The sequence below is a fragment of the Vipera berus genome (assembly GCF_964194415.1).
Source record: "Vipera berus genome assembly, chromosome: 9".
In the NCBI taxonomy this organism is placed as follows: Eukaryota; Metazoa; Chordata; class Lepidosauria; order Squamata; family Viperidae; genus Vipera; species Vipera berus.
This window is the reverse complement of record NC_138212.1, coordinates 26,017,043-26,157,046: the sequence shown is the minus strand read 5'-3', so window position 1 is coordinate 26,157,046 and position 140,004 is coordinate 26,017,043. Positions and strand designations below refer to the sequence as shown.

The 140,004-nt window shown below is 48.6% G+C and overlaps 6 protein-coding genes across 16 annotated transcripts; 4 read left to right on the top strand and 2 right to left on the bottom strand.

Moving 5' to 3' along the window:
- Positions 1-36,940: 36,940 nt before the first annotated feature.
- Positions 36,941-41,033, top strand: RSPO1 (R-spondin 1; the record flags this gene model as incomplete). The annotated part of the gene is made up of 4 exons (XM_081334872.1): positions 36,941-37,043; positions 38,260-38,451; positions 39,259-39,408; positions 40,738-41,033. The coding sequence occupies 4 exons, from the start codon at positions 36,941-36,943 to the stop codon at positions 41,031-41,033; spliced, it is 741 nt and encodes a 246-aa protein (XP_081190998.1).
- A 1,942-nt stretch (positions 41,034-42,975) lies between these two features.
- Positions 42,976-66,561, top strand: GNL2 (G protein nucleolar 2). The gene is made up of 16 exons (XM_081334854.1): positions 42,976-43,091; positions 43,178-43,262; positions 49,668-49,762; positions 49,916-50,055; positions 52,035-52,219; positions 53,055-53,121; positions 53,626-53,784; positions 54,061-54,174; positions 55,929-56,057; positions 56,866-56,970; positions 59,784-59,942; positions 60,346-60,453; positions 61,483-61,874; positions 63,901-63,980; positions 64,559-64,647; positions 66,369-66,561. The coding sequence occupies exons 1-16, from the start codon at positions 43,022-43,024 to the stop codon at positions 66,495-66,497; spliced, it is 2,106 nt and encodes a 701-aa protein (XP_081190980.1). The 5' UTR covers positions 42,976-43,021; the 3' UTR covers positions 66,498-66,561.
- DNALI1 (dynein axonemal light intermediate chain 1) lies at positions 66,516-69,288 on the bottom strand. Its single transcript, XM_081334860.1, has 6 exons — positions 69,073-69,288; positions 68,851-68,990; positions 68,597-68,766; positions 68,323-68,501; positions 68,015-68,179; positions 66,516-67,095 (listed from the first exon to the last, which is right to left on the bottom strand). The coding sequence occupies exons 1-6, from the start codon at positions 69,151-69,153 to the stop codon at positions 67,060-67,062; spliced, it is 771 nt and encodes a 256-aa protein (XP_081190986.1). The 5' UTR covers positions 69,154-69,288; the 3' UTR covers positions 66,516-67,059.
- Positions 69,289-69,328: 40 nt separating this feature from the next.
- SNIP1 (Smad nuclear interacting protein 1) lies at positions 69,329-85,371 on the top strand. Its single transcript, XM_081334858.1, has 4 exons — positions 69,329-69,481; positions 69,570-69,681; positions 70,146-70,726; positions 84,741-85,371. Exons 1-4 carry the CDS (start codon positions 69,408-69,410, stop codon positions 85,000-85,002), a joined length of 1,029 nt encoding a protein of 342 aa, XP_081190984.1. The 5' UTR covers positions 69,329-69,407; the 3' UTR covers positions 85,003-85,371.
- A 4,462-nt stretch (positions 85,372-89,833) lies between these two features.
- On the top strand, positions 89,834-93,807 carry MEAF6 (MYST/Esa1 associated factor 6). Of its 10 annotated transcripts, none has more exons than XR_014027361.1 (9): positions 89,838-90,018; positions 90,152-90,267; positions 90,366-90,453; positions 90,551-90,596; positions 90,697-90,886; positions 92,455-92,484; positions 92,628-92,686; positions 93,219-93,252; positions 93,605-93,807. XR_014027361.1 is itself a non-coding variant. In XM_081334855.1 (8 exons), exons 1-8 carry the CDS (start codon positions 89,914-89,916, stop codon positions 93,698-93,700), a joined length of 705 nt encoding a protein of 234 aa, XP_081190981.1. In that variant the 5' UTR covers positions 89,835-89,913; the 3' UTR covers positions 93,701-93,807. The 10 variants fall into 10 exon arrangements, 3 of the variants coding, with proteins under 3 accessions (XP_081190981.1, XP_081190982.1, XP_081190983.1); XR_014027362.1 differs by having other exon boundaries at positions 93,539-93,807; XM_081334855.1 differs by lacking the exon at positions 92,628-92,686 and having other exon boundaries at positions 89,835-90,018.
- Positions 93,808-101,449: 7,642 nt separating this feature from the next.
- On the bottom strand, positions 101,450-113,130 carry ZC3H12A (zinc finger CCCH-type containing 12A). 2 transcript variants are annotated; one of them, XM_081335394.1, is made up of 6 exons: positions 112,794-113,130; positions 111,741-112,266; positions 105,928-106,067; positions 104,934-105,168; positions 104,514-104,620; positions 101,450-104,423 (listed from the first exon to the last, which is right to left on the bottom strand). In XM_081335394.1, exons 2-6 carry the CDS (start codon positions 112,226-112,228, stop codon positions 103,498-103,500), a joined length of 1,896 nt encoding a protein of 631 aa, XP_081191520.1. In that variant the 5' UTR covers positions 112,229-112,266; positions 112,794-113,130; the 3' UTR covers positions 101,450-103,497. The 2 variants fall into 2 exon arrangements, with proteins under 2 accessions (XP_081191520.1, XP_081191521.1); XM_081335395.1 differs by lacking the exon at positions 112,794-113,130 and adding an exon at positions 112,570-112,669.
- Positions 113,131-140,004: the final 26,874 nt, after the last annotated feature.

Here is a 140,004-nt window from a genome sequence, read left to right as displayed (position 1 = left end):
ACTGCTTATAGTATGAAAAGTGCCCATTGCAGAAAGAGCTCAAATTCGAAAAACAAACATGTATTCATGTTCCCCCGGCTCACTGAACACCAAAAAACCATGACTTTTGCAGATCTGATGTCTCCTTGCGGAGATAGCCCATGTTATATCTTGCATTTGTTAGGAAAAACTGCTTATAGCATGAAAAGTGCCCATTGCAGATAGAGCTCAAATTCGCAAAACAAACACATATTCCTGTTCCCCTGCCTCCCCGAAGACGAAAAAACCATGACTTTTGCAGATCTGAAGTTTCCTTGCGGAGATCGCCCATGCTATATCTTGCATTTGTTAGGAAAAACTGCTTAGAGCATGAAAAGTGTCCATTGCAGAAAGAGCTCAAATTCGAAAAACAAACACGTATTCATGTTCCCCCGGCTCACTGAACACCAAAAAACCATGACTTTTGCAGATCTGAAGTTTCGTTGCGGAGATAGCCCATGCTATATCTTGCATTTGTTAGGAAAAACTGCTTATAGTATGAAAAGTGCCCATTGCAGAAAGAGCTCAAATTCGCAAAACAAACACAAATTCCTGTTCCCCTGCCTCCCCAAAGACCAAACAACCATGACTTTTGCAGATCTGAAGTTTCCTTGCGGAGATAGCCCATGCTATATCTTGCATTTGTTAGGAAAAACTGCTTATACCATGAAAAGTGCCCATTGCAAGAAAGAGCTCAAATTCGAAAAACAAACACGGATTCATGTTCCCCCGGCTCACTGAACACCAAAAAACCATGAGTTTTGCAGATCTGATGTCTCCTTGCGGAGATAGCCCATGTTATATCTTGCATTTGTTAGGAAAAACTGCTTATAGCATGAAAAGTGCCCATTGCAGATAGAGCTCAAATTCGCAAAACAAACACATATTCCTGTTCCCCTGCCTCCCCGAAGACGAAAAAACCATGACTTTTGCAGATCTGAAGTTTCCTTGCGGAGATCGCCCATGCTATATCTTGCATTTGTTAGGAAAAACTGCTTAGAGCATGAAAAGTGTCCATTGCAGAAAGAGCTCAAATTCGAAAAACAAACACGTATTCATGTTCCCCCGGCTCACTGAACACCAAAAAACCATGACTTTTGCAGATCTGAAGTTTCGTTGCGGAGATAGCCCATGCTATATCTTGCATTTGTTAGGAAAAACTGCTTATAGTATGAAAAGTGCCCATTGCAGAAAGAGCTCAAATTCGCAAAACAAACACATATTCCTGTTCCCCTGCCTCCCCGAAGACCAAACAACCATGACTTTTGCAGATCTGAAGTTTCCTTGCGGAGATAGCCCATGCTATATCTTGCATTTGTTAGGAAAAACTGCTTAGAGCATGAAAAGTGTCCATTGCAGAAAGAGCTCAAATTCGAAAAACAAACACGTATTCATGTTCCCCCGGCTCACTGAACACCAAAAAACCATGAGTTTTGCAGATCTGATGTCTCCTTGCGGAGATAGCCCATGTTATATCTTGCATTTGTTAGGAAAAACTGCTTATAGCATGAAAAGTGCCCATTGCAGATAGAGCTCAAATTCGCAAAACAAACACATATTCCTGTTCCCCTGCCTCCCCGAAGACGAAAAAACCATGACTTTTGCAGATCTGAAGTTTCCTTGCAGAGATAGCCCATGCTATATCTTGCATTTGTTAGGAAAAACTGCTTATACCATGAAAAGTGCCCATTGCAGATAGAGCTCAAATTCGCAAAACAAACACATATTCCTCTTCCCCTGCCTCCCCGAAGACCAAATGTTCCCCCGGCTCACTGAACACCAAAAAACCATGACTTTTGCAGATGTGAAGTTTCCTTGCGGAGATAGCCCATGCTATATCTTGCATTTGTTAGGAAAAACTGCTTATTGTATGAAAAGTGCCCATTGCAGAAAGAGCTCAAATTCGCAAAACAAACACATATTCCTGTTCCCCTGCCTCCCCGAAGACGAAAAAACCATGACTTTTGCAGATCTGAAGTTTCCTTGCGGAGATAGCCCATGCTATATCTTGCATTTGTTAGGAAAAACTGCTTATAGCATGAAAAGTGCCCATTGCAGATAGAGCTCAAATTCGCAAAACAAACACATATTCCTGTTCCCCTGCCTCCCCGAAGACGAAAAAACCATGACTTTTGCAGATCTGAAGTTTCCTTGCGGAGATAGCCCATGCTATATCTTGCATTTGTTAGGAAAAACTGCTTAGAGCATGAAAAGTGCCCATTGCAGAAAGAGCTCAAATTCGCAAAACAAACACGTATTCATGTTCCCCCGGCTCACTGAACACCAAAAAACCATGACTTTTGCAGATCTGAAGTTTCCTTGCGGAGATAGCCCATGCTATATCTTGCATTTGTTAGGAAAAACTGCTTATAGTATGAAAAGTGCCCATTGCAGATAGAGCTCAAATTCGCAAAACAAACACATATTCCTGTTCCCCTGCCTCCCCGAAGACCAAAAAACCATGACTTTTGCAGATCTGAAGTTTCCTTGCGGAGATAGACCATGCTATATCTTGCATTTGTTAGGAAAAACTGCTTAGAGCATGAAAAGTTCCCATTGCAGAAAGAGCTCAAATTCGAAAAACAAACACGTATTCATGTTCCCCCGGCTCACTGAACACCAAAAAACCATGACTTTTGCAGATCTGAAGTTTCCTTGCGGAGATAGCCCATGCTATATCTTGCATTTGTTAGGAAAAACTGCTTATAGTATGAAAAGTGCCCATTGCAGAAAGAGCTCAAATTCGAAAAACAAACACATATTCCTGTTCCCCTGCCTCCCCGAAGATCAAAAAACCATGACTTTTGCAGATCTGAAGTTTCCTTGCAGAGATAGCCCATGCTATATCTTGCATTTGTTAGGAAAAACTGCTTATAGCATGAAAAGTGCCCATTGCAGATAGAGCTCAAATTCGCAAAACAAACACATATTCCTGTTCCCCTGCCTCCCCGAAGACGAAAAAACCATGACTTTTGCAGATCTGAAGTTTCCTTACGGAGATAGCCCATGCTATATCTTGCATTTGTTAGGAAAAACTGCTTAGAGCATGAAAAGTGCCCATTGCAGAAAGAGCTCAAATTCGAAAAACAAACACGTATTCATGTTCCCCCGGCTCACTGAACACCAAAAAACCATGACTTTTGCAGATCTGAAGTTTCCTTGCGGAGATAGCCCATGCTATATCTTGCATTTGTTAGGAAAAACTGCTTATAGTATGAAAAGTGCCCATTGCAGATAGAGCTCAAATTCGCAAAACAAACACATATTCCTGTTCCCCTGCCTCCCCGAAGACCAAAAAACCATGACTTTTGCAGATCTGAAGTTTCCTTGCGGAGATAGCCCATGCTATATCTTGCATTTGTTAGGAAAAACTACTTAGAGCATGAAAAGTGCCCATTGCAGAAAGAGCTCAAATTCGAAAAACAAACACGTATTCATGTTCCCCCGGCTCACTGAACACCAAAAAACCATGACTTTTGCAGATGTGAAGTTTCCTTGCGGAGATAGCCCATGCTATATCTTGCATTTGTTAGGAAAAACTGCTTAGAGCATGAAAAGTGCCCATTGCAGGAAGAGCTCAAATTCAAAAAACAAACACATATTCATGTTCCCCTGCCTCCCCGAAGACCAAAAAACCATGACTTTTGCAGATGTGAAGTTTCCTTGCGGAGATAGCCCATGCTATATCTTGCATTTGTTAGGAAAAACTACTTAGAGCATGAAAAGTGCCCATTGCAGAAAGAGCTCAAATTCGAAAAACAAACACGTATTCATGTTCCCCCGGCTCACTGAACACCAAAAAACCATGACTTTTGCAGATGTGAAGTTTCCTTGCGGAGATAGCCCATGCTATATCTTGCATTTGTTAGGAAAAACTGCTTAGAGCATGAAAAGTGCCCATTGCAGAAAGAGCTCAAATTCGAAAAACAAACACGTATTCATGTTCCCCCGGCTCACTGAACACCAAAAAACCATGAGTTTTGCAGATCTGAAGTTTCCTTGCGGAGATAGCCCATGCTATATCTTGCATTTGTTAGGAAAAACTGCTTATAGTATGAAAAGTGCCCATTGCAGAAAGAGCTCAAATTCAAAAAACAAACACATATTCATGTTCCCCTGCCTCCCCGAAGACCAAAAAACCATGACTTTTGCAGATCTGAAGTTTCCTTGCGGAGATAGACCATGCTATATCTTGCATTTGTTAGGAAAAACTGCTTAGAGCATGAAAAGTGCCCATTGCAGATAGAGCTCAAATTCGCAAAACAAACACATATTCCTGTTCCCCTGCCTCCCCGAAGACGAAAAAACCATGACTTTTGCAGATCTGAAGTTTCCTTGCGGAGATAGCCCATGCTATATCTTGCATTTGTTAGGAAAAACTGCTTAGAGCATGAAAAGTGCCCATTGCAGAAAGAGCTCAAATTCGAAAAACAAACACGTATTCATGTTCCCCCGGCTCACTGAACACCAAAAAACCATGACTTTTGCAGATGTGAAGTTTCCTTGCGGAGATAGCCCATGCTATATCTTGCATTTGTTAGGAAAAACTGCTTATAGTATGAAAAGTGCCCATTGCACAAAGAGCTCAAATTCAAAAAACAAACGCATATTCATGTTCCCCTGCCTCCCCGAAGACCAAAAAACCATGACTTTTGCAGATCTGAAGTTTCCTTGCGGAGATAGCCCATGCTATATCTTGCATTTGTTAGGAAAAACTGCTTATAGCATGAAAAGTGCCCATTGCAGATAGAGCTCAAATTCGCAAAACAAACACATATTCCTGTTCCCCTGCCTCCCCAAAGACCATAAAACCATGATTTTTGCAGATGTGAAGTTTCCTTGCGGAGATAGCCCATGCTATATCTTGCATTTGTTAGGAAAAACTGCTTAGAGCATGAAAAGTGCCCATTGCAGAAAGAGCTCAAATTCGAAAAACAAACACGTATTCATGTTCCCCCGGCTCACTGAACACCAAAAAACCATGACTTTTGCAGATGTGAAGTTTCCTTGCGGTGATAGCCCATGTTATATCTTGCATTTGTTAGGAAAAACTGCTTATACTATGAAAAGTGCCCATTGCAGAAAGAGCTCAAATTCAAAAAACAAACACATATTCCTGTTCCCCTGCCTCCCCGAAGATCAGAAAACCATGACTTTTGCAGATGTGAAGTTTCCTTGCGGAGATAGCCCATGCTATATCTTGCATTTGTTAGGAAAAACTGCTTAGAGCATGAAAAGTGCCCATTGCAGAAAGAGCTCAAATTCAAAAAACAAACACATATTCATGTTCCCCTGTCTCCCCGAAGACCAAAAAACCATGACTTTTGCAGATCTGAAGTTTCCTTGCGGAGATAGCCCATGATATATCTTGCATTTGTTAGGAAAAACTGCTAAGAGTATGAAAAGTGCCCATTGCAGAAAGAGCTCAAATTCAAAAAACAAACACATATTCATGTTCCCCTGTCTCCCCGAATACCAAAAAACCATGACTTTTGCAGATGTGAAGTTTCCTTGCGGAGATAGCCCATGCTATATCTTGCATTTGTTAGGAAAAACTGCTTAGAGCATGAAAAGTGCCCATTGCAGATAGAGCTCAAATTCGCAAAACAAACACATATTCCTGTTCCCCTGCCTCCCCGAAGACGAAAAAACCATGACTTTTGCAGATGTGTAGTTTCCTTGCGGAGATAGCCCATGTTATATCTTGCATTTGTTAGGAAAAACTGCTTAGAGCATGAAAAGTGCCCATTGCAGAAAGAGCTCAAATTCGAAAAACAAACACGTATTCATGTTCCCCCGGCTCACTGAACACCAAAAAACCATGAGTTTTGCAGATCTGAAGTTTCCTTGCGGAGATAGCCCATGCTATATCTTGCATTTGTTAGGAAAAACTGCTTATTGTATGAAAAGTGCCCATTGCAGAAAGAGCTCAAATTCGCAAAACAAACACATATTCATGTTCCCCTGCCTCCCCGAAGACCAAAAAACCATGACTTTTGCAGATCTGAAGTTTCCTTGCGGAGACAGACCATGCTATATCTTGCATTTGTTAGGAAAAACTGCTTATTGCATGAAAAGTGCCCATTGCAGATAGAGCTCAAATTCGCAAAACAAACACATATTCCTGTTCCCCTGCCTCCCCGAAGACGAAAAAACCATGACTTTTGCAGATCTGTAGTTTCCTTGCGGAGATAGCCCATGCTATATCTTGCATTTGTTAGGAAAAACTGCTTAGAGCATGAAAAGTGCCCATTGCAGAAAGAGCTCAAATTCGAAAAACAAACACGTATTCATGTTCCCCCGGCTCACTGAACACCAAAAAACCATGAGTTTTGCAGATCTGAAGTTTCCTTGCGGAGATAGCCCATGATATATCTTGCATTTGTTAGGAAAAACTGCTTATAGTATGGAAAGTGCCCATTGCACAAAGAGCTCAAATTCAAAAAACAAACACATATTCATGTTCCCCTGTCTCCCCGAAGACCAAAAAACCATGACTTTTGCAGATCTGAAGTTTCCTTGCAGAGATAGCCCATGCTATATCTTGCATTTGTTAGGAAAAACTGCTTAGAGCATGAAAAGTGCCCATTGCAGATAGAGCTCAAATTCGAAAAACAAACACATATTCCTGTTCCCCTGCCTCCCCGAAGACCAAAAAACCATGACTTTTGCAGATGTGAAGTTTCCTTGCGGAGATAGCCCATGCTATATCTTGCATTTGTTAGGAAAAACTGCTTAGAGCATGAAAAGTGCCCATTGCAGAAAGAGCTCATATTCGAAAAACAAACACGTATTCATGTTCCCCCGGCTCACTGAACACCAAAAAACCATGACTTTTGCAGATGTGAAGTTTCCTTGCGGAGATAGCCCATGCTATATCTTGCATTTGTTAGGAAAAACTGCTTATAGTATGAAAAGTGCCCATTGCACAAAGAGCTCAAATTCAAAAAACAAACGCATATTCATGTTCCCCTGCCTCCCCGAAGACCAAAAAACCATGACTTTTGCAGATCTGAAGTTTCCTTGCGGAGATAGCCCATGCTATATCTTGCATTTGTTAGGAAAAACTGCTTATAGCATGAAAAGTGCCCATTGCAGATAGAGCTCAAATTCGCAAAACAAACACATATTCCAGTTCCCCTGCCTCCCCGAAGACGAAAAAACCATGACTTTTGCAGATCTGAAGTTTCCTTGCGGAGATAGCCCATGCTATATCTTGCATTTGTTAGGAAAAACTGCTTATAGCATGAAAAGTGCCCATTGCAGGAAGAGCTCAAATTCAAAAAACAAACACATATTCATGTTCCCCTGCCTCCCCGAAGACCAAAAAACCATGACTTTTGCAGATGTGAAGTTTCCTTGCGGAGATAGCCCATGCTATATCTTGCATTTGTTAGGAAAAACTGCTTATAGTATGAAAAGTGCCCATTGCACAAAGAGCTCAAATTCAAAAAACAAACGCATATTCATGTTCCCCTGCCTCCCCGAAGACCAAAAAACCATGACTTTTGCAGATCTGAAGTTTCCTTGCGGAGATAGCCCATGCTATATCTTGCATTTGTTAGGAAAAACTGCTTATAGCATGAAAAGTGCCCATTGCAGATAGAGCTCAAATTCGCAAAACAAACACATATTCCTGTTCCCCTGCCTCCCCAAAGACCATAAAACCATGATTTTTGCAGATGTGAAGTTTCCTTGCGGAGATAGCCCATGCTATATCTTGCATTTGTTAGGAAAAACTGCTTAGAGCATGAAAAGTGCCCATTGCAGAAAGAGCTCAAATTCGAAAAACAAACACGTATTCATGTTCCCCCGGCTCACTGAACACCAAAAAACCATGACTTTTGCAGATGTGAAGTTTCCTTGCGGTGATAGCCCATGTTATATCTTGCATTTGTTAGGAAAAACTGCTTATACTATGAAAAGTGCCCATTGCAGAAAGAGCTCAAATTCAAAAAACAAACACATATTCCTGTTCCCCTGCCTCCCCGAAGATCAGAAAACCATGACTTTTGCAGATGTGAAGTTTCCTTGCGGAGATAGCCCATGCTATATCTTGCATTTGTTAGGAAAAACTGCTTAGAGCATGAAAAGTGCCCATTGCAGAAAGAGCTCAAATTCAAAAAACAAACACATATTCATGTTCCCCTGTCTCCCCGAAGACCAAAAAACCATGACTTTTGCAGATCTGAAGTTTCCTTGCGGAGATAGCCCATGATATATCTTGCATTTGTTAGGAAAAACTGCTAAGAGTATGAAAAGTGCCCATTGCAGAAAGAGCTCAAATTCAAAAAACAAACACATATTCATGTTCCCCTGTCTCCCCGAATACCAAAAAACCATGACTTTTGCAGATGTGAAGTTTCCTTGCGGAGATAGCCCATGCTATATCTTGCATTTGTTAGGAAAAACTGCTTAGAGCATGAAAAGTGCCCATTGCAGATAGAGCTCAAATTCGCAAAACAAACACATATTCCTGTTCCCCTGCCTCCCCGAAGACGAAAAAACCATGACTTTTGCAGATGTGTAGTTTCCTTGCGGAGATAGCCCATGTTATATCTTGCATTTGTTAGGAAAAACTGCTTAGAGCATGAAAAGTGCCCATTGCAGAAAGAGCTCAAATTCGAAAAACAAACACGTATTCATGTTCCCCCGGCTCACTGAACACCAAAAAACCATGAGTTTTGCAGATCTGAAGTTTCCTTGCGGAGATAGCCCATGCTATATCTTGCATTTGTTAGGAAAAACTGCTTATTGTATGAAAAGTGCCCATTGCAGAAAGAGCTCAAATTCGCAAAACAAACACATATTCATGTTCCCCTGCCTCCCCGAAGACCAAAAAACCATGACTTTTGCAGATCTGAAGTTTCCTTGCGGAGACAGACCATGCTATATCTTGCATTTGTTAGGAAAAACTGCTTATTGCATGAAAAGTGCCCATTGCAGATAGAGCTCAAATTCGCAAAACAAACACATATTCCTGTTCCCCTGCCTCCCCGAAGACGAAAAAACCATGACTTTTGCAGATCTGTAGTTTCCTTGCGGAGATAGCCCATGCTATATCTTGCATTTGTTAGGAAAAACTGCTTAGAGCATGAAAAGTGTCCATTGCAGAAAGAGCTCAAATTCGAAAAACAAACACGTATTCATGTTCCCCCGGCTCACTGAACACCAAAAAACCATGAGTTTTGCAGATCTGAAGTTTCCTTGCGGAGATAGCCCATGATATATCTTGCATTTGTTAGGAAAAACTGCTTATAGTATGGAAAGTGCCCATTGCACAAAGAGCTCAAATTCAAAAAACAAACACATATTCATGTTCCCCTGTCTCCCCGAAGACCAAAAAACCATGACTTTTGCAGATCTGAAGTTTCCTTGCAGAGATAGCCCATGCTATATCTTGCATTTGTTAGGAAAAACTGCTTAGAGCATGAAAAGTGCCCATTGCAGATAGAGCTCAAATTCGAAAAACAAACACATATTCCTGTTCCCCTGCCTCCCCGAAGACCAAAAAACCATGACTTTTGCAGATGTGAAGTTTCCTTGCGGAGATAGCCCATGCTATATCTTGCATTTGTTAGGAAAAACTGCTTAGAGCATGAAAAGTGCCCATTGCAGAAAGAGCTCATATTCGAAAAACAAACACGTATTCATGTTCCCCCGGCTCACTGAACACCAAAAAACCATGACTTTTGCAGATGTGAAGTTTCCTTGCGGAGATAGCCCATGCTATATCTTGCATTTGTTAGGAAAAACTGCTTATAGTATGAAAAGTGCCCATTGCACAAAGAGCTCAAATTCAAAAAACAAACGCATATTCATGTTCCCCTGCCTCCCCGAAGACCAAAAAACCATGACTTTTGCAGATCTGAAGTTTCCTTGCGGAGATAGCCCATGCTATATCTTGCATTTGTTAGGAAAAACTGCTTATAGCATGAAAAGTGCCCATTGCAGATAGAGCTCAAATTCGCAAAACAAACACATATTCCAGTTCCCCTGCCTCCCCGAAGACGAAAAAACCATGACTTTTGCAGATCTGAAGTTTCCTTGCGGAGATAGCCCATGCTATATCTTGCATTTGTTAGGAAAAACTGCTTATAGCATGAAAAGTGCCCATTGCAGGAAGAGCTCAAATTCAAAAAACAAACACATATTCATGTTCCCCTGCCTCCCCGAAGACCAAAAAACCATGACTTTTGCAGATGTGAAGTTTCCTTGCGGAGATAGCCCATGCTATATCTTGCATTTGTTAGGAAAAACTACTTAGAGCATGAAAAGTGCCCATTGCAGAAAGAGCTCAAATTCGAAAAACAAACACGTATTCATGTTCCCCCGGCTCACTGAACACCAAAAAACCATGACTTTTGCAGATGTGAAGTTTCCTTGCGGAGATAGCCCATGCTATATCTTGCATTTGTTAGGAAAAACTGCTTAGAGCATGAAAAGTGCCCATTGCAGAAAGAGCTCAAATTCGAAAAACAAACACGTATTCATGTTCCCCCGGCTCACTGAACACCAAAAAACCATGAGTTTTCCAGATCTGAAGTTTCATGGCGGAGATAGCCCATGCTATATCTTGCATTTGTTAGGAAAAACTGCTTATAGTATGAAAAGTGCCCATTGCAGAAAGAGCTCAAATTCAAAAAACAAACACATATTCATGTTCCCCTGCCTCCCCGAAGACCAAAAAACCATGACTTTTGCAGATCTGAAGTTTCCTTGCGGAGATAGACCATGCTATATCTTGCATTTGTTAGGAAAAACTGCTTAGAGCATGAAAAGTGCCCATTGCAGATAGAGCTCAAATTCGCAAAACAAACACATATTCCTGTTCCCCTGCCTCCCCGAAGACGAAAAAACCATGACTTTTGCAGATCTGAAGTTTCCTTGCGGAGATAGCCCATGCTATATCTTGCATTTGTTAGGAAAAACTGCTTAGAGCATGAAAAGTGCCCATTGCAGAAAGAGCTCAAATTCGAAAAACAAACACGTATTCATGTTCCCCCGGCTCACTGAACACCAAAAAACCATGACTTTTGCAGATGTGAAGTTTCCTTGCGGAGATAGCCCATGCTATATCTTGCATTTGTTAGAAAAAACTGCTTATAGTATGAAAAGTGCCCATTGCACAAAGAGCTCAAATTCAAAAAACAAACGCATATTCATGTTCCCCTGCCTCCCCGAAGACCAAAAAACCATGACTTTTGCAGATCTGAAGTTTCCTTGCGGAGATAGCCCATGCTATATCTTGCATTTGTTAGGAAAAACTGCTTATAGCATGAAAAGTGCCCATTGCAGATAGAGCTCAAATTCGCAAAACAAACACATATTCCTTTTCCCCTGCCTCCCCGAAGACGAAAAAACCATGAGTTTTGCAGATCTGAAGTTTCCTTGCGGAGATAGCCCATGCTATATCTTGCATTTGTTAGGAAAAACTGCTTATAGCATGAAAAGTGCCCATTGCAGAAAGAGCTCAAATTCAAAAAACAAACACATATTCATGTTCCCCTGCCTCCCCGAAGACCATAAAACCATGATTTTTGCAGATGTGAAGTTTCCTTGCGGAGATAGCCCATGCTATATCTTGCATTTGTTAGGAAAAACTGCTTAGAGCATGAAAAGTGCCCATTGCAGAAAGAGCTCAAATTCGAAAAACAAACACGTATTCATGTTCCCCCGGCTCACTGAACACCAAAAAACCATGACTTTTGCAGATGTGAAGTTTCCTTGCGGTGATAGCCCATGTTATATCTTGCATTTGTTAGGAAAAACTGCTTATACTATGAAAAGTGCCCATTGCAGAAAGAGCTCAAATTCGAAAAACAAACACATATTCCTGTTCCCCTGCCTCCCCGAAGATCAGAAAACCATGACTTTTGCAGATGTGAAGTTTCCTTGCGGAGATAGCCCATGCTATATCTTGCATTTGTTAGGAAAAACTGCTTAGAGCATGAAAAGTGCCCATTGCAGAAAGAGCTCAAATTCGAAAAACAAACATGTATTCATGTTCCCCTGGCTCACTGAACACCAAAAAACCATGAGTTTTGCAGATCTGAAGTTTCCTTGCGGAGATAGCCCATGCTATATCTTGCATTTGTTAGGAAAAACTGCTTAGAGCATGAAAAGTGCCCATTGCAGAAAGAGCTCAAATTCAAAAAACAAACACATATTCATGTTCCCCTGTCTCCCCGAAGACCAAAAAACCATGACTTTTGCAGATCTGAAGTTTCCTTGCGGAGATAGCCCATGATATATCTTGCATTTGTTAGGAAAAACTGCTAAGAGTATGAAAAGTGCCCATTGCACAAAGAGCTCAAATTCAAAAAACAAACGCATATTCCTGTTCCCCTGCCTCCCCGAAGACCAAAAAACCATGACTTTTGCAGATGTGAAGTTTCCTTGCGGAGATAGCCCATGCTATATCTTGCATTTGTTAGGAAAAACTGCTTAGAGCATGAAAAGTGCCCATTGCAGAAAGAGCTCAAATTCGAAAAACAAACACGTATTCATGTTCCCCCGGCTCACTGAACACCAAAAAACCATGAGTTTTGCAGATCTGAAGTTTCCTTGCGGAGATAGCCCATGCTATATCTTGCATTTGTTAGGAAAAACTGCTTAGAGCATGAAAAGTGCCCATTGCAGAAAGAGCTCAAATTCAAAAAGCAAACACATATTCATGTTCCCCTGTCTCCCCGAATACCAAAAAACCATGACTTTTGCAGATGTGAAGTTTCCTTGCGGAGATAGCCCATGCTATATCTTGCATTTGTTAGGAAAAACTGCTTAGAGCATGAAAAGTGCCCATTGCAGATAGAGCTCAAATTCGCAAAACAAACACATATTCCTGTTCCCCTGCCTCCCCGAAGACCAAAAAACCATGACTTTTGCAGATGTGAAGTTTCCTTGCGGAGATAGCCCATGCTATATCTTGCATTTGTTAGGAAAAACTGCTTAGAGCATGAAAAGTGCCCATTGCAGAAAGAGCTCAAATTCGAAAAACAAACACGTATTCATGTTCCCCCGGCTCACTGAACACCAAAAAACCATGACTTTTGCAGATGTGAAGTTTCCTTGCGGTGATAGCCCATGTTATATCTTGCATTTGTTAGGAAAAACTGCTTATACTATGAAAAGTGCCCATTGCAGAAAGAGCTCAAATTCGAAAAACAAACACATATTCCTGTTCCCCTGCCTCCCCGAAGATCAGAAAACCATGACTTTTGCAGATGTGAAGTTTCCTTGCGGAGATAGCCCATGCTATATCTTGCATTTGTTAGGAAAAACTGCTTAGAGCATGAAAAGTGCCCATTGCAGAAAGAGCTCAAATTCGAAAAACAAACATGTATTCATGTTCCCCTGGCTCACTGAACACCAAAAAACCATGAGTTTTGCAGATCTGAAGTTTCCTTGCGGAGATAGCCCATGCTATATCTTGCATTTGTTAGGAAAAACTGCTTAGAGCATGAAAAGTGCCCATTGCAGAAAGAGCTCAAATTCAAAAAACAAACACATATTCATGTTCCCCTGTCTCCCCGAAGACCAAAAAACCATGACTTTTGCAGATCTGAAGTTTCCTTGCGGAGATAGCCCATGATATATCTTGCATTTGTTAGGAAAAACTGCTAAGAGTATGAAAAGTGCCCATTGCACAAAGAGCTCAAATTCAAAAAACAAATGCATATTCCTGTTCCCCTGCCTCCCCGAAGACCAAAAAACCATGACTTTTGCAGATGTGAAGTTTCCTTGCGGAGATAGCCCATGCTATATCTTGCATTTGTTAGGAAAAACTGCTTAGAGCATGAAAAGTGCCCATTGCAGAAAGAGCTCAAATTCGAAAAACAAACACGTATTCATGTTCCCCCGGCTCACTGAACACCAAAAAACCATGAGTTTTGCAGATCTGAAGTTTCCTTGCGGAGATAGCCCATGCTATATCTTGCATTTGTTAGGAAAAACTGCTTAGAGCATGAAAAGTGCCCATTGCAGAAAGAGCTCAAATTCAAAAAACAAACACATATTCATGTTCCCCTGTCTCCCCGAATACCAAAAAACCATGACTTTTGCAGATGTGAAGTTTCCTTGCGGAGATAGCCCATGCTATATCTTGCATTTGTTAGGAAAAACTGCTTAGAGCATGAAAAGTGCCCATTGCAGATAGAGCTCAAATTCGCAAAACAAACACATATTCCTGTTCCCCTGCCTCCCCGAAGACGAAAAAACCATGACTTTTGCAGATGTGTAGTTTCCTTGCGGAGATAGCCCATGCTATATCTTGCATTTGTTAGGAAAAACTGCTTAGAGCATGAAAAGTGCCCATTGCAGAAAGAGCTCAAATTCAAAAAACAAACACATATTCATGTTCCCCTGTCTCCCCGAATACCAAAAAACCATGACTTTTGCAGATGTGAAGTTTCCTTGCGGAGATAGCCCATGCTATATCTTGCATTTGTTAGGAAAAACTGCTTAGAGCATGAAAAGTGCCCATTGCAGATAGAGCTCAAATTCGAAAAACAAACACATATTCCTGTTCCCCTGCCTCCCCGAAGACGAAAAAACCATGACTTTTGCAGATGTGTAGTTTCCTTGCGGAGATAGCCCATGTTATATCTTGCATTTGTTAGGAAAAACTGCTTAGAGCATGAAAAGTGCCCATTGCAGATAGAGCTCAAATTCGAAAAACAAACACAGATTCCTGTTCCCCTGCCTCCCCGAAGACCAAAAAACCATGACTTTTGCAGATGTGAAGTTTCCTTGCGGAGATAGCCCATGCTATATCTTGCATTTGTTAGGAAAAACTGCTTAGAGCATGAAAAGTGCCCATTGCAGAAAGAGCTCAAATTCGAAAAACAAACACGTATTCCTGTTCCCCTGCCTCCCCGAAGACCAAAAAACCATGACTTTTGCAGATCTGAAGTTTCCTTGCGGAGATAGCCCATGCTATATCTTGCATTTGTTAGGAAAAACTGCTTAGAGCATGAAAAGTGCCCATTGCACAAAGTGCTCAAATTCAAAAAACAAACACGTATTCATGTTCCCCCGGCTCACTGAACACCAAAAAACCATGAGTTTTGCAGATCTGAAGTTTCCTTGCGGAGATAGCCCATGCTATATCTTGCATTTGTTAGGAAAAACTGCTTAGAGCATGAAAAGTGCCCATTGCAGAAAGAGCTCAAATTCAAAAAACAAACACATATTCATGTTCCCCTGTCTCCCCGAATACCAAAAAACCATGACTTTTGCAGATGTGAAGTTTCCTTGCGGAGATAGCCCATGCTATATCTTGCATTTGTTAGGAAAAACTGCTTAGAGCATGAAAAGTGCCCATTGCAGAAAGAGCTCAAATTCGAAAAACAAACACGTATTCATGTTCCCCCGGCTCACTGAACACCAAAAAACCATGAGTTTTGCAGATCTGAAGTTTCCTTGCGGAGATAGCCCATGCTATATCTTGCATTTGTTAGGAAAAACTGCTTAGAGCATGAAAAGTGCCCATTGCAGAAAGAGCTCAAATTCAAAAAACAAACACATATTCATGTTCCCCTGTCTCCCCGAATACCAAAAAACCATGACTTTTGCAGATGTGAAGTTTCCTTGCGGAGATAGCCCATGCTATATCTTGCATTTGTTAGGAAAAACTGCTTAGAGCATGAAAAGTGCCCATTGCAGATAGAGCTCAAATTCGCAAAACAAACACATATTCCTGTTCCCCTGCCTCCCCGAAGACGAAAAAACCATGACTTTTGCAGATGTGTAGTTTCCTTGCGGAGATAGCCCATGCTATATCTTGCATTTGTTAGGAAAAACTGCTTAGAGCATGAAAAGTGCCCATTGCAGAAAGAGCTCAAATTCAAAAAACAAACACATATTCATGTTCCCCTGTCTCCCCGAATACCAAAAAACCATGACTTTTGCAGATGTGAAGTTTCCTTGCGGAGATAGCCCATGCTATATCTTGCATTTGTTAGGAAAAACTGCTTAGAGCATGAAAAGTGCCCATTGCAGATAGAGCTCAAATTCGCAAAACAAACACATATTCCTGTTCCCCTGCCTCCCCGAAGACGAAAAAACCATGACTTTTGCAGATGTGTAGTTTCCTTGCGGAGATAGCCCATGTTATATCTTGCATTTGTTAGGAAAAACTGCTTAGAGCATGAAAAGTGCCCATTGCAGATAGAGCTCAAATTCGAAAAACAAACACATATTCCTGTTCCCCTGACTCCCCGAAGACCAAAAAACCATGACTTTTGCAGATGTGAAGTTTCCTTGCGGAGATAGCCCATGCTATATCTTGCATTTGTTAGGAAAAACTGCTTAGAGCATGAAAAGTGCCCATTGCAGAAAGAGCTCAAATTCGAAAAACAAACACGTATTCCTGTTCCCCTGCCTCCCCGAAGACCAAAAAACCATGACTTTTGCAGATCTGAAGTTTCCTTGCGGAGATAGCCCATGCTATATCTTGCATTTGTTAGGAAAAACTGCTTAGAGCATGAAAAGTGCCCATTGCACAAAGAGCTCAAATTCAAAAAACAAACGCATATTCATGTTCCCCTACCTCCCCGAAGACCAAAAAACCATGAGTTTTGCAGATCTGAAGTTTCCTTGCGGAGATAGCCCATGCTATATCTTGCATTTGTTAGGAAAAACTGCTTAGAGCATGAAAAGTGCCCATTGCAGAAAGAGCTCAAATTCGAAAAACAAACACGTATTCATGTTCCCCCGGCTCACTGAACACCAAAAAACCATGAGTTTTGCAGATCTGAAGTTTCCTTGCGGAGATAGCCCATGCAATATCTTGCATTTGTTAGGAAAAACTGCTTATAGTATGAAAAGTGCCCATTGCAGAAAGAGCTCAAATTCGCAAAACAAACACATATTCATGTTCCCCTGCCTCCCCGAAGACCAAAAAACCATGACTTTTGCAGATCTGAAGTTTCCTTGCGGAGATAGCCCATGCTATATCTTGCATTTGTTAGGAAAAACTGCTTATAGCATGAAAAGTGCCCATTGCAGATAGAGCTCAAATTCGCAAAACAAACACATATTCCTGTTCCCCTGCCTCCCCGAAGACGAAAAAACCATGACTTTTGCAGATCTGTAGTTTCCTTGCGGAGATAGCCCATGCTATATCTTGCATTTGTTAGGAAAAACTGCTTATAGTATGAAAAGTGCCCATTGCACAAAGAGCTCAAATTCGAAAAACAAACACATATTCCTGTTCCCCTGCCTCCCCGAAGACCAAAAAACCATGACTTTTGCAGATGTGAAGTTTCCTTGCGGAGATAGCCCATGCTATATCTTGCATTTGTTAGGAAAAACTGCTTAGAGCATGAAAAGTGCCCATTGCAGAAAGAGCTCAAATTCGAAAAACAAACACGTATTCCTGTTCCCCTGCCTCCCCGAAGACCAAAAAACCATGACTTTTGCAGATCTGAAGTTTCCTTGCAGAGATAGCCCATGCTATATTTTGCATTTGTTAGGAAAAACTGCTTAGAGCATGAAAAGTGCCCATTGCAGAAAGAGCTCAAATTCGAAAAACAAACACGTATTCCTGTTCCCCTGCCTCCCCGAAGACCAAAAAACCATGACTTTTGCAGATCTGAAGTTTCCTTGCAGAGATAGCCCATGCTATATCTTGCATTTGTTAGGAAAAACTGCTTAGAGCATGAAAAGTGCCCATTGTAGAAAGAGCTCAAATTCGAAAAACAAACACATATTCCTGTTCCCCTGCCTCCCTGAAGATCAAAAAACCATGACTTTTGCAGATGTGAAGTTTCCTTGCGGAGATAGCCCATGCTATATCTTGCATTTGTTAGGAAAAACTGCTTAGAGCATGAAAAGTGCCCATTGCAGAAAGAGCTCAAATTCGAAAAACAAACACGTATTCATGTTCCCCCGGTTCACTGAACACCAAAAAACCATGAGTTTTGCAGATCTGAAGTTTCCTTGCGGAGATAGCCCCATGATATATCTTGCATTTGTTAGGAAAAACTGCTTATAGTATGAAAAGTGCCCATTGCACAAAGAGCTCAAATTCAAAAAAACAAACGCATATTCATGTTCCCCTGCCTCCCCGAAGACCAAAAAACCATGACTTTTGCAGATCTGAAGTTTCCTTGCGGAGATAGCCCATGCTATATCTTGCATTTGTTAGGAAAAACTGCTTATAGCATGAAAAGTGCCCATTGCAGATAGAGCTCAAATTCGCAAAACAAACACATATTCATGTTCCCCCGGTTCACTGAACACCAAAAAACCATGAGTTTTGCTGATGTGAAGTTTCCTTGCTTAGATAGCCCATGCTATATCTTGCATTTGTTAGGAAAAACTGCTTATAGTATGAAAAGTTCCCATTGCACAAAGAGCTCAAATTCAAAAAACAAACACATATTCATGTTCCCCCGGCTCACTGAACACCAAAAAACCATGACTTTTGCAGATCTGAAGTTTCCTTGCGGTGATAGCCCATGTTATATCTTGCATTTGTTAGGAAAAACTGCTTATAGTATGAAAAGTGCCCATTGCAGAAAGAGCTCAAATTCGAAAAATAAACACATATTCCTGTTCCCCTGCCTCCCCGAAGATCAAAAAACCATGACTTTTGCAGATGTGAAGTTTCCTTGCGGAGATAGCCCATGCTATATCTTGCATTTGTTAGGAAAAACTGCTTAGAGCATGAAAAGTGCCCATTGCAGAAAGAGCTCAAATTCGAAAAACAAACACGTATTCATGTTCCCCCGGCTCACTGAACACCAAAAAACCATGAGTTTTGCAGATCTGAAGTTTCCTTGCGGAGATAGCCCATGCTATATCTTGCATTTGTTAGGAAAAACTGCTTATAGTAAGAAAAGTTCCCATTGCAGATAGAGCTCAAATTCAAAAAACAAACACATATTCATGTTCCCCTGTCTCCCCGAAGACCAAAAAACCATGAGTTTTGCAGATCTGAAGTTTCCTTGCGGAGATAGCCCATGCTATATCTTGCATTTGTTAGGAAAAACTGCTTATAGTATGAAAAGTGCCCATTGCACAAAGAGCTCAAATTCAAAAAACAAACACATATTCATATTCCCCTGCCTCCCCGAAGACGAAAAAACCATGACTTTTGCAGATCTGAAGTTTCCTTGCGGAGATAGCCCATGCTATATCTTGCATTTGTTAGAAAAAACTGCTTAGAGCATGAAAAGGGCCCATTGCAGAAAGAGCTCAAATTCGAAAAACAAACACGTATTCATGTTCCCCCGGCTCACTGAACACCAAAAAACCATGAGTTTTGCAGATCTGAAGTTTCCTTGCGGAGATAGCCCATGCTATATCTTGCATTTGTTAGGAAAAACTGCTTAGAGCATGAAAAGTGCCCATTGCAGAAAGAGCTCAAATTCGCAAAACAAACACATATTCCTGTTCCCCTGCCTCCCCGAAGACGAAAAAACCATGACTTTTGCAGATCTGAAGTTTCCTTGCGGAGATAGCCCATGCTATATCTTGCAGTTGTTAGGAAAAACTGCTTAAGCATGAAAAGTGCCCATTGCAGAAAGAGCTCAAATTCAAAAAACAAACACGTATTCATGTTCCCCCGGTTCACTGAACACCAAAAAACGATGAGTTTTGCAGATCTGAAGTTTCCTTGCGGAGATAGCCCATGCTATATCTTGCATTTGTTAGGAAAAACTGCTTATAGTATGAAAAGTGCCCATTGCAGAAAGAGCTCAAATTCAAAAAACAAACACATATTCCTGTTCCCCTGCCTCCCCGAAGAGGAAAAAACCATGACTTTTGGAGATCTGAAGTTTCCTTGCGGAGATAGCCCATGCTATATCTTGCATTTGTTAGGAAAAACTGCTTATAGCATGAAAAGTGCCCATTGCAGAAAGAGCTCAAATTCAAAAAACAAACACATATTCATGTTCCCCTGCCTCCCCGAAGACCAAAAAACCATGACTTTTGCAGATGTGAAGTTTCCTTGCGGAGATAGCCCATGCTATATCTTGCATTTGTTAGGAAAAACTGCTTAGAGCATGAAAAGTGCCCATTGCAGAAAGAGCTCAAATTCGAAAAACAAACACGTATTCATGTTCCCCCGGCTCACTGAACACCAAAAAACCATGACTTTTGCAGATGTGAAGTTTCCTTGCGGAGATAGCCCATGCTATATCTTGCATTTGTTAGGAAAAACTGCTTACAGTATGAAAAGTGCCCATTGCACAAAGAGCTCAAATTCAAAAAACAAACACATATTCCTGTTCCCCTGCCTCCCCGAAGACGAAAAAACCATGACTTTTGCAGATCTGAAGTTTCCTTGCGGAGATAGCCCATGCTATATCTTGCATTTGTTAGGAAAAACTGCTTATAGTATGAAAAGTGCCCATTGCAGAAAGAGCTCAAATTCGAAAAACAAACACATATTCCTGTTCCCCTGCCTCCCCGAAGACCAAACAACCATGACTTTTGCAGATCTGAAGTTTCCTTGCTGCACCTTGCTGCACCACGCACCACGCAAAAACGGGGCAGGGTTGTTGAGTGGCATGCAGGCACTAGCCCCGCCCCATTTGCAGCGCATGCGTGCTCCTGGCCCCGTGCATTGCATGCAGGCATGTAAAATGCTTCCCCCTCCCTTTTCTTCCAGTCCACCAATCAACAATGGTTGGTGGGACCTCTCTTCTACCACCTTTACTTGAGCTTGCTAGTCGACCGCTTCGCCTCCTTTGTGCTGGGCAGGGCTCCTGCTCCAGGCAGCAGTGGCGGCCTGATGGACCTGCTGCTGGCGGCGGTGGAGCGCTTGCCAACAGAGAGGGCTGTGAGTGCCGCCTCTGGCACGTGTGACATAGGTTCACCACCACTGGCCTATTCTGTACCTCTGCATTCTCATTAGAGGCTCAGAAGATGACTCTGACCTAGGGGAAGGGTAAACTGTTTATTTCATTTTGCTCATTAATTCATGCTCCTTTTACACAATCTCTCACATGCCATTGATGCCAGCCCCCCCCCCCCCAAATCCTGGCTCTATCCAGTCCAGGCTTTTCTTGGGCATAACCCTCTTGAGTCAGGTTATTCCACGGCCGGAGCTTTCTTTCCCCCAAGAAGAGGTGGCTTTTGCCAAGGACGGGCAGTGGGAGAGGCTCACCTGACAGAGCAGGGAGAGAGGCATGTGCACTCTAAAGCTAAAGGTAGGTTCCCCTGCACATGCATGCTAGTCGTTTCCGACTCTAGGGGCCGGTGCTCATCTCTGTTTCAAAGCCGAAGAGCCAGCGCTTGTCCGAGGATGTCTCCGTGGTCATGTGGCCGGCATGACTAGATGCCAAAGGCACACAGAACGCTGTTACCTTCCCACCGGAGTGGTCCCTATTTTTCTACTTGCATTTTTATGTGCTTTCGAACTGCTAGGTTGGCAGAAGCTGGGACGAGTAACGCGCTCACTCTGTTACGCAGCACTCAGGATTCGACCCACCAAACTGCCGACCTTCAGATTGACAAGCTCATCGTCCTAACCCACTGAGCCACCACGTCCCTTATGAGCACTCTAGACCTGCCCTTTTAGGGAGAAGCGCCTGCAGAGGTACGGCCATGTTCTGCGGGTAGCAATTCATACGGTAGCCTACCTGATCTCCCACTTTAATATTGACGGGAGGCTGAAGTAAAGATGGCCAGGTGCAATAAATGTGGACGTGAAAAATGCCCAGGTGGACTCAGGTGCTGCATTTGACCGCAGAAGATTGGTTCTTGTGGATCCGAAAACCAGACCCTGCACCTCTGGGAAACATGCTAGGATGCTGATGATGCTGACCCTAGATGTGGCCTGCTGCGGGCATACTTGTGGGGACAAGCAGCCTCCTGGCCCCTCTGATCTTGTCCCATTGGCCCAGGAGAGCCCAGCTCAACTCTCTCACGGGGGCTGTGGTGAAAGGAGTGTTTGTCGTGCTTCAGTGAGATAAGTTGTTCCAGATGTTTCCAATTCTTTGGCTAGTCCACACATCTGTTTCTGCTTGGATCAAGAAATGCTTGACCGGCAGGAAAAGTGTTTATTTGGGAAACATTTATGACCTCTCTAATCCCCGCAATAAATCCATTATTGCTAATGGACAGGTGGGTCACTGTAAGGTCAGCTGACGTTGGCCCTGGAGAGACCAGGAAGCCAGCAGGCCTCTCCTGGCCTCTGCCTTCTCCGCTCCCTCGGCAGCACCAGTGATACCAGTATGTCTCCTTCCTGCCCCACGGACCACACCACCAAAGAGGGATGCTCTGGATGAGCAGGGAAGTCCGGCCTTAAAGGGAGGATCCCTCCATGAAAAGTTTCTGCTTTGGAAGCCGCAGAATTTGTCCTGAGAATAGAGAAAGGAAACGTGAAAGATCAGCTGGAGGAATGGAACCATCACTTCAGGAATCTCCAGCTCCTTATATGAGGTCAGACTGAGTGATGCAGGCAGTGGAGAGCTGATGGACATACTTGCAAGACCCAAGGGGCTCCCAAGAACAGCCTGTCCAGCCAGAATCCTGGTCAGCCATGCTGAGGTAGAGAGGGTGACCCTGGATGTGACTGTTACCGCCCACTTGACCCCTTCCTGCAGGCCAGCAGAAGATGCCACTTGGGGACCCCAACCTCTTGGGGTCTGGACAGTTCCCTTCTCTGCAGCAAGCCAGTACTTCTTGCAGCTGCTGCTGTGCTTCCAATTAGCTCACATCTGTTATAGCTTTGCTCCCCCCCTGCACCCCCAGCAGAGATCTGCACCAGATTTCATGAGGCAATAACTTGAATCACGAAACCTGAAAAGAATCTAAACAAAAGAAGCCACTGCAGTTAACCTCAGCCCTCAAGGAGCTGGAGCACCCGGGGTGTCCTCCCAAGATCTGCCGTCATGGAGTCTGGCTTGGGGGACTGAAGGAAATTCTGCCTTCTGGGGACATCAAACCCAAACCCAGAACTGCTCCAGAGTCACAGGAACCAAATGACTCGGCACCACGTGCCCCAAGGCCCTCTCCCCGCCCATCTGCCACAGGTGATGCAACCAAATTGGCTGCAGGCCTGAAGGACAGCCTGTCTGAAGCTCTGCTTTGCATTACGTGGCTTTTAAAGTTCCCAGGATTCTTAGTTTCGATTTGTATTTTTTTTGTCTGAACTGTTCATTTTATTCCTCAATAGTGCCAAGACCACAATTTTTTTTCAATCAAGTGAGAAATTTTTAATTCATTAAAAACGTTAAGCAGAACCAGAAGAGTCACTTTCACGTTGTGGATTTAGCAAACTGCTGACTGGAAAATAGGAAGCTTTAACTTTTGCTCCGTGTTCTGCCAGATGTCAGAAAGACGAGGCTGCCTCCTGTCCCTGCTCCGTCTCCTGCGTGAACTGGAGACGGGCCAAAGTTATCTCCCCTTTTCCCACGATGGACCTCACACCTGGGGATTGGCCGTCCCACGTCGGGCAGGCAGACTACGGGGTGGGATCTTGCTTGGGGATACTTTATCGCTTTGCGCAAGAAATCTCAGCTCCTGTCTATCATGCCTGCTATCAACTACTCTTAATAAAAGTTTCCCTGTCGGCCATTGTCCAACTTTAAGGCACGGTGCTCATCTCCATTTCTTGGGCGAGGAAGCCAGTGTTTTTCCGAAGACATTTCTGTGGTCATTTGGCCAGCAAGACTATATTTTGAAGAGGTGCAGGGAACACTGTTGCCTTCCCTCCAAAGTGGAACCTTAATCTGCTTGCCTGTGCAGGCTGGGTGGGCAGGATCTGAGGCAAAGAACGGGAGCTCACCCCGTTGTGTGGCGCTTGGGTCTCAAAGCCGGGCTGCCAGCTCTCCAGCTGACAAGCTCAGCATCGTTAACGGCTAAGCCAGGGGTAGACAACTTTGCTCTTTTATGACTGGTGGACTTCAACTGCTAAGCTTGTAAGCCGCCCTGAGTCTTCGGAGAAGGGCGGGATATAAATGGAATAAAAATAAAAATAAATAAATAAATAAACTCCCAGAATTCCTGAGGCAGCCGTGCTGAGGGGAAAGGGAGAGGTTTCCAAGCTGAGCCGTGCTGGCTCAGGAATTCTGGGAGTTGAAGTCCACCAGTCATAAAAGAGCCAAGGTTGCCTACCCCTGGGCCGCTAAGCCATATACAAAATACATAAAAATATATATTTTATATCTATAAATATATATCAAATGCAAACATATATTCTAAGAACTAGGTAGACTCTCATGTTGGTGAAGGTACAATTTTGATTAACTTTAATGAGCTGGCCACCTCTTAAACTTCCCGCTCCCAAAAATTATACCCGAGTTTTTGTTATTAATTGGCTACGTTTTCCCCCCATGTTGTGTCCCTGACTCTTTTCAGGCTGCCGTCAGCGCTTGGAGGTCTCCTCCCTACGGACCAATGGGAAGCTCTCCATTTTGGGAGACACACATGGTGTCTTTCAAGGGCCTGGATGGAGGCGCTGCTGCTGCTGCTGCTCTTACACAGGCTACCTGGGCGGGCTTGATCCCAAGCCAATGGGGGAGCATTCGTGCTTCTCTCTGCTAGGAGATCCCATCGCATTTCATGGTCCTTTTGATTTAGCTTGGCACAACACGTCTAACCTCTGAAAAACTGGTACTGATTTTATTTTCTCCTTCCAGCAGATACCTCAGAGTTGACCTCCAGGAAAGGAGATAAATTACTCTCTGGTGTGAGTTAGTCTGTTCCCCAGAATTTATGGACCTCATAAGATGAATCTCTCACTTGATTATCAAAATCTAAGCTTGGGTCAATAAAGCAAACAAAGCTATTTCATACCATTTTGTTCTGGGGCTATATTTTTAAGAATGACATTCCAGCTATGTACTCCTTTTGTAAGTAGTTTAAAAAATTACAGAACTAGGACCCAAACGTATCAGCACCTATTACTGTAGTGGTTTTAGTAACTTCATTGCTTAATAGTCTTGATTGCAGAGTAATTATTCTATAATTCTCAGAACTTTCCTAAAACTGTATTCCTTATTTATTTTTTTTACATGACATTTGACATGGTTTATTTGTTTTGTTTGTTCTGTACAATTGTGCACTGCTCTGGTCACTGACCAAAATAAAGATTTGATGCTGATCTGCCATTGCCACCTCCATCAGCAAACCACATCCCTATTTTAATATTTTCTTTAATAGATATTTTATTGGTTTTTAACTATAACAATCTCCAGTGCCTGGTGTACAGCATGTTGTCTTGGTTTATATTTTAACAACAACAAAAAAGGACAGTAATAATTAATTCACAGTCAATAATGATTAAATTTGATAATTCCATAATTAATATATTAATTAATAATACATTTCTTTGATCTTCCCTTCTCCTATTTGTATTTTCCTTCTTCAACCTTAGCCAAAATATAATTCTTAATATTTTCAACGTATAAATGATTAGCTGTAGGCACATTTTAATATTTTAACAATCACACTATATGTGCCCGCAACCTTACCCTATTTCAACATTCTCCTATCATTTCTGATTTTCTTTTCATCAGGGTTTTTTTTGGGGGGGGGACATAAAGCTTCATTTCAGTGCCACTCCTTGATACATCGGTTTCATTCCCTTATAAATCTCCCACTTCGTTTTCATCCTAAGTTATTTAGGATGAATTTATCTTATATAATTGCATCCATGCTGTTGAAGTCCAAATGGATTGGTGTTGGGTTTGTTTAGATTTTTTTTAATCCTGGTTTTATGATTTTTAGAAATAACTCAAGGCTGTGAAGACAACTAAGGCTCCTTCCTCTTCCTGCTTTCTTCACAGCAACATTCCTGGGGATGCAGAAGGGGAAGAAACCCAGGCAAGCTCAGGTGGGGAGGGGGCAGGCCTGGGAGACCTGCCGAGGCAGGAGCAGGAAGGGTCTCCTGAGGGTCTTCAGGATAGTCCCAGCCCTTCCCCGACCCACTTCTCACCCTGCAGCTTCTCTCCAGTGGCCAATGCCAGCTGGGTCAGCAGACGTTGGGAAATGTGGTAGCCACAAGTTGGCAGAGACCAGTTCTTGGGCACATTTTTGTCTCCACGCAACCAACCTTTGAGCCTTGGGGAGCATTTCAAAGTAAAGCATTCCCCATAAGATGCCTGTGATCTGAAAATGGCCAATTTAGAAGGCAGACCGGCATTGATTTAGCAATTCGCTACAGAGCTTGGCGTGTGGTTGAAAGCACTAAAATAAATTGTGGCAAAGTCGTTTTCCCAAACACCAGATTGTGTGGTTTACATTATTTGTCAAAGTTAAGTAGGTTAACTTTGGCAGGTTTGTATCCTTCAAGCGCAACCCGGCAGGGTGCTGAGCTGAGCCGGCCGGGCAATTGCAGGGCCTTTGGGGTGTCTGCTCTTTGCACAGACACCCCAAAGGTGGGGTGAACCGAAGATCAGGTCAGCTCTGTGGCCCTTTCCTACATCTTGAGGGTTTCAGGGGCCCCTGTGCCTGAGCCATCCCCTTCGACTTGCATTTTGCCCGGATGGGCTGCTTTGTTTCTCTGCGTTGGCTGCCCAGAGTGACCCAGCTTTCCTGATCACAATCCCGGAAACGTTGACTGCTCTGCATTTCCCCTTCCCAGTGTATCTCTAGGGATCTATTTCCCTACCTCAACACAGGCTCTTTGGCTCTTCAGAGATCAAAGAGAAACGCATGAAGAAGTGTGGGAGGACTGGTTTGGGTTCTTTGCTCCCCGAAAAGAGGGACACCCATCTTTATCCTGGAATGGCTGCTGGTCTCCTCTGAGATAGGAGGATTTCTGGGCTTGGAGCCAGAAGAAATTGAAAGCAAGAGAGACCTTGAAGAGCCCGCCAAATGGACCGGTTACCAAAACATGGTGCCACCTGTGGATTGGCTGGGATTTAAACGAACACTGGAACTCTGGGGGGAGGAGTATTGAATATTGCTTTTAATAGACTGCTTTTGAGAGTTTTCTTCCAGACCTCGCCTTGATTCCCGGCTATCACTAGCCCCTAACAAAAGTTCCTTTGGACACAATGCTTGTTTCAAGAGTTCTGCTTTCTTGGGAGGCTTAGCTGAGGTAGGTCCTTACGCTATCCTAACTCTTTGTTGCAAGCAGCGCAGGCCTAGATCCACCAGCCGTTTCTCAAAGGATTCCCTTTCCAGACTGTTTCCTGTCTCGGCCCTGTTTGAATGGTGGTGCCAGAACTGCCCAAGGATGCACCTGGCCAAGGCAGAGAAGGGGACAATCCCTTCCCACTGTCCAGACTCCATGTGGCTCTTGGTGCACCCCACACGGCGCTTCCTTCCCACCACTGCACCACCTGCCAGCCCAGGCTCAGCTTTGTGAGTCTGCGGAGGGAGCAGCTGCTCCCACACTTCCCGAAGCACTGTGGGAGGATCCAATCCAAAATTGTGCCCATATTTAACAGAGAGGAAAACAAAGGCACACCTGATAAATAATCCCCCCCCCAAAGGAGAGTGAAGCATCATCATGGGATGCTCATCCAGTCTGTCATCTTGTTTTTGTCAACGTCCACCACAGTTTTGTGCACAGGAATTTCAGCATAGGCAGCCTAAGAGGTTGCACTAGAAGACTTGTGGCTGCATGGTTGTATGACTTGCTCTCGGCATTCGATATTAAAGACCTCTTGAAGATAGGCCTTCTCATGTTTCCCCCGATCTGTTCCTAACACAATGTTATTTGTCAAAACATCTCCAGGATTTTATAAACGAGTCTTAAATTTATTTCCTTAGGCTCAGATTACAATCTGTGCCATAACTACTCACCAGCACAGGGAGGCTGGACCTATTCGACCGGCCTGTCCCAGACAACTGAGGGAGCCAAGATGGTTCCATAAGAGGCTTGGGGTTAGCTCCAGAAGCTGCGTGGTTTGACTGAAGCCCTGGAGGCCACCTTGAATGGGAGGGTGGTTGTGACTTTGGATCAAATTGCACCCGAGTGGCCTTTCCACAGCCCTGCATTCCCAAAATCTTGTGGTTTTGCGGAGGAGCTGAAGCAGATGAAGAGATGCCTAGAGCACGGATGGAGAATGACAAAAAGTGAATCTCACCAAACATGAACTGGAGCCCCTATTAAGGCCCACCTTGTGATGGCAAGGATGGCAAAACGTAATTATTTCTCTGGATGAATTGCATCCACAGATAGCATCCAGGGGCCGTCTTTGGAGTGATCTTGGAGGGAATAACTCTGGAGCGTATTTACAGGGTCATTGTGAAGAATATGCTGAGCACCTGGCCGGATACGGTTGCTTGTATTTGCTGCATATTGGACGGTGGCCTTGACGACGGGCCAGTGGAGACTAGGGGGGCTAACTGGGTCATTATCCAGGAGGGGTTTGTCCCTGTTGATCCTGAGGAAGTGGACACAATTCTTAAAGCTGCTAGCTTGGCCTCTTCTGTAGTAGATCCGTAGGCTTTCTGGCTGCTGAAGGCCGCTCAGGAGAGGAGATGTGACTGGGCTTAGACAGTGGTTCAGGCTTCCTTGAGGAAAGGGATGGTTCCACCAGCCCTTCAGGGGCAGCGATGTGCTCTCCAGGGGCCATCGCCCAATTCACCAATCTGGATAGTTGTGGTCCAGCCCCCACCTTCCCTAAAAAGGTGGCACCCCAAAGCTTCAGAGGACTCTGGAGGAAACGGATCACCTGGCCCCTTCTCAGTCAGGGTCCAGGCCAGGTGATGGGACAGAGGTCTCAGAGATGAGTTCTGGTGGGAGAGAGAGAGACTGGGGACAGTGCGGCCCTCCTCTCTCTCCTCGATCTCTCAGCAGGGTTTGGTACCACCCATCATGCCGTCCTTCTGGCCCGGCTTTGGGACCTGGGCTGGGTGATCCTGTGCTGCTTCTCCCCCTTCCTCCAGGGCTGATTCCAACCAGTGCTGATTGGGAGAGAAGGGTCCGTCCATGGCCCCTACTAAGGAACGATTCGGTTTCACCAATATGCCGAGGACCATACCCAGCCGGGGATGAAGTGCCAGCACAGAGGAAAACCCAGCCTGGCAATGGCTGCCGTGCCTGTCCCAGCTGCCAGCTGAGCTGAGATTGCAACCTCTGGAACAGCCGCCAAGCCAACTCTTCGGAAAGCCCGGCTGGCCCAGAGGAGCAGATATCTGGAGTCTGCTCATGGGGAACAGAAATTGGAAGCCGTTGACAACACATGAAACTGTTGAAACTGAAGCAGAAGAAACATCTGGGCGCCCCGAAAAACAATACCCGCCCCCTCCCCTTCCTTCCTCCATCTTGCTGCATTTCGCAAGTCCAGCTTCCCAGGAGAGGAAATTAAAGCTGCTCCTCTGAAATCTGACATTGGAAGGGAAAATGCTGGGGTTGGTTAGAAGAGATCTTTGTTTTAAACTTTCCAAGTCTTGATGTGTATGTGTATATGAAGCAGGAAAAAAAATAGCTGTTTGCGTGTGAATGTAGTCAGGGAGAAAACAGATTCTATGCAAGAGCAGACTGTGACTTTTGTTGTGTTTGGGGAGATTGGCCAGGCCATGACTTGAGAACCAGTTTGATGCCATGCTTAAGGCACAAAGCTAGAAACCTGTGGCCCCCAGTTCTAATCCTGCCTAAGGCATGAAGCCAGCTGGGCACCTTAGGCCAGTTACTCCTCTCAGCCTAGGAAGGAGGCGGTGGGGGCAAAGCACTTCTGAAAACGCTTTAAGGAAGATTGCAGGGGCCCGTTCAGGTAGCTGCCAGGCATCGAGACTGACTAGAAGGTACAAGAAAGAAGAAGAAAGGAGAGCGGGAGAGAGAAGACAAGACAAGAAGGTCCTAGACTAAAATACAGATCAGCCATCGGGTGAGAGTGGGATCTGCTCATTCCATGACTTTGAGGGAAGGTGACAACTTGACGACACAAATCACCTCAGATATTTGGCCTGGGCACAATATTCCAGGCTCTCCTCTTCTTTGCTAAGTTTCCATCTGTTACTTCTTGTTCCATTCCAGACAAATGGTTGTCCAATCTCTTCTTGAAAACCTCCAGGGATGGAGCACCCGCAACTTCTGGAGGCAAGTCGCTCCATTGATTAATTGTTCTCATTGTCACAAAATTTCTCTTTAGTTCTAGGTTGGATCTCTCCATAATTATCTTCCATCTGTTACTTATTGTCTTGCCCTAAAGTGTTTTGGAGAATATGTTAACCCCCTCTCAGATATCGGAAGACTGCTATCATGTCTCCCCTAGTCCTTTTTGTTCGACCAATAGACATAGCCAGTTCCTGCAACGCTTCATCATAGGTTTTAGCCTCCAGACCCTAATTGTCTTTGTTACTCTTCTCTGCACTCTTTCTGGAGTCTCAACATCTTTTTTGTATCCTGGTGACCAGAACTGGATGCAGAATTCCAAGTGTGGTCTTATCAATCCAGTATATAGCAGTATTAATACTTCATGTGATTCCTCTGCTGATGCGGTCTAGGATAGTTTTGGCTTTTTTGGCAGCTGTGTCACACTGCTGGCTCATGTTTAAGTGGTTTCCCACTAGGAAGCCAAGGTCCCTCTCACAGCTACTGCTGTTGAACCATTATGGTTTATCTGCATATAGAAGGAAACTGACTCACAAAAAGATAACTGGTTAGAACTTGTCTAGATAGCTTTGAGTTGTACATGATCAGAGCTGGAGGTGGAATTGCACACCAAGGGAAGATGGTGGTTGCCAGACCCTCCTAGATCTGTTCTGGGCCCACTTCCAGGGTTGATGGTCAATTCCCAGACCACCTTGGCAGAAATCACCCTTACCAGAGTTCCCAGTCGTGTAGCCTGGAGACCACCAATCCTTTTCCTTCCTGATTTTAACATCCAACCCTTTCGCTAATAAGGATGACAGGGCCTCCTAGGGCTGGTGGTATATCTTCACTGCTCAGGACATGGAAGCATTTTCCTAATGAAACCAGTCTAGCGAGGATCTTTCCGTCTGTTTTCCTCCTCCCTTGGCGATTTCTTGAATTTAGTCTGGCTCTAGGCAGAAGTCTGCACGCTCCACTCCAGATTTTGCAACAGTCGCAGTCTTTGGCAGAATATTGTCTTAGGAGGTGGTATGAGTGGGTGGGATTCCCCCCTGCCAGAGTTTGCACCAGATGCTCTAGAACTAGATGCTTTGCAAAGCAGGATGCTTTCCTTCGGAGGAATAAGGAGAGTGGGGCCACAAGAGGCACCTGGGTGGAGGTTGCTGTGCCTAAGAAAATGACTCAGATGTAACCATGTTCTTTTCTCTTTTGCTCAGCACACTGAGCAAGGCGTGAGTCAATGGAATCCAAATGAGCGTGAACAGCCTTCACAAGGGGTAACTCAGCATATTGCACATAGGACCGTGAAACTGTACGAAACCTGGGTTTGGAAGAAGGAAAGAAGAAGAAAACTTGAGCTTGGTAATGTCATGGTAGAGTGGATAATTACGATGATGGTTGAATTTGGAATCTATCCAGAGAGCAGAAAGTTTCTTTAACAGCAATAACCAACTGACAGCTCAGAGGTAAGGATTCTGCCATGTGGGCTTGTTTGGCAAACAAACAGTTGCAAAGAGGATTGTTGATCTGGGCAGCGTGCTAGAACTCCCTGAGACAGGAATGCTCTGCTTCCCATTGATGACAATCCGGGATAGCCCTGGCGAGGGCTGCCTATATTAATGCACAGAGGGGGGTGGGATTTGCGGCCTGCTTTGGGCTGAGTGCCAGGGTCAGAAATCATTGTAATGTTCCCGGATGCAGCTTTTTAAGGAAAGCTCTGGGTATTTCCCATGGAACTAGGTGATGGTGCTACTTTTTTTGACTTCTGTTGTATAGTTCCGTCTGACCAGTCCTTCCCTTCTTTAGCAGGCAATCTTATGTCTGTAATCTAATCTTTCCCAAGGCAATGGAACAATGGATGCTTGGATTCTATTCTGCATCTAATTACATTCTATGCATTAATTTCCAAAGCCTGGGCTAGCAGTCTAGAATATCTTCGGTATTTTCCCAAATGGAAGAGTTAAGGTTTCGGTCCTTTGCTGGAGACAGTAAGCCCTTGAACAGTAGACAAGCCTACAAGAGATTGTCATTGTGTAGAAAAAGTCCTCATCAGTATCTGGAGATAAAGTGTGGCTTTGAGAGCACATCAGATGGAAGGTAGAAGTCAGGTTGGTCATGCTTATTCAGTCCAACACACCTTTTGTTTCTTTCTCACTCTAATTATACTTCAGACCATGCTTGACCCACCGCATTGATTCACAGTGACCACCAGTTCAGCTGTGATCCATTGTGATCCCCCAGGGCAGGGGTAGGCAACCTTGGCTCTTTCATGACTGGTGGACTTCAACTCCCAGAATTCCTGAGCCAGCCATGCTGAGGGGAAAGGGAGAGGTTTCCAAGCTGAGCCGTGCTGGCTCAAGAATTCTGGGAGTTGAAGTCCACCAGTCATAAAAGAGCCAAGGTGGCCTACCCCCGCCCCAGGGGGACAGTGTTGATTCTAAGCAAGGGAAGCTTAGTGTGAGCAGCCAGTCCTCCCAAATCTGGAACAACAGAGTTGGAAGGGACCTTGGAGGCCTTCTAGACCAACCCTCTGCTCAAGCGGGAGACCTTATACCATTTTGGAGAAATGGCTGTCCAATCTTTCCTTAAAAATCTCTGGTGATGGAGCACCCTCAGCTTCTGAAGGAAAGAGATTAATTTTTTTTTTTGCATTGCTGTTTTCAGGGCAGCGAGCATGAGTTAATATTTCACTTTCACCAAAACATATAAGCTATAAGAGATTTATACCCTGCAGATGCCTTTCCATTTCCTACTCCTCTGTGTTCTCCATCTTTTTTTTTTTTTTTAAATTCCATTTATATCCCGCCCTTCTCCGAAGACTCAGGGCGGCTTACAAGCTTAGCAGTAGCCTTCATTCTATGTATATGCCTGCTTATTAGGGCTTTCACACACACCTCAAGCGGCATTATTACAAAGTCAGCTTAATTGCCCCCAACAATCTGGGTCCTCATTTTACCTACCTCGGAAGGATGGAAGGCTGAGTCAACCTTGAGCCTGGTGGGATGCGAACCTGCACTAATTGCAGGCAGCTGGTGTTAATGTGAGCAGGAGCTTCCTCTCTCTCAACTGATGCTGCCCTGGCTGGATCCCTATCCAATGGCCACTGTCCTCTCCTGGCACTGCCCTGCCAGAACGCTCAGTCAGGAGGAGGATGCTGAGAGCGCCTGACCCTCCCCCTCCTCTGCTTGCCCTGGAGAAGAGCGTGGTTCTTCCTCCAAAGAGAACTGCTGGGTGTGGGAAAGACACCCCCCCCCCCGGGGTTGAGATGGGCCCACTAGTCTTGCAGAAACCTCTGCTCCACAGCTCCTCAGCAAGGACCTGCCACTCCCCTGGAATGGCAAAACAAGCGGGCAGGCAGAAGTGTGGACTCCGGTCCAAGCAAACAGACACTTGTGGACCAGGACTGAAGGTCCGTGTCTTGCTGGAGCCAGGAAAAAAAATCCCATTCGATTAAGTGAGACATGGGGGGGGTGTCCCCCTCCCCTCCCAAGCAATTACAGTCATTAATGTATTAATGTACTTTTTACAGTGGCACAATTATTACAGCTGTTGACCATGTACAAAGATAAAACATGTACTAATTATAAAAGGGACACGGTGGCTCAGTGGGTTAGGACACTGAGCTTGTCAATCAGAAGGTCGGCAGTTTGGCGGGTTGAATCCTGACTGCTGTGTAACAGAGTGAGCGCCTGTTACTCGTCCCAGCTTCTGCCAACCTAGCAGTTCGAAAGCTCGTAAAGATGCAAGTAGAAAAACAGGGACCACTACGGTGGGAAGGTAACAGCGTTCTGTGCGCCTTTGGTGTCTAGTCATGCCGGCCACATGACCACGGAGACGTCCTCGGACAAGCGCTGGCTCTTCGGCTTTGAAACGGAGATGAGCACCAGCCCCTAGAGTCGGAAACGACTAGCACGCACGTGCGGGGGAACCTTTACCTTACCTAATTATAAATACAAATAAACTCACAGGGTTGTTTTCACGGGAGAAACAGGTGGAGGAAGGCATATTAGATATGTTGCCATCTTAAGTTGCAGTGAAGGTGCACCCACCCACAGCCAGGCTGGCACAGAAATGCCTTTCTCCCTTTTTATGCCTGTGCTGGAAACGACCCTTCAGAGTTCTGCTTGAACTGATCCTGAATCTTCCACTTCTGCTCCACCTCTGAACATTATCATCTCAAATACTTTGAGCAAGCATAGAACCTGATGGGATTAAATGTGTATATTCCAGACACAAGATATTCCAGGGCAGGATTGGCTCTGAACCAAAAATTCCCCAGTGGGTTTTGGGGAAACCCCCCCCCCCCCCCGGATCCATAGGTTTTTCAGGTAGTAGTATCATTCCCTGAAAATAGCATCAACCTCTTGTTCAACCATCATTCTGTCCTTTGCTCCGTGTGGTGGGTTCAAAGCATTCAGAGAAATCTCCATTCCCATCCGGATAACTGAGAAATCTTAGAAAACCAGGCTGGAGTCCAAGCAGGGCTATTTTAAAAAGATTTCACTCAATATAACAGTGGAGAACAAATCAGCTAAATCAATATAAACATAAATATATAAATTTGTGCCAGATCTTTTTTACGTTAACAGGCACTCAAGTAAGCTGTTTTTCTAGCCTCTTTTATCCTTTTGTGGTTAAGAGATGAAGAGGTAAAGTTATCTGGCCTATCCTTCCTCGGCTGGCTCCAGTTAACAGAATTCCTTCTCCCCAGGATAACACCTCCGTTCACCCACCCTCCTAACTTCATCAGCCATTTTTTGCAAGGTGGGGGTGGGGTCAGTCTTGATGCTTGGTGACTGCTTGGACTAATCCCTGCAGTTTTCTTGGAAGGTCTTTTTCGAAGTGGTTTGCCACTGCCTCCTTCCTAGGGTTCAGAGGGGTTGACTGGCCCAGGGTTGCCCAGCTGGCTTTGTGCCTAAGGTAGGATTAGAACTCAGGGTCTCCCGGTTTCTAGCCTGATGTCTTAACTGTTACTGGCTCTTTCAACAGACAGCATTACCGCCCCAACAGAGGAGAAATGTATATTTATATGCTGTCTTTCTTCTATCGCAGAGCTAATAGCCAGTCCCAGTGGATCCAACATTCACCTCCAAAGAGAGACGGACTCTACACATCCATAATTGGGGTCCCAGGATCTTCTCATTTTGGGGCTCAGGAGCATGGATGCTGCTCCAAACTCACAGCAATGGCCTGGGAGTCCTTTGGGTCACAGGTTCAAGTCTGCTGCAGATTCTCATATTTTGAAGCTCTCCATGCAGCCATAAAAGACACATTCTGTTTACTCAAACTAAGCGGCGCTTAGTCTCTCTCTCTCTCTCTCTCTCTCTCTCTCTCTCTCTCTCTCTCTCTCTCTCTCTCTCTCTCTCTCTCTCTCTCTCTCTCTCTCTCTCTCTCTCTCTCTCACACACACACACACACACACACACACACACAGTTTGAGGAGCACTTTTGCACTTTTACTGACTAGTGTATCTTCAAGTGGTCATCGGAGTCTCCAGGCCAAGGATTGGTCATGAAATGGGTCTGCCCCAGACACGGGATTTCACAAGAAGGAGGGTTATCTCACACCTGCATTCCTTTCACTTAACCTGTTCTTAATTCTGTTCTTTACTCCCCAAAGAAAAGGAGAGTAAACTGCTATGGCTGCACTGTACCTTCTTTCAAGATGTCTGCAAATGCAGCCTGGTGCTCCTTTGGGGGCACCTTTTGAGGTGCTGCTCAATCATCCCCATCCAGAGTTCCGTGATGCTCAGCTGAAGAATCGTCCATATTTGGTGACGCATTCAGTTCTGGGCAAATCATGCTTGCCTTCCTAGGCAAACCAAGTGGGATTTCCACAAGGACCTAATGGTTTATTTGAAGTCTACACACGGGACGCACATTTGTTGAATGAGGCAGTGTCAGGGTAAGTGCAAACAGATGCTCCACACCAGTAGCATCGGGCAGCCTTGAGCTCTGCCTGGAGAAGGAGGCAGGTGTGTGGGGAGATGGCCCCACTCCAGCGGTTTGCTCAAGGGTGCAAACTGAGCCAAGGGGCAGGGAATCTGCTTCGTAAATTTGCTTTTGTGCTGACCAGTCCTGTGCTCCGGGCACTGATGATGTGGTTTAGTTTTGCAAACAGACCATCGGCAACAATCCTCACTGCTGGCCACTTCATGTCTCTTTGTGGTTCAGAGTAGACAAAGCAGACAACCATTTGTCTGAAATGGTACTATAGGGTTTCCTGCCTGAGCAGGAGGTTGGACTAGAAGACCTCCAAGGTCCCTTCCAACTCTATTGTTGTTGTTGTTATCATTATTAAATAATCATCATCATCATAATCATAATTAAAATTAAAATCAAAGGGTGTGTTGTTCACCTCCTTTTGCTCATGGAGCTGCAGCAGAAAACGCATCAAATGTACTTTACTGGATCTTCGGCTTCCCCAGAAAAAAGGTTTAAAGGTTTAAAAAGAAGCTCCAAGCCCTGCTGGAATCACGGAGGTCTCTTTCTGTTTCCGGTAGCAGTGAGATGTTAAGCTGCAGCAGCAGAGCAGTTTGAAAGCTGACTGGGTCTTTTTTCAGAAAAACAGATGTTCCAAGTTATCCAGAGCCATAGAAAGGGAAGGAAATGAAGCCAGTCCTTAAGATTCAGTCAACCATTAACTGCCTCCCTTTTTCCCTTCCAGCTTCTGGGCACGAGCAGAAGACTGCTAGCAGACTGGTTCTTGCTCTGCACAGCGCCCCCCCACCCCCAGATGGGACAGTTCCCAGCATTCTTGCCCGTTGCTGATGGGGCAGAAGCAGGTGGCTTGCATCTTAAGGTTTCTGTGGCCTGGAATGTAGATTACAGGAATGATGTCTCACCAGATGTTGTGTACATACAGACTTGTGTTTTTGATCAAGCTCCAGATCCACTAGGAGAAGTGGGGTGGGGGGAACACCACAGGCTCATCTTTTAGCCTTCCAGCCTTCCCACTGCTGGGAAGCTACTATGCAGCTTGGACTGTGTGCACTGGTGGTTTTCCTCAGCCTGGCGGATCTGGCAGATTACATCAGTAGCACCAGGACCCCGAAGAGCAAATGGCACAGTCAAAGTACGTATGACCGCCCTCCATTTGCATGCTCTCCTGAGGCTACATTTCCAGGCATCCAAAATGCTCCCAAACATTGGGGAGCAGGAGTGGGGAAGGGAGGTCCAAAGGGATGGGCTATCCAGATGAGGGGATAGAAGGGGAACTCATCAAAGTTGCAGACGACACCAAGCTGGCAGGAATAGCCAACACCCCAGAAGACAGGCTTAAGATACAGGAGGATCTTGGCAGACTTGAACACTGGGCGCTATCTAACAAAATGAAAATCAGTGGTGAGAAAAGTAAAGGTTTTATACATAGGCAAGAAAAACCAAATGTACAGGTACAGATTAGGAGGTGAAACCTGCCTCATTAGCAGTAACAATGAAAGGGATTGTGTAATCCTAATGAAAATCACTTCAATATGAGCCAGCAGTGTGCTGCAGCCACCTAAAAAGCCAATGCAATCCTAGGCTGCATTAACAGAGGGATAGTATCAAGGTCATGTGAAGTATTAGTACTGCTTTGTAAGGCCTTGGTAAGACCACACCTGGAATACTGTGTCCAGTTTTGGTTACCATGGTACAGAAAAGATGTTGAGACTCTAAAGAGTGCAGAGAAGAGCAACAAAGACGATTAGGGATCTGGAGGCTAGAAGATATGATGTATAGTGGGAGGAACAGGCTATGTCTAGTCTAACAAAGAGAAGGACTAAGGTTGACATGACAGCAAACTTCCAATATTTGAGTGGTTGTCATGGAGTAGAGGCAGTTGACTTATTTCCCAAAGCACCTGAGGGCAGGACAAGAATTAATGGATGGAAACTAATCAAGGAGAGATCCAACCTAAAAATAGAGAGAAATTTCCTGAAGTGAGAACAATTAATCAGCAGAACAGCTTGCCTCCAGAAAATGTGGATGCTCCATCAATGGAGGTTATTAAGAAGACTGCAGGAAGCACCCTTATTCTGAATCAAGCACAACCCTTCTAGATGCCCATTTCAGGAAATGAGCTTAAATCCATCCCATTGCTGAGGAGGATCAAAGAAACCTGTAAGCAGCCCAAGAAAATGCATTATGATTTACACAAGATATGAATTAATTTTTCTGCTACAGAGCAGGTCATAGGGGGGGGAGTGTTTAGGACTGATCTACCAATCATCAGTAAAGATGAATCCAAAGGGATTTTGTTGTATTTCCACCAAACTGGCAGGTAACAGGTTTCTCTCTCCTTACCCTAGTTGGCACTGGGGTCAGCCAGGGCTGTGCCAAAGGCTGTGACCTGTGCTCTGACTTCAATGGGTGTCTCAAGTGCTCTCCAAAACTCTTCATCCTTCTGGAGCGCAACGACATCCGCCAGACCGGGATCTGCTTGCCCTCGTGTCCTCTGGGCTATTTTGATGTGCGCAATCCTGACATGAACAAGTGCATAAGTGAGTCTTTTAGGGGTGGGAAGGAAGGACGGTTGCATGTCCTCAGCTTCAGACCAAGGGTGACTGACAGGCCAAGGCTGTTGCCAAAGGAGCCGTTGTCCCTTATTACAGAAACTGCTGCTTCTGTATATACGCCGTTGTCTGCAATTTCAGTTGTGGAGTAATTGGCACCAACCAGTGATGATCAGCAGTGAAAGTACCAATATTCATTGAAGGAACCAATTTGGGTGGTGGTGGTGTTCTCCTGAAATGAAAAGGATCTGAGAGATCTCAACAGGTGCTCCTGTAAATGGGACATAAAAGGCTCTTTTGCATGAATTCAACTTGGATCAGAATGAGGAAAGATTTCTTTAGCAGGACGCCTAATCAATGGCTAATTGCCAATGTGCTGATTAATGAAACAACAATGGGACAGGCATAGGCAAAAGAAAAAGAAAAAAAGAGGAGAAAGAGTTCACGTTGACTTCCGAACCGAGTAGATGTGCAGTAGATTGTTGCTCCTGTTCAAGAAAGGGTTCCTTAAAAAAGTCTTCCCCAGCGGATGTCAGTTTGACTTTCCTGCGAAAGCTGGGAAGGACCAGACAGGCTTCCGTCTAAGGTTGTTGTGCCAAGAAACTGTTGTGGTCTCGGCACCCCACAGTTTTCTGCATGCAGGCAGCATCAACCCAACTAAACACAGGAGACTCCGTAAATCACTTTGGTTGGCCTCCAGTTGCAGGGAAACCAGGCCCCAAATTCTGGGCAGAAACATTGCATTTGAATGGACGATTCTTCCAAGTTAACTCTGATTCTTTCCCACCCGCACAGAATGCAAAATTGACAACTGCGAGGACTGTTTCAGCCGAAGCTTTTGCACAAAGTGTAAAGGTGGTTTTTCCTTGCACAAAGGAAGGTGCTATGCCACCTGTCCTGGGGGCTTCTCAGTGGCCAACGGCACGATGGAATGCAGCAGCCCTGGTGAGTAGTGCAGTGTGGCAAAGGCCAAGGGTTGTCTGCCTGAATCAGAGTTAGGCCTGGGAGGGTGAAAGGCGCATGGAACATCCATCACGCAGGGCACGGAAGGCAGCCCAACACCATCAGCTTTGGAGCAACATCCTGGGTAAGAGGCAGGTAGTGGAGGAAAACACACTCTGGGGTGAGAATACCCCTCTTCTCATGTTTTAATTCTATAGGGAGTTTGGATTACATTTGGCCAGAGTAGCCAGAGATTTGGGTGACACCTACAGGTAGAATCATAGAGTCCTAGGGCTGGAAGGGACTTTGGGGTCTTCTGCTCAAGGCAGGAGTCTTTATCCCATCCTGAACAAATGGTTGTCCAATCTTTTCTTGAACACCTCCAGCGATGGAGCGCCCACAACTCCAGGAGGCAAGTTGTTCCATTGTTTGATTGTCCTCACTGTCAGAAATGTTCTGCTTAGTTCTAGGTTGGATCTCCCTTCAATGACCTTCCACTCATGGCTTCTTGGCCTATCCTCAGGGGCTTTGGAGAATAGGTCAACCCCCGCATCTCTGGGGCAGCCCCTCAAGAACTGGAAGACAGCTATCATGTCATCCTAGTCCAGGGGTAGGCAACCTCGGCTCTTTTATGACTCATGGACTTCAACTCCCAGAATTCCTGAGTCAGCTATGCTGACTCAGGAATTCTGGGAGTTGAAGTCCATGAGTCATAAAAGAGCCGAGGTTGCCTACCCCTGTCCTAGTCCTTCGCTTTTTAGCCAAGACACACCCAGTTCGAGGGTGAAGCCTCGTTCTCCCAGCCTGAGGGTTGGCTTCTGAATGTTTCACTATCAGGCTAGGGAACATCTTCAGCGGTGTGTAGTGGACGTCTGTGTCAGTGTCCTACTTATATAGGGGCTTCAGGTGTGGGAGCGTCAAGTGAGGGCCTTGTGATGGGCCAGGTGTGAGTCATCAGAGAGAGGCTTGTGATGGGGAGGTACTTCAGGTAAGGATAGTTGGAGGGTGTGAATTATCAGTGGGTCAGCAGCAATTCCATCAACAGGCATACTGATCTACAACCAGCATATGAATCCCTCAGAATCCAAATCAATCGAACAGCCATCCGGAGACAGCACCAACCCTCAAGTCCCCCCTTTCCCCCCAGCAGTTCATCTTCCAATGACCCTAACCCTAGCCTGGTAGCGAAACGTTCGGAAACCAACCCTCAAGCTCGGAGAACGAGCCTTCAGCCCCATCCTCCCCCCCCACCCGAGCTACAGATATTCGCCACTATTGCAAACATACCCACTTCCCTGGACTGAATAAAACGTGTATTTGTCTCTCTTGCAGCCTTATGTGAGATGAGCGAGTGGAGCTTATGGGGAGCCTGTTCTAAGAAGAGGCAGCTGTGTGGATTCCGGTGGGGCCAGGAAGAGCGTTCCCGGAAAGTCCTCCAAGCGCCCTCAGGAGATGTTCCCAGATGTCCCGCTACCACAGAGCTCCGCAGATGCTCGGTGCGGAGGAACCCGTGCCCAGAAGGTGACGGGGACGCTGCTGCCTTTGGCCTTTGTCCTGTTGGGCAAAAGACCTGGTCATCTCCTACATCTGATGAAGAAAAGCCATGTTCTGCCATCCCTTCAGGATAGATCAGACTAGGAACCCAAAGTTATGTAGATCAGTACCATTTTCTTTTTGTAAAGCTATGGTAACAGGATCTTGCATGTCTGAATGTGCTTCCCCCTCCCTCTCTTTATCTTTGTGAGAACCGGGGAGGGGCTTGTCTGAGGCGGTTACTCAGGTTAGAAGTTCTGCACCAGACTCAGTTCTCTCTCATGTGACCTTTGTCTTGGTAGCAGCTCTTCCTCCTCCTCGGGGACCTTTCCTCTGCCCACTACACGCTCGTCTTCAAACCCCACAAAATACAGGTGGAGACTGAGTCACTCTTCTGCAGCCAAGGGGAAGGGAGACCGTTCTTGCACCATGTCATTGCTCCTCTTTTGTTTGGTGACAGGATGGGGGAAAAGGAAGGAAGGACAAGGCAGACGAGACCCCACAAAGGAGGAGAGAAATCACAAGGCGGCTAAAGAAAGCCAGGCTGGCATCAAAAGAAGGAAAGGCTTCTTCCAGGGCCCTCCTGTGCCTGCAGCCTCTGCCTAATGGATGCCTACCCACAGCGTGCCGATGGGGAATCTCTGCTGCTACATAATCGGGCCGGAGTATCGCACTGCCAACAGAGACGCTCAGCACATGTGACAATACATGCACCGACACGGGTCTTTCTGTATCAAGCGTCAGAAATAGTCATCCTTCTTGGGAAGCAGCAGTTTTTCCCAAGACTTTCCTGAGTATGTCAGGAAAAAGAGAGGGGGGGGGGAGAGAGAGAGAGGGAGAGAGAGGGAGAGAGAGGGAGAGAGAGAGAGAGAGAGAGAGAGAGAGAGATTGAGAGAGAGAGAGAGAGAGAGAGAGAGAGAGAAGAAAAATCCTCAGTGGAGAGAAATCACCATATGAATGAAGCCGCTCGTGAAAGTTGGGTAATGCCAGGGAATTTGCTCTGGCTATTTTTTTTTTTTTTTGAGCCAGGTTCTCCTAACTCGAAGTGCATCACTGGGGTTCTGTGTTAAATGTTTGGGACATGCCTGCCTCCAGAAGTGGTGACTGTTCCAACACTGGACGTTTTTAAGAAGAGACTTGACAACCATTTGTCTGAAATGGTATAGGACAGGGGTCAGCAACCTGAAACAGTGAAAGAGCCACTTGGAACCGGTTCCCTCACAAAAGGAAAAACTGGGAGCCGCAAAAAATGTGTGTGCATGTGCGTACATGCGCGCATGCGCAGAACAGGGTTTGACTGAAGAGTGGAGCCAAGGCAAGATATGCACCTACCCTGCATATTTGAATTGATTGGTAGAAATTTTTTAGTCCTACTTTTTTTGGACTGCACATGGCAGAGGACTGAGAGCCGCATGTGGCTCCAGAGCTGCGGGTTGCAGACCTGTGACCTATACTATACTTATGCATTTGATTTTTCCTGCCTAAATGTAGAACCTTACTTTTTTCACCATTGAATTTCATTTTGTTAGATAGTGCCCAGTGTTCGAGTCTGTACAGATCCTTCTGTATCTTAAGCCTATCTTCTAGAGTATTGGCTATTCCTGCCAGCTTGGTGTCGTCTGCAAATTTGATGAGTTCCCCATCTATCCCCTCATCCAAATTGTTAATGAAGATATTGAAGAGCACTGGGCCCAGAACAGAGCCCTGGGGCACCCCACTACACACTTCCTTCCATGTAGATGCGGTTCCATTGAGGACCACACGCTGAGTGCGGCCTGTCAGCCAGCTACGAATCCATCAAGACTGCAGATACTGATTGAGCAGGGGGTTGGACTAGAAGACCTCCAAGGCCCCTTCCAACCCTGTTATTCTCTTATTCTGTAATTACTCGATTGAGGCCACTTCCCCCCCCCCACCGACTCTGGTCGCCCGCGGGCGCCTACAGCCTCCTCGTGACGCGGCGTGACGTCATGCGAGCGGGCGCTGCGTCTCGCTGGCGACAGCCGGAAGCGCGCCTGGGCTCTTCCGGAAGTCATTCCTGGCCGCTCTGGCACTTCGGGTCCGTGCCGCCGCCGCCGCCGCCATGGGGAAAGCGCGCTTCCAGGGCCGCCGCCGCGCCAGCTTCAACCCGTCGCGCTCCAGCAGCAACCCGGGTAAGCGGAGCCGCCAATGGGCGGGCGGGGGGGGGGCGCGGGGTCTGCCGGGCGGCGGGCGCTGAGGCTCCGCTTTGTCCCCGCAGATCGACCGGCCGGCGCCGGAGGCCACAACATGCGGGACCGCGCCACCATCCGCCGCCTCAACATGTACCGACAGCGGGAGCGCCGGTGAGTGGAAAGGCCGCGTGGAAAGGCCGGAGCGCCCGGGCGATGCTGCTGCTGCTGCCAGCCCTCCGCCGCCCGCCACCCCCCAAGTGCCGACTTCGTTTTCCCTTTGTGGTGAAACGGACTCGGGTCCAGATCGGATCAAAGGAATCCGGTTTCTTCCTACCCAGCCGGCTAACAAAAGGCACAGCCGGAGACCCCTGGCCCGGTTTCATTAACAGGTGGACCGGCTCGTAATCCAGCAAATACAGAGTAGTCCTCGACCTACGGCCACAATTGAGCCCAACATTTCGGTTGCTAAGCAAGACGTTTGTCAAGCGAGTCTGCCCCCATTTTATGACCTTGCTTGCCACCGTTGTTAAGTGAATCACTGAAGTTGTTAGTAAGTTGATTGTTAAGGGAATCTGGCTTTCCCCCATTGACTTGGCTTGTCAGAAGGGGATCACGTGATCCTGGGACACTCCCGAGTGTCATAAGTATGAGTCGGTTGCCAAGGCTCTGAATTTTGATCACGTGACCGTGAGGATGCTGCAAGAGTTGCAAGTGTGAAAAATCGTCATAAGTCACCTTTTCCAGTGCCATTGTAGCTGTGAACGGTCATTAAATGAACTGTTGTAGGTCGAGGACCACTTGTATAGAATGATGCCTGTAAGGTCCCAAAGGCTTCAGGCGGTTACAAAGCACTCCCGCCATAGGAATGGTTTATGAACATCTTTCGTAGCATAAAATTTCTACACTAGAACTTTGCTATGAAAGTTTCTGGCCTCCTATACATATACTTAGCAGGAGGGATTTTTGTTGTTGTTAGTTGCGAAGTCGTGTCCGACCCATCGTGACCCCATGGACAACGTTCCTCCAGGCCTTCCTGTCCTCTACCATCTTCTGGAGTCCATTTAAGCTCACGCCTACTGCTTCAGTGACTCCATCCAGCCACCTCATTCTCTGTCGTCCCTTTCTTCTATTGCCCTCGATCTTTCCCAGCATTAGGCTCTTCTCCAGTGAGTCCTTCCTTCTCATTAGGTGGCCAAAGTATTTGAGTTTTAGCTTCAGCATCTGGCCTTCTAAAGAGCAGTCAGGGTTGATCTCCTCTAGCACCGACCGGTTTGATCGCCTTGCAGTCCAAGGGACTTGCAGGAGTCTTCTCCAGCACCATAGTTCAAAGGCCTCAATTCTTTGGCGCTCAGCCTTTCTTATGGTCCAACTTTCACTGCCGTACATTGCAACTGGGAAGACCATGGCCTTGACTATACGCACTTTTGTTGGCAGGGTGATATCTCTGCTTTTTAGTGTGCTGTCTAGATTTGCCATGGCTTTCCTCCCCAGGAGCAAGCGTCTTTTAATTTCTTGGCTACAGTCCCCATCTGCAGTGATCTTGGAGCCCAGGAAAATAAAATCTGTCACTACCTCCATTTCTTCCCCATCTATTTGCCAGGAGGGATATACTTGTGCTAAATTGGAAAAATATTTTTCTTCAAATTTTTTTTCTGGTGTAAAACGAACACATGGAAATTAATGAGAAGCAGAAAATCCTCATCATTTGTAGCTGTCACTGAATAAATAGTGTAGCATTATTATTCCTGCTAAGATTTCATAAAATGTGCTAAAGATCAGCACCAGTATATTTTAGAGCAAAGCAGCTGACATTTTAAATGATACAGGAAAAGCTTTGAAAGTTTTAGTGTTTTCAGCAATGGCAAGTTTCAGCTATCTTTTTTTAAAAGAAAAACATTTGAATGTTTGCAAACAGAACAAAAAGGCAATCAAATATGTGAATCGGTATGCGGATGTGGAAGCAAGAATAGTTTGCAAACAAGCAAAAGTATATATGGAATGGGGGTGCTGTAAATTAGATTGATTCATGCTTGCTTTTTAAAAATGTTTCTAGTCTCGTGAATCCAAAATAAATATACATAGCGGCTGAGATACTTGGCTAGTTAACAGTATAGCCAGAAAATGGAGCCACTAACATATTCAGGCCCCCAGTCTCAGGAACGTAGCCATGTCTTTAAGGCCCTACGAAAGATGGACCGTTTGATCTCCAAAGGGAGGATGTTCCATACAGCAGGGGCCACTGTAGGAACAGTGCATCTGCTAGTCCCCACCAACCAACATTCTTTCGCCAATGGGATCTGTAGTATTCTATTTCTGCTAGGTCTAGTTGGATGGCTAGAGACTCTTGGAAAAAGGCGATGCCTCAGGTAACCCGGTCCCAATCCAGGTGGGTTTTTAAAGGCGACAACCAGCACCTTGAACTGCACATTGGTATCCAATGCAGCTCATGCAGAAATGGCATTACGTTTGCCGTATATCTGGCAGCCTTTACTATCCAGGCAGCTACATTTTGCACCAGTTGAAGTTTCCAAGTGCTTTTTTTAGGGGCAGCTCCCTATAGACCACGTTTGCAGTAGCCTGTAGGGAGGTTACGAGGGCATGAGTTACTGTGAGCAGGGCCTCTCATTCCAAGAATGGGCGTGACTGGCGCATCACCCAAAAGTGTGCAAAGGTTGTCCTAACCACAACTGCCACCTGCTCTTCAAGGATGAGTTTACAAGTGTAGGAGCACACACACACACACACACACACACACACACACATACACACACACACACACACCCAGGCTGTGCACTGGTCCAACCCCATCCAGAACTAAAAATGGAAGAACCTTGTGTCTGGAGGGTCCAAATGCCTACAGCCACCCTGTCTTGTCCCAGCCAGGTCTCAGTAATGCACCCTAGATCAATCTTTTTCTTGACAAGTTATGGATCAAAGTGGCTTTATTACAGACTGATCTAGCATTCACCGGGAGCAGCCAAAGCCTGGGGCCTTGATACCTGTGGTTCGATCCCTGTGAGCAGCCTGTTTTTCGACTCTCACCATATTTCCTCTATCCATCACTATTGCTCCCATCCCTTCAGTGCCTTCCCCCTTTCCCCTATGCTCTTTTGGCCACCTTGTATATTTGTTGGTGGCAGTACCAGGACTGCTGCTGAAGCAGAGACTCAGGACCATCAGCTGCCACAGTCCCCAGGCTTCTGTTTCAGCCACAGCGCTGCCAATGCTGCCTCAAACCCCATACAGCAGCACCGTTGCGCAAAGCTCCATTTGCCCCTGCTGCTCTGCGCTTCACAGGCTCTGCCGTGCACCACTGACTTTTGCCACCTTGTGCTGAGCCATGTGTCCCATTCTCACAATCACTTAGAAAACTGGTGTTCCCCAGGTATTGCGAGAATGGGACGTGGGGCTTGGAGAATGGCAGGAGCCCCATTCTCCAAATCGCATGCGCCACTCCTCCAAACAGCGGTTTGGATGGCGGCTTAGAGAAGGAATGGGATACAAGTTTGGAGAACGGCACAAGGTGACAAAGATCTGTGGGGCACAGAGGGGGCTTTGTGCAAGGGTGCTGGCATGTCTGACCAGGGTATAGGGCATGACGTGGCATTTGTCAGTAGTAGCGGCAGCACTGGGCTCAGGTAGAGGCTGAGATGTAGTGGGCTAAGGCTGAAGGTCCCGGGCCTCTCCTTCAGCCCTGGCCCTGACGAGCTCCGCTGTATAAGGTGGCCAAAAGAGCATAAATGGGGGGAGGAGAGAGAGAGTTGGAGGAATTGCAGTTTCCTTGCAGTCATAAGTGCTGCTGGGCGGGGTGGGCACCTGGAACCTCCCGGGGTGTAGCACCCTTGCACTATGCTGCTGGGTCAGGCTGGGACACTTGAGTCTTTCCGGGGCGACTATGGGTGCACGGCAACACCCCCAACTTGTGCATGGCTTGTGCTGAGCCTTCTAGGCCCTCCCCCAAGCCCCTGAACACCCCCATGCCCCCTACCCAGAACTCCTTCCCCTTAACGACCCTGACAGCTGGGAGTGCCAGGATTGCAGGCACTAAATGATACATATATCTGATGTCTTTTTTTATGACTGATTTGCTTAGTGATCAAAATCCCAGATCCGGTTGTGGTTGTGAGTTGAGATAGTCCTCAACTACTGCTAGCAAAAAAGGGAGTAACATGATGAATATTTACTAAATTTGTGCGCCACCCATTTCATTGTCAGGTGACCCTGGGCGGCTTACATCATAAAAGCAAAGGTAGAAACATTAACACATTAAATATTTAAATTAACAGAAATTAAATAAACCAGAATACAACGGGGTGCGGGTGGGATCTTCTTCCTAGTCCACTAACCACCTCTAGCCTGAAATGCCCCATTAGGGGCCACAAACGAATCAGCAGAGCCAGGTCTCCAGGCCCTTTTGGAAGGCCAAAAGGCTGGGTGCCGAACTCACATTGAGGGACGTGATGTTCCCACGGCAGAAAAGGCTCTTCTTCTGGACCCCAACAGCTGGAATTTCTTGGCTGATTGGATCCTCAGCATGTGCCTTCTGCTGGAGCGAGTGGGGCAAATCAATCCCACTGGAGTAAGACAGTTCTTCAGGATATGTATGTACCTTCAGAATTTCATCCAGATTGTTCCACTGGCTCTGGTAAACTTTTCTGCATTGTTTTGCTTCTACAGTGTTTATTTGTTCCTTTGCTCAGAAATATTCTCTCGTAGCTTTACCTAGTTCATGAATCCGAACGAGATAAACCAGGGACTGGCTCTGGACATGGTTATATCAGTCTCTGGAACAATCTTGGAGGGGAACCCGTCTCCTGTCCAATGTCCCTGAAAAGCAGAGGCTGGTTCCATGCATCCTTTTTTTCTTCACAATTACCCAATACTTCTTTGCTCAGGATTTTGAGCCACATCCAGAGTGCTCATTTTCCAGCCTTCTGACCGTGTCAGGCCCAGCCCAAGAACAACAGTCCAGCCAAACTCCAGTGCTTTATTTGCTCACACCATTCGACAGAATTTTCCCAGACTAAACCTTTACTACCCCACCCTAACTGATACACCCTGGGAGATTCTAGGGCAGTGACGACGAGTGCCCCCAAACTGCCCCAGCCCTGCCCTGCCTCCATGCACCCGCAGGGTCACCCACCACCTCCACGGCCCGCTGCAGATCGCCCAGGCGGCCCAGCAGCCCCACGGCGGCCACGTCCTCCACCCGTGCCCCACAGCATCATCTGTTTGCGATGGGGCACAAGGGTGGAGTCTTGTCCCCATTGACCGGCTGCCATGTCCTTGGCTGCGCTGCTCCAGGCCTGGGGGTGACTCTCCTCCGAGGGGGGGGCTGCTGGTGTGGAGGGGGGGCCCGGGGGAAAGCGGGGCTGGGCGACAGCATGTGTGCCCACAGAGAGGGCTCCAAGTGCCGCCTCTGGCACTCGTGCCATAGGTTCGCCTCCACTGTTCTAGGCAGTGGCTTTCCTGATTCTCTTCCTCTGTCTCCTACCCAGTTTGGGGCTGTCTTGCTTCTTGTCTCACCTCTCCCCCCCCTCCTTGGAATGTGCTCCCTCCTTCCTGAAAAACTGCAGTTTCACTGTAGTCCATCCCACCTGCTCCCCCTTTGCAAGCATTATCCACCCCAGATCAAAAGTGTGTGTGTTGGTGGGGGGGGGAGATTCCACAGTCATCCTCTTGTCGATTTGGTACCTAATAAGCTCTAGTTCTTTGGCTTCCTGGACATGGGGTCAGTTAGCAAATCTTTACCTTGTTGTTATCATGTGGCAGAGTGGCCATTTTCCCGGAAGATATAAGAGTTTGAGGTACAGCTGGCCTCTGTTTTTCCTCAGCTGTATGACTATTTTTCTCAATATTGGAGCTTCTTTCCTCCCTACGGAAACCAGTCGATTTTGTGCTCAGTTATGTACCGCGTGTGTTCAGCATCCATGAACAGGTGCTAAATGGAAGCATCCTTACGTTTTTCCCCCAAGCATCTCTGCCTACGGAAGGGGGCCAACTGCAAATGTGGAATCTCTTAGCGGTGTGTTTTTCAGAGGCTGTGCTCCGTCGCTTGGCTCAGCCTGTGGAAAAGTGTCAGCCTTGCCTAAGGAGGCCTCCGTCTCTGCAATCTGTTGCCCTAACCCTCCTGACTGCTGGCCAAGGAGCCCTTATTGCTTCCAGTTGTTCACCTGGCAGTCTACTCTGTCACGGCAGGCAGGCTGTTGAATTTTGTTTGAGCATTTATTTGCCCTTTCCTGCAAGCAAGAAGAATGGTGGGAGATGTTCCAACTTGTCTTCCTAAAGGGTAGGATTTAATTTGTTTAATCTTTTTATAATCCACCCATTCTGAAAATGTGTACAGTTTTAATGGCATTCGTCTTCTCAGCACTCGGAGAACACCCGTTGGAGGGCTGGCCCATCTGGTTCCATGATGTCTTTGTTGATGCATCGTTAGTTCTGTCAGCTTTACCCAGAGAGGGCCAGGACCTGGTTCATGCGAAGGGGGCTCTCTGACAGAGCTGCCGCTTTAAGCTGAAGATGGTAAGCAAGCCAGTTACTGTCAAGGCTCTCATGCTGCTCTTTTTTATGCAGGAACAATCGTGGGAAACTGGTCCGACCACTTGAGTTTCAGTCCACGGTGGCGCCAGGCACTGTAGCCCGCGTGGAGCCCAACATTAAGTGGTTCGGTAAGCTTGCTGTGACAGGGGCAGTTTGGGGGGTTCTGCGCTTGGGTTTGAATCGGAGACCGAGAGGGCTGCTGGTGCAAGTGCTGTGTTCCCTGCGTCCCGTCAATCCAGGCTACGTCAGGCACCAACAGTTGGAACATTCTCTTTATGTAGGAAACACGCGTGTGATCAAACAGTCCTCTCTCCAGAGATTCCAGGAGGAGATGAAGACGGTGATGAAGGATCCTTACCGAGTGGTCATGAAACAAAGCAGGTTGCCCCTGTCTCTGCTCCACGACCGGATTAAACCTCATGTGAGTGGTACACTTGTCCTGTTGCACCAGGTGTTACCACTGTGTGTGGGTGGTTGGGGGAGACTCTGGCTGCATTCTCTGTCTCCCCTCCTCCCTCCCTCCCTTGCATGTGTCACACAATGAGAAACCCTCTGCAATAGGAAAGCCTAGTGGAGGCACATCATTTGCATTTATAGTCGTGTTCACATTTGCCCATAATTATCTATAGCCAGAGAGACAGAGACAGAGAATGTGTGTGTGAGAGAGAGACACACACACAGAGAGACAAGAGAGTGTGAGAGACAGAGAGAAAATAAACAAATGTATTTATTTAGCATATGGCATACAATGTCAGGGAAATCTACAAATGCTAGACACAATGCCTAGATTGCTAATTCATTCTGTTTCGTGCTTGCAGTCCTACCCCTGGGGGCCAAATAGCTTTACACCAGCTAACTAAAACAAAAGAGGGAGAACAAAAAGACGGTTTTTAAGGCTTTGCTTAAAAGGTGATTCAGCGCAATAGGCTAGCCAAGTGGAAGGTTCTCTCCACTCATACACTCATTGACATGAAGTGCTAGCTGGATGACTCATCCACATGGGCAGCTTCGAGCCTCTTCTGTGGGACCTCTTCTGCCTGCCAAGTTTGCGTGAGGTCTTTCATGGGCTGCAGTTCTCACTCGCCCAACTACAAAGAGGACAGGAAGAGTGAAGCAGGATATACTCAAAATGTATACAATGTGGCATGATCATTCCACTTCTTTTTCTCTGCCTGAAGGTGCCCAGCAAAATTCTGGCCCCAAATTGTCTCTTTTGGGGAAAGACTTGCCTATACAAAGCGATGCTGCTCCAGGGGCTGAGAGTCCCCAGTGGGATGGGGGTGCTACTGCTGAGGTCTACCTGTCAGTTTGCCAGATCCCAATGCAGCTAAGCCTGTTTCTTCTTTGTTTCCCCCCCCATAGCTTGATTTTCCTCTGAACAGCTGTTTTTTTTAAAAACCAGTTCCCATATGTCTCTAATAAAATGAAAACATTCTAAATTCTGACTAGGGTCCTCTAAAGTTCAAGCACACATCATTTGCTTAGCGCTTCTTGCCTGCTAGAGGAGAGTTGGTTCCAAAGAAGGAGCCGGCCTTCCCAAAGCAGAAATCAAGCTGTGAGGCAGATTATCCTGGACAGTTCTGAATTTTGGCAGAACGAAAGCTCCGTGGCTGAAACAAAGCAGTCGGCAAAGAACAGCGGGATCTTCACCCTTGTAACTTCAGTCACAGTGGAAGGAAAGGGATGCCAAGCCATGAAGTCGACACTCTGGCTAGCATAGCCTGTGTCAGAACCCAACCCAATCCACCTCTTAGGAAAGAAGAACTCTTGGAGACAGGATTGTCCAAGCAGAAACTTTTACTAAAACATGATTGTCAGTGGATAATCTAGACAGGATCTGGAAACTGTGTCGCAGATTGATACTTTTAAAGTGTCTCCGAGTAAAACCCCCTCCCCTCAGTCCATTTGGTCAGTCCTGGATCAATTAAGGTTCATGTGTCAGAACCCTTCATGGGAAAAGGGATCTTCCATGCATTTACAACATCATTGCTTCCTCCCCTTCAGATTCTAATCGGAGATACAAACCAGAATCCCCCCTTTCTTTGTTCTTCTCAGTTCAAAGGTTCTTCCCCTGGTCTTTGATGATGGCCTCCAGGCAGGCTGAATAAACAACCTTGCATCTAATGGATAGGGATGGCCAATTGACATCTTCTCTTCTCCTCCTTGGGAATGGCAGAATCCAGTGAGGGGTGAGATTTAGGGGTACACAGATAAGGATTTAGGAATGGAATGTAAATGGATTCTGACAGCCTGCTTGGGGTCAGCAGTGGCGTCGCTGTGGCCCTGTAGCTTTTCCGCGGGGAAAGCTTAGAGGGGGGTAATTCTCGGTGGCGCCCAGCTGAGCCTGAGCAGCTGGTTCTGAGCCAGGATGACGGAGATGGGCCCTTCTTCTGCTTTTAGAATTCCAAAGTCCACATTCTTGATACCGAAACCTTTGAAATCACCTTTGGTCCAAAATCTCAGCGGAAGCGACCAAATCTACCGGCAAGTGATGTGCAGTCTCTGGTAGAAAATGCCATAGTTGAGGCCAGCAACTACAGCCAAGACAAAGACCGGGATTTGGTGACCGAGGATACTGGAGTCAGGTATATTATCGGGGCTGGCCCCCAGAAATGTGGTTGGGTGTGGAGGGGTGTGTGTGAAGGGTGATGCATTTTCCCCCTGAAGTTGGAGGGTTGTTAGGCACCCTTGTGGGGTTGGGGTTGCTCGGTTCTTCCCTAAACCAGCAGCGTCCACCCGAATCTCTAATCGCTTAAATGCTCCAGCTACATTAAGTTATTAGGAGCACCTGGATGATTTTGTTGGCCTTGTGCTAGATGTGTTGGCAACTGGGACTTCTTTGGCTGGAGTTTAAGTTTAAGTTTAAGTTTATTTGATTTCTATACCGCCCTTCTCCCGAGGGACTCAGGGCGGTTTCCGACTCCCCCCCCCCGATGGATATTAATTCTGCTTCCACCCAACTTGATTTCTTCCCATTCTGACCGCGGGACTTGGCATATTCTCTGCCCTTCCAGGTGCAGTGATATTTCATCTGCCAGGCAGCTTTGTTATAGCCCGCAAATGCTTGTTTTACTTGATTACAACTGACATGGTTTTGACGTAGAACAAACAGAAGGGACGCCGGCAATGTGTCTGCTCTTTGAGACTTGGCATTTAAAATGAATAAAACTTTCAAATAAATGAATGCCCTTTTATTCGTGAAAAAGATAAATAGGGCACCACAGCGGCTCTCGTGTGGATGGTTCAGCTGGTGAAAGAGTATTCTGTGAGAAGAAGAGACAATATGTTGGGTGCACAAATCCATTGTAAGGAGAGGTCATTTTTTCTCCCAGGGAAAAAGGAATCTGCCATCTAGTCATCTGTTGACACACTGCCTGGTTGTGCTTTTGTGTGGCTGAGTCTTCTGGTTCCCTTTTTCAGGGTGGAGGTGCAAGAGGAAATCTACAAAAAAGGACAGTCTAAGCGGATCTGGGGAGAACTTTACAAGGTATGTGAAAGGGGGGTTGTGGCTGTGTAACTGTGTTCTTGCAAACGTTTCTGACTAAGGCATGGGGAGGCTGTTCCTACCATGGTGTCCTGGACTAGCTTGCTTGCCTTTTTATTATTTTTATCACTCCCTTATTGTATAAATAACTCAAGGTGGCAAGCATACATAATACTTGTTCTTCCTCCCATCTTCCCCTGCGAGATGGGATTGGGTGTCGAGAGAGAGTGAATGGCCCAAACTTGCCCAGCTGGCTTTCACACCTAAGGCAGAACTGGGACGCACCGTTTCCTGGTTCCTAGCCTGGTTCCCTGACCTCTAGACCAAAAGCATTGAGTTTCTTCCAAGTTAAAGTTAAAGTAGGCCTGGAGTTTCATGTGTTCAATTCTGCTTAACTGCATGGTTTGAAATGCCAGAACTTGATTAGTGTGAAGAGTTAAAACATGGAAATCCTCCTGGATGCTTCCCCAACCCACTAAATCTCTCACTTTGCCTCTGAACTGCCAGGTGATAGATTCATCAGATGTCGTGGTGCAAGTGTTGGATACCAGAGATCCCATGGGGACCCGATCCCCGCACGTGGAGGCCTACCTAAAGAAGGAGAAGCCCTGGAAGCATCTCATTTTTGTTCTGAACAAATGTGACCTTGTGCCCACGTGGGTGACGGTAGGTCCCTTGGGAAATGAGGTGGGCTACAAGAAAAAGCTGCCGGCTTGGGGCTTGTCTCCAGTGCAGAGAGACCGTCTTCCACGTGAACTCAGTAAATGTCAGGGATGAAGCTTGGAGAGGTTTTTGCAACTGCTTGAATGTGCAATTTGGAATGGTTGGGGTGGGGGTGGGGGTAGGTCCAGAACCTGTTGGCTGGCAACTTCCTCCTTAAGCAGCTGGCTTGCCTGGGATGGGGGGGCTGCTGAGCATGGAGACTTGGTTTGTTTCTTCCAGAGGCGCTGGGTGGCACTTCTGTCTCAGGAGTATCCGACCTTGGCTTTTCACGCCAGCCTCACAAACCCTTTTGGAAAAGGTGCCTTCATTCAGCTCTTGCGGCAGTTTGGGAAGGTATAGTAAATCTTTTCTGCTTGCCTTGAGTATACTGAAGAATGCTGTGTTAGGTGGCCCATCACTTCAGTATGAGCCGGCAGTGTGCTGCAGCTGCCAAAAAAGCCAATGCAGCCCTAGGCTGCATCAGCAGAAGGACAGCATCAAGATCACGAGAAGTGATAGTGCCACTTTATACTGCACTAGTGAGGCCACACTTGGAATACTGCATCCAGTTCTGGTCCCCATGATACAAACATAACGCTGAGGCCCTAGACCCGTGGTGGCGAACCTGTGGCACGCGCACAGCCCTCTCTGTGGGCACGCGCGTTGTCACCCCAGTCTTAGGCCTTCAGCTGGTTTTTATGAAACCTTTTCGCTTTAGGCTTCCACTGCTGTGTGCAAAAAAAAAGGGGGGTCAATCAATTTCAACTTCCCGCGGGGAAAAAAAAGATCTTCCAAAGTTGGAATTAATTGACTTTTTAGTCCCACCCAGTCTGCCATTACCACCGAAGCCACGCCCCCTAATAGGGTACGCCCACCCAGTGTGCCCCAGCCACCCAGCACCCAACGATACATAAGTGGGTTTTGGGTTGCAGTTTGGGCACTCAGTCTCTAAAAGGTTCACCATCACTGCCCTAGACAGTGTGCAGAGAAAAGCAACTAAGATGAGAAGGAGCCTGAAGGCTAAATTGTACGATGGACAGTTGTGGGAACCGAGCATAGCAGATGGGCTCGGGGTGACACCATAGCTATCTTCCAATACTTGAGGGGCTGTTACAGAGAAGTCAACCTATTATCTAATTAGTCTCTGCATCTCAGAAAGGTGCTTTGTGGAATAGGTTGACACCCTCTTCCTGACGTGCAGGCACTAATTTGGAAAGTTGAGGGGGGGGGAAGGTGTAGGCCAGAAAGGTCTAAGAGAACTAATTAGTCCAGAGGTGCCTTGAAGCTTACGCGAATCATCATCATTAGCAGCAGCAGCAGCTCTTCTCGGGGATTCTGCTGCTTGGTTGATGGCAGCGCAGAGAGGAGTGGGGATTTGTCCTAATGAAGAAGAAGGGAAAGTCCTGAGATGGAGTCAGCTGCTGGGGCTCCGACAGATTTGTTCTCCCCGGGATGGCGCTCTTCTGGGGACAGCCGAATGGGCTCCTTGAGGGAGGCTTCCGAATGTCCTGATGACATTATCAGGTCAGCTGAACTGCTTCCCCTTTAAAGGATTTCTCTCTCAAAAGACTGCGTGTGGTGTGGCCTGGAGGAGGATCCGCCTCACCCAGATGGGGAAAGAAAGAGCAAAAGGGGATCTTTTGCTTCCTGGTGAGCTATTCATGGCCTCCACGGGACGTTGTCACGTTGGCATATAAAGGAGATGACTTGAATGGCGGCCAGGGGATTGCGAGCTGTATATTTTCAATGCCCTCTTGCAGTCTCTGGCGCCTTTCAGGGAAAAGCAGGAATGGTTAACCCTTCACTTTCCAAACAGATAAGTTCCCGGTCTGACTCGGTTCCCCGTCAGCTGAAGCCTGTGCCAGTCCTCCATAGAGCTTGCTTGCCTAAAGGATCCCCTGATGAATGCCCATTTGATAAGTTTAAAAGCTTCAACCAACTAGCTGTAGATGGAAAAGAGACCTGTCAGTGTTGGTGACTCCTCTGTCTATTGACTGCCTTGCACTTGGCTTTCCAAAAGACCCGACGGCTGGTCCAAAACTTCCTGCTCTATTTCTTAGGACGTTCAGCTTCAGCCGGCCTCATTCTCTCTGTGTTGTCCCTTACAGCTGCATGTAGATAAGAAGCAGATCAGCGTGGGCTTCATTGGATACCCTAATGTGGGGAAGAGCTCCGTAATCAACACCCTCCGCTCCAAGAAAGTCTGCAACGTGGCTCCCATTGCTGGTGAAACCAAGGCAAGCTTCCCCACAGATTCTGGGTTAAAATGTGGCCATTGTGACTGACTTCCTCTGCCTGAGGGCAAGGTCTTCTCCATCAGTGTGAAGCGTGTTCTCACTTCTAGGATTGCAGGGCTGGAGTGAAAGTGCCTGAGGTGTAGTTCCTCATCCTCTGTACTTTAGGTCTTTGTTTCTCCAGATGTGAGAAATATCTGATAACTTGGAGGGGGATGCTGAACAAAACTTTTATCAGATGGCCGAAAGAACCCAAAATGGCCATGTTGGAACTAGCATGTAGAGCAGGGGGTCTTCAAACGTGGCCCTTTGATGACTTGCGGACTTCAACTCCCAGAATTCCTCAGCCGGGCACGCTGGCTGAGGAATGCTGGGAGTTGAAGTCTGCAAGTCATAAAAGGGCCAAGTTCGAAGACCCCTGATGTAGAGTGAGAATCTTTGTGTCAATATGCTCAGCTGATTAGACAGCTACAGAAATTCACTGAAATGTGATTACTGGAAAAAAACAACCCCAACCTTGCCATTTAAATGTGGTTCTGAGCTTTGCTGATGTTTGTGTGAACAGTAGAAAAACTGCCTTTAGGGAGAAGAAAACAGGCTTGGATTTATTGTATGCCCTGCTCTAGCCTGCTTGCTAAGTAGCCTTTCCAAAGAAAGAGCAGGTGAGGCAATGATATTAAAGGGCTACTCGCTTGTTTCCTGGCCATGAGGTTCTTGATGCTTAGATCCTTGAACAATCTCAAGAGCTGCTGTCATGTGTTCTGTTCCTTCTGAAATAAAAGACAGCCTGGCTTTCCTTTTCCCTCTGCAGGTATGGCAGTACATCACTTTAATGCGCCGTATTTTCCTTATTGACTGCCCAGGTGTGGTGCACCCCTCAGGAGACTCGGAAACAGATATTGTACTCAAAGGAGTGGTACGTATCAAGGGAGACATTGGGCAAGCTTTTTTCTGCCTTAGTCTGACTTGGCCAGCCTTACTTACCGCGTTTCCCTGAAAATAAGACCTACCTTGAAAATATGACCAAGCTTGAGTTTCAAACATGTGCCCAATATAAGCCCTACCCCCAAAATAAGCCCTACCTAAGATCCTGCCCACTCCATTGCACCTGGTTGCACAAAGTGGGGCGAGGCACACTACGGTGGGGATGGGGGTGGAGCTGTCCCATGCGCCCCACACCCACTTACCTTAGAACGGTTGCAGCCAGGCCTCCCATGCCCCAACACCTGCCTCGGCTTGCTGGCCCACGTCTTCTGCGGCCACTCGCAACTGCTCGCGCGCATCGCCCCCAGCCTCCATTTTGCCTTCAGAGGTCTTCCAGAAAGGCCTCTGCAGCTGAGAAATGAGCTCCGGATTGACATGCATGGGCCCCCTGGCCTCTGTTTCACTGTCAAGAGGCCTTTCTGGAAGGCCTCTGACAGTGAAATGGAAGCTGGGGAGTACCACTCACGTCAATCCGGTGCTCATTTCTCGGCTGCAGAGGCCTTTCCTGAGGCCTGAGTGATGTTCGGGAGCGGTAGCAGAAGAAGTGGGCCGGAGAGACAGGTGTCGGGACTTGAGAGGCCTGGCTGCAGTGGTCCTAAGGTAAGCGGGTAAGACATCTCCTGAAAATAAGACCTTGTGCCTCTTCGGGAGGCAAAAAAATTATAAGACGATCTTATTTTGGAGGGAACACAGTATTATTGAAATGTTGCCAAGATGCAGGGGCTTAAATAACCACAATAAATTACTTAATTTACTTAAGATTTCAGTAAGGCATTTGACAAAGTAGATCACAGCCTACTTGGTAAGAAAGAAAATCATGGAATAGACAGTACCACTATCAGTTGTATTCGTAGCTGGCTGACAAACTGCACTCAGCATTTGGTCCTTGGTGGAACTACATCTACATGGAGGGAAGCATGTGGTGGGGTGCCCCAGTGTTCTGTCTTAGGCCCAGTGCTCTTCAACATCTTCATGAACGATTTGGATGAGGGGATAGAAGGGGAACTCATCAGATTTTCAGATGACACAAAGCTGACAAGAGTAGCCAACACTTTAGAAGATAGGCTCAAGATTGAGAAGGACTATGACAGACTTGAACAGTGGACCCTATCCAACAAAATGTAATTCAGGGGTGAGAAAGGTAAGATCTTACACTTAGACAAGAAAAAAAAATGCATACATATAGAATAGTGGCACCTGGCTGTAGTAGTAGTAGTAACAGAGGGATGTTGGTGACCTAGTACAGAGGTCCCCAACCCCTGGTCCATGGAGCAGTACTGGGCTGCGGCATGCCATAACTGGTCCGCACAAACAAGCAAAACCCCATCCGTGGGATGCAGGCAGCACACAAAACCATGCACCCTCCAGTCCGTGGAAAAACCTCTCTCCACGGAACTGATCCCTGGTGCTCAAAGGGTTGGGGACCTCTGCAAGTATGAGCTTGCAATTTGCTGCAGCTGCTAGAAAGACCAATGTAGTCCTTGGCTGCATCAACAGAGGGATAGTATCTAGATCACATGAAGGACTAATGGAGGCTTTATACTGCACTGCATCCCCTTTTGGTCACCATGATACAAAAAGAATGAGTGCAGTGAAGAGCAACAGAGAGGATGAAGGGACTGGAGGCTAAAGCATATGATGGAATGGTTCCAGGAAGAGAAAGAGTAGTGGTGACACGGTAGCAGCCTTCCAGGACATGAGGGGTTGCTGCAGATGCGGGGATTGACTTATTCTCCAAAGCACCTGAGGCAGGGAAAGAGCTAATGGGATGAACACTCATTAAAGAGAGATCCTGCCTAGAACTAAGGAGAAATTTCCTGACAGTGAGAAGAATTAATGAGCGCAAAGGGCAGCCTCTGTGGATGCTCCATTGCTGGAGGTTTTCAGGAAGAGATTGGACAATGATTTGTCCGGAATGGTATAGGACCGTGGTGGCGAACCTATGGCACGCGTGTCACAGGTGGCACTCAGAGCCCTCTCTGTGGGCATGCGCCCCATCGCCCCAGTCCTAGGCCTTCAGCTGGGTTTTATAAAACCTTTTTGCTTTAGGACTCCGCCGCTGTGTGCAACAACAAAAAGAAAGGTTCAGTCAATCAATTTTAACTTCTCGTGGGGGAAAAAAAGATCTCGCAAAGTTGAAATTGATTGATCCACCCAGTCTGCCATTACACTGCATCCACGCCCACCCAATGGGCCACGGCCACCCAATGGGCCACTCCCACCCGGCACCCGATGATACATAAGTGGGTTTAGGGTTGCAGTTTGGGCACTCGGTCTCCAAAAGGTTTGTCATCACTGGTATAGGATCTCCTGCTTGAGCAGGGGATTGGACTAGAAGACCTCCAAAGCCCCTTCCAACCATTTTTTTTTAAATTCCATTTATATCCCGCCCTTCTCCGAAGACTCAGGGCGGCTTACAAGCTTAGCAGTAGCCTTCATTCTATGTATATGCCTGCTTATTAGGGCTTTCACACACACCCCCAGCGGCATTATTACAAAGTCAGCTTAATTGCCCCCAACAATCTGGGTCCTCATTTTACCTACCTCGGAAGGATGGAAGGCTGAGTCAACCTTGAGCCTGGTGGGATGCGAACCTGCACTAATTGCAGGCAGCTGGTGTTACTTAAGGAGGCATTAGCCCACTGCTCCACCAAGGCTCATTTTCTTTGTAGTCGTCGGAGACGCATGTGTGGAAATCTGTGTCTTTGGTAAAAGCTAGGAGTTTGACTGCTCTGTAATTTCCAGGTTCAGGTAGAAAAAATCAAGAGTCCGGAAGACCACATTGCTACTGTGCTGGACAGAGCCAAGCCGGAATACATCAGGAAGACATATAAAATAGAGTCCTGGGAAAATGCAGAGGATTTCCTGAAGAAGCTAGCATTCCAGACTGGGAAGTTACTGAAGGTGAATCTGGCCTTATGAGTGCTGAATAGCCATTTGATTCCAGAGAAAGGAGTTTGGAGCCCTTAGTGCGGACGTTCGGTCAGCAAGTGAGACGTTTCCTGAAGAGGAAAAGTCGATTATGCTACAGGGAGATGATGACTTAGTGTGGTTGCTGATGGCTTGCTCTCTGGGAGGCTGAAGGGGCTTGATGGTAATATCGGATGAAGCAGGCCATCAGAGTACACAGTGGGGTAGTTTGAGGAGATACGGTACGAATCCAGCCCATAATTCCCCCCTCCCGCTCCCTCTGCACACATCCTGCCCGGAGTCGTGGCCCCAGGCCCCTTCGTCGTCAGGCTGTTCTCTTGGATCTCCTCTCTTCCCCTCTTTCCCGTTGTGACTGCTGGCCCGTCTGCCTTTGCAGGGAGGGGAGCCTGATCTGCACACGGCCAGCCGGATGGTGCTAAATGACTGGCAGAGAGGCCGCATCCCGTTCTTTGTGAAGCCTCCCAGCGTGGAACGGGACTCTCCGGTAAGGGCAGCCAGAATAGCTTGAGTGTTTCTTTTCAAAGAGAAAAAGGAGGAAATACAAGAGCAGGAGTTGGCAAAGCAGGACTGATAGCGGGCTGGTTTTGAAGGCAAGAACTTGAAATAATAGAAATCTTGCTCCCCTTCCTGGGTCCCTACGAATATTCACTGTGTCTTGTCTGGCCGTAAGAGGGCAGACAGGTAGATGAGCCTTTTCCGGGCCTTTTACGTCTCCCCCAACTTCACACAAGGTGAGGAGGGCCCACCTGACTTGGACAACTTAAAGGTTTTTGTACCATTTTCGTAATTATAAACTACTCGTGGGAGTAATTCAGAACAAGCAGTTTCAGTGCACAAGTAGTCCTCGGCTTACAATCATTCATTAGTGACCATTCAAAGTTACAACAGCGCTGAAAAAAGAGATTTATGACCGTTTTGTCACATGGCCGTTGCAGCAGCCCTGTGGTCAGGTGATCACAATTCGGCCGTTTGGCAACTGACTCATATTTATGACAGTTGCAGGGTCCCTACTTGTGATCTTCTGAGAAGCAAAGTCAGTGGGGAAACCAGATTCACTTAACAACGGCGTTACTAACTTAACGACTGCAGTGATTTGCTTAACATTGCCAAGAAAGGCCATAAAATGGGACAAAACTCAGTTTAACTCTCTTAGTAACTGAAAGGAGTCAAGGACTATCTGTAATTGTTTTCTATGTATTCTGTTGTCAGAAAAGAAGGGAAACTGAGCCATCACTTCTGTCCGGAGTCCCTACCTTCTTTTTAGGAAGATGGGAGGATTTGATGGTGGTACATCTGCATAAAGGGATTGGTGTACTTGACTATCCTTTCTCATGAATCTGGGTTCTGACTGGCATAGGTCAGGTCAGGATCCTGGCAAGCCTTACCGAAGGCCTTCACAAGGGGAAAATTGTGCCAAAAGCCTTTGGAGTCGAACAACCCAGTGGCAAAGTGAAGGGCGGGGATGGACGAGTAACCTGGCTTGCTGAGAAACTTCCATTGCTTACTTTCTCAGCCCACAGAAGCTGCCTCAGATGTGACTACAGGCCTGAGTCACAGTGAGAACTCAGGGATGAGAGAAGAATGTGAAGGACAGGCTGGGAGCGATGGGTGTGCCAGCGTGGCACCAAAACGGCCTTTGCCTCAAGTGCCACAAAACTATGAGAAGATCACAGTGACCTCTCAATTCTTGGAAGAGGACCTAGTTCCTGTGAATATGCTGGGTATCAGTGAAACAGACAGCGGTTCGGAGGAAGAGGAAGAGCAGAGTTCACCACAGGGGAGGCCAACTTGTGAGGCTAGCCCCAGAGAAGATCCAAAGGTCGTACTTAGGTCCCTGGAAGAGAAGATTGCCAAGTACAAGAGATTCTTGGAGAAGGCAAAGGCCAGGAGATTCTCAGCCATAAGGTAGGGCATCTGACCTTCCTTGGTTCATCTGATTGGGCAGAAAGAAGGGCCTAAAACACCGACTCAAGACTGACCAATCCTTAACCCTCTTTCTTTCCAGCATCGATTGCAGCACCCAGTTCATACTTAAAACAAAAATTTCAGGCTCAATCTGTTTCTGTGCACGGAATCTTCTGGTGGTTGAAAGATGCACATTTGGGGTCTCTGCCCCCCCCCCGCATGAAACAAAAGGGGCTGTTTTGGTCTGTGCAGGGGCTGAAATGCAATGGTGTCGGGTAGAGAGAGTGTGGGGGCAAGTGGAAGAACAGGGCACAAAACCAGACGGGGAGTATGGAGGAAAAGTGAGAATCAGCTGGTCATTGCTATCTCTCCTCCCCATAGTTGTTCCCACACCGCCAGTCAGTTTGCAAACCCCATATGTTCCCTATCCACCCTTCTCCAAAAAATCAGTCTCTCCCCCTCTTGATCAGCCATTTTCTACTTGGAACCTTTTAGAAGCATGGAGCATGTTTTAGGACTTATACTTAAGACACATGGAGGTTTCCAGTTGTGGGAACATGCCATAAAATAAGTTCCTCAGAGAAGACTCTGAGGACTCTGCCACATGGAGGAATTCCCAATCACTTCCAGCAATAATAGTAGGGCCTACCAACAGTTACAGCGGTCTGTAAATTTATTTGTGGTCACTTCATAAAGAGAATAAGCAACCCCTATGATTGGGATGGAATGGACAAAGATGCTTTTCTTTCCTTGCGTTTCTGCCAGCGAAGGTCCCACCTCATCCCCTCCTATTGTGCTAAACGGTTCTCCAACATGTAATGATTGGGGTGAGGAACTCGCCAACAACCGATGGCTGTTATTCACCTGTAGGTGATGGTTTGAATAAAAGCCTCCCGTGTTCTGGAACACGTCCATATTTTGCCCGTTCCTGCAGAAGGGAGGAAAAAGAGGCCCCTGGAAACATAGAGGTGGTTGGGATGGTGGGAAACCTGGGAAGTGGGGGCTTTTAGGAAGTAGTGACATCACATCTTTGTCCTGTATGAATTATTTTTCCCCCAAAGTCAGGACAAGTAAAACATCATTTTTTTCCATTATAAACCATAGTTTGAGCCCAAATGGTTCAGCAGATAACCCTAGGAAGGAGCTTCTTCTAGGTTCACAGCAGCTCTCTCCCCACTTACTTACGTTCCATCAAGTCAGGGTTAGCTCTGAGCAGCCAGAGATATTTCTCTCCGGGATTTGTCCTTAGCCTGATCTTCCAGGTTTTCCATTGTCCACTCATCGCCCCTGGAACCGAATCCATCCGCCTGGCTGCTGGTCATCTTCTTCCTCTTTCCTTCCACCTTGCCCAGCATTGTAGGTAGTCCTTGCTTAATGACCACAGTTGGACTGGCCATTCTGTTACTAAGCAACACGTCACATGAGCAATCCACACCAGATTTACGACATCACTCCCACTGCGGTCGTGAAGTGAGACATCCCGTGTCTGTGACTTGCAATTTTACTGCCAGGTTCTCCATTGGCTTTTTTTTTTTTTGAAGCTGGCTGCAAATCATGCAGAGGGTGAGCACCTGACTGCCGGATGTTGCAACAGTCCTAAATGTCTGTTGGCTGTGAAGCAACCACATTTCAGTCAGGTAACCACAGGGATGCTGCAACAGCCCTAAGTGCAGTGACTTATTGTAAAGTTACTTTTTCATTGCTGTTGTAACTGAACTGTTGCTAAACCATTAGCAGTCGTTAAGCAAGGACTTCTCCAGAGTCAGGTCTTTGCACGTGTCCAAAGCGAGATAATTTGATTCTTGTCATTTGTACATTAGTGAGAACGCTGGGTTTATTTCTTCAGTGATCCATTTGTTGGTTATTTATAAAGCATATATTCTACATTGTATTTTTTCAACTTATGATTATGATAAGAGAATTAGGCTGTCCTATTAAACTTGAGGCTATACAACTGCTAGACGAAGGGTGGGAGGGGAATCAGATCTAGGTAGAGACTTAACTGTTTGTTTGCTCTCCTACCTAGAATCCCTAAGGGGCTGAATGAAAAAATATTTGCAAAACCAGAGTTGGATTCAGCGGCTGTTGAAACTCGGAAGACTGGAGGTATGGTGGCTCCTTCAGCAGTATCTGCATCCTGTGCACATTTTATAACTTTATTCTTATAAAGGGCCATTGCTGGCTTCATTCCACTTGACACACTTAAGCCACAGGATTCTGTGTTGCAGTGCAGATAGTACAGTTCTCCACATTTCTTTTCCCCAAAATGCTCAGCTGTTACTAATCTGCATGGATTTTGACTAGCACGGAGTGCTGGTTGTTAAGGAATGACTACGAAAAAGTGTAGTTGCCCTCTTGTTCACTTTGGAGAGCTTCCCAAGTGCATCCGTGTAGCCTAGAAAGCTGCAGTAGATAGGCTCACACCTAGTCTGGAAAACCCTTTTTCTCATGCGGTTTTGAGTGACCTACTTTGCTTCTTGTGTTCGTTGAACATATTTAAGGTCATCCATCAGAGAAAAGGGGGGCCAGGAAGCTGTCATTGTGTGTGGAAGGGGAGCCCAGCTATCCCATTCTGAAGCAGTTTTGTCCTTTACTAGAAAACTCTTCGTTGCTCAGTGTTTCGTTCTTCAGGAAGAGCTTTCTCTTTATTTGTCTCTCACCTATTCTTGACATGCTACTTTTAGGAAAACAGAGAGAGAGAAGGAAAAGGAAGGTATCGGAGGGAGAGGAACAGCAGAGTTCCAGCGCCTGCAAGAAACTGAATTCAAAGGAGGTAAGTGTCAGCAGTGGAAGTTGGCTGAGTGGCTTTGGGACAGTCGCTTTTCCTTAGCTCAGACCATCTTATGGAATTGTTCTGGGGGAAACAGGAGGTGGGAGCAGTGTGTAGGTCAACCTTTTCACCGATTGTACCACTTTTAGGATATGGCAATATTTGAGTACCACCTAGCAAGGTGTCAAAAACTTGATGACCAAAAACAAAACACCTGTTCAAAGTTGCATTTGCACTGCAATGTCTTCTGACTGTTTTTTCACACTTAATCACCATTGCAGCATCCCCTGGGTCATGTGATTTATATTTGGATGCTTGGCAACTGATTCATATTTATGATGGTCACAGTGTCCCAGGGTCATGTGATCCCCTTCTGCAACCTTTTGACAAGCAAATTCAATGGCAGGGCTGCTGGTGGCCAAGTGCTAAGGCGGGACTTCTCTCCCTCCTTCCCTGCCTCCCTCTCTCTCATTCCCTTCTCCTTCTGAAGGAAGAATTTGAAACCCCACCCCCACCCCATATTTTCCCTCTTCCATATATTCATCAAACAAGGAAAAGCCTCCAGAGACAGAAAAGACAAGCCATTGAGGGAACCAGCTTAAAAAGTCGCATTCCCCTTTAAGAATTAGCTACTGGCTAGAAAGGAAAGTTAAGGAGCTGGCGGCCAGCACTTAAGGAAGAAAAAAAAATGTAGTAAGTACTGGCTGCCGGCTAAGTCAGCCTCCCCAAATGGCTCCATTCATAAGTAAAGGAATGCTACAGGCAAAATCCATTCAGGAGAAAAATACTTCAAAATCCCTTGCAGCAAAACTTACAGCTAACAATAGCAGAGCAATAGAAGCTAACAGAAGACATCAGCCAAGTAGAAATTGCCAAACGCTCCTTAAGAACACAAAGCCCACATTGCACAAATCCCAGAACTCTCAAAGTCACAAAAGTACGTAAGAATCCTTCCACTTTCCATCTCTCTCCCTCCGTGCCCCACCTCCAGCCAATGCTGCCTTTCTTCATTTCTCGTGGAGGGCGACACCCCTCCCCCCTTTCTTTCCTGTTTGTTCCTGCCAGCACAGGTGGCCCCAGAAGTTGTAGATTGGTTCATGGCCGGCCTGCTTGATCTCCTCTGCTCTCCCTCACCCTCCTCCTCCTTTTTTCTCTTCAGTGCAGCTGGAGCTGACTCCACTTCCTCCCAAGGCTGCCTCTTTTTTTCTCTCTCCCTCTCCGGTCAAAAGTGCCTCCTTTTATAGCCTCTCCTGTCTCCACCCCCCTCCTCTTCCTTTCTCATGGGGGGAGGTGAGACTTTGCCTCGCCCCAGCCACTCTGCAGCTCCAGAGGACTCTCTCACAGTAAGTCCTTGCCTGCGCTGGCTCTTTCCCTCCCCCACTACACTTGGCTGGGCAGGGCTGTGTGCTACCTGCCTCTTGCTAATGTACCACAGGGGGATATGCATACCACCGGTTGAAAAGCCCTGATGTAGGTTACCTTGAGTCATACAGAAACTGAAAGTAGGATGTGGATCAGTGGATCTCTGCGGTTTTCACAAGGTGCAGCCCAAGGGAAGTGTGTTCATTTTATGTGGCATAGTTGTCATGTAGTGTGGATTTTAAAAACAGAATTGTAGTAGGGCTTATGTATGGGGGAAAGATTTCCTTTTGGGATAGTAAGTTACAGCTATTACATTGTCCATTGTCTTGGATTGTTCCAAAACCTTTGTTTTGCCTTTGCAGAAGAGAAGAGCAGAGCGGCAGCAGCACTCAAAGAAAGTTGGTGTTCGATATTATGATACTCATAACATCAAAAACAGAAACAGGAACAAGAGGAAAGTTGACACTGGAGGCCAGAGACTTACAACCTAAGATAAATCAATAAAGATACATTTTGAAATGGTTATCTTTATAAATCCACATAGTAAACATTCACCACATGAAAACTGTTGGTTACCAGTTGGGATCCTTACAAAAGACTTTGCCCATCAATGTGAAAACTAAAAATCAAAGTAGGAGAAAGGGCAAATTTTCTTACTACTTTTGGCATATATGGCTGGTAAAGGGGAAGTTGATCAGGATGCGTGATCACCAGTTAAACCACTACATCAGATTTCAGGAGTCAGGATTAATTTCAATGCATTTTGTACAGCCCTTGTTTTGCAATTGGGCAGAGTCCTGCTGGCATTTTTTTTAAAAAAGCGCCTCTATTATTTACCTCCAGTAAATATTAATTGAAAAGGCAAATCCCAAGCCAGTTGAGATTCTTTTTAAATGTGCAAGAGGCATTTGAACAGTATTTGAATTTATGTTGATTCAGATGAGGTGGAACATTTAGGTACAGGTAGATTCTGGATTCTTTCAGGAAGAATTCTCTACAGCCGAGTTCTCCTTTTCCCCTCAAGGCACTTTTTGCACTGGGCTGACAGAAAGCTTATTTCTTCGGTGCAATGATGCCTTCCAGCTGTGCCTAAAATAAAGCAGTTAATCAGTGAGGACTTATGCATTGTGCCAAAAAGATACAAAACTGTTGAGAGACAATGGTGCTGCTGGGCATGAAGGAGACACATTGCATCAAATATTTTAGCCGTCGACCATTCTGCAACAGGATATGGTTGACTTAGAAATGGAAGCATATTTGTTAAGTTTGAAAAACAGAATCCTGCATGGGCTTTTTTTCAGAGACTTCCAACACCACAAGCGGTGTAAATTGGCCAGGTCCAACTCATCCTAAGACACACAACATATCCATGTAGTCCTCAACTTACAACCAGTTGCATATGTTTGAAGTTACAATGCACTCGCCAAAATCTATGACTTGATTTGAAAGTTATGATGGCAGCAGCACCCTGTCACGTGATCACATTTTGGGCACTCGGCAACATCCTACAACGCGTCCCCAACCTATGGTCACCGGGAATAGCTGGCGAGCCCCGCCCCACTCACTAGCACTGCCACGTGGGCATTAGCGGGCCCATTTGCACATCAGAGTGCGTGCCATGGGTGTGCATGGCCCACTTGTGCATGCACATGCATGCTAATGCTGTCGTGCGTGCGCCCAGAGCCCCGCATGCGCACATTTCCCTACTGCTCCCTTCTGGGAAGGTTGGGGAACTCTGTCCTACAATGATATGAACACATTGTTCTGTTTTTTGCCATGGCAAAAACTGAATAAAACAAATTCACTTAATTATACCGTAAGCAAAAAAGATCAAAATCAGGTCAGGTCGGGCAGTGACCTGCTTAACCACCAATTCTGGGCTCAATTGCGGTCATGGGTCAAGGAGTACCCGTATTGCGCAAGGGAAGGTGGAGTAAGTGGATTCCTTCCTCCCACTAAGCAGAGCAGCCAATGAAAACTAGAAGGCTCCGTTTGTGTCTTCCCTAACCTTGAGCTGCTGATTAGTCCGTTTCAGGAACTGGACCTCCTCGGTGTGCTTCTTCTCTTCCACCTGTCGCCTTTCCAGTTCCCGCTTTTCAATGGCTTCACACTTGGACTTCTGCTCATTCACCTGCCTCTCCAAGTCCCGCTTCTCATCCTCTAGTTCTGCAATCTGGAGACAAGAGAAGACACCGGGGACCTTGAAGAAGGGCTGCCACTCGCTCCGGTCTGCTCGTCCGGGGCAGCCTAAGCCTCGCCTCTGCCTGGGCCGGACGGGCACCCGCCGGGAGGCCGGGGAGCTCCGGCTGACCTTACCTTCCTTTCCATGTCGGATTTGCCCTGCTCGGCCTGCAGGGCCTTCCTCATGCCGAAGGCCACGCTGCTCTCGTACAGCGTCTGGTAGGCCGCGATGGTCATCCGGATCTCGTCCCGCACGCGCAGCAGCAGCAGCCCGCGCTCGGCGCAGTTGATGGTCACCTGCCGGATCAGCTCGTCTGCGGGGGCCGGGGGGGGGAGGGGAGGAAGTCAAGCGACGCCGGCGGCCCCCTCCTCCCTCGCTCCCCCCCCCCTCCGCCCCGCCGTCGCTCACCGAAGCACTGGGAGTAGAGCTCGCGCCGCACCGGGCAGATGCCGGTCTCGCGCGCCTGGCGCTGCTGCAGCTTGAGGTCCAGCTGCTCCTGCAGGTGCACCACGTCCATGCGCGTGCTGGGCGTGCTGGAGACCTGCTGCACCCAGAGCTGGTTCTCCTCCGTCCATTCTCTGCAGCGGGAGGCGCAGGTCAGCCGCCGCCGCCGCCCCCCCCCCGCCGCCCCCCGCCCCGCCCCCGCCCCCCGCCCGGCTCACCGCGGCGGCAGGATGGCGTTGAGGATCTCCTCGGCCTGCTTGCTGGGGTCCACCGAGGGCGGCGGCGGCGCCTTGCTCTTGGGCGGCGAGACGGGCCCCGCCGGCACCGACAACTGCGGGCTCCCCTTCAGCGGCCGGGCCTGCGGAGCGGCGGAGCCATCAATCCCCGGCGGCGGCCCGCCACGCCCGCCCGCTGCCCCCGCTCCCCCCCGCCCCGCCTACCTTGGGCGAGCGCTTCTCGGTGTTGCGGCTGACCAGCACCGGCGTCTCGTAGCGCAGGAGGGAGTCCGCGGGGGGGATCATGGCGGCTCCTCCGGGCCCGACCGGCGCCCAGCCAGTTGCGCCGCCGTTGCCACGGCCACGGGGACGCCGGGGGCGGGCGGGAGCACGCGCAGGCGCACAAAGGCCTGGCCGCAAGAACCCCCCCCTCGCTGGCCTCAGCCAATCACGGGCCGCGTCACAAGGCAGGCCAGCGAGGGCGGAAGCGCTTCCGGGTCGTGCGGAGGGCGGCGGGGGCCTAGGAGCGGAAACCAGGAACTGGGACCCGGCGAGGCGCCATGGAGGAGTCGGAGCGGCGGCGGCGGCGGCACCGGAAGCGGAGCCCGCGGGGAAGCCCCCGGGAGGCCGACAGGTGAGCGCCACGGGCGGGGGCGGGCGGGGCGGGCTGAGAGCGGGGCGGGCCCGGGCTCGGTGCCTGACGGGGTTTGTGTCGTTGGAAGGTCGCAGTCGAGGAAGAGGCGCCGGTCCTCGGGCAAAAAGAGCAGGTCGCCGCCGCCGCCCCGGGAAAAGCGGAGCCGGAGTCCGCGACACGCGGGCGCCAGGATAAAGCAGGTACGCGGCTGGGGGAGCCGGTGCGGGCTGCCCGGGGGTGGGGGAGAGAGGAGGCCGCTCTCCGCGTGGCCGGCAGGCCGGCTCCTGGTCTGCCTGCAGCGAATCCCCGGCCGTAGGCCAGGCGAGCGGTCTCGGGTCGGGGCCTCGCCGCCGCCTGCCCAGCCTCTCGGTGCCAGGGTTCCGGTTCAGGCGCTTCTGGCGCTGTGCAGCCCTCAGTTCCACCGGAAGGCTGGTTCCCTTGTCCAGCTGCCCCTTAGCCTGTTGGGTGTCCCATTCGGCTACACTGGGTCGTTCAGTAATTCAAATGTTTGCGATGCTTTGCGGCCACCTGTTTTAACCTGCTCGTTCTAATTTGAATAATAGTGAACTCTTATAAAATATAGCTGGGAGTCGGAAAATAGTTTTTTTTATCTTTGTCCCTGAGTTCCGCTTGTAGGTATCTATTTATTCCTCCACTGTAATAGGAGCCGGAGGATCATTCTCGGAGGGGACACGAAGAGCGGCAGAATCAAGAACGCTCAGAGCTTGAACACAGGCAACGAAAAAGCCATAGAGAGAGGTACCGGGATCATTCAGGTCGAAGGAAGCTCACTAAGGAACAGGCCGAGAGACGTGGAAGGGAAGAGGATGGCCGCCATCTCCTGGATCAGCAGGCGGAAAGGGAATTCTATAATGATAGGCGGCGGCAACATCGTCAACAAATGGAAGCAAGTGGAGACGAAGAAAATAGCGAGGGAAGAGGGCCCAGCAACAAGAACGCGGACAAGGAGGCTAGCAAAAAGGAAAAACCAAGTTTTGAACTATCTGGTGCTCTTTTGGAAGATTCCAATACTTTTCGGGGTGTTGTGATCAAATATACCGAACCCCCAGAAGCACGCATTCCCAAAAAACGATGGCGTTTATATCCCTTCAAGAACGATGCGGTTCTTCCTGTTATGTACATTCACCGGCAGAGTGCTTATCTATTGGGAAGGCACCGACGCATTGCTGATATCCCCATTGACCATCCCTCATGCTCTAAGCAACATGCTGTTTTTCAGTACCGGTAAGTTCTTTTTTTTTATTGAAAAGTTTTTCAATACATTTTATCTTTAACAAAACAACCCCTCCCAACCCTCCCCCCCCTTCCCAACCCAACCCTCCCCCCTCCCCTTCCCCCCTCCCCGACTTCCCAGAGCTAAATACAAGGTATAAAAGTAGAAACAATCATCTACCATATGCTAACAACAATGAGTTATTAAATCTACCGTGCTTTAACTCTTGTAAAGTGACTACAAGCAATATAAATATCACATCAATACTTATTCAAATGCTAAATGAAACTTTTTAGTCCCATATTTATTCTGGATGTAATCAATCCATTTTTTCCACTCCACAATATATCTCTGTTGCGAATGGTCTTTCCAATACGCCGAAATCTTTGCCATTTCCGCCAGGTTGGAAACTTTTAGAGTCCATTCTTCTATAGTTGGCAGTTCTTCCTTCTTCCAATATTGCCCTATTAAAAGTCTTGCTGCCGTAATTAAATTCAACATCAATTTAATGTCCACAACAGTAGTATCAGTAATAATACCCAGTAAGAAGAATTGCAGAGAAAACTTTATCCTTCTCTTAAATATCTTCTGCATATTCCACCAAATTTTGATCCAAAAAGCTTTAACCTTTTTACAGGTCCACCATATATGAAAATACGTTGCATCTTCACCACCACATCTCCAACATTTAGGCTGATAGTTCGGATACATACTTGCTAATTTTTTGGGATCTAAATGCCATCTATAAAACATTTTATAAAAATTCTCTCTTAAATTTTGGGCTTGCGTAAATTTTACATTTCTCACCCAAATCTTTTCCCACGTGTCCATTGTTATAACTTCTTGAATATTCTGAGCCCACTTTATCATGCAATCTTTAACAAGTTCTGTCTCTGAATCAATTTCTATCAATGCAAGATATATCCGTTTGATATGTGCTTGACCCTGATTTCTAATTTGCTTTACCAAATTTTCATCAGTCATTGAAAAACCAATTTTCTGATCTTCTTTCCACCTGGCCTGTAGTTGCCCATACTGAAACCAGGTTTGAACAATCTTTTCTCCTCGTAAAAAATTATACGGCTTCAAATGCCATACATTCCTTTCCAAACTTAAAATTTCCTTATATGTAGTAATATCATGTTTAAACCCAACATTTATATTTTCTATTGCATGTTTCGGTATTGCCCATAAAGGGATCTTATAGTTTAACTTATGTCTATACTTTTTCCAAACTCGCAACAGAGCATGTCTTAAAATATGCACCTTAAACACATTATCCACCTTCTTATCATACAATAAATATGCATGCCAACCAAATAACAAATCATGATCTTCAAGATTTAATAATCTTCCTTGTGTTAAATTAATCCAATCACTTATCGCTGACAAGGCAGCAGCTTCATAGTATAATTTAAAGTTGGGCATCTTGAGGCCACCTCTTTCACGCGTGTCCTGCATAATCTTAAATTTAACTCGTGGCCTTTTCCCTGCCCAAACAAATTTATTAATACCCTTTTGCCATTCCTCCAAGTTTGAGTCCTTTTTAAGAATAGGTATCATTTGAAATAAAAATAGAAATTTCGGCAAAACATTCATTTTCACTGCTGCAATTCTTCCCAATAAAGACAATTGTAATTTTTTCCAGCTATCCAATTCTTTTTGAACTTTTCCCCATAACTTTTCATAATTATTTTTATATAACTTTGCATTTGAGGGTGACAAATATACCTCCAAATATTTAACCCTTTTAACAATTTCAAATCCAGTTAACCCTTCTAAAACAGCCTTTTGTGATACTGACATGTTCTTGGACAGCATTTTAGTTTTTTGTGTATTAACCTTGAATCCAGAAACTTTCCCATATTGCATAATTATCTCCATCAGTCCTACAACAGACTTCTGGCTGGGTCACCGTAACAACCAGATCATCTGCAAACGCCCTCAATCTGTAATCCTGATCTCTTATTTGAATTCCCTTAATTTTTCCCGAATCCCGTATTTTAATCAATAATATCTCCAATGTTAAAACAAATAATAGAGGTGATAACGGACACCCCTGCCTTGTGCCCTTTTCAATATTACATGCTTCGGTCAAACTATTATTTACTATTATACGGGCCGTTTGCTTTTGATATAATGCCCTGATTGGTTGTAAAAATCTATCCCCAAAATTCATTTTATCTAATACTTTCATCAAGAATTGCCAATCCAATTGATCAAAGGCTTTTTCAGCATCCAAAAAGATCAGCGCAGCAGGGATCTGGTTGTTTCTTTCCAGAAATTCCAACAAATCAACTATATGCCTCACGTTATTTTTCATTTGTCTACCACTTATAAACCCAGTTTGATCACCTTGAATTACCTGTTGCAGTACCCTCATTAATCTATTAGCTAAAACCTTAGCAAATATCTTGTAGTCCGTATTCAAAAGTGATATTGGTCTATAATTTCTTGCTTGAGTGACATCCTGATCTTCCTTCGGAATCAAAGAAATAAAAGCAGTTTTCCAAGACGGAGGCACCCCTTTTCCCATTTGAATTGTCTGAAACAATTCCCTTAATGGCTTTATCATCTCAGACTGTAAATGTTTATAATACACAGCAGTCAGTCCATCCGTTCCTGGCGCTTTACCCACTTTCAATTGTTTAATTGCTAAAAGAATTTCTTCCTCAGTTATCAATTGATTCATCTCTTCCTTTTGTTCTTGTGTAAGAACCGGAATACTAGCATTCCTCAAATATACATCAATATCTACTTCATTAATCTGATCTCTAGCATATAATTTAGAATAAAAATCAACAAAGGTTTCCTTAATAAGGTTCTGTTGATACACTACCTTGCCCTTGTGTTCTATTTTATCTATATTAGAAGCCCTTTGCTTCTTCCTTAACAAATAAGCTAACCATCTACCTGGTTTATTGGCATTACAAAAAGTGTTATGTCTAGCAAACCGTAGATTAGTTGCCACCTGATCAGCCATCAACTTATCAAACTGTCCCCTTAATAAATTAATAACCTCTTTAATCTTCACATCCGATGGATTAAAAATTAAGGCCTTTTCTTTTTCCCTAATTTCATTCTCTAATTCCTTCCTCCTAAATTCCAAATTATGTCTATATTTGTTATTCAAATATATTAACACACCTCTCATATAAGCTTTAATATAAAGTCAATCCTAGAAAAAGAGTGATGTCTATCGGAAAAAAAAGTATAATCCTTTTCTTGTAAATTTCTTTCTCTCCAAATATCTCGCAGCTCCAAATCATCCTTCATCTCAAAAAAGGATTTAGGCAGCTTAGCATGACTTGGAGTACTTCTAAAAGAATCACTTTTGTCCATTTGTACATCCAAGACCCCATTCCAGTCTCCCATAAAAATAAAAGATTTGTAATCCAACTGAGTGATCTTGCTATGTAGTAAACTATAAAAGTGTGCTTGTTGTTGATTAGGAGCATATAATCCAACCAGAAGCGTTTTTTTGCCTTCTATTAACAAATCTATTATAACGTATCTTCCTTGTTTATCTGCTTCAATTAGCTCCGCTGTCATAGTATTCTTAATATAAACAACCACTCCATTCTTCTTTTTTATTTATTTTATTTATTTATTTTATTACATTTATATACCGCCCTTTCCCGAAGGACTCAGGGCGGTTTACAGGGTAATTAAAAACCAGATACAAAAGTTAAAAACAAGTTTAAAAAAATTACATTTGTCCCTGTATAAATAAAACCCCAGTTAAAATAAGATTAATCCTCAGCCTAGGCCAGAGAGCTCGAAGAGCCAGGTCTTCAGGTCCCGGCGGAATGAGCGGAGGTCGGGGGCAGTCCTCAGCTCCACTGGCAGCTGGTTCCAAAGGGCAGGCGCCCCCACTGAGAAGGCCCTATCCCTGGGTGTCGTCCACCGGCAATCTCTTACCGGTGGCACCCTGAGAAGACCCTCCCTGTGGGAGCGCACTGGACGAAGGGAACTTGATGCCGGCAGCAGGTGTTCCCTCAGATATCCCGGACCCAAGCCATGTAGGGCTTTATAGGTCATTACCAGCACCTTGAATCTCACCCGGAGGGGAACCTGAAGCCAATGCAGCTCGCGGAGTAGAGGTGTTACATGGGAGTATCGGGAGACCCCCATCACAACTCGCGCGGCCGCATTTTGCACCAGCTGAAGCCTCCGAGTGGTCCTCAAGGGCAGCCCCATGCAGTAGTCTAAACGGGAGGTCACGAGCGCATGAGTGACTGTGCATAGGGCATCTCGGTCCAGGTAGGGCCGCAACTGGCGCACCAGGCGAACCTGGGCAAAAGCCCCCCTGGTCACGGCTCCTATATGGTCTTCAAAATTGAGTCGTGAGTCCAGGAGGACGCCCAATAAATTGTGTACCCAGTCTTGAATTAAATAAAAACTTTTGGTCCGTAACTCTAATATGTGTTTCTTGTAAACAAACAACATCAGTCTTAAATTGTTTTAAATATTGAACGATTTTCTTTTCTTCTGTGGTGAATTTAAGCCGTTAACATTCCAAGTTAGAAGCTTAGTCGCCATCCTTGGCGACCCGAAGCTTTTGGAGCGCTTCTTCCAGAATCCCCTTTACATTCTTAGGTCGCGCCCCTCCCACAGCTTCGCTATAGGTACGCTTTGGAAGTTCCATAACTTTCTGCTGGTCTTGTTCTTGCTCTCGTCTCATTCGTCTCAAAGCAGCACGCGTCATCCTCTGGTCTCTAGCTTCTTCCGATGATACTGAAATTTGATCCACTCCTGTAGCTTTCTCATCTATCTGCGTTGTTCCTTCAGCACCTTGAGGCTCTCCCTCGCCATTCTTCTTTGTAGATTCCAAAAGTGGTATGGGGGTTGCTTTTAAAACATTACTATAAAAATCACGTGCCTGCATCACTGTAATAAGACGATATCTCGTACCTTCATGCATCACCACCATACCCACTGGTATCTCCCATCTAAACTTGATATCACGTCGCCTGAGCTCTTGTGCTAAAAAAGCGAACTCCTTTCTTCTCCTTAAAATTCTTGGAGGGATCTCTTTTAAAACCAGGATTTCTTGCTCAGCAATTACAAGCTTAGTGTTGTAAGAAGCTTGAATAACTTCATTCCTAATTGCTCTCTTTGTAAAATAAACTACCACATCTCTGGGTAATTTCCTTTGTCTTGCAATCCACGAATTAACACGAAAGATTTTTTCTATGTCTTCCACAATTCCATCTGCTGGCCGTCCCAGCACCCCTTCCAGAGCCTCAGAGACTATTTCCTTCAGATTTTCTTTAGGATTCTCTTTTAAGCCTCTGATCCTAACAGCAAACTCCATCTCATGGTACTGCACCAAGGTCAGGTCACTGTCGATTTTATCCACCACATTCTCAGTCTCTGACATTTTTGCATCTAGTTTGATATTATTTTGGCTGAGATCTGCCACTCTTTCATCCAAACGCTCGATACATATAGCCATGCCTTGAAATGCAAGCAAGATGTCCGCCCTTATTTCTGTTAACTTCTCATCCAGCTTTTCTGTTAACTTCTCATCCAACTTTTCATCTATAATCTCAGCTAATTGCTGAGATTGCTTTTCCAAAGCTTCTTGCATCACATTCTGCAAATCTTTAACTGTCAAGGCTGGCGTGGGTGCAGGTGCAGGGGGCAATAAAGCTTGCAACGAAGACTGCTGCACCGGGGAAGCCCCCGCGCTTCTAAGAACTTTGGAAGACTTAGCCGCCATTTCCCCCCACTATTGCTTGCTACGCACTTTCACTTTCAAAGTCTGCAAAGTCCACTGAGCTAAAGATCAAAAGTCCACTTTCACCTTAATCTCCTGTATCGCTCTGCCTGCATCCTTGATCTCCAAAATCCTTTCCTGCTGGCAGGGATGGTTGCGAACGCCTTGTTCTGCTCCTAAAAACACGGAGCAGAAACGCTGCGCAGCCCGGAGCAAACCCAGGCTTCGGGGGGGCTCAATCCTTCAGCCCCCAAAACTTTAAGTTCTGGCGGCCCCGGAGAGCTCTACCCCTACCTGGGTACTCACCCCCTCCTCTTCTCCCAAGGAGGGGGCTTCCGAGCCGCCGAAACAGCTGATCGGCGCTGTTTTCGGCGATTCTACAAAGCCGCGGAGCTGACAGCCTGGAAACGGCTGTCTTCGGCGGCGCCTTGCCACCCGGAAGTCCAGTACCGGTAAGTTCTTAATCCAGGGGGATGAGGTGAAGTGGAGAGTGGGATTAGGTGTTTATGGCAAGATTTCTCAAGCTGTGGGCCACAAGTCCCTAGGAGGTTTTGAGTGAATTTGACAAGAGCTACAAAAAAAATGTACCTTGCAGAGGCAGACTTTCTCTGGACAAGCTGGCTGCCCAGTCTACTCTCTCCCTATTTAGGTTGTTGTGGTAGCAGCAGCAGCAACAGTCTCTGGCCCACACCGACTCTGACCTCTGGAGCCTGCTGCTTGCTGCCTCTTGTGTTTTCCCACCCAGCCTGCTACACTTTCTTCTTCCTTCCAGTGTTGAAGGAATTAAGGGGACTTACCGGTAATGCCATTTACACTGCCATCACCTTTCCAACCAAGATGGACAGAAGCTAAACATGTTTTTCATGTTATTCTGCATTCTCAGTGGCTGCTTTGATAGTCCAGGCTTCTTAACTGCTGCTTGGTCTGTAGAAGAGAAGGCAGGTTTAAGGAGAAGAGAAGATCGTCTGGCAGGTGTAATGGGCAACAGTGGGCTCAACCCCTGGACAGAGGTGGCAGTTACTGCTGCCATGATAACCAAAGTAAAGTAGACAGAGAACAGAGTAGGTAGGCAGGTAGAGCTCTGTGCCTCTCCCTGGAGAAAATTTAATTTTTCTATATTGACAGCTATGTCCATGCTGTGGTTACGAGGGACATCATACAGACTCACTTATAGGGGAGTGAACAGAACAAGGATGAAAATTAGAAAAGTCAGAATAAACTTTATTAATTTATCTAGATGTTTATTTATCTAGGGATTGGCATTGCTTGTGCACAAAGTTCTTGACAAACTCATATCAGTGCAAAACAAAGGGAAGGATGGCAGAAGAGTAAGCAAGAGAAGAAGTTGCAAGTCAGTTGGTTTTATTTACAGTCTACATCAGTTTCGTGTCTTTCAGCTGTTTTGAAGCCCACAGATTCCAGGGTTGATGTGAATGGATGACAGTAAATTATGGAAGGCCAATCTGGAATATTTGGAGAAGGGATGCCATGGGCACCTAGAAAAATGGAGGTCCAGAACAGGAGATCTTGGGTGGTTATGGAGGAAAGAAGACACGTATCCTGATCAAATGTTAATGTTATTAGCTTATAGCTCATTTGGTAAACAGAATCCACAGTTATTTAAGTCTGCTCATATCAAAACTTGTTTCCAGTTATTGCATAGATGGTTCAACTTTTTTTATATAAAAAAATGCAAAAATAATATTTGGTTTCAGAAGAAGGCTCTGCAGCTAGAGGAAGCTTGCGTAAAGTTCAGGCAGAATATAGTACAATCTTAAAATACAGGGCATGAAAAAGGCAGCCTCTTTATGCCTTTATAAAGGAACCCAAAATAGATAACTACAACCACATGGAATCAGCATAGCACATAAGCCAACTAAAGCCCTTCAAAACATTCTAAGTAAACCAAGATCCAGCAACCCAAAAACCCAGAAGAAAAAAACAGGAGTCATCTACAATGCAAGAACTGCAACAACCACTATGTAGGCAGACAACTGGCAGAACGCATCCATGAAACACCAACTGGCAGTCAGAAGGCATGACGAAAATTCTTTTATTTCACAACATATAGACAGATTTAACCATAGTTTCAATGGGGAAAATGTGACCATCCTAGACCAGGCCAAATCCAAAACTGCCAGGGAATTTCTAGGAGCCTGGCACTCTGACAAATCAGCCATCAATAGACACATAGACGTTGTTGTTGTTAGCTGCGAAGTCGTGTCCGACCCATCGCGACCCTATGGACAACATTCCTCCAGGCCTTCCTGTCCTCTACCATCTTCTGGAGTCCATTTAAGCTCACGCCTACTGCTTCAGTGACTCCATCCAGCCACCTCATTCTCTGTCATCCCCTTCTTCTATTGCCCTCGATCTTTCCCAGCATTAGGCTCTTCTCCAGTGAGTCCTTCCTTCTCATTAGGTGGCCAAAGTATTTGAGTTTTAGCTTCAGGATCTGGCCTTCTAAAGAGCAGTCAGGATTGATCTCCTCTAGGACTGACCGGTTTGATCGCCTTGCAGTCCAAGGGACTTGCAGGAGTCTTCTCCAGCACCATAGTTCAAAGGCCTCAATTCTTTGGTGCTCAGCCTTTCTTATGGTCCAACTTTCACTGCCATACATTGCAACTGGGAAGACCATAGCCTTGACTATACGCACTTTTGTTGACAGGGTGATGTCTCTGCTTTTTAGTGTGCTGTCTAGATTTGCCATCGCTTTCCTCCCCAGGAGCAAGCGTCTTTTAATTTCTTGGCTAGTCCCCATCTGCAGTGATCTTGGAGCCCAGGAAAATAAAATCTGTCACTACTTCCATTTCTTCCCCATCTATTTGCCAGGAATTGAGAGGGCCAGATGCCATGATTTTGGTTTTCTTAATGTTAAGTTTCAACCCAGGTTTTGCACTCTCCTTCTTCACCCGCAACAAGAGGCTCTTTAGTTCTTCTTCACTTTCTGCCATTAGAGTGGTATCATCTGCGTATCTTAGGTTGTTGATATTTCTTCCGGCAATCTTAATTCCAACTTTTGATTCATCTAGCCCTGCCTTTCTCATGATGTGCTCTGCATATAAGTTAAATAGGCAGGGCGACAGTATACAGCCTTGCCGGACTCCTTTCCCAATTTTGAACCAATCAGTGGTTCCGTGTCCAGTTCTCACTGTTGCTTCTTGACCCGCATATAGGTTTCTCAAGAGACAAATAAGATGGTCTGGTACTCCCATCTCTTTAAGAACTTGCCACAGTTTGTTATGATCCACACAATCAAAGGCTTTAGCATAGTCAATGAAGCAGAAGTAGATGTTTTTCTGGAACTCCCTAGCTTTCTCCATGATCCAGCGTATGTTGGCAATTTGATCTCTAGTTCCTCTGCCTCTTCGAAATCCTGCCTGTACTTCTGGTAGTTCTCGATCCACATACTGCTGAAGTCTAGCTTGTAGGATTTTAAGCATGACTTTACTAGCATGAGAAATGAGTGCAATGGTGCGATAGTTTGAACATTCTTTGGCACTGCCTTTCTTTGGAATTGGAATGTAAACTGATCTTTTCCAATCCTGTGGCCACTGTTGAGTTTTCCAAATTTGCTGGCAAATTGAGTGCAGCACTTTTACTGCACTGTCTTTTAAGATTTTGAATAGCTCAGCTGGAATACTGTCACCTCCACTAGCTTTGTTGTTGCTCAGCTTTTCTAAGGCCCACTTCACTTCACATTCTAGGATGTCTGGCTCGAGGTCAGTGACCACCTCATTGTGATTATCAGGGACGTTAAGCTCATTCTTGTATAGTTCTTCTGTGTAATTTTGCCACCTCTTCTTAATCTCTTCTGCCTCTGTTAGGTCCCTGCCATTTTGGTCCTTTATCATGCCCATTTTTGCATTAAACGTTCCCTTCATCTCTCCAATTTTCTTGAAAAGATCTCTGGTCCTCCCTATTCTATTGTTTTCTTCTATTTCTTTGCACTGTTCATTTAAGAAGGCATTCTTATCTCTTCTAGCTATTCTCTGGAATTCTGCATTCAATTGGGCATATCTATGTTTTTCTCCCTTGCCTTTCGCTTCCCTCCTTTCCTCAGCTATTTGCAAAGCTTCCTCAGACAGCCATTTTGCTTTCTTGCATTTCTTTTTCTTTGGGATGGTTTTGGTTGCTACCTGTTGTACAATGTCACGAACCTCTGTCCATAGTTCTTCAGGCACTCTGTCTATCAGATCTAATTCCTTAAATCTATTTGTCACCTCTACTGTATATTCAACAGGGATATGATTTAATTCATACCTGAGTGGCCTAGCGCTTTTCCCTACTTTCTTCAGTTTAAGCCTAAACTTTGCAAGGAGAAGCTCATGGTCTGAGCCACAGTCAGCTCCTGGTCTTGTTTTTACTGACTGTATAGAGCTTCTCCATCTTTGGCTGCAGAGCATATAGTCAATCTGATTTCTGTGTTGACCGTCTGGTGATGTCCATGTGTAGAGCCGTCTCTTGGATTGTTGGAAAAGAGTGTTTGCTATGACCATCGTATTCTCTTGACAAAATTCTATCAGCCTGTGCCCTGCTTCATTTTGTACTCCAAGGCCAAACTTGCCTGTTATTCCGGTTATCTTTTGGCTTCCTACTTTAGCATTCCAATCCCCCATGATGATAAGGACATCATTTTTTGGTGTTAGTTCTATAAGGTGCTGTAGGGCTTCGTAGAACCGGTCAATTTCATCCTCTTCAGCACTGGTGGTTGGGGCATAGACTTGGACTACTGTGATATTGAATGGTTTGCCTTGGATTCGAACTGAGATCATTCTGTCATTTTGAGGATTGTATCCCAGTATTGCTTTTCCTACTCTTTTATTGACTATGAAGGCTACTCCATTTCTTCTGAGGGATTCTTGTCCGCAGTAGTATACCTGATGGTCATCTGAATTAAATTCACCCATTCCTGTCCATTTTAGTTCGCTGATACCTAAGATGTCGATGTTCAGTCTTGTCATCTCTTGTTTGACCACGTCCAGCTTTCCTTGATTCATGGATCTTACATTCCAGGTTCCTATGGAGAAAAAATCTTTACAGCATCGGACTTTCCTTTCACCACCAGACACATCCACAGCTGAGCGTCCTTTCGGCTTTGGCCCAGTCGCTTCATTCTTTCTGGCGCTACTAGTACTAGCCCTCTGCTCTTCCCCAGTAGCATATTGGACGCCTTCCGACCTGAGGGGCTCATCTTCCAGCGTCATATCGTTTTGCCTTTTGGTACTGTCTTTGGTAACATCTATAGATTATGCAAAAGAGACAATCAACCAGCCCAAAGGAGAAAAAGACTCCAGCACTTCTCCACCAGCAATCAGCACTCAGATTAGCTTTAAGGTCAACTTCAGACCAACAGTCAAGTAAGCAATAACCCAATCAAGAAACTGCCACAGACACATTAGTAAACAGCCCAACCAAAGAATCCCTCAGACCACCCCCTCCCAGACAGGCCAGACACCAGAATATAAACTTGACAGCAAACACACTCCTTACCAGTACTGATGTTACCTAGTTAGGGTAACAAAATGTCTGCAAGAGAGAGCACCAAGGACCCCTCATTTATAAAGAAGACATGATGTAACAGAATGAATGTAGAGTACAAAGGAGAAAGGAATAAACAGGCTGTGATGGCATTTGGGGCTGGGATTGCCATCACTAAGTAAAGCATGACACAACATGATGGCCAGAACTTTTGAGGACCAGTTATATGTCCATTTTTTCAGTGCTACTGAAATTTTGAATGGTCCTTGAACAAATGGACATAAACTGAGGATGACCTGTAAAACTACTTTTAACAATGCATGACTTTGGACCAGTCACTCTCTTTCAACCCAATCCATCTTACAGAGTTGTAGGGAAAATAGGAGAAAGGTGTGTTGGGATATGTTCTCCACCTTGAGTTATTTGTAAAAAATAAAGGCAGGTACAAATAAATGCTTCGTGGTAATCAAGAAATGGAATGGGATTTTTTCAGTAGATAGGGGAGAGGAGAATTTGAAAGGGTTAGGTTTGAATATAATGCAGACATCCTTAGCCAGTTTTTTAACAGGTGTTGACTTGTGGCTGGTCGCTTAGGGCCATTTGAAGGTGTGGGCTCTCCCAAACCTTACAACCTGGTCTCAAAGTTATGGCCTCTTCAGTGTCCCTGCGGTCATTCACCTCTACGGCAGGCTGCAGGGATGTTGTAGTCCCCCCCCCCCCGCCTATCTGCTCCCGTCCCCATGTCCCTGCTTACCTTGAGCAACCCCACCAGGCCCCACATCCTCCTCACTTACCTTTTGAAGATCTCCGGAGCTCGATTTAGGGAAGAATAGCAAACTACTTTATTGCTGCACCATGCGGTGTAATCCTAGAAGTGGCTGTCACTTTTCAGGCAGCCTCCTTGGTTTGTACCATGTGACCCAGCAATGTTCATTTCGCCGGGACCTAAAAACCTGGCTCTTTGAGCTATCTGGTCTGGACTGAGGGGTTTAATGTTTTTAAATTGTGATTTAATTTTTGCGGCTAGACTTAATTTAATTTTATTTTAATTTTATATTGGATTGTTTTTAAATTTTGCCTTGTAAACCGCCCTGAGTCCTTTGGGAATAGGGCGGTATATAAACCGACTAAATAAATAAATAAATGGGGCAGCTTTTTATGCTTCCCTAACTCTAGTTCCACAGCCTTTTTTTTAACCACTATTGCTATTAAGCTAGATATCTCCCGATCTATACCTCTGCATTTTTCTCTGTTAAATGGTACTTTTGGCCTGTTTCTCCAATCTTTCAGCATTGTTATTCTTGTCTCCTAGGTACCTATCTAATTTTACATACTCTGCAATCCTGATAAGAATTCCTACCATTTTTCCCCAATTAAGAAAAACATGAATGGAGGATACAGAGGTGGTGCACTTCTGTCCTGGACCACAGCTATCCACTTTCTTTCTAGTGTTATAGAATGATAAGCACTCTTAGGGTATGATTTGCAAGTCAGCTGTGGTATCCATTTCACTCTCATGCTACCCTTAGCTGGCTTGCAAAGCTTCCTGTCATGGGGCATTTTATCAGATGTTTTGCTGAGATCAAGATGCTTTTTGCCAAAGGGCTCCCATAACTGAGTACTGGTTACTGATCAAAACATGAGATAAAGTTAGCCTGGCAAATTTGCTGTTGAAGTGTTGCTTCTGACAACTATCCCATTTTTGTTAAGATCCTTTCAGCTCTGTTTTAAGTAAGCAGATGCATCTTGACTACATTTCTATCAGGCTCCTGGCCCTCAGCCAGTTTCTTATTGTCGTAAGTGATCCCCAAGTTAAACTGGTTATCTGCTGGCTTCATTGTGCAATTGTTCCAGAGAACCCGGTAGGATTCCTTGTCCAAATAAATTCTTCCCTGACATATCCTCTATAATTCTAGCTGCCTGTTTATAGTATTCGTTTGCAACCTGGCCCTGTGTGTACTTTTTGCTTCCTGATCTTTAAGTTTTAGTGACTTGGGACATTGCAACAGGTTGTAAATGCTGTTCTGGCCACAATTTGTGGGGAAATCACAACCTTGGTAATTTGTTTAACAATTGCCATGAGAAATGTCAGGAAAAGAATAGTGACTGAGAAAAGAAACAAATCAAGCAGAAGAAAGTAATTGTTATCTAAGAGAGGAAATGTTGCACTGTGGAGAAAATTGAGGGGGGGACTTAGAGGCTCGACTGGAGAGGATAGTGCTTAGGAGAGACTTGAATAAACTGGCTAAAAAGCAGCTGAAGAATCAGTGATAAATACAGATAGTCCTTGACTTACCAGTGGTCATTTTCCAACCATTTGGAGTTACCATGGCCTGGAATGGATGCTTGACAGACAGCTCCCATTTACGACCAGTTATGGTTCCCATGGTCGCATGACCACAATGTCAGAAAAACAAAGTCTAGTCACATGGCTTCCTTATGACTACAACATCAAGGACTACTTGTGGAAAAAGGTTTGCCCCGTGTTCCACAAATCTCTGAAAGCTTGGCTCTGCTCATGACCTGGCCTGTGTTCCTGGCACGCGTGCCTTTTTTCTTTCATTTCACTGTAAGCCACTGAGAGTTGCTGGGAGTCGTGCAGCCACTCAATCCACTGACATAAACTGCCTTTTCCCATCTGGGCACAAAGGCCTCCAGCTATGGAATGAAAAGGGATCTGGTGTTTTTGATCTCTCTCTCTCTCTAGAGCTACGTGAGAAGCTGAAGGAATCCAACATTCAGAGGTGAAGTATGAAGCAAACTCTGTTCCTGAATCATTGGGCATTAACTGGCATGGGTTTATTTTCTTTCTTTTTTGCAAGGCTGGTGGAGTATACCCGTCCTGATGGCACAGCGGGTCGAAAGGTGAAACCATACATCATTGACCTCGGCTCCGGCAATGGCACCTTTCTGAATAACCAGCGCATTGAACCTCAGCGCTATTACGAACTGAGAGAGAAGGATGTGTTGAAATTTGGCTTCAGCAGCAGGGAATACGTCCTCCTCCACGAATCCTCCGATGCCACAGAGAATGATCAGAAGACAGAGGAGGAGGAGGAGGAGGAGGAGGAAGAATCCACCTGAGGACCAGCCGACAGTGGGTAACCCTGGATCCACTCGGATCCGTCTGGTGGACATTGGAGGCCGGAGGCTCTGGGTGCCCTTGCTGCCTTAACATCTAGAGGCTCCTTAGATGGAGATTGCTAGACGTGGTAATGGGCCAGGAAGCTCCATTTTTACTTTGGGGCGATATTTTTTAAAGTTTGATGCCGTTGTATTTTTCAGTGGCATCAGGGAATTTTTTCCAGTGCATGTTTCGCGATAAAACCTCTTTTAAGTAGTTGACCCTCCCGAACACGCAGGGCTGCCATTTAGTTAACAAAACCTATTCATTTTCCTTTTTTTATTCCTGGTGCAGTTTGTTTAAAAATAGATGCTTTTTGGTTAAGAGAATACGGAATCCCGTGTGTGTTCTTCGCCTGTTGCCTCCTTTCCGCTGCGTTGACCGACCCACCCCCCACGGGGGGCCACTGGGCTTTGCAGCCTGTCTGGAGGGGGGCCGGTGGGTCCTCTCTGGCTCTCCTGGAAAGGGGAGGACCGAGTGTTGTGTAGCCGGTTCTTTGCAGGCAATAAGTGAGACGGAAGGTTGCAAACAAGAACATGCTTTATTGTAGTGAAGCAGAACAGAACTGAAACAGTGGCTGCTGCGCAGCTACTTATATGGTTGGCCACTAGGCGGCAGCCGTTAGGTTTAAAGGAACCCATTCCCGCCCTAAATCAACCAATGATCTTGGAGACAACAAGTCTGGCTTAGTCAGTGACTGTTACACAGACATATCATTGAGCAACCTTTAAGCAGCATTCAAACACACGTGAATCAGTACAAGTAAAAATCCCAATACATTACACCCCTCCCCCCCCTAGAATGTACACACATTATTTAATAACATTATCTTGAAGATATTGTGATCTACACGGCCGTTCAGAACACCTGGGGGATCGGGGCAACTCCCAGTCTACCAGCTTGCCTGCTGGGCTGGGTAGACCAGGACTCTTGAGTTCACATGAGTCAAATTGACTCAAGTTCCTTTGGCCGGCCATTCCTGGTCGGCCCAAACCAAAGTCCAATGTGGTAGCTGGGTCAGCAGAGCTGCTGCCTTGTTCGGGTTGTCCTTCCCCATCTGGAGACCCAAGTTGCACTCCCGGACTGTGTCTATCTACGGCCATCTCCCCGTTATGACTGAATGAGTCCTCAGAGTGTGTGAACTGCTCTGTTAGGCTGCCAGCTGCTGGCTTTTGTTGCGGACCCGCTGTGAGGTCTTCATTTAGTGGCTGTTCAGCAAAACGCCTTCGCAGCTGATCAATATGTCGGCGAACGACTTGCCCCCCCCATCCAGGGCCACCTCGTAGGAGAGGGGTCCTGAGACCTTAACAATTTTACCCGGCACCCACAAGTTCCCATGCCCGTAGTTCTGGGCCCACACCCCATCACCCACTTGCAACCCCCTTGGTGCCTTTGGGCATGCTACTTGGTCAGGATGCAACCTGTCCAGTTTCGTGATTAATCTTCTTCCACAGCAAAGCTCTGCTGGGCTTTTGCCCGTTGCTGTGCATGGCATAGTGTGTTGGCATAGCAAGAAATCAGCCAGCCTGTGGTGCCAATCCCCTGAAACAATGCGTTTGAGTGACTTATCATATGCACCATGTGTTCAGCCTACTCGTTAGTCAAGGGGTGAAAAGGGGCCGACGTTACATGCCTTATGAGGTTGGCCCTCAAGAAAGCCTGAAATTCTGACGCTGTGAAGTGGGGCCCGTTGTCCGAGACTAAGATGTCCAGCAACCCATGTGTAGCAAAAAGCTTCCTAAGCACCGGATGGTCCTAGCAGTAGTCATAGTAGGTATAGGAATTACTTCCAACAATTTAGAGTGGCTGTCAATCACTATCAAAAACAGCTGTCCCTGGAAGGGCTCAGTGAAGTCAATGTGAATGCTTGACCACGGTGTATGAGTCTCCTCCCATCAGTGGACAGGGGCCTTCGGCATCTCTGGTCTGGACTGTTGACACGTGTAACACCCGTGTACTTGGGCCTCAATAGTCTTATCTAACCCTGGCCACCAAAGGTAGCTCCATGCCCGTGCCTTCATCTGGACTATGCCCGAATGGCTCTCATGCAGAGACTGGAGCACACGGTGTCTTAATGAACTGGGGACAATAACCCTGCTCCCCCATAGAATGCAACCTTTGTGAGCTGAAAGCTCATGTCCACGTGTGTAATAGCTCTGGAACTCTAGTCCCGGGCTATTTTCCAGCCACCCTGTGTGAAGCCATGACAACACCCTGCTTAAAATTTTGTGTGCGGCAGTTTCTACAGCTACATCCCCAGCATAGAGGGGAAGTTCAGGCAAATCTTGAATTGACAAGAGCAGCTGGAGTCGGATCTGGCTCCACGCGTGGCAATAGGAAACGGCTGAGGCTGTCTGCGTGGCTCATGTCTTTGCCAGGTTTGTGAACCAGCCTGTAGCTGTAGGCTGACATAAAAATGGACCACCTTAACATTCTGGGGGAAAGTATTTGAGGTGTCTGCCTGTCTGTGGTAAATAACCCCGGCAATGGCTTGTGGTCAGTGAAGACTGAATTTGCAGCCGTACAAATAATTGTGGAATTTTTTTTAACCCCGGCCACAATGGCCAAAGCTTCTTTGTCAATCTGAGAGTAATTGTGCTCAGCCAAGGACAAGGTCCTTGAATAGTAAGCAATAGGGTGAGTTCCGTCATCTGAAAAATGGCTTAGTACAGCCCCAACCCCATATGGGGATGCGTCACACGCAATACAAACTGGCAAGTTTTCATTAAAGTGCGTGAACACTGAATTGGAGGTCAGTAGTGATTTCACTGTGTGTCTCGCGCTGCCTTGTGCTGCTGGCTTCTTTGTAGGCCCTGGGACTGGTCCTCAGGGTAGGGTGGTATCCAGCGTGGTTTGCTAGGCAGACTGAGGTGGGGGGGGGGGAAACGCTGTCCCTACTATGCACTGTGCTGGTCTCACCCCCTAGTGACTTCAGGCTCTTATGAAGAAGCAGCAGATCCCCCCATTATCATCACTCTTGTGTAGCCGGATCTTTGCAGGCAATAAGCAAGAGACGGAAAGTTGCAAACAGAACATGATTTATTGTAGTGAAGCAGAACAGAATGAAACAGTGGCTGCTGTGCAGCTACTTATACGGTTGGCCACTAGGCAGCAGCCAATAGGTTTAAAGGAACCCATTCCCGCCCCAAATCTACCAATGATATTCCTTGAGACAAGAAGTCTAGCTTGGTCCATAGCTGTTACACAGACACACCATTGAGCAACCTTAAGCAGCATTTTGTAAAGTTTTACCCTTAGCTTCACAATTGTCCCAGCATTACTCAGGAATTTAAAAGAGCCAAAAGAAACTCCTGAGCCGAGGTTTCAGCAAGCAAACAACTTTTATTTTGATCAAAATAGAGTTGGGTGGCCACATCTCTCTTAGTGGCTAGCAGAGAGATGAAGGCAACAAAGAGATCTGGTCTTGGTACTAGGAACCAAAAGGTACAGAAAAATAATTCCAAGATGTTGACTCATATACAACAATCCAGGCTCCACCACAACTCCTTTCCCCCCTCCCCTTTGTTGTTGTTAGCTGCGAAGTCGTGTCCGACCCATCGCGACCCCAATGTTCCTCCAGGCCTTTCTGTCCTTCTGGAGTCCATTTAAGCTCACGCCTCCTGCTTCAGGGACTCCATCCAGCCACCTCATTCTCTGTCGTCCCCTTCTTCTCTTGCCCTCCATCTTTCCCAGCATTAGGCTCTTCTCCAGTGAGTCCTTCCTTCTCATCAGGTGGCCAAAGTGTTTGAGTTTCCACTTCAGGATCTGGCCTTCTAAAGAGCAGTCAGGGTTGATCTCCTCTAGGACTGACCGGTTTGATCGCCTGGCAGTCCAAGGGACTCGCAGGAGTCTTCTCCAGCACTATAGTTCAAAGGCCTCAATTCTTTGGCGCTCAGCCTTTCTTATGGTCCAGCTTTCACAGCCATACATTGCAACTGGGAAGACCATAGCCTTGACTATACACACTTTTGTTGACAGGGTGACGTCTCTGCTTTTTAGTGTGCTGTCTAGATTTGCCATGGCTTTCCTCCCCAGGAGGAAGCGTCTTTTAATTTCTTGGCTACAGTCCCCATCTGCGGTGATCTTGGAACCCAGGAAAATAAAATCTGTCACTACCTCCATTTCTTCCCCATCGATTTGCCAGGAATGGAGAGGGCCGGATGCCATGATCTTGGTTTTCTTAATGTTAAGTTTCAACCCAACTTTTGCACTCTCCTTCTTCACCCGCAACAAGAGGCTCTTTAGTTCCTCTTCACTTTCTGCCATTAGACCCTCCCCTTTAACATGAGGCTTTTACTTTTCCAAAACACAGAAAGCATCTGGCTACAAAATAATGGGTTGCAGAATAAACAAAACAACGATTACATAATAACAATACAAGTATCGATATAAAACGGTTGCTATATAAAATAGCGGCTAACTGGCCGCGTCACCCGTTGCTGGAGCCGGGGCGGGCGCAGCCTCCGCGATGCCACTGGCCCGCCGGCCGGCCGTTCGACACCCCCGTGCCAATGTCAAACTTATATACTAAAATCAGAAGCAGAATGAAATCCCTTCAATTTGAAGAGCCGCGTAAATCAGGACAAGTAAAAATCCCAATACTTTACACCCAGCTCGCTCGTCCGCCCGCGGTTGGGCCGCCCCGGGCAGTAATCGCGGCCTGCCTTCCTCGCTTCCCCCCGCCGCCCGGCCTTGCTTGGGTCCCGGGCGCGGCGGCCTCCGGGTTGGGCGGGCGGGCTAGGCCGCGGCTCCTCCTCCTCCTCCTCCTCCTCCTCGCGCCGCGCCACGCTCCGCCCCTGCCGGCCGCCGCCTCCTCCTCCTCCTCCGCCGGGCTGGTGGCGCTGGGCCTGCTGAGCGCGGGCGGGCGGGCGATGGCAGCGTTGCACGGGGCGAGCGCCAAGGCCGGCGCCCCGCCGCAGATCCCGGACACTCGCCGCGAGCTGGCCGAGCTGGTCAAGCGCAAGCAGGAGCTGGCGGTGAGCCTCGCGCGGGGGGGCGGGGGGGAGGCAGCGGGGTCCGAAGGGGCGGCGGCGGCGGACCCCCCCCGCCCTCCCCCGCTAGCCCGGCCCGCCTTGCTTCCTTCCTTCCTTCCTCCCCTCCCGCGCGCAGGAGACGCTGGCCAACCTGGAGCGGCAGATCTACGCCTTCGAGGGCAGCTACCTGGAGGACACGCAGATGTACGGCAACATCATCCGCGGCTGGGACCGCTACCTGACCAACCAGAAGTGAGCAGGGGGGGGAAAGGAGAGGGGCGGGGGGAGGGAGGGAGCCCCCCCTGCCCCGCCCCGCCCCGCTGCTGCCCACCTTTCTCCCCCCCCCCCAGAAACTCCAACAGCAAGAACGACCGTCGGAACCGGAAGTTCAAGGAAGCGGAGCGGCTCTTCAGCAAGTCCTCGGTCACTTCGGCGGCCGTAAGTGGGGGTCTCCTGGTGGGGCGGAGGGGGAGGGAAGGCGGCGAGGGACGCGCTGCTCCCGCTGACCCCCCTGCCTCTCCTCTGCCCCCCCCAGGCGGTCAGTGCCTTGGCTGGAGTTCAGGACCAGCTGATTGAGAAGCGTAAGTTTGGGGCTCGCCTCGGCCCCCCCTTTGGCCCAAGACCCCCCCCCACCCGGGCTCTGGGTCGCCGAGCTCGGGGCTCCCGCCTTTCTCCCTCCAGGCGAGCCCGGCAGCGGCACCGAGAGCGACACTTCCCCGGATTTTCACAACCAAGAAAACGAGCCGAGCCAGGAAGAGGTGGAAGAGCTGGATGGGTCCGTTCAGGGGGTGAAACCCCAGAAAGCCGCCTCTTCTGCCTCGGGGGGCCACCACAGTAGCCACAAAAAGCGGAAGAATAAAAACCGGCACAGGTGAGGTGGGCGGACTGGAGACCCCGAGCAGCTTCTTTCTCCAGGTCTTGGTCCAGGTCTCCGGCTGGGCCCACCTGAGCTTCTGGAGAAGAAGCGTCTTCCCGACATTTTCTCTTGAACGGTCCTAGTTCAATAAAAGAACCTTGGTGGAGCAGTGGGCTAATGCCTCCTTAAGTAACACCAGCTGCCTGCAATCAGTGCAGGTTCGCATCCCACCAGGCTCAAGGTTGACTCAGCCTTCCATCCTTCCGAGGTAGGTAAAATGAGGACCCAGATTGTTGGGGGCAATTAAGCTGACTTTGTAATAATGCCGCTGGGGGTGTGTGTGAAAGCCCTAATAAGCAGGCATAGACATAGAATGAAGGCTACTGCTAAGCTTGTAAACTGCCCTGAGTCTTCGGAGAAGGATGGGATATAAATGGAATTTTTTTAAAAAAAATATTCCTCACGGTGTCACCCCACAGACCAGGTACGTTAGGGTCAGAGTTCACCCCATGAGCTCAGTGGCCACGTGGGGCTTTGAATCTGGCTGAGGAACTCTCTTGGGGTTCAGATGGAAAAGCCTCAGAGGGAGTCTCCTCCGCCAAGCAAGATCCATAAGTCAGCAGCAGTTTTGTAGCAACTCTGTCCCCAAAAGAGACGTCCCGTCTTCTCTTAAAGAGATAACTAGTTAGGTTGGCAGGTTAATCCAGAAATGACATTTTACTGCTAAAAGGAAGAACTATCTCCCCAGGCAGTCCACTCTGCCTAATGCATGAAGCGGCTCTGTCCGAGCCGTCACGTAGTCTTGAAAATGACAGTAGAGAAGGGGATGAAAGAGGAGAATTGTGACTGTTGTTATATGTATTTTGTTTGTTGCAAATGTCTGATGACAACCCTCTCCGTGTAGTGAGGCTTTTCTTATTGACAATTGGAAATCTTCAAATAACTGGATACTGGCCTTCTTCGAGGCAGGAAGTACTAATAGACAAAAAGCTCAACCCTGCAGATTCTGTTCTGAAAGATGCCAGACCTTCCCATTCATAGGCCGGGAGAAAGCCGTGGAGATGTGGGTTGGGCTGGACTTGAGCAGAGTCTTCTCGATGCCCAGAGCTACACCTGAAAGTGGAAGCAGGCCCTCTCTTGGCTGTTGCCCCAGGCCCTGCATTTCCCCCAACCCAGGCTGGTGTTCTGCCTTCTCGAGGCTGGGCACTGGCTCTCTTCCATTTCCGTTTTCTTCCATTCTGCAGTCCAGCCAGAATCCTGCGGGGAGGCTGGCATGCAGGTCTTACCCATCCTTTACCGATGTAGCTGCTCCTTTCAAGCATTGAAAGGGGGGGGGGTTTCCCATCTTGCTTTTCTTTCCAAGGTTGCTGATATTTGTCCCTGCAGCGTCATAGGGCTATTTTGGGGTAGGGGGCTTCTGGGGGAATGGGGGTGATCTTGAGTGGATTTTATATTTCAAGATTACAAAGATGTGTTGCCTTTTTTATTTTTAAATTTCGCTAGGGTGGCTAATCAACTAATTGATTTAATTCCTTAGTGTATTAATTTCTATTGCTTTCTTCTTTTCGAATGCTGCCCCTCAGCCCGTCTGGCATGTTTGATTATGACTTTGAGTAAGTTTGACTTGATTTGACTTAGTGTTTGTTCTATGATGTCCGTGTGTAGCCTTCTCTTTCCCCCTTTGCCACCCTCCTTCAACTTCCCCACGTGCGCTTTCAAAACTATTCTAATCCATAGTTTATCTGTTTAATTGTAGGTATGTATATTAGGTTAGGCTGGCAAGTTTTTAAAAATACAGACAAAAGCACAATGGAGGTAACTTTTTATTTAATAACCTTGGCTAAAATCAAAATCATTTGGCTACCCTCTTTGCTTCTTTATGTCATTTGGAAAAGCAGATAAACTTCTACTGAATTCTGAAAACTGATTTCTTTTGCTTTGCTTTCTGAGGCCTGCAGATAAGGCAGTTTCCCAAATGCAGAAAATACACTTTTGATTCTTACTGGTGTCACTAAATCCTCTGGCTACCGGTTCCTTCTACCCCCCCCCTCCCCCCCACTGCCTCCTCCTCCTCCTCCTCCTCCTCCTCCTCCACTAAGTTCTATCTTTAACATGCTAACCCAGCAGATGACGTGCTCCCAGGGTCTCTGGATGCTGCCTAACTCTCTAATGTGTTTCTTCTGATGGTCGGGTGGAATCTGCTTTTCGGTGCCATTGGGTGGTGGGTGGGAATGCTACCCTGGCCTGTTCATCTCAGGCTTGTCCCTTTGCTGCTGTGGCCCAGACAGGGACTGCCTTTCTAGCCATCCGTATGCCAAGACTCACTTCTTCCTTCCTCCCATTGCAGGATTGATCTCAAGTTGAACAAAAAACCACGAGCTGTAAGTATCCCTCCTCTTTTTCTTCCCTGCCCATCTTTCAGTTACTGCACAGTTCTGGTTAGGGTTGAGGTGAAGCTTGCTTAAAGGGGAGGAGAGCGTCCTTCTTGCAGCCTCTGCTTTGGATGCATTGCTGGAGGGGGTGTGATGGGAGTTTGGAGCAGGGTTGGCCCTGCTCTACTTCAGGCACCCTGTGGTGCTAGTCCTCAGCTCCTTTGGGTGGGAAGTGCTGCCCCTCCGGTTTGTGCTGGTGTCCCCAGTGATGTTCACTATGCCCTTGTGCCCACAGGACTACTAGTGGTCCTCCGGGATGAATCTTCCAGGAACCTTTCTCCTTCCTTCCTTCCTTTCCAAGAGACTGAATAAGCACAAGAGCGGCTCTTTCCTGCAGCAGCCTGCACACCAGCGACACTGCTGGCCGAAACAGCTGCTGCCAATTCATCATGCATAAAATCCATGAAGTCAAGTCCTCTCGCTGCCATCTTCTGAATGAATTGTTTTGTCTTATGTATTTGGCTCTTTTTAAAAAAATAATAAATTTTATTTAATTTTCCATTTGTTAAAGATTAAGACAAATTGTCTGCTAGATGCTTTTATTCTTCAGAGCCCGGATAATTTTTCAAACTGGGAAGGGTGATTTCATTTTACTCTGAAAGGCTTGCTAACAACTTGAGGGAAAAATGTGGATGTGTGGGGCAAGCAGGAACTTTTTGCTAGTCAGCTAACTAAGATATGTAAGAAGCACATCACAATAGTAATGGGGGACTTTCATTACCCTGATATCAACTGGGAGACAAACTCTGCACCAAGTCGAAGATCAAACAGATTCCTGACAAACCTAGCAGACAACTTTCTCTCCCAAAAAGTAGAGAAGGGAACTAGGGGATTAGCCATATTGGATTTAATTCTCACAAACAGAGATGAAATGATAGAAGGTGTCGAAGCCACAGGAACCTTGGGGGGAAGTGATCATGCAATATTGGAATTCAACATTCTGGAGGCACAAGCAATAGAACACAGCCAAATTAGAGTCTTGGACTTTAAAAGAGCTAATTTCAATAAATTTAGAGAGACCATGGGAAGAATTCCATGGATGAGAATCCTAAAGGGGAAAACAACTCAAGAAGCTTGGGAAATTTTGAAAAGTGAGATAATAAAGGCCCAGTCTAGTACAATACCAACCAAGAAGAAAAATAACAGCTCTCAAAAGAAACCAGCATGGCGGCATAAAGAACTCTCTGATAAATTGAAAGATAAAAAGGACAAGTATAAGAATTGGAAAGAGGGGCACATAACTAAGTCAGAATATCAGCAAATAGCCTGTGCCTGCAAAGATGAAGTGAGGAAAGCTAAGGCTCAAAATTAACTAAGGCTTGTGACCAAAGTCAAAAATAACAAAAAATGCTTCTTTCAACATATAAAAAACAAGAAAAAAGTTAAGGAAATGATTGGTCCATTAGTGGGGGAAAGTGGCAAGAAGGTGACAAGCAACAGGGAGAAAGCAGAACTATTTAACTCGTTTTTTGCTTCTGTCTTTACACAAAGGGAAAAAACAGTCCAACCTACCCAAACCAGTGCCATAAAAAACAGAATAGAAACGCAAGTTAAGATAGGCAAGAAAATGGTAAGTGAGCACCTGTCCAGCCTAGACGTGTTCAGATCACCAGGACCAGATGGATTACACCCCAAGGTTCTCAAGGAACTGGCAGACGTGATCTCAGAACCACTGAACTATATTTTTCAAAGATCCTGGAGCACTGGGGAACTACCAGAGGACTGGAAGAGAGCTGATGTAGTTCCCATCTTCAAAAAAGGGAAAAAAATAGATCCTGGAAACTACAGACCTATCAGCCTGACCTCAATACCTGGGAAGATTCTGGAAAAGATAATCTAACAACAAATCAGCGAACACCTTGATGCAAACAAAGTCATCACTAAAAGTCAACATGGGTTTGTCAAAAACAGATCATGCCAGACAAATCTTATTACATTCTTTGACCAAGTGACAAAATTAGTGGACCAGAGGAATGCTGTAGATATAATTTACTTGGACTTCAGTAAGGCATTTGATAAAGTAGATCACAACCTACTACTTGATAAGATAGAAAAATGTGGGTTAGATAGCATCACCACCAGATGGATTTGTAGCTGGCTGACAGGCCGTACTCAGTGTGTGGTCCTCAATGGAACTGCATCTACATGGAAGGAAGTGTGTAGTGGGGTGCCCCAGGGCTCTGTTCTGGGCCCAGTGCTCTTCAATATCTTCATTAACAATTTGGATGAGGGGATAGATGGGGAACTCATCAAATTTCCAGACAACAGCAAGCTGGCAGGAATAGCCAATACTCCAGAAGACAGGCTTAAAATACAGGAGGATCTGGACAGACTCAAACACTGGGCGCCATCTAACAAAATTTATTTATTTATTTATTTATTAGTTTTTATAAACCGCCCTTCTCCCGAGGGACTCGGGGCGGTGTACAGAGGAAGGAATGTATACAGATTGAACAATAAAAATAATAAGAAACACTAATGAAAACAAACTGGGACCCCAATTAACGCTATCATGCCAGGCCGGACTGCTGGAACAGGAAAGTTTTTAAGTCGCGACGGAAGGTACGGAGGTCAGGGGCCATCCGGATTTCGGTTGGTAAGCTGTTCCAGAGGGCTGGCGCACCCACTGAGAATGCCCTCCCCCTGGGGGCCACCAGCCGACATTCCTTGAGCGGTGGCACCCTGACGAGGCCCTCTCTGTGGGAGCGCACAGGACGGTGGGGTGCTGACATTGGCAGAAGGTGCTCCCGTAGGTAGTCCGGACCCAAGCCATGTAGGGCTTTGTATGTCATTGTTAGCACCTTGAACTTCACACGGAAGGCAACCGGAAGCCAGTGCAGCGCACGGCGGAGAGGTGTGATATGGGAGTATCGGGAGGCTCCCAAGAGTGTCCGTGCCGCCGCACTTTGCACCAGTTGAAGCTTCCGAGTGGATCTCAAGGGCAGCCCCATGTAGAGAGCGTTACAATAGTCTAGGCGAGAGGTCACAAGGGCATGGGTGACTGAAAAAAGTAAGGTTCTACATTTAGGCAGGAAAAATCAAATGCACAGGTATAGTATAGGTGGTACCTTGCTCAATAGTAGTAACTGTGAGAGGGATCTCGGAGTCCTAGTAGACAATCACTTCAATATAAGCCAGCAGTGTGCTGCAGCTGCCAAAAAAGCCAACACAGTGCTAGGCTGCATTAACAGAGGGATAGAATCAAGAGCAAGTGAAGTACTAATACCACTTTACAATGCTTTGGTAAGGCCACACCTGGAATATTGCATCCAGTTTTGGTCACCACGATGTAAAAAAGATGTCGAGACTCTAGAAAGGGTACAGAGAAGAGCAACAAAGATGATTGGGGGACTGGAGGCTAAAACATAGGGAAGGGTTGCTGGAATTGGGTATATGTAGTTTAACGAAGAGAAGGGTGAGGGGTGACATGATAGCAGCCTTCCAATATCTCAGGGGCTGCCCCAAAGAAGAGGGAGTCAAGCTATTCTCCAAAGCACCTGAAAGCAGGACAAGAAGCAACGGATGGAAACTAATCCAAGGAGAGAAGCAACCTAGAACTAAGGAGAAACTTCCTGACAGTTAGAACAATTAACCAGTGGAACAACCTGCCTCCAGAAGTGGTGAATGCTCCAACACTGGAAGTTTTTAAGAAGAGACTGGACAGCCATTTGCCTGAAATGGTATAGGGTTTCCTGCCTGAGCAGGGGGTTGGACTAGATGACCTCCAAGGTCCCTTCCAACAACTACTTCTACTTCTTCTTCTTCTTCTTCTTCTTCTTCTTCTTCTTCTTCTTCTTCTTCTTCTTCTTTACTATTATTACTATTATTACTATTATTATTATTATTATTATTATTATTATTATTATTATTATTATTATTATTATTATTATTATTATTGTCTTTTATTGTAAATAAAACAAAATCTCCACTCACTTTAGCTTGTTTTCTGGCTGCACTCATATCTCACTTGAGGGCTATAGAGTGGTTGAATAAACCAAAATTAGGGAACATCCTAAATTGTGCTCATGCACAAGTATTAAAGCATAGTCTGGTCTAGTCGTGAGGGCACCAAGCTAAAAACTGGGGGATTCGAGTTTTAGTGCCGCCTTAGCCTTGAAACCTCAGCCCTACCCACCTCACAGGGTTGTTGCAGGGAAAATAGGAGGAAGGAATATCAGGCATCTTTGTTGCCTTGGATTATAAAGGATAATGGGATAAGAAACCACAATGGCTTGGCTTGCAATACAGAAAGGTACAGACGAACGTCCCTTGGCCTCGGGTGTTTGGTGTGAATTCAGCCTCCCAGAGAAAGTCAGGCCAAAGGGTCAGATCCCAAAGCCTGCCTTTACTCTGCTTGTCTTCTCAGCCACCCACAGGATTCGTGGGAGGTTGGGGCAAAAATGGCCTTTTGGGGGTTTTCTGGAGTTTCCCCTGTGGGGGGGGGAGAGATTCCCGGAGGCATCGGCGTGGGATCCCTGCCACTTTCCACTTCTGGAAAGATGTTCCTCAGAATAACAAGCCCTCCTGTGCCTCTGACGTTACCTGGTTAGACTTGGGGCGTGGGGGAGAGCCCAGGGTCTGTCTAAACAACTGATAGAAACAGGGCCCTCTTAAAGATTAGAATTTGGAACAACAGTTGAGAGACCTTGGAGGTCTTCTAGTCCAGCCATCTGCTCAAGCAAGAGATCCCATACCATTTCAGACAAATGACTGTCCAATCTCTTCTTGAAAACTTCTAGTGATGGAGCATTAACAGCCTCTGGAGGCAAGGTGTTCCATCGATTAATTGTTCTATCAGGAAATTTCTCAATTCTAGGTTCGCTACTAGGACACCTAGATCCCTCTTGCTGTTACTGCCGTTGAGCCAGGTGCCACCTATTCTATACCTGTGCATTTGGTTTTTCTTGCCTAAGTATAAGACCTTACATTTCTCACCGCTGAATAGAATTTGTTGGATAGGGCCTAGTGTTCAAATCTGTCAAGATCCTTCTGGATCCTGAGCTTATTTTTTAAAGTGTTGGCAACTTCCCCGCAGCTTGATGTCTACAAATTTGATGAGTTCCACTTTTAGCCCTTTGTCTAGATCTGAGGTCACCAACACTTCTTGGGTGGCGGACTGGAGAGAAAGGGAGGGAGAAGCATTTTACATGTGCACACGCATGTGCGCGCCCACAGGGCCACAAACATGCGTGTGACACAAATGGAGCATGGCTAGTGCGATACTCGCTAGCCCTGCCCCATTCTTGTGCACAGTGCCCTGTTTCTGCATCCTGAGGTGGCAGCAGCCCATTTTTGCACCGTGCGGTGTCCTGGTTTTGTGCCCTGTGGCCACTGCACCAGCACGAGGGGGGGGGGTTCCGCGCACACATGCATGCACTGGCCAGCCTGTCACACGGCCCGGTGGCCAGCAGCCCACAACCGGGCTGCAGCCCACAGGTTGGGGACCCTTGGTCTAGATCATTTATGTGGATGTTAAGGAGCACTGGGCCTAAGATTGAGCCTTAGGGTATCCCACTGCATAATTCTCTCCATCTAGATGTAGTTCCATTGACTACAAGTTGTGTGGTTGATTCACCAATTTCATATCCATCGGGTGGTGATGCTGTCAATCCGACATTTTTATCTTACCAAGAATTAGAATTATCAAGGTTAGTCTGGCTCATTGATAAGAGTAGGCTTAAGATATCTGTGACTCGGTCATATGTTTGTATTGTTGCCAGCTTAGCCTGGGTTCTGTGAACCGATGCGTTGTGTGCATTGCTTGATGTACAGCTCAGTAGTGTTCAGATAATTGTGTACACAGAGACAGAAGGGACCTTGGAGATCTACTAGTCCAGTTGTGAATGCAGCTGGCTTGCTGGACTGCCAGTGGTGCAAACTTGGTCACGAAACTATCCCCATGAGCTGGGGTGGGGGGTGGTCTCAGGTTCTTGATTCCCTCACTCTGCCGATACGGAAAGGGGCTTCAAAATAGGGCAGTAGAAGCCCACCAAACTCTGTATCCCAACGGTGGGAGAGCAGCGGGCTGCCCTATTTTTCTGCGGATTCTGACTACCTTTGGCATCAGGATCATTTTTATGCAGGAATAGATGAAATGCTTGGCCAGTTAATTGTGGCTGCTCGAATCTTTCTTTTCTTGGCGTTTCTATTTCTCTGGACAACTTAGGAAATTGGGAGCTCAGCCTTTACTCTTACTTTGGGATGGTTCAAAGTGTAACAGAATCTCCTTGTCATTTCCTACCACCTTTGGAATTTTCTCTCCAAAATGTGCAGTTTGGAAAGTTCTTTATTGGTGGCTGGTAAGGGCCACCTTGCCCAGGACCCTTGCATTTTCTTTCGGGATCTACTCTACTGAGGATGAGGTGCCTCCCTGCCACAAAGACCTGGCTCTTCCCCAGGCCTTTGTGAGGGAGAAGGAGACCTTGCTTCACGCCCTTGCCATCTTTGGCCTTCTACTGTACTGATCCTGTTGTAATTTGCTTCATGCGAGTGGCCCCAAGTTGTCTGGAGCTGGATAGCATGCCAGTTTCAATTAATAATAATGCAAATTCAAACAGACGCCTCATAAGAGCTGCCTGTACTTGCTGAGGTGCTGATGACAGTGGAGCTTTTTTTCTGCGCAGGCGCCGAGTTTGCCCAGAGAAGCACAGCTGGGGCTCTTGCTGTTGGTCTGCTGCTTCCCCTGCGAGAGCAGCTTGGCATCTTTTGCCCTCCAAAGAGCTGCCGGGAGCACCCGAACGGGCCTTGGGCAGCAGCTGCTCCCTTAGGCTGGTCAGTTCCTCAAGCCCCACTTCTTTCTATTCTTCTGGTGCAGTGCCTTCCTTCCTTCCTTCCTTCCTTCCTTCCTTCCTTCCTTCCTTCCTTCCTTCCCATCTCTCCCATACCATCTCCCAATTAATTCCTTCCTTCCTTCCTTCCTCTCTTTCCATCTCTCCCATACCATCTCCCCCTTCCTTCCTTCCTTCCTTCCTTCCTTCCTTCCTTCCTTCCTTCCTTCCTAGGTGAATAACGCTCAGATGCAACTGGTGGCCTTTTCCTTGTGGAATGGATTCCAAGGGCTTCCCTCCCTCTGCCTAAGGAGTTGCTCCACCATTTCCGGGCAAGTCCTGCGTGTCGAGTCTGGGTCCAGAGGTGGGGACTTTCCAAGTTTTGTCCTGGAGTCGGCTGGCCCGGCAGAGGAAGGAAGTTCACCCCTTCTGACCTCCGTCTTGCATCGCTGTTTGGCTGCGTGGCCGGAGGCCGTCGAAACTTGAAGGGCCCAAAGATAAAAAGGGCTGGAGGGGGGGGGGTGTCCTAAGGCCAGGCACTCCCACCCTAGCCTGTGTCCGGATGTGACAGGAAAGTCCTCGGATCAGGGTTACCCCCTGGCTGAATGTTTGGGGAGCCAGCAAGGGGCTTCTGGAGAGCCCCCCCCCCATGAACTGCGAGGAAAGGAGCCAGCAGTTGCCTCCCCCCTCCCCCCCTGCCGTGGGTCTGTCTGGGCTTCTGGCTGAGCAGAGCAGCAGCCCCTCCCCACTTAGAGCCCCCCTCCCCGCCCCCGCCGGCAGGAAGCGCCTGGCGCTCGGGGAAAGCCCCGGGAGCTTCCAGCGAGGCCGCCGGCGGGCGTGGGCGCAGCCACGTGCGAACCGGCCCAGGCCTGGCCGCCGCCCCGGGTTTCCGCAGCCAAGGAAGCCGGAGGCCCCGCCGCTCTCTTGCCAGCCGGGTCTCTCGAACTCCGCTCCCTCCCTTTGAAGCCCTCTGGCCACCGCAGTGGGGTCGCCGGTCCAGCGTCCTCTCTCAGGAGACCCAGGACCTCGACACCCGCCCCCCCCCCAAGGCCTCTATCCCACTCTTGCGCAATCCCCACGGGAGCCGCTTACTTCCGTGCATCGCCACTCTTAAGCCTCTTCATCCTCTTGCTTTTTTCCCTTCCACGTGCAGCCAAGTCACGTGTGAATTGCTGGATTGTTGGTTCCCACCTTAGGGCGGCCATGTTCGAAGCTTCAGGTCCTAAAGCAGCTCTTCCCAGCTCCCTCCTCCAGATGCCCCTCAGTTGCCCGGCGATGGGTTTGACCCCAAGTCAGCTGCCCTGGAGGGGAGAAACGTCCCTGGGGCCTTCCTGGCATCCCGTGTCCACCTTCCAAAGCCTCTGGGGCAGGTCAGAGGGCCCTCCTCACCTGCGGGAGACCTGCCCCATCCTTCGGCTTTGAGGTGGTCTGTGGCAGCTCAAGGACAAGAGCCAAAGAGCAGTTTGAGCAGCCAAGGCTTTTATTTAAACACAAGTTGTTTTGGAAAGAGACTTTTAGGGTTGAAGAAAAGAGAGGGTAGCCATTCCAAGGTTCAAGGTTGGTTTATTTTTTTACTTGCCTGCAACTCTGCCTAGGGCAGAATAAAGCGAGACCAACCATCACCAAAGCAGCCTCAGCTCAGGAAAGCATTTCATTAAAAACTACGACTCTTGTAATTTACAAGTGTGCAAAGTTGTTAAGATTATAAATGATTACTAAAAAAAGCATTTTGCTTACTAATGCGAAACACCACATTTCTGCGATGGATCATAACCAACCAGCTACGCAGGGTTTCTTTGGCCACGTGGCCTCCGCAGCACACGGTGCTGGCGTGGCTGACCGATCTCCAGGGCGCTTGGCAGGGAGAGCAGCAGGGCACGGTGGCATTGCCCAGAGGGGCTCATGCCCTGCTTCTCCCCCAGGCAGAAGCCCCCGGGACGACTTCGGCGTCAACCGAAGAACCACTTGAGAGACGATGCAATGTGCATCAACCGATCAACTGATCCTGGCCTGCAAGTGAATCACTTATTCTGAAAAGGGCCAGGAACAATTGCTGCAAATTCATTACCGAAGGATCTGTAACTGTCCGTACTGGACTTAGCAATCCTCAAGACTGAGCCGATAGAAAAGGATAAGCTGAACACGGCCTTTCTCCCAGTTTCCGGTGGGCCTCTACAGCCACCCAGAAAGTGGTGTTGTCTTGTCAGCAGGCAAGCAAGCTGCCCCAAACAGCCGGCACTGAAGAGGTTCCCCAAAATCCCAACAGTCAATTCAATCAAGTCCCTGTTCTGGAGACCCTCCAGGTTTCACATTAATGCATTATGCGTTTAGTCTTGGCCTCTGTGACATCTGAGCTTGAGATACAAACTCTTGTTTATAACCCTAACATTGCTAAGATGCCTGCCAACATCAGCACTGGAGGAGGAGGAGGAGGAGGAGAAGGGATGCAAAACGCCTCACGGCTGGTCCCAGAAGAGAGGAAATAACATGGAGGCCTTAGGTAAAATATTTTCAAATCTTAACTCTGGAAGAGTAACACAGAACTTTTGAGGAACTGAAATGAAGCTGAATTTTGGCTTGAAGCATATGTTATGCATCGCAAACCAAGGGAAAGAAGACCACTGGGACAACCACACCAGCAGACGGGGGCAGGAAGCCCTTGCAGAATCCCCCTCCTACTCTCCCGAGTAGTCATTATCCTTGCCCGCTTCTTTTCCACAAGCATCAAGCTCTTGGGGTGGAGAGAACAATATCCCAAACCTGAGTAATGGATCCAAATATTGCCCCCCTCCCCCCCAGGCAATGAGGAGAGACCACCATTACACTCCTCTGGGCTGCCGTCTGCCCTGGGCTGGAGGAGGAAGCGTTTCCCGGCCACCTGGAAGCAGAGCGGATAGGATGCAAGGCGGATTTGGTTCACTCCCCACCACAGTACACCCTGCAGGGCCGGGGACTTTTTCCTCCGACTTTTGTGACCGGCCACATCCCCCGGCAGTCATTTGGGGAACGGCTATGGCTATAAGGCATGAACACCTTCTCTGGCCTGCTCCAATTCTGGCTGTGCCATAGGCAGAAAGCAAGCTTGGGACTTGCTCCACGTTCCTCTCCACATCAACGTCTTCTGAGCAGCCGCTGCCAGGAGCAAAGAACAAGGTCGAGTGCCCCTTCTGAACCGCTGCCTGCATTCTGCCTGGCACAAACCAGCCAGCCAGCTTTGGTGCAGCATGAGAACACAGCTCAGCGTTATGGCTCCTGGGGCGCTTTCTTGGATTGCTTGATTTCTTCCCACCTGAGCCACCAACAAGCCTGGTGCCTGCCCTCCGTGAATGGCTGCTGGATGATGATCTAAACCGTAGGCAGAAAAGGACACTTTGTCCCCCCCCCTTCCAACCCCCCCCCCCAGTTGGGCTTCCCTCCTCCGGCCGTGTCACACCCCAGGGTGTTGGCTCTTGTACGTGAGGATTTCAACAGCCAGCTGCTGAGGGTCCAAGAGGTGTGGGAAGAGGCTCATGACAGTGTCCACCAGGTGAGGATGGAAGATCCCACAAAGCTTGACGTGCACTTTGGCACGCTCTTCTGCAAAACTGTCCTGGGTGGCCCAGTGGCGTGAGGAGTCCTCGTAGGCCAGGCAGGGAGCCCTCGGCAGCTCTTGGCGCACTGCAGGCCCTGGACGGTACGGCTCGGACCAGTACTCGCGCCCAGGGCCCAGAGAAGCACTGGTGCCCCCATCGTAGCCAGAGAAAGAGTGAGGAGCAACCTGTCCAGATGGGGAGGGCAGGAAGCTCTGAGGCAGGTACTGGCCGTACCTCCTGCATTCCGGGCCAGGAGGGACCCGATAGGCAGGTGCCTGCCCCCTGCCGCTGCTCCCCCCAAGCAGCTCTTGCTGGCCTCCCTTGGCAGGACAAGCCGAGGGGCTGGGCCACATTTCAGAGAGCTGGCCCTCAAGGGATCCGATGCCCGAGTCGAGGCGATCCTGAGAGAGGTGGGCGAGGGAGTCCCTGGAGGGCAGCTGGTACTGATCTGAACTCCTGTAACTGTGGCTCTTCTGGGCTGGGAGGCCGTGGGCACTGAGGAAGAAGGGGGGCACATCGCCATGCCTAACGTGATGGGCAGCGCTCGTCTTCTCAGCCAAGGCCTTCTGCAGGGGGGCTTTGTCACTCTCTGCGGGCGCAGAGCCCCAGAACTCCCCATGGGGGGGCCTCCAGGTCCTTCTCTCCTCCTTGCCGGTTGGTGCAGCCCTGGTGGGGGAGAGCCTGGCGTTGGCCCGGAGCTCATCGGCAACGGAGCGCTGCAGTTGCTGCGGCCGCTCAGGGTGGTAGAACTTGCACTTGATTCCATAGGTGCACTTCTTGCCTGCAAAGAGAAAGGCGAGCCACGTGACAGCCGTCCACCACCCCAGGCCCTTCAAGTTGCTCTGTCCTGAGCAGGGGAGAGCGGCCTCACCGTATGGGCACTGCTGCTTCTTGTGCTCGGGCACTGCTGGCGTCTTCCGCAGGAAATTATCCAAGCTGGGTCCGTGGCGCCCCAGGGGGTCATCGGGAGGCATGAACCTGGGAAGCAGAGGAACCATGTCCATCGAGAGCTACAAATCCCGAGGCCAGGCCTAGCCCTTCCCCCTTTGCCAGGGCAACAGTGTGTGCCATAATGCTGGGAGTCCCAGCAACTCCGCCGCCTCCCGAAAGGCTGGCTAGGCGTGAGCAACCTGGTGGGCAGAGATTCAAGACTCTGCTGGGCATGGGGTCAAGCTGAAGCAGCAGTCGGGCTGCGAATTAGAAGGGCGTTTCCTAGCCAGGAACTTCACGTCCCAGAACCCTGGTCAGCCTCACGGCCAGCCTCCAACCTTCCCCAAGGCCAAGGACTTACTTGTCGTTGACAAAGGAATACATCAGCAAGCGGTCTTCAATGAATTTCTTCCACTCCGGCCGTTCTGCCTGCAGATCCCGGTAGATGTCGTTGGAAACCACAATGCCGTCCGACTCCCAGGCCAGCTTCACAATGAAGCGGTCATCGTAGCAGACCACCCGCTTGCCCGCCACTCGCCGGGAAGGAGTAAAGACGAGAATGTTCTTCTTCTCGAGGTCATGGAGGATGTGCTGATCTGCAGGAAGAGGTGGTGAAGTTCAGGCTTCTTACAGAGGAAAGATCAGGTGAACCAAGCTTGGGGTGCTCCAGATACCCCCTTGGCAGGAAGAGGCCCTTGGCTGATCTCAATGAGGGGTCTCCCGAATCATTTCCTTTATGCTGTTCTTTCTTGTTTGCCTAGACACCCCTCCTCCTCTTCCTCCATATTCCTTCCTCGGCGCTGCCTCCCACAGCTTTGCCTTTAATTTAAGCGTCTAAACGAGATCATGCTTTACAGCAGGAGTCTCCAACCTTGGCAACTTTTAAGACTTGTGGACTTCAACTCCCAGAACAGCTGGCCAAGGAATTGTGGGAGTTGAAGTTCACAAGTCTTAAAAGTTGCCACGGTTGGAGACCCCTGCCTTAGAAGGTCAAGAATGCAAATCGATCTTCTAAAAATGCTATATTTTTTTTAAGTGTAAACATAATTTTTGCCATTAGAAGCTGCTATCTGGCAGCACACCTGTCAAGTGTTCAGGCGATTCTAGGTAGATTTCCGGAAAGAGGGCTGCCTATCTGGATAGCCCCCACGGCCTTCCTGGTGCTTCGGCCAGCAGCAAAATTAGGGGAGCGGCCTCTTAAAGCCACTGAGAAGCAAAAGTCCCACCAGAGGGATAAGAAGGGGCATGTTCCATCCCAGTCAAGTGTCCCCCCCCATCCTGAGGAAGAAGCACAGGGGCCCCCCACTAGCCCCCGTCAATGCAGGAGGGGCATCTGCTTGAGGCCACCTTGCTACCTGTAATGGCGACATCAGAGCGTGGCTGCTCTTTTCTCCAAGATGGGACGAAGACCGTGACATCTTTGTGTCCTCGATCCAGAAACCAGGTCACAGCCAGCAGGATGCCTCGGCAGGAGAAGGCGTCTTTGTCCCCATGACTGCAAACAGAAGAGAGCTGCGGGTTCAGAGGCTTCCCCTGCTTGGCCTCGTGTGCTGGCTGGCGTGGAAGAGAGCAGCCCCAGGTGAGGAGACGCTTCCAAAGCTTTCGACTTGTCACGCTTCCCTGCCCTTCTGCTATTCACCAGCCAGCCAGTGGAGAGAGATGGAGAGAGAGCTGGGCCCAAACTCAGCAGTGCCAGAAAACTGACTCCGATCGTCACAGAATAACACAAGTAACCGATAGGAAGGGGCCTTGGAGGCCTTCTAGTCCAACCCTCTGCTCAAGCAGGAGACCCTACCCCATTTTGGACAAACGGCTGTCCAGTCTCTTTTGGAAAGCCTCCAGGCAAGCTGTTCCACCGATTAATTGTCCTTACAATTTCTCCTTGGTTCTAAGTTAAATCTCCCCTTGATCACTTTCCATCCGTTGCTTCTTGTCCTGTCTTCAGGGGCTTTGGAGAATAGCTTGACTCCCTCTTCTGTGTGGCAGCCCCTGAGATACTGGAAGACGGCTACGTGTCCCCCCTCCTCTTCACTAGTCTAGGCCAGGAGTGGGCAACCTTGGCTCTTTTATGACTCGTGGATTTCAACTCCCAGAATTCCTGAGCCAGCTGTGCTGGCTCAGGAATTCTGGGAGTTAAAGTCCACGAGTCATAAAAGAGCCAAGGTTGCCTACCCCTGGTCTAGACGTTCCTAATTCAAATGTCTCAAGCGGATGAAAAACACTCTGTTCTTGAGAACTACTGTGGCCTGGCTCGTGCACAGAGAGGCAGCTCTCACCTCTACCTGCCTCTTCTGCGCCCCTCCCTCCTCTTCAGCCTGGAGGGGCTGTTCGGCTGACCCCCCCTCCCTCCCTGAGCCTGTCTGCAAGATGCTTGGGAGGCGCCCACCTCCTTCCCCCCTGCCTTTCTTCTGCAGCTTCCCTCCTCTCTTCCCAGGTGCCAAGATCTCCTCTTGGTGCCAGAAGGATTAGCCCCCTCTCCTTGGGGCTCCTGCCAGATGCTGGGGGGGGGGCAGCACCCATTGTAAATTTTTGCTAGGAAGCACCCGTTTGCCTTTTAGCTGGTCCCTGAGAAATATGTGAATATAAGGAGCTTATTATTTATGATTCACAGCAGCATACTGTCACGAATAGGCTTGCATTATGGGATGTTTTAGGGGAATATGGAGGCAGGGCCTGCCTATGGAATGCACTAAGAAGAACAGAGCGTGGCTGAGAATCAAAGGGAAGCGGCTCAGCAGTGGCAGAGGACTTTCCACGCAGAAAACGTGCAAGGTGTCCCTGTGGTGGCTTTGGAGGTATATTTTTCTAGGCTGGGAGCCTGAACTATTTGCAGCGAATGCTAGAGAGGTAAAAATGTGAGTAGAAATTCGGCGGCCTTATTACAATGTTCTTGTTGGAAGAATGGAGAAAGATGGAACTTGAAAACCAAGGTTTGAAGAAAGAGCCAGGATCCTGAGAAAAAAGGAAAGCAGTTGTTGGATAGTGAGACTGGCGAGATTCTTAAGAAAGAGAAGGAGAAGTTTGAGGCAAAGAAGGAAACACGCCAAGGGTCTACTGGCAAACTTGAAAGAAATGGAAAAGTATCAGCAGATGGTGCTGACCTGGAGGAGTTTGATTTCCTTCCTCGTTTCTCTTTATCCCCTGCTTTTAATTGCCCTCTCTTCTCCTATTTCTCACCCACTTTTGCATCGTGTCACTTACTCCAAAAGACGGTATCGTGTTGGGCAATGAAACTGACCTTTCCTCCGAGCAAATACAGCTGCATTTCTCAGCACCTCTGCTAAATACTTGGGAAAAGGGCTGAAGACTCACCCTCAGGAACCTCCGAATTCTCCACGACTACCCAAAGACCCTCTTTGGCCAGAGAGACGCCTTGTCCCTCTCTGCCAAAGAGAAGGGAACTCCAAAGCTCCTCTAGACACCCCAAGGCTTCTACCCATTCAGCGTGACACTGCAGGCCCTTGGCATTTGTGCAGTTTTACTTTCCGCAGCCAAACATAAATGGCCCTCCTCATCAACAACTCGCATTCCTATGTCCTTGACGACTGAAAACAATGACACTGCAATTTAAAAAATTAAGAGCTGTTCTGAAATGAGAGAAGATACCGGAAGATACAAGCAGCTTGTTATGATGTTTGACAGGGGTGGGCCTGGCTGCAGCAGGTCCCACCCCCCAGCCCCACTGCTCTCCTTACTCAAATCCCTCATCCGGAAACAGAGGAGTTAATGTTCAGTGTTGGCATTAATAAGACGGCCAAAGCAGTAGAGCAAAGAAAGCTATGAACAGCAGAAAGAAGGGCTGCCAAGAACTAGGCCTAGCACTGGGGGACTTTTCCCTGACCCTCCTCCCCCCTCAAGGTGGAAGGCTGGCCCTCAGTTGTACTTCTTTTTTTCAACTAAAGCCTCAGGGCTATCTTGATTCACACAGAGCCAGCTCTGCAAGTCCATTTAAACCAGGGCTGTCTCTGAGCATGGGCGGAGTGGCTCCCTTCCCGTTAAAGCAGCTGCTGTGGCGAGGCCAAACCTTGCACATCTCCAGTCCCCGTGACGGATCTCGGAGGCCCGGCCGAAGGCTCACCACGGTCACATTCAAAACTCCTTGCAGCTTCCTCCAAACGAAGAACCCCTTTCCCTTCACACGCCCATCACCCTCTTTCTCACACAACACAATGCTCCGACTTCCTGCACAAAACCCCTGAGCAAGACTGCCAGGTTTTGCCAGCAGTCACTTGCGGTTTGCACTTCACACGGGGCTGCCTTTCAACATCACTCAGAAGCTGCAGCTGCTCCGGGATGCAGAGCCATGCACAGTTCTGGGCCCTGCCCAGTTTGCCCACATGGCATCACTCGTGTGTGAATTGCCCTGGCTCCCACGTGACAGTATGACAGTCGTCACCTCTCCCAGACAGAGTGTATCTCCCACCTCACTAGGTCAGATAGGGTGGGCGTGCTCCAGGTCCCTTTATTCCAATGTTATTATCTGCTGGGACATGGAAGGTGCCTGGCCTTTTGCAATAAACCCTTACTGAGATGGGGTGGGTGGGTTACCCTATTAGTTTTTTGGAAAGCTGTTATGGTCTCTCCCAACTCTGTTATTCTAATACTTCCTCGGTCCGTTGCTAGGAAAAGCACTCTCCAAGCAGCGATGAAGTCAGGAAGGGAAGACTACAGCTCCTGTTACTACTTTTTCTGAAACGTGCCTCCCTCCACAAAGCTCCCTAGCAATCCAGGCACCCTGAAAGGTCGGGGTGGGGGTGTGGAGGAAGAGGCACCACTGAAGCGCAACGCAGGATGAGCAAGGAATACCAAGGACGGATCTCCTCCAACGTTTCCCCATTCTCAACTGAAAAGGGTCCAAGTAGTTCATCTGATGTGGCAACAGACAGGAGAAATTCCCGTAGAAGGAAGTCGGGGACAATTCTGCTCCACACACCCCCCTCCGAGATTTGCATAAACCTGCCTCCAGTATTATCCAAGCAAGGGTGAATGGGTGAGGAAGAGTTTGTCACTCCACTCATGCAGGAAGCAGTCTGTAAAAATTCCCCTTTGTTTTTTGTTTTTTCCCCTCGAAAAGAGATTGCTCAGGAACTCCCGTCTCTGCTGCTCTGGGCACCGCTCAGCACCCCCACCGGTCCCCCCTCCCTTTCAGCAGAAAGTGCCCTCTGGCCGGCATTTACAGCCGGAGAGCAATTTGGCTTATCTTAAAACACAGCAAGGAAATGGCAGAAATCCATCCTTGCTGGCTGGCCTCTCCCCACGGTGCAGGCTACCAGGCCTGGGCTGCCAAGGGCAGAATTAGGGCTCGCTTTGTCTTTTTCCTGCCATCTGGCGGTGGTCCAGATTTTTGCAGCCCCACCGCTGCCAGCATCATGGGGTTAGTGGGTGATGGAAGGATGCTGGCCGGGAATGTTGCAGGTTCAGTGGTTAACCCAGAGGATGGGGCTAGGGAAAGGGGACCAGGAATGGCATCTCCCAGCCTCCCCAAGTGCGAATCCCCCACTTAAGCAGCCATTGCTCAGGCTAAACGTTCTTGGATCCTTGCCCTCTCATGCACAGGTAGTCCTCGACTTACACCAGTCCGTTTAGCGACCATTCAAAGATACAACAGCACTGAAAAAAGTGACTTACGATCATTTTTCACACTTATGTCCATCCAGCATCAAAATTCGGACGTTTGCCAACCAGCATGTATTTATCACGGTCGCAGCTTCCCAGGGTCACATGATCACTTTCTGGGGCCTCCCGAGAAGCGAAGTCGATGGGGAAGCCACATTCACTTAACACTAACTTGAAAACTGCAGTGGTTCACTTAACAACTGTGGCAAGAAAGGTTGTAAAACGGGGCAACGCTCACTTGAAAACTATCTCACTTAGCAAAAAAAAATAATGGGGCTCAATTGTGGTCGTAAGTCAAGGACTACCTGTATTTCCAACCTTGTTTAGAATACTGTGAGACGGAGAAGTTGTAGGAAGCAGACCTTTCACCTAAAAACTATAATGTTTCCCCCATGGGGGGGGGGAAAGAAATGCGAGTTCCCTTCATAGGCTGCCCCCCCTCCCCCCCCAGGACAGGTGGAGGAGCTTCATCCTGTCCTCATCCTGGGCCCTCAGCCCTTCTTTCCGATTCTGGCAGGAGCAAGCATCCAGCGTGCCACAACCGGTTGTGCCCAGAGCTTTCCTCCTCCAGGCTGAGGCAACTCTGATGGGGCCTCACCCTTTCAGTCCCCACCGAGAGGCCAATGGATGGGGGGGGGGAGAGGAGGGGGGAGGGAAGAGAGAAATGCTTCCCCAGGCGCTGGTGCGTCACATGCGCCTTTAACCTGCGCTGGGTTCCTTCCTGTTTAGATAAGGAAGAATGCGTGCCTGACAGAGACAATGCAGCAGAAGATCACAGCTGCTCCCGCCACAAGTCTGCTTGCCAGCCAGGTGCCCCCCCCCTTCCTGGCAAAAGCCTTCCTGCTTCAGAGACAGAGGGAAATGCGGGGGTCCCAAGCAGACCCCCCCCCTCACATGCAACAAAGACAAGGATACACCTGTCAGATCTCATCTAATCACATTAGAATAGAATAGAATAGAATAGAATAGAATAGAATAGAATAGAATAGAATAGAATAGAATAGAATCTTTATAGAGAATAGAATAGAATAGAATAGAATAGAATAGAATAGAATAGAATAGAATAGAATAGAATAGAATAGAATAGAATAGAATCAGAGCTGGGAGGGACCTTGGAGGTCTTCTAGTCCAGCCGCATAGTCCAGCTTTATAGTATTATCAAAATCCAGCAATCGACCATTATTAAATTCTCAAGAAGATAAAATTACTCCTGGCCAGCTGTAGGGTTAAGGAAGGAGGAAGCCAAAGGCAGGTCTACCTTCTGCCAGGCCCATCTCCATTGTTTGTGTGTGTGCCTGGAAGCAGCCATTCAGGAGGATTTCCCCGCTCAAGGCCAGAGCTCCCTCCTCCCCTGCGCAAAGTATCCAGCGGGGGGGGGGGCGCATGGGGCCTTTGCTTGAACCCGATTTGGCCGTCAATCCCGGCCCCCGAGATTGCAACTGCCCCAGTCCAGAGAAGCAGACCTCGCCACTGGGGAAGGGGCCAGTCCCGCAGCCTAGCTGGCCAGGGCGCACAACTTTCCCGAGGCGGAGAGGAGCCCGCCCAGACGTACCTCATGGCCACGTTGCTCCCATCGATCACGATCGGGCGCAGGTGATCGCCCTCCTGCTCTTCCGGAGGCGCAGGCTGGGCTGGGGAGCTGCCGGGGGCGGGCCGCGCCCTCGGGGCCGGCGGCGCCTCGGGCCCCTCCGCCGCCGCCTGCGCCGGCTCCCTCTCGCCCGGGGCCGCCCCGTGCTTGACCAGCTCCCCGAGGACGGTGTTGGTGTCGGCCTCCGGGCCGTGCTTCTGCAGGGCGGCCAGCACCTCCTGCGAGGAGTAGCCCAGCTTGCGGAAGAACTCCACCTTCCGCCGCCTCTCCGCCGGGCCGCGCTCCGGGGGGCTCCACGGGCCCGGCTCGGGCCCGCCGGGGTCTCCGCCGCCCTCCAGGCTGCAGCCGCACAGGCTCAGGTAGCCGCTTTCCGGCGACTCTTCGAAGGGCAGCGGGGGCTCGCTCCAGCCGGAGAAGCGCAGGGCGCTGGACGGCCGTCGGTCCAGGTCCATGGCTGCTCCTCGGGCGCCGCTCCTGGCTCAGCGCCGGCCTGTCGAGACAAGCGCACGACTAGCACGGCGGCCCGGCTGGGGAGCCACGCGCGCCGCGGGTCGGGCCGTCCCGAGCTCCTCCCTCCCGCCCTCCGAAAAGGGGAACCGGCCGCCCGCCCGCCCGAGAGCGGCGCTTCGCCAGCAGGCCCGGCAGGGAGCCGGGGAGGGCGCGGCGCTTGCCCGACACGCGGCGGGGCAGTCAGCGGCGCCCGCGCCGGGACCGGAGGGGGGCTCTGAGGCCAGCGCCCTGCCGACTCGCGCGGAGGGAAACCCCGCTACCCCCGGGCCGCCCCGCCGCTTACCGGGCGCCTCCATGGGACCGAAGTGTTCCCCGTCCGCGCGCGGGCGCCTCTTATAGGGAGGCGAAGGCTCGCCGGGTGGAGTCTCCGCCGCCGCCCCCCGCCCCTCCTCCGGGCCCGTCGGGGGAAGGTCTCGGCGGGGGAGACGCGGCGGGCGGGGCCGTCTCGCGGGGTTGTTGGGAGCGCTGGATGCGGGGCCCGGAGCTCCCGTCGGCGGCTCCTCTCACCTCGGCCTCGCCCTCCCAGGCCGGCCGCCCGCCGCGGGACTTGGAAACGGCCGAGCGGGGAGTTTGCCTGCCGCTCTCGACTGCCAAGGGAGATGCGCGGGGAGGCGGCTGCAACACCGAAGGCCGCCTTCAAGCAGGGCCGCTTCGGTCCCGGGGAGGGGCCGCGCCCTCGGGGGCCCCGTCTGAAGGAGCCGCCTGGCCGGGCAGCGCCCCGAAAGCGCTCCGGAGCTGCAGCCTCGCGGGGCGGGACGGCGCTCGGCTCCTCCCGCCGAGCAGCCCCGGGAAAGGAAAGGGGGCGCGTCCCCGGGGGGGGGGTCTCCAGCCCTGGCAGCTCTTGGCTGGCAACTCCGGTTTAGCGACCGGCAAGCGAGCTCTGCGGGGCCGGGACAAGACCGCTTCTGGAGGCGGCACGTCGGGGGGCAGCCGAAGAGCCGGAGCGGGCTCAGGGAAGGGGGCGCGCGGCTCAGCCCGAAGGAGGAGCCGCTGCCGACGGAGCACAGCCCGGGGCTGCTCCAGCGCGGGAAGCAGGGGGCGCCCGGGGGGGGGCTGGCTCTCCGGCCTCGCCTTCCTCGCCTCTTTTGGGGGGGGCGGGGGCGGGTTGCGGCGCTCCCGCCTCCGCCCGCCCGGGATTGGCCGCCGCCTCGGCCGCCCCAGCATCGGCAACGGCCCGGGAAGGCGGGGGCGGGGCTTCTCGGAGGAGACCCCGCCCTCTATGCAAAGCAGGAGGCCCGAGGCCGGGAAGAGCCGCCTCCCCGCCGCGAAGGGGCTGCCCGGGGAAGAGCGGCGCCCGCTTCCTGCTTTGGCTGCCGGAGCCTTCGGCCGTGGAGCCGGGGCCGTCGCAGGCCGCTTCCCCGGAGGAGAACTCGACCCGGCGGGGGAGGCTGAGCAGCCTCTGAGGCGCTCGTGCCGAGCAGAAACCCCAAGAGCCCCGGGCTAATAGAGAGGGAGCGAGTGATAGGGAGGAAGGAAGGAAAAAAACGCAGGCACGGAGCAGGGAGGGAGGGCGGGCAGGGTCAGCCGCACAGGACTCAGAAGGCCGCACAGGAACGCTCGAGGTTTAGGGAACAAACAGGGTGAACTTGAAGTAGAAATACATGGAGGCAGATATGATATAGTTGCCATTCCTGAAAGTTTGTGGGGTGAAACTCGTGACTGGAAAAACCAAATGCACAAGTGATGTTAGTTGCGAAGTCGTGTCCGACCCATTGCGACCCCATGGACAAGGTTCCTCCAGGCCTTCCTGTCCTCTACCGTCTTCTGGAGTCCATTTAAGCTCAGGCCTCCTGCTTCAGTGACTCCATCCAGCCACCTCATTCTCTGTCGTCCCCTTCTTCTCTTGCCCTCAACCTTTCCCAGCATGAGGCTCTTCTCCAGGGAGTCCTTCCTTCTCATTAGGTGGCCAAAGGATTTGAGTTTTAGCTTCAGGATCTGGCCTTCTAAAGAGCAGTCAGGGTCGATCTCCTCTAGGACTGACCGGTTTGATCGCCTTGCAGTCCAAGGGACTCGCAGGAGTCTTCTCCAGCACCATAGTTCAAAGGCCTCAATTCTTTGGCGCTCAGCCTTTCTTATGGTCCAGCTTTCACAGCCATACATTGCAACTGGGAAGACCATAGCCTTGATTATACGCACTTTTGTTGGCAGGGTGATGTCTCTGCTTTTTACTGTGCTGTCCAGATTTGCCATGGCTTTCCTCCCCAGGAGCAAGCGTCTTTTAATTTTTTAATGCACAAGTATAGACAAACCTTACTGCATTCTTTGACAAACTGACAAAATTAGTGGACCAGCAAAACGCTGTGGACATAGTTTAATTGGATTTCAGTAAGGCATTTGACAAAGCAGACCATAGAGAAGAAGAAAACAACAACTTGCTACCCTTCCTGGACATCCTGGCAAGCAGAGACTACAGTGTCAAACTAGAAATGCAGGTCTACAGGAAAACCAGCCATACTAACCAGGTGCTCCGTTCCCAAAGCAACAATCCAACCTCCCAGAAGAGAAACTGCGTAAGGACTTTATTTAGAGAAGCCGAAACACACTGCAGCAACCTGGAACAGCAGAAAAAAGGGGGGAAAAGCATCTGTACAACATTCCAACAAAATGGATATTTTGTAAAACTTCATAAAAAACATTCCTTACCTCTCAACCCAACACAGCACAACCAGCACAAACCCTAAAAAGAATTATGCTGCCATCTCAGAAACCGTAAATAGATGACTACAACCATGTGGAGTCAGCGTAGCACACAGGCCAACTAAAGCCCTTCAAATCATCCTAAGCAGACCAAAAGGCCCAACAACTCCAGAAGTAAAAATAGGAGTCATCTCAGCATACAATGTAAGGACTGCAACAACCACTACAATATGTAGGACAAACAGGCAGAGGACTGGCAAAATGCATCCACAACACCAACTGGCAGCCAAAAGGCACGATGAAAATTCTTCAATTTCATAACATACAGACAAATTTAACCATAGTTTCAATTGGAAAAATGTGACTATCCTAGATCAGGCCAAATCCAAAACTGCCAGGGAATTTCTAGGAGCCTGGCACTCTGACAAATCAATAGACAGATAGACAACATCTATAGATTATGCAAAAGAGACAATCAGGAACAAAATGACCTCAGCACCTCCCCACCAGCAATCAGCACCCAGATCAGCATAGATTAACTCCAAGGTTAAGATCAGACTAACAATCAAGTAAACAATACCCCAATCAAGAAAGTGCCAAAGAAGCCAAGAGCAAGCAGTCCAGCCAAAGAATCTCTCAGACAACACCCCCCCCCCCCCCCGCCAACACTTGACAGGACAATGCACCTGAATATAAACTGACAGCAAACAGCACTCCTTACTAGCGCTGATGATGTTACCTGGTTTGGGTAACATCCAAATCCTTAATGAAACGTCTGCGAGAAAACAAGCAAGCTCAGTGAGCACCAAGCAGCCCTCAAGTAGACCACAACCTACTTCTTGGTAAACGAGAAAAATGTGGGTTACGCAGCATCACCATCGGATGGATACGCAGCTGGCTGACAAACCACACTTAATGCATAGTCCTTAATGGAACTACATCTGTATGGAGGGAAGTAAGCAGTGGGGGTAACCCAGGGTACCAAGGAAGAGATTGGACAACTTTATCTGGAACGGTAAAGGGTCTCCTGCTTGAACAAGGAGTTGGACTAGAAGACCCCCAGGGTTCCTTCCAGCTCTGTAATTCTGTTCCCACCAGATTCACATTCCTCCCTCCCTCTATAAAACAGCAGCCGCCAAATAACAAAGAGGTTCAGAATCCGAAAGCGGAAGCTGCTCAATGTTTGATGCTATCTTAAGCAAAAAAAAACCCCAAACTCTGCACGCTTCCTGCTTTCCCCAGAGTGAGCATGAGTCACCCACCACTTCTGGAGGGCATGATCCTCACGTAGCCACCCCCACCCCTCCCAACCAATGCAGAAGGATTGCCTTCTGATCAGGGAAGAGAAGACGAGGCGCATGTCTGCCACCCTTTCTTGTGTGGCGGGGCAGTTTTCTCTGCTGCAGCCGGCAGAGGTGGCTGCAGGGCAGGAAAGCTCCTCCCCTGTGCTTCCGGGTGGCTGCCCTGCTCAGCCATTTTTTCCTTAGGCTGGCTGTTTTTCCTTTTCTGGCTGGCTGCTTTGCTCCGCCTTCCGAGCCTTTAGGGTTCAGATGTGCTGACATCCAGCGCACACTTGATTTTTAGCTGATTTGATTATATAGGCACAGTGAGAATTCAGCCTCTCACAGGTTGTCCTCGACTTACAACAGTTCGTTTAGTGACCGCTCAGATTTATAACGACCCTGAAAAAAAGTGACTTGTGACCATCTTTCACGGTTGCAGCAAGCCAGGGTCACGTGATCAAAATTCAGACGCTGAATACAACTGACTTGTATTCATGACGGTTGCAGGGTCCCGTGTGTGTGTCACGTGATTCCCCCTTTGCGAACTTCAGACAAGCCAAGTCCGTGGGGGAAGCTGGATTTCACTTTAACAATCGCGTTACTAACTTAACAACTGCGGTGATTCACTTAACAACTGTGGCAAAAAAGGGGGTAAAATTAGCAATAGAAATTTTGGGCTCAATTGTGGTCGTACGTTGAGGACGACCCTGTACTTTACGCTGGGGATTGCACATTGCCAAAATGTCCCTCAGCTTTTGTTACTTTACCTGCCTGAGCTTTTGAGAAAAACTCTTTGTCAGAATTAAAGCGTCCTGGCGCCCCCTTGTGGAGGCACAGTAAAAAGGCCTTTCTTGCATCTTCCCTGTTCAGCTCCTCATCTGTGCTGCGTTTTGTCCCCAGGAATTCAGCAGCTGCCTTTCGTATGATCTGCTGCCGCTTGCAAACAATACGTGGTTTGATTATGGCTTTTCTTCAGCTCAAGGAACTACTTTCCAACTTTTCAAATCAGTCCATCGTTTGGCCCAAACAGATCATGCCAGAGAAATCTTATTGCCTTCTTTGACAAGTGACTAAATTAGAAGATCAAGGAAATGCTGTGAACATAGTTTGGACTTCAGTAAGGCATATGACCAAGTAGGCCACAACCTATTTCTTGGTAAGATAGAAAAATGTGAGGTGGACAGCATCACCATCAGATGGATTTGTAACAGGCAGATCAACCACACTCAACATGTAGTCCATAATGTAAGACCACACTAGGTATTCAGCGTCCAGTTCTGTTCATCACAGTACAGAAAAGGTACTGAGACTCTAGAAAGAGGGCAGAGAAAAGCAGTAAAGATGAAAAGGGGTCTGGAAGCCAAAATGTATGACGAAGGGTTGGGGAGGTAGCTGATCAAAGAAAAGGATTAGGGGGAAACCACAGCTGCCTTTCCTCTACTTGAGGGCAGGACAAGAAGTAATGGGTGACAGCCTATTAAAGAGAAATCCAACCTAGAACTGGGGACATTTTCTGACAGTGAGAACAATTCAACAATAAAATAGTTTGCTTCCTGGACTTGTGGGTGCTCCATCACTGGAGGTTTTCAAGAGTATCCTGGAAAACCATTCCATTGGGATGGTATAAGGCAGGGCTTTGCAACCGGTGGTACACGTACCACTGATGGTACGTTGGCACCTGACAGGTGGTATGCTTACGATGGGTTGAAAAACACTGTAAAAAAATGTGTTAAAAAAGTGTAAAAGTGTAGCGTGGTGATGACCTGAAGCGGCGGCAATGTAGCACAGGCCTGTGGGAGAGCCAGCCGGAGCCGGGGTGTCCGCACCAGGCTCCAGATGACTGGCGCTTCTGGAAACTGCGCGCAGCCTGGGGAAAGGAGTCAGTTGCAGCTATACTGAAGACAAAAGGAGAGGAAGGGATTGTTCTGAACCAGCCCTCTTCTGGCCTTGTAGTAAGGCAAACCCCTATTCAGAAAGAAGAGACTGGAGAGCGTCCAAGGCTAAAAGGCATCTGCCAAGATTTAATTACGCAGTTAACAAAAACACTAGAGCTTGTCTTCTCAAGCGGAAAAGTTGCTTTCAGCAACCAGCCCCTCCCCAAACACTCCTTTTATAGAGAGCTCAGGGCGTGGTCTCCCTGTGCCTCCTCCCGAGGAGTCCCACAGCCTTTCTTTGTTTGTTCCTGCTCGACTGCCTCCTGCGTCGGGCGTCCTTGAACAGGGCCAGCTGTGGGTCATCTTCCTCCGCACTCTCGGGCTCACGCAGCTGAGAAGAGGTCCCCGGCTGAGGGCTCTGCAAAGCCTCCAAACCATCATCAGCCGGTTCGTTTCCCTCCCCCTCATCTGAGTCATCCGATACATCGGAGCCGGCTGTTGGACCCACAGGCTGGCCCTGAGTCACAACAGGGATAGCCATGCCCATGGGGAGTTTACTTTTGGGGACAGCAAAGGACCGGCCCACCCCAATCAAAGGAAAACCCCAAATCCAGTGGGCCAGAAGGCAGCCCAGGCACCGTGCTCCTCCTGTTCCTTCTCGGCCCCAGGGCACAGCTACCTCCTTCGGAGCCGTCTTGATCCCGACGGGCCTGCCGGCATGGCGAATAGTGAGAGCGCCAGGTGAGCCGCGCTTTGCAGAATGAAGCTGGTGGATCTATGCCGGCAGGCCCATTGACATCAGGACGGCTCCGAAGGAAGTAGCTGCGGGGGGGGGGGGGAGGGGAAGCAGGAGGCCTTGCAGCAGGTGCCGCCAGGCTTGCAAACGCGGCGCTGCCCCTCCGCTTTCCAACCCTGAAATTCCGGAGTAAAGTTGAGCACCCCTGACAAGCTGCAGATCTGACGTAGCCTTGGCTGCCACCCTCCTCTTGGCTGGGCGAGGCTGCAGCATGCGGCCTTTAGTCGGGGCTGCCGGCATGGCGGCAGGTGGGATCGCCGGGGGAGTGTTGCTTTGCAGGACGGAGGTACTTGCAAGTCTCACCCCCCCAGCTATGGCGAGGAAAAAGAACCGGAGGGGCGCGGTGGCTGGGCTGCCTTCTGGCCTGCTGGATTTGGGGTTTTCCTTTGATTGGGGGCGTATGGCCTGACCCTGGCCGAAATGCAAACCCCTCTCTAAGCAGCGATTGGGCAGCTGAAGGCCTCTTATCTTTGTGGGCTGTGCAGTTCTGAAATTGATGGGCTGCTGCTGGGGAGGAGAATCAAAATAGGGCAAAACAAGCGTAGTCCACCATGGTTTATTGATTGTCAAGTTTTCCTTGGGTTTTCCTTTCCTGGGCTATTAAAATCACACTGGCAAGGTCAGTACTGAACACCTGGCTGCAAACTACTCAGCCGGATTTTAGCCTAGCCCCTTGTGCAATCCCAGGCCACATTCTGGAGGTGAGAGGATGTAGTAACAGGAGAGAGCTGCACAATTGATTCGTTATTTATTCTTGCCTTTAGTAGAAATAACTATGTTGTTTGACGACTTTGCTAGCAACATGCAGGCTGTGAACTTTCGTTTCCCTCTTGAGGAAAGAATTCAGGAGTGCTAGATTTATTTTTCCTGCTAATTACTGTATACCCTGTGGGTTTTAAAAGGAGCCTATGAGAAAAAGATGTGTCTGAAAGTTAAAGGATGTATGGATTGAGTTGTGAGGCAGGGAAGGGAAGTCCATGGACTTATGCATTTCCAGTTTCTGACAGGTGTACCATAATCATAATCATAATAGTAAAGTTGGAAGGGACCTTGGAGGTCATCTAGTCCAACCCCCTGCTCAGGCAGGAAACCCTATACCATTTCAGGCAAATGGCTGTCCAGTCTCTTCTTAAAAACTTCCAGAGCATTCACAGCTTCTGGAGGCAGGTTGTTCCATTGGTTAATTGTTCTAACTGTCAGGAAGTTTCTCCTTAGTTCTAGGTTGCTTCTCTCCTCGATTAGTTTCCATCCGTTGCTTCTTATCCTGCCTTCGGGCGCTTTGGAGAATAGCTTGACTCCGTCTTCTGACCGGACACCTGCATCTCTCAGGGCCCAAAGATTATCTTTATTCTTCATAGGGCGGTATTGTGGATTAACTAAATTTTTCTGGATTCTGATTTTAAGGTGAGTATTCTGAGCTATGGAGGCCTTTAATCTTCTTCTTATATACATAATAAAATAATGAGAACTAAAGGCTCAAAGGGAAGGCAGATTAGAAAGAAGAAGACCTTTGGGGGTCTTCAATTCCCTTCCTGTTAAGAGTTCCTTAATGGGGTTTGCTCTTCCTTCCTAACATCAATAAAGGTGGTTTTTCCAGAAAATACACAAAGAGCTGTAATTAGTGATTTAACTATGTTTTCTTTTTGGCTGTGTTTTAATTTATATATAATGTATGTTTAATCAGGAGGGCTTGGAGAGCTAGAAGTGGCCAATATGGAGGTTGCCCTTTGCCCTCCAGATCTCTGCCTCCCCTGCAGATCTCTGGAGGGGAGGAGGGGGGGGCAGGGGAGCCGCGGGTGGGACGGCTGCCCCAACAAGCCAGCATCCTTACCACGCACCATTGGAAAGGGGAATTCCCTTTTGAGAAGGGCCAGCCTCCCTTCTGCAGGACCCGGGAGCGCTGCTCCCCTGCCGCCTCCTCTTGCTCTCCAGAGATCTGTCAAGTTGGACTCGGAGGAAACGGCTTCCTGCAAATGTCCTCCACCTCCTGCTTTGCCAGGAGGGCATCGGGCAGGGAAGCACCAACAATGTCTGGGATTGGGAAAAGAACATCTCTTTAGTGTGCTCTTCTCTCTCTCTCTCTCTCTCTCTCTCTCTCTCTCTCTTTCTCTCTGTCTCTGTCTCTCTCTCTGTCTCTCTCTGTCTCTCTCTCTCTCTCTCTCTGTCTCTCTCTCTCAGTCTCTCTCTCTCTCTCTCTGCCTCTCTGTCTCTGTCTCTGTCTCTCTCTCTCTCTCTCTCTCTCTCAGTCTCTCTCTCTCTCTCTCTGCCTCTCTGTCTCTGTCTCTGTCTCTCTCTCTCTCTCTGTCTGTCTCTGTCTCTCCCTCTCTCTGTCTCTCTGTCTCTCTCTGTCTCTCTGTCTCTGTCTCTGTCTCTGTCTCTGTCTCTGTCTCTGTCTCTGTCTCTCTGTCTCTGTCTCTGTCTCTGTCTCTGTCTCTGTCTCTGTCTCTGTCTCTGTCTCTCTGTCTCTGTCTCTGTCTCTGTCTCTGTCTCTCTGTCTCTCTGTCTCTGTCTCTGTCTCTCTCTCTGTCTCTGTCTCTCTCTGTCTTTCTCTCTCTCTCTCTCTCTCTCTCTCTCTCTCTCTCTCTCTCTCTCTCTCTCTCTCTCTCTCTCTCTCTCTCTCTCTCTCTCTCTCTCTGTCTGAGACTTGTATCCACATCTGAGCCAGCAAATTGCCAATCGTGCCTGGGCTTGGGGAGAAGGCCCACTCCTTCCTCTGTGGATAAAAGTCCCCAAACCTGGAATGCAGTATGTGTGCATGTGTTTGTGCACACGCATACGCTTGCCTGCTAGCAGTTTGGGGAGGCGAGGAGTTTGTGGGGCACGAAGTTGTCCCCACATTGAGTTAGCCGGTGCTACTTGTTCCGTTCCAAGCCAGCTGTCCCAAATCAGCTGTGTCCAGTGAGTGGCGTGGAGCAGGCCACGCCCACCTGCTAGGCGAAGGGTGGTACTCGAATAGTACCATATCCTAAAAGTGGTACAATCTCCGAAAAGGTTGAAAAGCCCTGGTATAAGGCTCCTGCCTTGAGCAGGGGGGCTGGACTAGAAGACCTCCAGGGCCCTTCCAACCTTATGAGTCTATGTTCTATGGTCTAAATACTGCTGCTGACGCTACTGCTCTGTCTTCTTTTGCCCTTCCCCTCTGTCTTGCTTTAGCTCTCCCCCTTCTTTTCCCTTCTCCCCTCCCCCTTCCCACGCAATGTTAGATCATCTCAACAGAAATAGACATTCCACTCTTGCATTGGCTGGACACGCATGTCAAATATTGTGTCCTGCACGCCTCATTTTAAGGAAGAGTTACTCTACCTGTTTGAGAGAAGAGCCGTGAAGGTTTGTAGTCCACTTAGGGAACTAGAAATGAAATACCCTGAAGAGAAATGGAAGAAACTAGATGGGAAATTTGACAACACTTTTCAAGTACATATAGAAGAAGGTGCCGTGCTTTCCCCATTTCAGAATGCAGGACATAAAAAAGCTGAGTTAAGTTACAGTACAAGAGAAGGCCAGTTTGGTACCCTAGTGAAGGCACCAGACAGGGAACAGGGAATTCTAGTTCTACCTTGGGTACAAAGCCAACTGGGCTTTGAACCAGTCACTCTCTTTCATCCCTAAGAAGGAGACAATGGCGAACCACTTCTGAGAAACTTTGCCAAGAAAACCGCAGGGACTTCTCCAAGCAGTCTCCAACAATTGGAGACAACTGAATGGAAGAAGAAGAAAAAAATTAAAAGAAGAAAAAAATTAAAAGAAGACAGCTTCCAATAGTTGGAGCAGTTTGGCAGCAGTGCTGGTCCCGCTCCCCTGGATGTGTTCACGTAGAGGCACCAACTCCAGAAAACAGGACAGAAAATGATGTGGTTAAAAGGCAGGGGGAAATCCTCACGGGAAGAGCATTTGGGAATGGAACCGATTGTCCTGAAGAGTGGTGGATTCTCCTTCCCTGGGGTGTTCAGGCAGATGCTGAACAGCCCTATGGATGCTGGGATTCCTCAGCCTCTGGTCCGTGACCCTGAGCGATGCCACCGTCTTCCTAGGCCCTGCTAAGAAACCTGGGGGGCAGAGAGTGTCCTGCTGTTGGTAGGAATGAACAGGGATTGCCATTGCTGAAAAGGCACACTTTCTAGGAATAGGGGAAAACCAGTCACGAGAGCCCACGGAGTAGAAGGGTTCTCTTCTGCTTGCCACAGCATGAAAGGATGGATTTGTGGATCAAGCTGATGCTGAAGAAATTGGTTCTCAGAAAGGGAAAGTGCAGCGATGCGACTAACCACTGAGTGGCTCTGTTGTGCCGTGGAAGCTTTCTCCCTCCAGTGAGGCTGTGAGCGCCAAGGGGCTCCCCAAGGCCGAGCCCCTGACCTGCTGAAGACTGTCATTGGCTGTGCAGCCCTAGTCCAGAATCAGAGCCCAGAGCCTCGGTGAGGAGGTAACAGCAGCTGCAGTTTGGGAAGAGGAACTGGCTGGAGGAGGCCGAGAGGAGACAGAAAGCTTCGGGGTGAGGGAAGGAGAGGAGCTGGTGGTAGGAGCAAGGCCCGGAGCTTCTGTAGGATATCTCTATGGAGAGGACAGATTGCCATCGCCTGCAGGCAAGATAATTCCCTCTGTGGCTGCCCCGAGGCGTTTTCTTCCCAATAGTTCATGAGGAGAGTCTTAACTGGGTCCGGAGGATCAAAGGGCTCAAGAAGCCGAGTGGGGAAGGGGGCAGAAGGAGCACGGTGCATCTGGCTGCGCTGATGGGGACCTGTCTGGATGGATCCTGCTGGGGCCCCTCAGTGTGGCTGCTGTGGAGGAATCTTCTCGACCGCAGATGATGAAGGGTTTGAGCAGCCCTGACCGGTCACCAAGTCTCTTGTAAGGTTTGCATTGTAGGGATACACTAAAGGGAGAGCTCCACAGACACTGGAAATGTAGTGTATTGGGCCTGCTTTACTTGAACTGTACCAGTGTCTTGATTGCTGTTTGAGATTGCTTAAGCAGGGAGTTGGGTAACGGTTGCTGGCTCCTCAGACAGTCAGTCTCCAAGACCACCATTGGTTGGCTCTAGGGCGGCAACAGGCTCCTTCAAACCTAGTGGCCGCCACCTAGTGGCCAGCAGTATAAATAGTTGGATAGAAGCCTTGGTTAACAGTTCAGTTCTTGCATTCAATAAAGCATGTTCCTGCCTGAACTCTCTCGCCTCGTCTCCTGCTTGCTGCAAAGAACCCAGTACACAACAGAAAATATGGACTGTGAATCTAACATTATACACAAAATAATATTCTATTGCTGTTATAAAATGGTATTTTCTTTAAAGAAGGACTTAAATAAATAGGTGACGGCATGTCAAAGCCCCTTCACAACTCCATGGAGCCTCACACACAAAGCTGGCTTTTGATGGACACAGCTATGGATAGAAATGGTTGGGGGGAGGGAAGAGATGTCCATCTTCCCCTTCCCCCCTCGTGGACTTTTGATGAGCAAGCAAGGATTTTGCCCAGACCCGGCTTGCACAGTGGGACCCAGTGATGCCCCTCCCCGTGGAGCTCGAGGGGGGGGGGTTGACTTGTTTCCTTGGGAGTCCTGCACAGAAAGCCCAGCTCTTGCCCCCTTCCCCATCAGTTGGGCATCTGGGGCATTGGTAGAGCATCTCCCACCTTCAGTTCCCCTCCCTGGTTGCAACTCCCCTGTTACAATAGCGGACCAGAGAGGATTTTGAGGACCCCAAGTTTGCTCCGCTCCTGTGGCCCTTGTGCTTCAGCAGGGCCACTGCCTTGCACCCTTGGGAGAAAGTGGGATGGGCACGCAGACTTCTGGTGGGGCCCTGAGCAGGTTCCTTATCATGGGGAGGAAATGAGGGAGGAGGTAGGGATAGGGAAGAAGCCAATTATTAAAAACATTTAATACACCGAAGAAAGAAGAAAGCCGCTGTCTGTGCTTAAGAGGATTCTAACTTTCCTAGAAATCCTTTACATTATAATAATAATCTCGACCTGACCTTTTCAAAAGACATTGGGCAGGAGAAATCCTGCAAAGCTATAGTTGAGCATCTGTTCAGCCCAAGGTGCCATCTTGCCTGCGGTCTTTGGGGAAAGGGGCTCAGTGCCAATATGCTTTCGGCTCGAGGTGTGTGTGTGTGCGTCTTTTGCAATCTAAAGAACAGATTCACCTTCCAGGGACCAGCAGTCCCACTTCCCCGGCGGTGAAGCCAAGAGAACCGTGATACCATTTGCAACCCCAGGGGCTGGCAGCTGTTGCTCTCAAGATCCAGACTACCCTGGGCCACAGTGGAGCATAGAAAAATGAGTCCATACTTGGACCCCAGGGGGGCTGGACACAAATTAGGCTCTTGACACATATGAAGAATGGTTACAGGAATTAGGTATGTCTAGTCTGGTGAAAAGAAAGACTAGGTGTCATGGCTGTATCTCTCCAAACTTCATGAGCTGACAGCCTGACATTAGCAACGGGGCAGTGGGGGGGGGAGGAGGAGGGAAGGGTTGGAATACAAGGAAGGGGAGGAGATGGTAGCCCAGCTGAACCTTGAGTGAAGTCAGTGGCGTAGCGTGGGTTGTCAGCACCCGGGGCGGGGCAAGGCAACCGGAAGCGGAAATAGAGGGGCGGGCGGGCGGTGACGTCACGGCACTGCTGAAAAGACGCGCCCCGCAGCGGCGTAGACTTTCCAAGAAGAGTCGCGCGCATGCGGGATGCTTCCGGGTCCCTCTCGAAGGCGGCTGGGCGGGGCTCCGACCTGCAAGAGCCGCTGCATTCAAGCTCGCACGTGAGCCCCGCTAAATAAAGCCACGCATGCGCACGAAGCTAGGCCGGCCGGCCAGCGGGTCCGTCTTCGCTCGGCCAAACCTGCCAGGGCGCCTGCGGGGCGCTTGCGGTTGGCCTGAGCCTGGGCGGAGAGTTGGCCGCTTCTATTTATTTTATTCAGTTTATGTGGCCGCCCATCTCACCTGCCGGACTCATTTTGCTTTGCAAGAAAGAGCAGCTCGAGAGCGGAGCCAAGCCAAGTCTGTGCAGCCCTTGGGGCTCCCTGAGCACTGCGTTCAGCAACGAACCCACGTTTCGGACTCTTTCCCGCCCCCTTTGCGGAGCTTTGCATCTAGAACTCCTTCTCGGTCCCTGACGAGCCTTTTTCACTGATTTCTCGCCACAGGTAGTCCGCGCAGAGTCCTGCGGCGCTCTCCAAGCAGGAAGCGCAGGCGTGAGACCGCGTGCACTTGTTCACTTCGGGTTTTGGGTTTGGACCAGATATTTTCCATCGCCGGCTATCACGGAGCCGAACCGGGCGACTTTTAAGGAAGGCTCTTATTCTGGAGCAGTCCGGTGCGTTGAGAAAGAAGGGACCCCAGTTTCTTCCTTCGCGGAACTGGAATCCAAAGTCACCCTGCCGCCGCCCGTCCGTCCGTCCACTACCCTTTCTGGCTCGCTCTCCCGGAGCGGATGAAGGAGACACGGGAGGGGGCGGGGGCCAGGAGAGGGGGAGGGCCTCTGCAGCAGGGGGCCTCTCCTGGTTGGGCCCGTGTGCGCCGCCTGTCACTGGGCGGCGTGTATGTCGGCGGCCTGGCCCCGCCCCGCCTCTTCGCAGCCCGCGGCGCGGACAGAAATGACACAGAGCCTCGGTGGCTACCGAGCAGCTCAGTGCGAGCGCGCCCCCCCAGATGTTGCGCCCGGTGCGGCTGGCCCCCCCTGCACCCCCCACGCTACGCCACTGAGTGAAGTTTCAGCCAGCCAAGGTCAACTATTGATATGTAGAGCTGGGAACGAGAACCTGTTCCCTAAACAATATACAAGGACCCAACTGGACATTTACAGACAACCTGGGGGTGGCTGGGGGAGGGGAGGGGGAAGGAAAATTTAGTTTGCATCGTTTGCACAGGGAAACCTCAGATTCAGCTTACGCTACTTCTCTAACCACCAAAGCTTCAGTAAAGTAGACTCTTGGCAAAAACAAATGGGCAGGAGTCTTTCTTGGCTAGATGACTTGAGACGGATGTGGACACGAGGGGTGGCCTGACGGCAGCGTTCCAATAGTAGACAGAGAAGAAGGGGCTGACCTAACCTCCAAAGCACCATGAGGAAGGAAGCCTATGAAAGAGAGAAGCAACCTAAAACTAAGCAGAGATTTCCTGGCAGTTAGTGGAACGACCCGCCTCCGGAAGCTGTGGGTGCTCCAACACTGGAGGTTTTCAAGAAGAGACTGGACAGCTATTTGTCTGGAATGGTACAGGGTTTCCTGCCTGAGCAGGAGGTTGGACTAGAAGACCTCCAAGGTCCCTTTCAACACTGTTTTTTTCCCCACAATGGCAAATCAGTGGCTCCTTTTCCAGTCCTCTGTTAGTTTCCTGTGTCCTAGGAACTTTGAAAGATTCTGCTCATGTCTTCTAGAACCCTTTGGGGGGGGGAAAATCTAACTTTGCCTAACTATGTTTCTGCGTGGGAACCACTATTGGACCTCTTGCTAGAAACTGAAAGAAATGACAATTTAATTTTGGGATTTGATGATTAGAACTGCTTATGAATAAAGAAATGCTGTGCTGATTTTAGAGTGAGAGTTTAATGCATTATATTCTACACTTTTACCAAAGAAAGTTGGAAAATATTGTTTTTTCCCCCTTTTCACTTCCATTCCGTTTCCTTTCTGTTTGCTCTCCTGAGTTTGCTTTTTTCTTAACCTCTCTTTTCTCGCCCCTCTTTCGTTTGCCTTTTATCCTTTGTTGAATTTTTTTTTCTCTTTTGAATGAAATGCTTCTGTGGGCCAAAGCTAGGTAATTCCAATATAAAACAAACACGTTCCCTTTTCATATTAACATGAGTTGTATCCTATCTTTTGGTTTAATGGCATACAGGAAGTTGAAGGGAAAAGCAATTAACAGGAGGTTGACATACAGTGTTCAGCAGAATTAAAGCAAAATTGTTCAAAGGGAAAAAGTTATTGAGAAAATAGGGGTGCTGGAAAATCTTAATGGGTTAATTCAGGAACCAGATCAAAAGTGTGCAAATACTGAGACTGGAAAACAAGTCAGATTCCTTATAGCCCACCCAGATAGTTTGGTAAGCTTGTTATTGATCTGTTGAACAAACTTATACTGCCCCCCCATCCCCTCAACAGGAACTGTGGAGGGCAAACAGAACACAGACAGTACTCGACTTATGACCACAATTGAACCCAAAATTTATGTTGCTAAGCGAGACATTTGTTAAGTGAATTTTGGCCAATTTTACGACCTTTCACTTGTTAACTGAATCACTGTACTTGTTCAGTTAGTAACGCGGTTGTTAAGTGAATCTGGCTTCCCCATTGACTTTGTTTGTCGGGGGGGGGTCGCAAGAGGGGATCACGTGACCCCAGGGGGATGCTGGAAACATCAGTTGCCAGCACCTGAAGTTTGGTCATGTGACCATGGAGATGCCGCAACGGTCATAAGTGTGAAAAATGGTCATAAGTCACTTTTTTCAGTGCTGTTGTAACTTTGAACCGTCAGTAAACCAACTGTTGTAAGTTGAGGTCTGCCTGAGTTCTTCTTCGTGACCGTTTGAACTCTACCTATATTAAGAAATCAGGACACTGTTTGAGTTTCCCTTTTTTAAAAAATATATTTATACGCATTCAGCTAGAGGGGACAATTTATATGGAGGTTTGTTTTTTTTTCCTTTTTATGTATGTTTGCTTTCATTTTGTCTTGTCTAGTTTTGCTCAGTTTTTTGTATTTTCACTGTTTTCCTCTTCTGGAGTTTGTATTTTAATGGTTTGAATAAAACACAATAATAAAAAAAGAAGCGGCTTTGCTGGCTTTTTGCCCAGCCCCAAAATCTTGTCTGGGTTTCTCATATAAACACAATTTAATGGAAGTTTTGCTGAAGGAGGGAAGGGCAGCAGGTGTAAATTCCTACACGTTGTACAAACCTGGAACCTTGCCTCAGCGTGGGAATTCAGTTGGTTGGCCTTTATTTTTAAAGGTACGGTGTTCCTTTCTGCTCTGGATAGCATGCAAGAACATTTACAGAATACAGAATAACAGAGTAGGATGGGACCTTGGAGGTCTTCTAGTCCAATCTCTGCTCAGGAAAACCCGTTTGTTTATTTTTTCAATAAAACAGCTGAGCATCCACGTGTATCTCTTCTCAATAGCAATAGCACTTAGACTTATAAACCGTCCCGTAGTGCTTTACAGTACTCTCTGGCCAGTTTGCAATGTCAGCATATTTGCCCCCAACAATTCGGGTCCTCATTTTACTCACCTCAGAAGGCTGGAAGGCTGAGTCAACCTTGAGCCCGTCAGGATCGAACTCCCGGCCGTGGGCAGAGTTTGCCTGCAATACTCCATTCTAACCACTGCACCACCAGGGCTCGAAGAAGAGAGAGGAGCAAAATAGCAGGAGGGGGGGGGAAGGGAGAGAGCTGGGACAGCGGCCTCACCTAACGAGCCTTCATCGTATTGGAAACACTGTTACCGTTATTTTAGGGCCACAAAGTGGGGAGGAACTGAAGGCTGGGCTGTAATTAGATGGTCTGGTTAATGTCACCCTTTCCTCTGAACGACCACGAATTACACTTAAGCAGCAAGATCAATTACAATCATTCTCTCTCATCAAGAACTGGACTCAAGTCTGCCACAATTGCAGATTCAACGGATGCTAAAAACAGCTCAGTGCTGGGCACTGATTGCAGTAATTGCAGATAAAGGACCTGAACATGTTGATTTGCTTTCTCCACAAAGGAGGGTCTGTGTACTTCAAACCAACCAAGAATGAAGGAGAAACTTCCTGACAGCGAGGACAAGGAACCAGTGGAACAGCTTTGCCTTCAGAAATTGTGTGGGCGCTCCATCCCTGGAGGTTTTTAAGAAGACAGCCACTAGGGCAGGGATAGGCAACCTGGGCTCTTTTATGACTCGTGGACTTCAACTCCCAGAATTCCTGAGTCAGCAAAGAGCCAAGGTTGCCTACCCCTGGTCTAGGGGTCTCCCACTTTTGCAGAGGGCTGGACTAGAATTTTAAGGTCCCTTCCAATTCTGTTTTTCTGTTAAAACAAGGCAGGGACAGGATTTGTGATAGGCAGGGCTGGGTAGATCAGCCTGGACATTAAAGTCGGATGTGTTCTGTACCAGCCTGCTACCGGCCTTGCAGAAAAGGCAACCCCTTTATAAACGGCAAGAGGCTGGAATACGTCTGCCAAATTTATTACAAAAACAAACAAAACACATACCAAGATACAGGAGCTTTGAAACACTATCGGAGCGGTTGCTTTCAGCAAACTAGCCCTCCCCAAGCAAGTCCTTTATAAAGAGTTCAGGGCGTGGCTTCTCTCTCCCTCCTTCCGAGAAGCCCCATTGCCTTCCTCTGCTTACTCCTACTTGACTGCCTCCTGCGTCGGGCGTCCTTGAACAGGGCCAGCTGTGGGTCATCTTCATCCACACTGTCAGGCTCACACAGCTGGGTCTCCATGGTGACCAAGTGGGAGGGGCCTGCCTGAGGGCTATCATCAGCAAGGTCTTCAACACCCCCCTCCTCCCCCTCATCTGAGTCATCCGACCCAACTGCCGACCCCACAGGCTGACCCTGAATCACAACACTATCCCGCACTGCAGGGCCCTTCCCCCGGGTCTGCCGATCCGGATGCGGTCGAGATGGAAATTGTTCATGAAAAGCGGTCACCAACGCCGGGGCATGAATGGCGGTCGCGTCTTCCCAGGTGAAGTCCTCTGGTCCGTAACCTTTCCATTCAATCAGGTACTGGAAACGACCTTTCAGCCAACGGGAATCCCTGATGCTGGCGACCTCGTACTCGGGGGTGCTGTCTCCACCACGAGGTCCTGATGGGGGAGGTTCCGCTCGGTGGAGTGGACAGTCCGGTTGCTCGGGGACCAACAGAGACTGATGAAAGACTGGGTGCACGCGCAGGGAACGTGGCAGAGTTAAGCGATAGGCGACCGGATTGATGACAGCCTCGACTGGGAACGGTCCTAAATATCGGTGATCTAACTTTCTCACCGGCCGTGTTGACGGTAGGTTCCTGGTGGACAACCAGACCCGATCTCCCACCGATAGTGGAGGCGTATCCCGTCTTGACCGATCAGCAAACCTTTTGTAATCGGCCTTGGCCTTCTCTAACTGACGTCGCACCAATCGATGGATCGCCTGTAACTCTGCCATGAAGTCGTTCGCTGCCGGCTCTGGTGAGTCCACGGGAGAAAGGGGGAAAAACCGGGGGTGATATCCCACATTGGCCAAGAACGGTGTCATCTGTGTGGAGGTGTACTGCGAATTGTTAAATGCAAACTCAGCTATGGCCAGATAGTCCACCCAATTGTTTTGCTGCAGATTGACGTAGCAGCGCAGATATTGTTCCAGGATACCGATGACCTTCTCGGTTCCCCCGTCAGTTTGAGGATGATGCGCGGACGAGAGGCAAATATTGATATCCAACGCATGCATCAACTCCTGCCAGAAGCGGGCTGTAAACTGGGCCCCCCTATCAGAGACGACTCTATCAGGGAGGCCGTGCAGCCGAAACACTTGCTGAATGAACATACGACTAGTGGCGCGGGCTGACGGTAAGCCGCGACAGGGGATGAAGTGCGCCATCTTGGTCAGCATGTCCACCACCACATACACTGTCGTAAAACCAGAGGATGGGGGTAAATCCGTCAGAAAGTCCATGGACACAGCCCCCCAGGGACTTTTGGGTGTCGGCAAGGGCTGCAGTAATCCAGGCGGGGCCCCTGTCGCTGACTTGGCCTGCCTGCATGGAATGCAGGAAGTGACATAGGACTGGACGTCGTGTCGGACTCGGGGCCACCAGAAGGTACGGGAGACCAGGTTCAGGGTCTTGAACAGGCCAAAATGCCCCGCCGCCGGGTTATCGTGACACTGGCTGAGGATGAGTCCCCTGAGTGGCCCTCCCGGAACGTAGAGCCGGTCACGATAATACAAGAATCCATCCGTGACCGTCCAAGGAGAATCTGGCCCCACCTCCTCCTTCCGCTGAGCCACCCACACCTCTTGCTGCTGTGCCTCCCGGATCCGAGCCCGTATATCAACCGGCTCCCACACCGCAGCAAAAGACTCGACGGGGATCACTGTCCTGGGCAGAAGCTTGTCTTCCACTCGGGAATATTCGGGCTTCCTGGACAGAGCATCCGCTCTTTGATTGTGCCCGCTAGGTATGTACCGAACCCGGAAGTCAAACCTCGCAAAGAAAAGAGACCACCAGATCTGGCGTTGGTTCAAATTCCGAGCGGTCTGCAGGCTTTCCAAATTCTTATGGTCCGTCCGGACCTCGATTTGATGCCGCGCTCCCTCCAGATGATGCCTCCAGGCCTCGAATGCCGCTTTGATGGCCAGCAGCTCCTTCTCCCAGATTGTATAATTGCGCTCCGAAGGGTTCAGTTTTCGCGAATGGTACGCGCAAGGGAAGAGGGTACCGCTGGGCGTCGTTGCCTGGAGTAACACCGCCCCAATGGCAATGTCGGAGGCGTCCGCCTCCACAACAAATGGCCGTTGCGGGTCAGGATGCTTCAAGATGGGCTCCTTCATGAAGGCTTCCTTCAAAGTCTGGAAAGCCTGTTGTTCTGGAGCGTTCCACTGGAACCGAGTCTTCTTCTGCAGGAGCCGGGTGAGGGGGGCTGTCAAGGCAGCAAACCCAGGGATGAAAGTTTGGTAATAGTTGGCAAATCCAAGAAGTCGCTGAACATCCTTCACGCGACGCGGGGGTTGCCAACTCTGCAAAGACTCAACCTTACTCGGCTCCATGGCGATGCCCTCAGGAGAAATGCGGTGACCCAGGAAATCGATGGTCACCCGGTAGAACTGGCACTTCTCCAACTTGGCAAACAGCCGATGTTCTCGGAGTCGCTGCAGGACCTGATGGAGATGCTGATGGTGCACCTCACGCGACGGGGAGTAGATCAGGATGTCATCCAAGTAGATCACGACAAACTGATCCAACAAATCCCGGAAAATGTCATTCATGAAATGCTGAAACACGGCGGGGGCGTTGGTCAGGCCAAACGGCATCACCGTGTACTCAAAATGTCCATAGCGAGTACCAAACGCCGTCTTCCACTCATCACCCGGCCGAACCCTGACGAGGTTGTAAGCTCCACGCAGGTCCAGTTTCGTGAAAATCTTAGCCTCCCGGAGTCGGTCCAAGAGTTCGGGGATGAGGGGCAGCAGGTAACGATTGCGCACCGTGATGGCGTTAAGTTTCCTATAATCGCAGCAAAGCCGTAATTCGCCCGACTTCTTCTTGACGAAGAGCACGGGTGCAGACACTGGCGAGGATGAGGGCCGGATGAAACCGCGAGCCAAATTCTTCTCCAGAAAGTCCCGCAATGCAGCCAACTCGGGGTCCGACATGGAGTACAAACGCCCCACTGGGAGAGGCGCATCAGGGACTAAATCAATGGGGCAGTCATAGGGCCTGTGCGGGGGTAATTGATCCGCCTCTGTCTCGCTGAACACATCAGCAAAGTCGGACAGTTCAGGAGGCAAGGAAACCCCTGGGGAACCCTCCACCTGGCCGGCACAGATATGGCGGGAGTGGTCCACGCACTGCAAGCTTGGGAAGGTGACCAAGTTCTGTGACCAATAGATCTGTGGGTCATGCGCCCGGAGCCATGCCAGTCCCAGGACCACGGGGAAATGCAGATCTGAGGTGATATAGAACTGGATGGCCTCCACATGGGAACTGATGGCCATACATAATGGTTGCGTGGCGGCCGTAATAGGCCCAGACAGGAGCACTCGACCATCGATAGTCTCCACTAACATGGGCGGATCCACCGGGCACTGGGGAACAGCCCATTTGGCCACAAATGCTGAGTCCATAAAATTTGTGGTGGCCCCAGAGTCAATTAAGGCATGGACTGGAATCCCCTCTGGCTTGCCAGGAAGGATCAGACGTGCCTCCAAAATCAAATGCCGTGGAGGTCCACAGGCAGCATCGGAAAGACATCGCTCAGTGTTGTTGTGGGACGCCCGATCTATCACACCGTCTAGATCGGGCTCGGGGGCGTTTCCCGACAGAAAAGTAGGGGACTTTCTCGGGGCAGGCTCGGTCACTGATGCCCGCTGTCGCTTCTTTGGGCAAAAAGCAGCCAAATGCCCAGGGTCCCCACAGTAAAAACACAACCCCCCCGATCGTCGTCTGTTCAATTCAGTCACCGATAGATGAGACGTGGCAGCACCCAGCTCCATTGGCTCCTCCCTTTGAACTGGGGGCTCATGCACAACAGGGGCTGCAGGGGTCTGTGGGGTGGCACGGCGACTCCTTCGCTGCTGCAACCGAGCATCGATCCGTAGGCAGAGATGGATCAGCCCATTCAGGTCTGAGGGAATATCCACACGGGCCAGCTCATCCAACATCTCCTCCGACAATCCATCCTGGAAGGCATCCACAAGCGCAGCCTCATTCCAGGCGGAATCCTGGCTAAGCAGCCGAAAATCGCTGATATAGCCCTGTAGGGGGCGTTGACCCTGCCTCAGAGCTTTCAGGCGTCGAGTAGCAGTCTGCGTCTTAATAGGGTCCTCATACATCAGACGCATATGATCACAAAACCCCACAAAGTTGTCCAACAATGGGCTAGGTTGAGCCAACGAGCTGCAACGAGCTGCAACGAGCTGCATCACCCGAAAGAAGGCTTAACACAAACCCCACCTTATCCCGGTCAGTGGGGAAATCAGCTGCTCTCACGCTGATAAAGAGCTGGCATTGTCCCAGGAAAGCAGGAAACAGTTCTGGAGTGCCTGTAAATTTATCCGGCATTGCAACTTGGCATTTTCTCCTGGGTGGGGGTGCAGCATGAACCTGAGCTTGCAGTTGAGCCACCTGAGCTGCCAGCAAAGTGAGTTGCTGGGTGAGCTGGGCATTCTCAGCACGTAGCTGCTCCATAATATTAGTAAGGGCTGGGTGGCTGAAAGCAAACTGTTCTGTACCAGCCTGCTACCGGCCTTGCAGAAAAGGCAACCCCTTTATAAACGGCAAGAGGCTGGAATACGTCTGCCAAATTTATTACAAAAACAAACAAAACACATACCAAGATACAGTTTAATTTAATTTAATAATTTGATTTCTATACCGCCCTTCTCCCGAAGGACTCAGGGCGGTGAACAGGGCAATACACAGTAAAAATCGAATACAAAAATTAAAAAGCCATTAAACATCATGCCCATAAAATCAATCCATATTAAAATTAAAACTAGTTTTAAAAACCCAACCCCATTCCGTCAGACCAGGCCAGCTTGTTCAAAAAAGAATGTTTTGAGATCGCGCCGGAAGGAGCGAAGGTCGGGGGCCATCCGGAGCTCAACCGGTAAGCGGTTCCAAAGGTCTGGCGCGCCCACAGAGAACGCTCTCCCCCTGGGGGTCACCAATCGGCATTCTTTGATCGGCGGCACCCTGAGGAGGCCCTCTCTGTGGGAGCGCACTGGACGGAGGGAAGTTGACGCCGGCCGCAGGTGTTGCCGTAGGTAATCCGGACCCATGCCATGAAGGGCTTTGTAAGTCATAACTAACACCTTGAACCTCACCCGGAGAGCAACCGGTAGCCAATGCAGCTCGCGGAGCAAAGGTGTAACATGGGAGTATCGGGAAGCTCCCAAGACAACTCGCGCGGCTGCATTCTGCACAAGTTGGAGTCTCCGGGTGGACCTCAAGGGCAGCCCCATGTAGAGAGCATTACAGTAGTCTAGACGAGAGGTCACGAGCGCATGAGTGACTGTGCGCAAGGCATCCCGGTCTAGATAGGGCCGCAACTGGTGCACCAGGCGAACCTGGGCAAAGGCCCCCCTAGTCACAGCTCCAATATGCTCTTCCAAAGAGAGCTGTGAGTCTAGAAGGACCCCTCAGTTGCGGACCCTATCTACGGGGGGTAATAGCTCACCCCCCATGGCCAATGATGGAATAATCGGAATTTCCTGGGATGCCGGCACGAACAGCCACTCAGTCTTGTCAGGGTTGAGTCGAAGCCTGTTCTTCCCCATCCAGACCCGGACCGCCTCCAGGCAACGGGACATCACGTCGAGGGCATCGCTGGGGTGGTTTGGGGTAGAAATAAAAAGTTGGGTATCATCAGCATATTGGTGGTACCCAACTCCAAAACCATGAATGATCTCACCCAGCGGCTTCATATAGATGTTGAACAGGAGAGGCGAGAGAACCGATCCCTGAGGGACTCCACAAATGAGAGGTCTCAAGGTCGATCTCTGCCCCCCCTGCCAACACCGACTGCGAACGTCCCAGAAGGTAAGAGGAGAACCACTGAAAAACTGTGCCTCCCACTCCTAACCCTCTGAGACGTCGCAGCAGGATACCATGGTCGATGGTATCAAAAGCCGCTGAGAGGTCTAAAAGGACTAGGACAGAGGAGCAACCTCTGTCCCGAGCCCGCCAGAGATCATTCACTAGCGCGACCAATGCCGTCTCCGTGCTGTACCCGGGCCTGAAACCCGATTGGTACGGGTCTAGGTAATCAGCTTCATCCAAGAACAAAGGGGGCTGCTGCGCCACCATGCTCTCAACAACCTTTGCCAGAAAGCGAAGGTTGGAGACCGGACGATAGTTGTTTAAAATTGCTGGGTCCAAGGCAGGCTTCTTGAGGAGGGGTCTCACCACCGCCTCCTTCAAGGCGGCGGGAAAGCTACCCTGACTCAAAGAGGCCGTAATCACTGCCTGGAGCCAGCCTCGTGTCCCATCCCGGGCTGCATAAGTCAGCCAGGAGGGGCACGGGTCCAACAAACACGTGGTGGAGCTCAGCTTCCCCATGATCTTGTCCACTTCTTCAGGAGTCACAGGATCGAACTCTTCCCAGATTAAATCGACAAGGCCGCCCATATCCTCTTCATCAGACTCTGCCCAGTCGGAGTCCAAACCGGTCCGGATCCGAGCGATTTTGTCCGACAGAAATCAACTAAACTCCTCGGCTCGACCCTGCAAGGGTTCCTCCCTCACCTCCTGATTAAGAAGGGAGCGAGTTACCCTAAACAGGGTGGCCGGGCGATTATCTGCGGACGCGATGAGGGTGGCAAAGTGGTTAGACCTAGCCACCCTCAACGCTGCGAGATAAGTTCTCGTAAACGACCTTAGTCGCAACCGGTCGGATTCGGATCGGCTGGACCTCCAACAGCTCTCTAGGCCCCGTCTCCGACGCTTCATCTCGCGGAGCTCCATGGAGAACCATGGGGCCCGTTGAGATCTGCGTCGGGTCAAGGGCCACATGGGTACAACTTGGTCGAGTGCCTCTGTGGCTGCCCTTTCCCAGGCTTCCACTAGGGCATCGACCGAGCTGTGAGCAAAGGAGGCAGGTGGGGGCCCAAGCGCCGTTTGGAACCGCTCAGGGTCCATAAGGCGTCTAGGGCGGAACCATCTTGTTGGCTCAGCAACCCCACGACAGGGAGTGGCAAAACGGAAGACCATCCACAGGAGATGATGATCGGTCCATGACAGGGGTGAAATAATTGGAGAACCCCCCCCAAGATCATCTAACCACCGTCCGGATAGAAAAAACAAATCGAGCGTGTGCCCCCCCCTGTGAGTAGGGCCCAGAATAACCTGCTTCAGGTCCATGGCCGTCATGGAAGCCATGAACTCCCGAGCTAACTCAGATGATCCCCCCAGGGATGGTAGGTTGAAGTCACCCAAAACTATAAGTTTGGGGAACTCAACCACCAACCCTGAGAGGATATCGAGAAGCTCAGGCAGGGCTGCTGCCACGTGTCTAGGTGAAACATACACCAGCAGCAAGCCCAACTGAGCTCTGGGACCACATCTCAGGAGGAGGGACTCACACCCGACTATCTGGACCATGGTGGCCTCCCGCGGACATAAGGTCTCCCTTGCAACTACTGCCACTCCACCACCCCTACCCTGAGCCCGAGGCTGGTGCAGCACCCGGAAGCCTGATGGGCAAAGATCAACCAGGGGGACCCCGCCCTCTGGGCCCAACCAGGTCTCCGTAATGCAAGCCAGGTCCGCATGCTCCTCCTCAATCAACTCCTGAATGAGAGGAGCCTTATTCATTACGGACCTGGCGTTGAAATACACGAGCCTGAGCTCAGGTGGCTGCTCATCCTCGCTCCCGGTACCACGAGCCGAAATCAGAGGGTCGGAGCGCATCACCGCTTGAAGACAGCAGGGACGCACTCCCAGGTATTGATACGGCCCTCTGTTCATACACTTGCGGCCATTCCCTACCGCCGTGGGAATAGGCAATCCCACACCCCGCTCCGGGGCCCCGTAGGCCCCCAACCCAAGCCCCACCACGACGCGAGCAATCCCCGGCCTGGTCTGAGAAACGGTTGGTGGAACCCCCCCAGTCTCCAACCGAACCTTTTTAGAACCCTCCCCTCTCCCTAACCCCATAAAAAATCGAGATAAAAAATGCACCAGGGGCCTCTTATTAAATTTGTGGTGGAGGCTCCTGTCCTTGCCCTTGCCCAACCATCTCTCAGGGTCCCAGTAATTGGGCCCGTCATCAAGAGGATAGGTTGAGATGAAGGCGGGTCGCACCCAGGAAGGGGGGGCACCCCTGAGCACGAGTAAGTCCGTGTCAGAATAACGTAAGCGTGCCATAACTGGCCATGTGAGTTCGGGAAGTGGCAGTCAGATGTTGAAAGATGATGTCATATCAGGAGGAGTATATGAGTCTAAAAACCGCCAGTCCAGCACCACTCTCACTTGTGCTGGGTACCCCAGAAACAGTCAGCAGTCGATCTCTCACCCCGACCTCGAGGCTGATCTGGGAGGCAGATGGAAACCCCATCCAGGGAGAGAGAACATACCCCTCACGGATCTCTCACATCCCGAGAGGTTGTAGATGAAAAGAAACTGAGCCGCCCTCTCACAGCGACTCTTCACCCCGGGTCCTCCTGAGTCTATGGGGGATGGGAGAGATAGCATACAAGAGTCCATCTCCATATGGGCGATAGGCAAGCCCAGCCCAACTTGGAAGCCGTAACTCCAGGCCATGATTGAAAGCTGCCTCAGATCTCTTAAGGCAGCAAGTCTTAATCAACATAGGAGATCAACACCGTCCTGATCTTTCCCTCGATAGTCTCTAATGGCTGCTTTAAACCAGCGGTGGGTAGATAGCAGCAGGTAGCAGCTAGGAGCAAGCGAGCAGCTAGGGGCAAGGAGCAAGCGAGGAATCGATGGAATTATCCAGCTCCTCCAACAGCATTCACCCAAGCCGCGGTTTCTCCAGTTAATCCAGCCATTTGGAGCCATGGCTCTATCTGCCCCAGAACTGGGGCGTTTCAAGCCGTGGCTCCTCCGGCAACAGTCGCTTAAGCTACAGTTCATCCGGTTCCCCCAGCCTTTCCAAATATTCCAGGCTGGAGCATTCACTCCCTCCGCAGTTCCTCCAGCCATTACGAGCCGTTTCTGGTTGAGTTCAAACAAATACAAGCGGATTCAAGCCGTGGCTCTTTCCGCCCTGAAAATCAGCTGAACGGGCGTTTCAAGCCGCGGCGTTTCAAAACGGCCACAATCTCCCGGCAAGACCTCCTCTGCAGTTCCTCCAGCCATTACAAAGCAATTCTGGTCAAATTCAGGCCGTTTCGGTCTAATTCAGGCAGATGCAAGCAGGCAGATGCAAGCAGGTTCAAGCCGCGGCTCTTTCCACCCGAAAATCAGCTGTTCGGGCGTTTCAAGACGCGGCGTTTCAAAACGGCCACAATCTCCCGGCAAGACCTCCTCTGCAGTTCCTCCAGCCATTACAAAGCAATTCTGGTCAAATTCAGGCCGTTTCGGTCTAATTCAGGCAGATGCAAGCAGGCAGATGCAAGCAGGTTCAAGCCGCGGCTCTTTCCACCCGAAAATCAGCTGTTCGGGCGTTTCAAGACGCGGCGTTTCAAAACGGCCACAATCTCCCGGCCAGACCTCCAGCTGCCTCTCGCCGATATGGAGGGCACCAACGCCCCCAAAAACAGGGATGACAAAGCAGTCTAGTCATCCAGCCCTAACATGGAGGCATTATGCACTCCAAGGGCGCCCCCAAGACCACCAAACCACACCAACCTCACGGAGCTCACGGAGCTCAGCTCGACACGTCCGCCATCTTAGTTGAGCACCGGAAAAAAAGCCCAACAAAAAAGTGAACAAAGTACAAGAGGCAGAAAAAAACTGTAGATCTTATTTGTTTATCTAT

What these genes read in the sequence shown, in the direction of transcription:
- GNL2 (XM_081334854.1), top strand. Translation starts at nt 43,022, where the DNA reads ATGGGGAAAGCGCGCTTCCAGGGCCGCCGCCGCGCCAGCTTCAACCCG. An exon ending in TGAAACTCGGAAGACTGGAG is followed by an intron (nt 63,981 to 64,558) that starts GTATGGTGGCTC and finishes TGCTACTTTTAG; the next exon opens with GAAAACAGAGAGAGAGAAGG. An exon ending in AGAAACTGAATTCAAAGGAG is followed by an intron (nt 64,648 to 66,368) that starts GTAAGTGTCAGC and finishes TTGCCTTTGCAG; the next exon opens with AAGAGAAGAGCAGAGCGGCA.
- DNALI1 (XM_081334860.1), bottom strand. Translation starts at nt 69,153, where the DNA reads ATGATCCCCCCCGCGGACTCCCTCCTGCGCTACGAGACGCCGGTGCTG. An exon ending in AATCCGACATGGAAAGGAAG is followed by an intron (nt 68,180 to 68,322) that starts GTAAGGTCAGCC and finishes TCTTGTCTCCAG; the next exon opens with ATTGCAGAACTAGAGGATGA. An exon ending in GGACTAATCAGCAGCTCAAG is followed by an intron (nt 67,096 to 68,014) that starts GTTAGGGAAGAC and finishes GCTTTATTTTAG; the next exon opens with GCACAGCTGGAAGGCATCAT.
- SNIP1 (XM_081334858.1), top strand. Translation starts at nt 69,408, where the DNA reads ATGGAGGAGTCGGAGCGGCGGCGGCGGCGGCACCGGAAGCGGAGCCCG. An exon ending in AGCCCCCGGGAGGCCGACAG is followed by an intron (nt 69,482 to 69,569) that starts GTGAGCGCCACG and finishes TGTCGTTGGAAG; the next exon opens with GTCGCAGTCGAGGAAGAGGC. An exon ending in CGGGCGCCAGGATAAAGCAG is followed by an intron (nt 69,682 to 70,145) that starts GTACGCGGCTGG and finishes CCACTGTAATAG; the next exon opens with GAGCCGGAGGATCATTCTCG.
- MEAF6 (XM_081334855.1), top strand. Translation starts at nt 89,914, where the DNA reads ATGGCAGCGTTGCACGGGGCGAGCGCCAAGGCCGGCGCCCCGCCGCAG. An exon ending in CGCTACCTGACCAACCAGAA is followed by an intron (nt 90,268 to 90,365) that starts GTGAGCAGGGGG and finishes CCCCCCCCCCAG; the next exon opens with AAACTCCAACAGCAAGAACG. An exon ending in ATGTTTGATTATGACTTTGA is followed by an intron (nt 92,485 to 93,218) that starts GTAAGTTTGACT and finishes CTCCCATTGCAG; the next exon opens with GATTGATCTCAAGTTGAACA.
- ZC3H12A (XM_081335394.1), bottom strand. Translation starts at nt 112,228, where the DNA reads ATGGACCTGGACCGACGGCCGTCCAGCGCCCTGCGCTTCTCCGGCTGG. An exon ending in GGGAGCAACGTGGCCATGAG is followed by an intron (nt 106,068 to 111,740) that starts GTACGTCTGGGC and finishes TTCTGTTTGCAG; the next exon opens with TCATGGGGACAAAGACGCCT. An exon ending in CTCTGATGTCGCCATTACAG is followed by an intron (nt 105,169 to 105,927) that starts GTAGCAAGGTGG and finishes CTCTTCCTGCAG; the next exon opens with ATCAGCACATCCTCCATGAC.